Source organism: Oncorhynchus keta, chromosome 1 (genome assembly GCF_023373465.1).
Source record: "Oncorhynchus keta strain PuntledgeMale-10-30-2019 chromosome 1, Oket_V2, whole genome shotgun sequence".
Taxonomy (NCBI): domain Eukaryota; kingdom Metazoa; phylum Chordata; class Actinopteri; order Salmoniformes; family Salmonidae; genus Oncorhynchus; species Oncorhynchus keta.
In genome coordinates this window covers 51,724,400-51,860,072 of record NC_068421.1, presented here as the reverse complement: position 1 = coordinate 51,860,072, position 135,673 = coordinate 51,724,400, and the positions used below count along the sequence as shown (strand labels likewise).

General features: G+C 43.6%; 2 protein-coding genes across 6 annotated transcripts; one reads left to right on the top strand and one right to left on the bottom strand.

Moving 5' to 3' along the window:
- Nucleotides 1-28,298: 28,298 nt before the first annotated feature.
- Nucleotides 28,299-87,913, top strand: slc44a5b (solute carrier family 44 member 5b). Of its 4 annotated transcripts, none has more exons than XM_035775586.2 (23): nt 28,299-28,473; nt 58,315-58,363; nt 65,646-65,719; nt 68,456-68,540; nt 69,340-69,424; nt 69,549-69,677; nt 73,540-73,600; nt 73,797-73,920; nt 74,559-74,591; nt 76,646-76,729; nt 76,839-76,951; nt 77,248-77,385; nt 77,716-77,815; nt 78,007-78,099; nt 78,390-78,477; nt 78,792-79,054; nt 80,946-81,040; nt 81,137-81,240; nt 81,383-81,456; nt 81,564-81,634; nt 81,827-81,915; nt 82,007-82,091; nt 84,568-87,913. In XM_035775586.2, the coding sequence occupies exons 1-23, from the start codon at nt 28,437-28,439 to the stop codon at nt 84,690-84,692; spliced, it is 2,199 nt and encodes a 732-aa protein (XP_035631479.1). In that variant the 5' UTR covers nt 28,299-28,436; the 3' UTR covers nt 84,693-87,913. The 4 variants fall into 4 exon arrangements, with proteins under 4 accessions (XP_035631479.1, XP_052383215.1, XP_052383219.1 ...); XM_052527255.1 differs by lacking the exon at nt 74,559-74,591 and adding an exon at nt 74,178-74,222; XM_052527259.1 differs by lacking the exons at nt 74,559-74,591; nt 84,568-87,913 and adding exons at nt 74,178-74,222; nt 82,658-84,196.
- Nucleotides 87,914-87,957: 44 nt separating this feature from the next.
- LOC118387325 (LIM/homeobox protein Lhx8) lies at nt 87,958-103,147 on the bottom strand. 2 transcript variants are annotated; one of them, XM_035775558.2, is made up of 8 exons: nt 102,939-103,147; nt 101,661-101,807; nt 101,339-101,460; nt 100,694-100,914; nt 99,994-100,097; nt 99,621-99,716; nt 89,353-89,542; nt 87,958-88,646 (listed from the first exon to the last, which is right to left on the bottom strand). In XM_035775558.2, exons 1-8 carry the CDS (start codon nt 103,011-103,013, stop codon nt 88,567-88,569), a joined length of 1,035 nt encoding a protein of 344 aa, XP_035631451.1. In that variant the 5' UTR covers nt 103,014-103,147; the 3' UTR covers nt 87,958-88,566. The 2 variants fall into 2 exon arrangements, with proteins under 2 accessions (XP_035631451.1, XP_035631458.1); XM_035775565.2 differs by lacking the exon at nt 102,939-103,147 and adding an exon at nt 102,157-102,331.
- Between the last annotated feature and the right edge of the window lie 32,526 nt (nt 103,148-135,673).

Genomic DNA, 135,673 nt, shown 5'->3' with positions numbered 1-135,673 from the left:
GTGCAAGGCAGCCCTAACCAACATCTCCAATCTCGTCTCATTGATTGGACTCCAGGTTAGCTGACTCCTGACTCCAATTAGCTTTTGGAGAAGTCATTAGTCTCAGGTTCACATACTTTTTCCAACCTACACTGGGAATGTTTAAATTATGTATTCAATATAGGCAAGAAAAATTCAATAATTTGTGTGTTATTAGTTTAAACACACTGCGTTTGCCCATTGTTGTGATTTAGATGAAGATCAGATTAAATTTGATGACCAATTTATGCAGAAATCCAGGTAATTCAAAGGGCTCACATCCTTTTTCTTGCCACTGTATGGCCAATATACCATGGCTATGGGCTGTGTCCAGGTACTCCACGTTGCGTCGTGCTTAAGAACAGCCCTTAGCCGTGGTATATTGGCCATATACCATACCTCCTCGGGCATTATTGCTTAATTATACCGCAGGTATACAGTGCATTCAGAAAGTATTCAGACCCATGAACCTTTTCCACATTTTGTTACGTTACAGCCTTATTCTAAAATTGATTAAATACACATTTCTCCTCATCAATCTACACACGGTACCCCATAATGACAAAGCGAAAAACAGGTTTTATATTGTTTTGCTAATTTATTTACACAAGTATTCAGACCCTTTGCATTGAAGGTCCCCAAGGACACAGTGGCCTCCATCATTCTTAAAAGAAGAAGTTTGGAACCACTAAGACTCTTTCTGGAGCTGGCCGCCTGGCCAAACTGAGCAATTTGGGGAGAAGGGCCAAGAACCCGATGGCCACTTTGACAGAGCTCCAGTGTTCCTCTGTGGAAATGGGAGAAACTTCCTGAAGGACAACCATCTATGCAGCACTCCACCAATCAGGCCTTTATGGTAGAGTGGCCAGATGGTTGCCACTCCTCAGTAAAAGGCACATGACAGCCCACTTGCAGTTTGCTAAAAGGCACCTCTGATGAAAACAAGATTGAACTCTTTGGCCTGAATGCCAAGCGTCACGTCTGGAGGAATCCTGGCACCATCCCTACGGTGAAGCATGGTGGTGGCGGTATCATGCTGTAGGGATGTTTTTCAGCTGCAGGGACTGGGAGACCAGTCAGGATCGAGGGAAAGATGAACGGAGCAAAGTACAGAGAGCTTGTTGATGAAAACCTGAAAATTTCCCCTTCCAACAGGACAACGACCCTAAGTACACAGCCAAGACAACGCAGGAGTGGCTTCGGGGCAATTCTCTAAATGTCCTTGAGTGTCCCAGCCAGAGTTCGGACTTGAACCCGATCGAACATCTCTGGAGAGACCTGAAAGTAGCAGAGCTTGAGAGAATCTGCAGAGAAGATTGGGAGAAACTCCCAAATACAGGTGTGCCAAGCTTAAAGTGTCATACCCAAGAAGACTCGAGGCTGTAATCGCTGCCAAAGCTGTTTCCACAAAGTATAGAGTAAAGGGTCTGAATACTTATGTAAATGTGATTTAAAAAATATATTATTATAATAATAATAATAATTGGTTACAAATCAAATCAAATAAAATGTATTTATATAGCCCTTCTTACATCAGCTGATATCTCAAAGTGCTAGAGAGGAACCAGGCTATGAGGGGCGGCCAGTCCTCTTCTGGCTGTGCCAGGCGGAGATTATAACAGAACATGGCCAAGATGTTCAAATGTTCATAAATGACCAGCATGGTCAAATAATAATAATCACAGTAGTTGTCGAGGGTGCAACAGGTCAGCACCTCAGGAGTAAAAGTCAGTTGGCTTTTCATAGCCGATCATTCAGAGTATCTCTACCGCTCCTGCTGTCTCTAGAGAGTTGAAAACAGCAGGTCTGGGACAGGCAGCACATCCGGTGAACAGGTCAGGGTTCCACAGCCGCAGGCAGAAGAGTTGAAACTGGAGCAGCAGCACGGCCAGGTGGACTGGGGACAGCAAGGAGTCATCAGGCCAGGTAGTTCTGAAGCATGGTCCTAGAGCTTAGGAAAGAAAGAGAGAAATATATAATTAGAGAGAGCATACTTAAATTCACACAGGACACCGGATAAGACAGGAGAAATACTCCAGATATAACAGACTGACCCTAGACCCCTGACACATAAACTACTGCAGCATAAATGCTGGCGGCTGAGACAGGGGGTCAGGAGACACTGTGGCCCCATCCGATGATGGGGCCACAGGGCCAAACAGGCAGGATATAACCTCACCCACTTTGCCAAAGCACAGCCCCCACACCACTAGAGGGATATCTTCCACCACCAACTTACCATCCTGAGACAAGGCCGAGTATAGCCCACAAGGATCTCCGCCACGGCACAACCCAAGGAGGGGCGCCAACCCAGATAGGAAGACCACGTCAGTGACTCAACCCACTCAAGTGACACACCCCTCCTAGGGACGGCATGGAAGAGCACCAGTAAGCCAGTGACTCAGCCCCTGTGATAGGTTTAGAGGCAGAGAATCCCAGTGGAGAGAGGGGAACCAGCCAGGCAGAAACAGCAAGGGTGGTTCGTTGCTTCAGTGCCTTTCCGTTTACCTTCACACTCCTGGGCCAGACTACACTCAATCATAGGACCTACTGAAGAGATGAGTCTTCTGTAAAGACTTAAAGGTAGAGACCGAGTCTGCGTCTCTCACATAGGTAGGCAGACCATTCCATAAAAATGGAGTCCTATAGGAGAAAGCCCTGCCTCCAGCTGTTTGCTTAGAAATTCTAGGGACAATTAGGAGGCCTGCATCTTGTGACCATAGCGTACGTGTAGGTATGTACAGCAGGACCAAATCGTAAAGATAGGTAGGAGCAAGCCCATGTAATGCTTTGTAGGTTAGCAGTAAAACCTTGAAATCAGCCCTTGCCTTAATAACAGGAAGCCAGTGAAGGGAGGCTATAGCACTGGAGTAATACATTTACATTTACATTTAAGTCATTTAGCAGACGCTCTTATCCAGAGCGACTTACAAATTGGTGCAAACACCTATGACAACCAGTGGAACAGCCACTTGCATCTAAATCTTGTTGGGGGAGAAGGGGGGTGAGAAGGATTACTTACCCTTACTTACCCTATCCTAGGTATTCCTTGAAGAGGTGGGGTTTCAGGTGTCTCCGGAAGGTGGTGATTGACTCCGCTGTCCTGGCGTCGTGAGGGAGTTTGTTCCACCATTGGGGGCCAGAGCAGCGAACAGTTTTGACTGGGCTGAGCGGGAACTGTACTTCCTCAGTGGTAGGGAGGCGAGCAGGCCAGAGGTGGATGAACGCAGTGCCCTTGTTTGGGTGTAGGGCCTGATCAGGGCCTGGAGGTACTGAGGTGCCGTTCCCCTCACAGCTCCGTAGGCGAGCACCATGGTCTTGTAGCGGATGCGAGCTTCAACTGGAAGCCAGTGGAGAGAGCGGAGGAGCGGGGTGACGTGAGAGAACTTGGGAAGGTTGAACACCAGACGGGCTGCGGCGTTCTGGATGAGTTGTAGGGGTTTAATGGCACAGGCAGGGAGCCCAGCCAACAGCGAGTTGCAGTAGTCAAGACGGGAGATGACAAGTGCCTGGATTAGGACCTGCGCCGCTTCCTGTGTGAGGCAGGGTCGTACTCTGCGGATGTTGTAGAGCATGAACCTACAGGAACGGGACACCGCCTTGATGTTAGTTGAGAACGTCAGGGTGTTGTCCAGGATCACGCCAAGGTTCTTGGCGCTCTGGGAGGAGGACACAATGGAGTTGTCAACCGTGATGGCGAGATCATGGAACGGGCAGTCCTTCCCCGGGAGGAAGAGGAGCTCCGTCTTGCTGAGGTTCAGCTTGAGGTGGTGATCCGTCATCCACACTGATATGTCTGCCAGACATGCAGAGATGCGATTCGCCACCTGGTCATCAGAAGGGGGAAAGGAGAAGATTAATTGTGTGTCGTCTGCATAGCAATGATAGGAGAGACCATGTGAGGTTATGACAGAGCCAAGTGACTTGGTGTATAGCGAGAATAAGAGAGGGCCTAGAACAGAGCCCTGGGGGACACCAGTGGTGAGAGCGCGTGGTGAGGAGACAGATTCTCGCCACGCCACCTGGTAGGAGCGACCTGTCAGGTAGGACGCAATCCAAGCGTGGGCCGCGCCGGAGATGCCCAACTCGGAGAGGGTGGAGAGGAGGATCTGATGGTTCACAGTATCGAAGGCAGCCGATAGGTCTAGAAGGATGAGAGCAGAGGAGAGAGAGTTAGCTTTAGCAGTGCGGAGCGCCTCCGTGATACAGAGAAGAGCAGTCTCAGTTGAATGACTAGTCTTGAAACCTGACTGATTTGGATCGAGAAGGTCATTCTGAGAGAGATAGCGGTAGAGCTGGCCAAGGACGGCACGCTCAAGAGTTTTGGAGAGAAAAGAGAGAAGGGATACTGGTCTGTAGTTGTTGACATCGGAGGGATCGAGTGTAGGTTTTTTCAGAAGGGGTGCAACTCTCGCTCTCTTGAAGACGGGAGGGACGTAGCCAGCGGTCAGGGATGAGTTGATGAGCGAGGTGAGGTAAGGGAGAAGGTCTCCGGAAATGGTCTGGAGAAGAGAGGAGGGGATAGGGTCAAGCGGGCAGGTTGTTGGGCGGCCGGCCGTCACAAGACGCGAGATTTCATCTGGAGAGAGAGGGGAGAAAGAGGTCAGAGCATAGGGTAGGGCAGTGTGAGCAGAACCAGCGGTGTCGTTTGACTTAGCAAACGAGGATCGGATGTCATCGACCTTCTTTTCAAAATGGTTGACGAAGTCATCTGCAGAGAGGGAGGGGGGAGGATTCAGGAGGGAGGAGAAGGTGGCAAAGAGCTTCCTAGGGTTAGAGGCAGATGCTTGGAATTTAGAATGGTAGAAAGTGGCTTTAGCAGCAGAGACAGAGGAGGAAAATGTAGAGAGGAGGGAGTGAAAGGATGCCAGGTCCGCAGGGGAGGCGAGTTTTCCTCCATTTCCGCTCGGCTGCCCGGAGCCCTGTTCTGTGAGCTCGCAATGAGTTGTCAAGCCAAGGAGCGGGAGGGGAGGACCGAGCCGGCCTGGAGGATAGGGGACATAGAGAGTCAAAGGATGCAGTAAGGGAGGAGAGGAGGGTTGAGGAGGCAGAATCAGGAGATAGGTTGGAGAAAGTTTGAGCAGAGGGAAGAGATGATAGGATGGAAGAGGAGAGAGTAGCGGGGAGAGAGAGCGAAGGTTGGGACGGCGCGATACCATCCGAGTAGGGGCAGTGTGGGAAGTGTTGGATGAGAGCGAGAGGGAAAAGGATACAAGGTAGTGGTCGGAGACTTGGAGGGGAGTTGCAATGAGGTTAGTGGAAGAACAGCATCTAGTAAAGATGAGGTCAAGCGTATTGCCTGCCTTGTGAGTAGGGGGAAGGTGAGAGGGTGAGGTCAAAAGAGGAGAGGAGTGGAAAGAAGGAGGCAGAGAGGAATGAGTCAGAGGTAGACGTGGGGAGGTTAAAGTCGCCCAGAACTGTGAGAGGTGAGCCGTCCTCAGGAAAGGAGCTTATCAAGGCATCAAGCTCATTGATGAACTCTCCGAGGAACCTGGAGGGCGATAAATGATAAGGATGTTAAGCTTGAAAGGGCTGGTAACTGTGACAGCATGGAATTCAAAGGAGGCAATAGACAGATGGGTAAGGGGAGAAAGAGAGAAAGACCACTTGGGAGAGATGAGGATCCCGGTGCCACCACCCCGCTGACCAGAAGCTCTCGGGGTGTGCGAGAACACGTGGGCGGACGAGGAGAGAGCAGTAGGAGTAGCAGTGTTATCTGTGGTGATCCATGTTTCCGTCAGTGCCAAGAAGTCAAGGGACTGGAGGGAGGCATAGGCTGAGATGAACTCTGCCTTGTTGGCCGCAGATCGGCAGTTCCAGAGGCTACCGGAGACCTGGAACTCCACGTGGGTCGTACGCGCTGGGACCACCAGATTAGGGTGGTCGCGGCCACGCGGTGTGGAGCGTTTGTATGGTCTGTGCAGAGAGGAGAGAACAGGGATAGACAGACACATAGTTGACAGGCTACAGAAAAGGCTACGCTAATGCAAGGAAATTGGAATGACAAGTGGACTACACGTCTCGAATGTTCAGAAAGTTAAGCTTACGTAGCAAGAATCTTATTGACTAAAATGATTAAAATGATACAGTACTGCTAAAGTAGGCTAGCTGGCAGTAGCTGCGTTGTTGGCACTACACTAATCAAGTCGTTCCGTTGAGTGTAATAATTTCTACAGTGCTGCTATTCGGGGGCTAGCTGGTTAGCTAGCAGTGTTGTTAACGTTACGTTGAGTTAAAAGAACGACAATAGCTGGCTAGCTAACCTAGGAAATCGGTCTAGACTACACAATTATCTTTGAAACAAAGACGGCTATGTAGCTAGCTATGTAGCTAGCTACGATCAAACAAATCAAACCGTTGTACTGTAATGAAATGAAAATGTGATACTCCTGACCGGTGATTGAATTCGAATCAGTAAACGTGTGGTGACGTTGGCTAGCTGTTAGCTGTTAGCTGTTGGCTAGCTAGCAGAGTCTCCTACGTTAAGGACGACAAATAGCTGGCTAGCGAACCTCAGTGAATTAAGATAATCACTCCAAGGCTACACACACTAAACTACACAATTATCTTGGAAACAAAGACAGCTATGTAGCTAGCTAACACTGAACTAATCAAGTCGTACAGTTGAGTGAATAGCACTACAGTGATGCTAATCTGTGTGCGTTAGCTAGCGTTGCTAGCTCCTGGGCGAATAGCAGTGAAGGCTACGTTAGGGCGACGAAATACGAAATACGATAATTATGCAATTATCTCTGATACAAGGACGGCTATGTAGCTAGCTAAGAAGAATTGCTAAGATTATGTAGCTAGCTAACAGTAAACTAATCAAGTCGTACAGTTGAGTGAATAGCACTACAGTGATGCTAGTCTGTGTGCGTTAGCTAGCGTTGCTAGCTCCTGGGCGAATAGCAGTAAGGCTACGTTAGGGCGACGAAATACGATAATTATGCAATTATCTCTGATACAAGGACGGCTAAGTAGCTAGCTAAGAAGAATTGCTAAGATTAGACAAATCAACCTTTGATAACATGATAACATGTTTGGTTCTAGTCAGGATTCTAGTTACAAAGTTCTGCATGTGTTTCACATCGAAACACAGGGAATAGTATTTTTTGTAATTTGCTATAGGCTGTTTTCAAGGACATGTAAATGTGGCTCATTTGGCCAATATCCCTAGTTTATTGATGGAACTGGCTGCGCCAAGCAAATAGATGTCCGGTAAATTCAAATCTTCCCAGTCACGTTGTCCCGCGGCAAATTTTCCTGTTGGAAACCCAGAAATGTGCATATTGTTTTTATGCAGGTTTGAATTTCTGCATTGAAAATCTGTCGCCAATTGGATGGAAACCTACAGACACCCTAAAGACTCTGGAAAGTGCGCTAGTCCACTGTCCCTTTGATTATGTCTGCACATCATGGTTCAGAAGCAGCCCCAAACGTCTAAAGAATAAGCTACAGACTGGGGTTGAATATTTTCCATGTGTTTTACAAATGTTCCATCCTGAGAATAACCCAGCTTTGATTGGCCTGAAGATTCATGTCTGATGCTAGCCTGTTGCGGTAGCATACATGAAATACATTTTATGAACCCTACATTACATACCTTTTCTGAGCCTTACATTAAAGACATTTTATGACCACAAGCCCGAAAAGGCCCAAAAAACAAGTTGACCCCCGAAAGCCAGATGGAGATGTATAAATTAGACGTGCTTTCAGTCCTTATACTACTGTAGCATATGCCCCAGCAAATGTAGGGACCACAATGGAAATAAGTCCGACTTTATTGCGTAATCCCGGTCACTTTAAACATGTTTTTAATTTTAGGAAATCAACAATACAATCAATCAACCCAAATTGTGCAGAGGCAATTAGATGAATGGAAAGACACATCTGTTAGAAAACACCCAAAAAAGTTTAATGCCATTCACATAGTCTATTTATTATGGTGTTGAAAATTCAAACCATGTCGGTATGTTTTGTTTATTGGTTGTGTGGTACATTGGCACAGAAACCTGTTGGTGGACAATTCTTAGCATATATTTTATGTAATTATTAATATAGCATCAAAATGTTGAAAATCTAATTTCCCCCTTGTCTGCAACTGGCTCTGATCATGAAGTAATGAAGCAGGCAGGGAGAGTGAGCTCCTGTGTGGTAGTCGACGAACCCTGAGCCTTCTGACCAGTAGCCCTGTGTGGCATCGACTGTGCAACAAAAGCAAAGTAGATATCCATGTTTAAAAACACAGGGTTGCTACAGTTATTGTTACTTGTGGTCATAAAACATTATTTTGAGTTAATTCTATGAGGGGGGTGTTCAATTTATTTAAAATATTTTTTAGGATGGATAGGGGGTGCATTTTTTTATGACACCTTGAGTTGGACCAGCATTGTTTACATAGCAGGAGGCAAACTGTCTGCCTAGGGAGACTAACTAACAACAGGTGTTTCACAGGGCAGTTTCAAAATATGCAGTAGAACCAAGGCCGATGAGTTTGTTATTGAAGTGAAAGACCATGCTTGGATGGATTCCCTCGCTATTCCCTCGTTTCCCACAAGCAGTATATGTGTTTAATTAGATAGCTCCCTGAGGTATTATGCATCTCAGAAATGAGCTTAAGGGGGACCGCAGTGACATAAAGGAAGCAAATGCTGTCTGTGGAACAACATTTTTAAAATTTTATTAAATAGGCTGTATTTTACAGTGAAATGGCAGATGGCCGGCTCGCCCAAGCACAATGCAGAAGGGGAATAAGCAGCTCTGCCCCCATCTGTTTGATATTCCACACACTTTTTTGTCCAGCTGTGTGAATTGTCATCTATGTGATAGTGATTATGGGCAATCCCATTTTGGTTTTGTATATTAGATGTACTTACTGGATAACTTTCAGACAAACCTATTTATTGTGAATTGTATATGCTATCATCTTGTATTCGATAGGAATACATATTGGTGAGCAAATAAGCATAGGAGGTAGTGTAAGGATAGATAGCCACACAAACTAAAAGGAGCTATACGGCAGGCAGTGCAGTGGACATTACACAATCTGCAACAGATAATAGCAGGTCAGAGGTGGACAAAGCTGCTGAATGTTAATGTATTCTGGACAGATGCTGGGTGGGAGCTTTGACTCTGCGGTCCCCAGGGGGGGTGTCTAAGAGCAGTCTCTGAGTACATGACTCAGACGGTTCCAACTGCCAAGAGACTCTGCATATCAACAGCTTCCAGTGAATGGATATCTGGCAGAACATAATACTACCGAAGTTGATTGTTCAGTTCTCTAATGTCCAGTTGTACACCACACAGGCCCTATATTTCAAGCCGCAGAGTCACTTCGTCTTTGAAGAAATTGTCGGTGTACCAGTGCAATACCCATCATACCAATTATGGATGCAATTTCCTCTTTCAGATAGACCTAATCTTTTACAGCATAATACTCTCAGGTTTGTTTTGTTATTGGGAACATTTTCCTTTGTTTTGTTTGTTTTCGAGAGCAATAGCAGAGAGAACTCTATTGAATCACTTCCCATTTCACTTCATGGGTTTCAATTATAGGGAGTCACTGGGGTCGATTGCAACTGCAGTTCCTTATTATCCACTGAGTTGAAACAGAGATAGTCTAGATAAGCATTACTCTGCCCTGTCCGCTCTGATTATGAACTCACTTCAGCTCAAAAATTGCAAATGGAAAATTGCATTGGGTTAAATGACCCATTGTGTCTGCAAATTGTACAGCAACAGCAAGTAATCCGTTTGAAACAAAATGGGAACATTACAGATGATGTCATTATCAAGCTGCTGGAAAGCCATTTCCAATGGCTGTAGATCAGACGGTGTGACAGGCAGCTTTTGGCTACTCTGGGACATTTATTTTTTATTTTTTAATCAGGCTGTTTAATATGCCTAATGCAACTTTAATGTCTGTGCAAATGATTACATGTTATAGCAAAACACAACTAATGAGGGGGGTAAATCCTTATCACTCATGATCCAGAGGTCAAATTGGACTTGCTTCTGATGTTAGAATGAACATGGATGAATATTAAACATGCTTCAGGCTATGTGTATGATATATTATGTGCTATATTATACATGCGTGATTCATTTATGACATTATTAATACAGACATGCAAGGAATAACATTGGGAAGCTTATGTGAATGCATATGTTAGAGACATTTTGTATGTGAAAGAAAATGTATTGAAGATATGTTGGAGCCTGCTAGATAGACTGCGAGTTAAGATACAGTTTTCAATCTTGCTTTAAATTATTTTAACTTTCTTTAAACTGTTTAATTTCATCCTTTTTATCGTGATAATTTTTGTACCTGTTACCAATATCAACTGGAACCTGTCTATGCATACTGGAAACCATTATTTATTTTACTACTCATCAACAAGGGACTGTGTGACAAACCTGGGCATAATTTTTACAAGAATGATTCGCGAGGATTGCAATGAACGAGTGAAGACTGAAGCCTCATTCAAATTACGCACAAACACTGCATTACGTTGCGCCTAATGTCATGCATTTCGATGGGGACATCCACAACGGATTGGAAATGCAACGCCCCCCTTTCGGTTGAAGGCACGCCGCAAACTTTTACATTTTTCAAACTGTGCGTTGTCTTCAGTCCAGCCAGAGTCCGTCGAAGAATAGGAAGTTACCAAACCACAAAAGAAAACGAAAATATGGGTTTTCGGTGATGGTTTTATGGGATAACTAACAACTTGTAAACAATTACCCAGTCACCTTATTTAAGAACCCGGAAACAAAACAATGTCTGAACGTTCTGTTTTGTGGAGGGCTTCCGTTGTGGCGTTTTTGCCGTTTGCGAACGTTAGCTAGTTAGCTCAAAATTTCGTGGGATCATCATAATAAGGAGTTTCGCATTTGCTCCATGTGTTTTCGAAGGTTCCATATCAATTTGGGAGGGGATGTTGTTCAAAGTTCTGTGCAACTTCCTTGGCCATCTACACCAAAAAAATAAAATAGAGTTTTTGACCTAATTGTCAGATAACAGCTAACCATACATTATTGAAATTATAACTATCAAACCTGCATTACAAAGACCACACAGCTGGAAGGTGTCCTGCTGCATGGTGGGAGTTATTTCCCCTCCTTTACACTCTATGTCCACCCAGTCGTATTTTTCATGGCAGGATCTTATCATTTTGAAGTATTCTCTTTTTTATGTAAACATAATGGAATTCTGATTAGTTATATGCAAATGAATACACAAGCCAAATGTGTATGCTGTTTTCCTTATTACTATAATCTGTCCAGTAGGGTCAACCAAAAACACTTGGCCTGATGGTTCATGCAGATACTGGGGAAGCAATATAGAAATGTATTGATCCCTTAAGTGATTTTACTATTAAATGACCCATATCACAACCCTCATACCTCTTCACAAAAATGTACCTAAATCAATTTTGGAAAAAGGATTTTACTCACAAAAGACGTAGGAATTTATTTTCCCAGTTAGAGATAGTAGGCCATGCATCAAATAACTATTTTCATCAGGAAAACGAACCCTCGAATGCACTATTGCATTTGTAAGTTGTCTGCAGGTGGCTTGTTGTGAATGCACTCAAATATCAAGTTACAGTGCCTTTCGAAAGTATTCGGCCCCCTTGAACATTGCGACCCTTTGCCACATTTTAGGCTTCAAACATAAAAATATAAAACTGTATTTTTTTGTGAAGAATCAACAACAAGTGGGACACAATCATGAAGTGGAACGACATTTATTGGATATTTCAAACTTTTTTAACAAATCAAAAACTGAAAAATTGGGCGTGCAAAATTATTCAGCCCCCTTAAGTTAATACTTTGTAGCGCCACCTTTTGCTGCGATTACAGCTGTAAGTCGCTTGGGGTATGTCTCTATCAGTTTTGCACATCGAGAGACTGACATTTTTCCCATTCCTCCTTGCAAAACAGCTTGAGCCCAGTGAGGTTGGATGGAGAGCATTTGTGAACAGCAGTTTTTAGTTCTTTCCACAGATTCTCGATTGGATTCAGGTCTGGACTTTGACTTGGCCATTCTAACACCTGGATATGTTTATTTTTGAACCATTCCATTGTAGATTTTGCTTTATGTTTTGGATCATTGTCTTGTTGGAAGACAAATCTCCGTCCCAGTCTCAGGTCTTTTGCAGACTCCATCAGGTTTTCTTCCAGAATGGTCCTGTATATGGCTCCATCCATCTTCCCATCAATTTTAACCATCTTCCCTGTCCCTGCTGAAGAAAAGCAGGCCCAAACCATGATGCTGCCACCACCATGTTTGACAGTGGGGATGGTGTGTTCAGGGTGATGGGCTGTGTTGCTTTTACGCCAAACATAACGTTTTGCATTGTTGCCAAAAAGTTCAATTTTGGTTTCATCTGACCAGAGCACCTTCTTCCACATGTTTGGTGTGTCTACCAGGTGGCTCGTGGCAAACTTTAAACGCCACTTTTTATGGATATTTTTAAGAAATGCCTTTCTTCTTGCCACTCTTCCATAAAGGCCAGATTTGTGCAATATACAACGGATTGTTGTCCTATGGACAGAGTCTCCCACCTCAGCTGTAGATCTCTGCAGTTCATCCAGAGTGATCATGGGCCTCTTGGCTGCATCTCTGATCAGTCTTCTCCTTGTATGAGCTGAAAGTTTAGAGGGACGGCCAGGTCTTGGTAGATTTGCAGTGGTCTGATACTCCTTCCATTTCAATATTATCGCTTGCACAGTGCTCCTTGGGATGTTTAAAGCTTGGGACCTCTTGTTGTATCCAAATCCGGCTTTAAACTTCTTCACAACAGTATCTCGGACCTGCCTGGTGTGTTCCTTGTTCTTCATGATGCTCTCTGCGCTTTTAACGGACCTCTGAGACTATCACAGTGCATGTGCATTTATATGGAGACTTGATTACACACAGGTGGATTGTATTTATCATCATTAGTTATTTAGGTCAACATTGGATCATTCAGAGATCCTCACTGAACTTCTGGAGAGAGTTTGCTGCACTGAAAGTAAAGGGGCTGAATAATTTTGCACGCCCAATTTTTCAGTTTTTGATTTGTTAAAAACGTTTGAAATATCCAATAAATGTCGTTCCACTTCATGATTGTGTCCCACTTGTTGTTGATTCTTCACAAAAATACAGTTTTATATCTTTATGTTTGAAGCCTGAAATGTGGCAAAAGGTCGCAAAGTTCAAGGGGGCCGAATACTTTCGCAAGGCACTGTATATGATACAGTCTTATACTCGGCTAGCCCTTCCCCAGATTTTGTGTTAAATGCTCTACAACAAAGCGTTATTAGTGTCCAACTAGCTTTCTCTGCCCATAACCTTGTTCTTAACACCTCCAAAACAAAGGTCATGTGGTTTGGTAAGAAGAATGCCCCTCTCCCCACCGGTGTGATTACTACCTCTGAGGGTTTAGAGCTTGTCACCTTATACAAGTACTTGGGAGGATGGCTAGATTGTACACTGTCCTTCTCTCAGCAAATATCAAAGCTGCAGGCTAAGGTTAAATCTAGACTTGGTTTCTTCTATCGTAATTGCTCCCATTTCACCTCAGCTGACATAATAACCCTGATTCAGATGACCATCCTGGCCATGCTAGACTACAGAGACATAATTTATAGATCAGCAGGTTTTTTTAACCTTTATTTAACTTGGCAAGTCAGTTTAGAACAAATTCTTATTTACAATGACAGCCTAGGAACAGTGGGTTAACGACCTTGTTCAGGGGCAGAATGACATATGTTAACCTTGTCAGATTTGCCACCAATGCTCCTTATAGGACACATCACTGCACTCTATACTACTCCGTAAACTAGTTAACTCTGTATACCCGTCGCAAGACCCACTGGTTGATGCTTATTTATAAAACCCTCTTAGGACTCACATCCCCCTATCTGAGATATCTACTGCAGCCCTCATCCTCCACATACAACACCCGTTCTACCAGTCACATTCTGCTAAAGGTCCCCAAAGCACACACATTCCTGGGTCGCTCCTCTTTTCAGTTTTCTGCACCTAGCGACTGGAACGAGCTGCAAAAAAACACTCAAACTGGGCCGTTTTATCTCGATCTCTTCATTCAAAGACTCAATAATGGACACTCTCCCTGACAGTTGTGGCTGCTTCGCTTGATGTATTGTTGTCTCAAACTTCTTGCCCTTTTGTACTGTTGTCTGTGTCCAATAATGTTTGTACCATGTTTTGTGCTGCTACCATGTTGTGCTGCTGCCATGTTATGTTGCTACCATGTTGTTGTCATGTTGTGTTGCTACCATGCTGTGTTTTCATGTGTTGCTGCCATGCCGTGTTGTTGTCTTCAGTCTCTCTTTATGGAGTGTTGTGGTGTCTCTTGCTGTGATGTGTGTTTTGACCTATTTTTATTAACGTTTTTATTTATAACCCCAGCCCCGTCCCTGCAGGAGGCCTTTTACATTTTAGTAGGTCGTCATTGTAACTATGAATTTGTTCTTGCCTAGTTAAATAAAGGTTACATTTTTTTTAAGGAGACCGTGTAAACTAGTCAGCTGTGTACACCATGTAAACTAGTGTCCTGTACTGTAATTTACAATTCTAACAGTAGTATTTTGTTGAAGGTGCCGAATGCTGTGTATGGAGGATTGATAGGGGTGTCCTGTACAGATTAGCAATGCCAGTGGAATGCCAGTGGATTTTAGTTCCAAAAAGGTTGAGTGAGATCCGTTTCAAAGGTCACAAACCAAGTGACGAGTTCTCTGACAGCACCCCAGCCACTTCTCCATCTCTACCTCCAACTCCTGCATACCACTCCCACAACACACTTTACAATAGTTTGGACGTGGCCAAAATTCCAGTGGGGAGCCTTCTGCACAAGTGCATCAAAGCTAAACCAAACAGTCATCAGGTTCCAGCAGCAGCCACACAGCTACAGCAAGCCTCATGGTGAACACGGCATCAACATGCAGTGTCAGAAATGCTCTCATTTTATGACGTTTATGTTAAGCCGGAGGAGTGTAAATGTGCCAGCTTGGAGGAGGTCACTAAAGCACAGATTGCCTCCCATGCGTGGTATGGCTGTGCGCAAACTTCAGATCACTGCTAGCTCAGCAAAGAAGGTCCCTGTGCTCACCTCAACAAATCCCGGCAACTTTGTGCGGGAGCATCTCTTCCCCAGGTTCCATGGCAACTCTGCAACCACATATGGCAAGGAGAACGAGCAGGTGGATGGAGAGCTGTGATTTTAGTCTGGAGAGTAGAGGCACAGTAGTGTGTCAAGGAGCCATGGCTTTCTGCAAGCCCAGATGGAGTGTTAGAACTTTCAAGAACTATTAAAAATCAAATGTCCTGTTCTGAGTAAGAAGTGTGAGTCTCTGACTGAACTGTTCTCTGGCAAACTCACCGATGTGAAGCTGGTGGATGGGGTTCCTCAGCGGCAACCTAATGGAGCCCGTGGGTACTACATGCAGGTGCAAATGGGCATGTTCTGCACAGGACTGGAGAGATGCAAACTGCTTGCCTGGGCTCCATCTGAGCAGATTGTTATTGATGTGCCTTTTGATGTGAAGTTCTGTGCTGATGTTATCTCTGAATTGTATTTCACACATATACTGCCAAGGACAGTAGATGAGTTCCTGTCAGGCAGAATAACTCTGTGCCTCAAAATATGTTAATCTATGTGGTATCTAGATACCTAATACTTCTGTGTTTTTAAATAGTTCATATATGTTGTGCCTTGTAAAGCTCTCTGTCAGCTCTAACTTATTATCTAAGCATAACTCTTGATTGGTGTTTTTTTTTAGTCTTGCACAGTTCTCTTCATATGCTTATTTACCTGATTATATTTGCATAATTCTTGATGTTTTTTTATATCTTGCCTTGTACAGCTCTCTTCATTCATGTTTATCTAACTCCTTATGATGTATTAATATTTGTATTGTACCTTGTGTAGCTCTTTTTCATATTAAGGCACTTCATGAACTTATCTAAGCATACCATAATTCATCTTGCACCTGGCAAATTGTGGTGTTAATAAAAACACTGTGAAATTAAACTTTCTTGACATTTTCTTTGATACTTAACCTTTTGAAATGAAGGACGAGGAGGCATGTCTAAAGGTTTCAAATGGTGTTTTCAGTTTGATTCTGGGTTTGGTTTTCAAGGGCACCAATGAAGAAAACGGTGTCTCCCCTGTTCCCTGAAAGCAGTTGTCTTCACTGTTGGTCTGTTAGAGACATCTTTGTTGTTGAAGAAAATGTATTTGAAATAGATTGAAGAAGGCATTATAACAGCACCTATCGGATGCCTGTAAGGATCAGGAACAGGCAAAGTTACAGTACATTTCTAATGTAGGAACATCAAAATGATTCACATTAAATAGGAATCTATATGTACACACAGGGTCTCATGTGGATGAAATTATAGTGTATATAGAGTTACATTTCATATGAACATTCTCACTGCTCACTCAGCATCCTCATGGATGATCTCACCATGACCTTGTCCATTTTGTGCGTCAGGTTGATGGGAAAAGTCTGGGAGAAGATTTTGAACACCTTGAATCGTCCGATAACTCTCTCAACATGTATACATACATTAGCTATCCTTGTCGTGCTTGTGACATCCTCGTCGGACAGCTGCTCTCCTTTCCTGAGTGAATGCTGGTATGGCAAGGTTTACCTTCCTCTCATACAGTAGATCTCGGATGGTGAAGCCACTGTCTGCCATAACTTCATCGCCAGGCCTAAGGTATTCCAGGAAGCCAGAGTTTTGGGTGATGAATTTGTCACTGCATCTGCCTCCACATGTAGCAATGGCAACCAAATACTGTAGAGCATTGCTGGAATAATAGTGGCTGAATGACTCCCCTCTGGAATGGAGATTGTGTGCTTTCTGATGAGTGGTTTCAGAGCAGTCAATGATGCAAGTGGTGTTGGGGAACATCTCTTTAAAGCACTGAGGCATTGTGTTCTGGATCGTCTCTCTCGGCAGCCATGGAATGTAGTTCCTCATGTGCTCCGCCATTGTGTCAATCCAGTAGGAAAGCATTCTGCTCAATACTCCCTGGGACACAGCAAAGCCTTCAGCAAGATCACCCTGGAGTAGATTCAGATTCATCGAGGTTATCAGTGTTTGATCAGTGATATGCATTTTGAAGTTAGCCGTGTCGAATTGCTGCAGAAACGCTACATGGTCAAAGAAAACACTATGAGGAAGGCCAGTATACAACTCTGAGCTAGTATCATTCTTCAGGATGGTGTGGGTCAAATGGCTCTGCACCACCACATTGGGTTTGTTTGTTGACTGGTTCTCTTGACACGTAGCTGTGATCAGTCAGTGCTGGAACCTCCCATTGAGTATCAGCATCTTTATGCTGCGGTGGCATTGGCACACAGATCAGACTCTGCATCACCACAGTTGTCTTCATCTGTCAAACAAACATAAGAGAGACCACAAGTTTAACACAATAAAATACACAGACAGCCTACTGGTCATGGTTAGGTAAAGAAAAAAGTAAATAGTTGAACGTTTAATAATTTAGCTAGTGAGACATGTCACGAGCATGGCCAGTGGCATGCCAGCAATGATGGGGATACTCATGGCATGGGGGTGACATTGTCAGACAGAAGTTGTATGATAGCTAACAATGTAGAGACTAATTAGCTGGGCTAGTTAGCAAACAAAACTGTATCAGATGGGCTGTCCTCAAGCTAGCCAGCTAAGTGAGTAAGCTAGGCAACAGTTAGCTAGGTACAGTGTGTTAGGACTTAGTAGTGGCTACCAACTTGTAACATAATTAGCTAAGCTAGCTAACTTCTGCCCGATTCAGGACAACCATCTGTGATGAAAGCTAGCGAGTAGGAGCTAGCTAACAGCTACCTATATTTGTTGATGTCCTGATGAGATGTCACCTTCTGGTCTGTACTGGTCATAGCCCAGCCACTTCTCAGGGAAAGGATGCTCTTCAGTCGGCCTCTTGTCCACAAAGTGATAGGAACACACATAGGGTCGGTTTGGTGGTGTCTGTTTTAATACATACAATGGTGAGGTGTGTTATTGGTCAACCATGGCTTGCCACTGCTGTGAAACGATAGTGTAAAGCAATGAATTTGAAGATCATCTGCACTGTATGTTTGTTAGCTAGCTAGCCAGACAGTTTTAGAGGAATGATTCCATACATTTTTCTAAATAATGGCCAATGTGCCAACATTGGGGGGTAGAGAGAGGAAAAAAGTGAGAAAGATAGGATGAAATTGAGAGTGGGAGAGAGAGGTGGGAAGAGAGTGGAAGACTGACAGAGAGAGAGATAGAGAGAGAGAAACAGAGAGAGAAAGATAGCAGTGCAAATGTACTGAGACTTGAGTATTTCAACAACTCTTCCCTTCCAACTTGTTAGGCAATCATATGTACCTACGTGGGGAGGATGGCCAGCCACACAGGAGGATGATTTTTACTAAGGAGGAGAAAGAGGCCGTGCTGACCGAGATGCGTGCTGGGCATTTCGGAGTGAAGCGCATGATTGCCAAAGTCAACCAAAGTCTGACAGGGAATTGCCAAGGAGTGGGACAGCTGGGAAAGTGAAATAACCTTTTGGTTATCAATCACATTCTATTATATCTGAAAATATTATGACTTCAATGAATGTCACATCAATGTTTCAATTTGTCACTTTTTGCTTAAAAGGTCAGCACCCTGTCTAGCCTGCCAGAATTTTGAGAGGGCGAAGACTGTGGCGCCGGAGTTGAAGCCCATCAAAGTTGTTTGCACGATGGCACATGATCGGTAAGTGTCCCTGTGGTCAAAAAAATATTTGACCACAGCAGAGTTGAATATTATAGAATGTGTGTGTATGTGTGTCAGTATCCTTACAAATATGAAAATATGCATACTGTATGACACAGATACGGGTAAGAATAAAGTAATCTCTCTAACACTCTAAATGTTAGGGGTGGACCTCATCTGACCCTTCACTAAATCCAGGAATGGCAACAGCTGGTGTCTGACGGCGACCCATCACTTTACCAAGTGGATGGAGGCAACACCCATTAAGGTCAGTAAAGGAAGAGTACGTGCTTAACTCTAAATTCCCTTCTATAACCCATAAAAAAAGGGTGCTTTGAACCAAAAATAAGTTTTCGTTTTGTTTGATACCCATCAAGGACAAGAGTGGCGAGGCCACCTCCAAGGCCATGATGGACTTCTTCAACACCAACGGTTCTCCTGAGGTCATGTTGAGTGACCGAGGTCATGAACATTGGAACAAGGTGTTATAGGTTATATTCTGTCACCAATGGTTTGTTTTATTTATTTTTTACAATTTGTTTTTGTTTTCCCATGGTACATAATCAGACATATTTCAATATTTTACATTGTCAATAGGTGTCGCTTTCCTAACCCCTCCTCCAGGTTTGGTGATGGACCAACCAGACTCTCAAGACTACCATGGACAAGTCCGTTGATTGGTACCAGGAAGGGTGGGAGAACAACCTGAAGGTAATTCTCTTTGCACACAACACAAAATGTCCTGAAGCTAGTTTTAGTTTCCCTAACACTGATATTTTTGACTTTGTCTTCCTAAAGTTACCTCGGTTGAAGTCAACAATCTTCCCCAGTTGGAGCAGTTGGACGGTCGATCACTGAAAGCACTGACGCCCTCCACTTCAAGGAAGCCCAATAGAAAAAGTGTGTTAAGCTTCGGTTGACATTTGAGAAAGCAAGAAATGGTAGTTCTGCTGAGCTTGTAAAAATGTACCTCTTCAATTTATCTCTCCAAATGACTTTAGGACAGACTGTCCGAGCCCCCCAGGAGGTATCCCACCCACCAGTGAGTTTGGATCAGTCTGATTCTCTGTGCTCTGAGTCGGAGGGGGACCAGCTTGAGGTAGGCTATACCTTCCAAAAGTGTTGAAAAGTACATATCTCCCGTTTATAACACTGCACTAATCCATCAGATTTTCTCTTAGTAAAGTGTCATCTGTGTTTGCTTGTTTACGTCTCTGTCTCCTCCCCTGTTCCCTTTATCTCTGCTCCTGTTCTCCAGGACCTAGGGGTTCTGCCCAACACCCAGACGTGGATCCACCTGATGTCCTCCATTACCAACCACCCTGCAACTTTTCATTACATCATCTACAGCTACTGTTATTGTCATGTTGTCATTATCTGCTAAGAAGGTTTTCTTGCTCCATCATACTGGGCTCATAATGTGTGAGATACACAGATGAATTAAAAACACTAGCACTGCAAACACTCAGAACAAAGAGAGCAGCAGTGCCTGGACTTTGCAGTCTCCCTCTTCACGTCCCCCTTCCGAGACTGGCTGCCTGTTGAAAACAAGTGACAGGCAGAACCTTCCACCCACACAGTAACCACCTCCTCCATATTCCACACACCAGAATTCAGTATTTCAGACTTTGATTGTGTACAACAAAAAAATCTGTGAAAATAAATTAATTACATAACTGTACCAAAAAATAGTTTATGTATTAAATCTTAAATATTGGCAGGTTGGTTTTCACTGCTGTTCCACATGATTCATTATTGTATCATAGGACCTACAATATATACATATATATTCAACCACAAGAGGGTGCTAATGAGCTATGCGAGATAGGGGGAAAAATTCATAATAGAGGCCTGCTGAAATGATATTATTTCAGTGTAGATAAGGGAATGGGAGGTTAAAATAAAAACATGGCAGACAAACAAGCCAGTGTAACTTTTACAGATGCACAACTGAGTGCATCCTGTCATCACCGCCTGGTACTGCAACTGCACCGCCCGCAACCGCAAGGCTCTCCAGAGGGTGGTGCGGTCTGCCAAACGCATTACCGGGGGCAAACTACCCACCCTCCAGGACACCTGGAGCACTCGATGTCACAGGAAGGCCAAAAAGATCAACCGGCCACTGCCTGTTCAATCATCCAGAAGGCGAGGTACAGGTGCATCAAAGCTGGGACTGAGAGACTGAAAAACAGCTTCTATCTCAAGGCCACCAGACTTCTAAACAGCCATCACTAACTTAGAGAGGCTGCTGCCTACATAGAGACTCATATCACTGGTCACTTTAATAAATGGATCACTTTAAACAATGGCACTTTCATAATGTTAACATATCTTACATTACTCATCTCATATGTCTATACTGTACCTTATACGGCAGGTAGCCTAGTGGTTAGAGCGTTGGACTAGTAACTTAAATGTTTGCAAGATCAAATCCCTGAGCTGACAAGGTAAAAATCTGTCAATCTGCCCCTGAACAAGGCAGTTCAGGGGCAGGCTGTCATTGAATATAAGAATTTGTTCTTAACTGACTTGCCTAGTTAAATAAATGCCATCTATTGCACCTTGCCTATGTCGATTGGCCATTGCTTATTTATATGTACATATTGTTATTCCATCCCTTTAGATTTGAGTGTTTGTTGGGGAATTGTTAGATATTACTGGACTGCCGGAACTAGAAGCACAAGCATTTTGCTACACTCACATTAACATCTGCTAACCATGTGTATGGGACAAATAACATTTGATTTAATTTGATGCAGAAGCTCAGTAGAAAAACTCCCTAGAAAGGGAGGAACCTAGAAATAAACCTAGAGAGGAACCAGGCTCTGAGGGGGGACCAGTCCTCTTCTGGCTGTGCTGGTTGGAGATTATAACGGTACATGGCCAAGATGGTGAGATAGCCGCAGGCAGAACAGTTGAAATTGGAGCAGAAGCATGACCAGGTGGACTGGGAACAGAAAAGAGTCATCAGGCCAGGTAGTCTTGAGGCATGGTCCTAGGGCTCAGGTCCTCCGGGAGGGGATGGAGAGGACAAACCTGTTTCCGGTCTAACCAGTCTTCTCTTTCAGCCCAAAGGACACATTCATACCCGTTACATGAAGACCATCACATAAATACACAAAGAAAGGGGACACCTAGTCAGCTGCACAACTGAATGCATTCAACCCAACCCCTCTGAATCAGAGAAGTGTAGGGGGTTTCCTTAATCAACATCATTGGCACCCAGGGAGCAGTTGTTTGGGTTAACTGCATTGCTCAAGAACAGAACAGCAGATTTTTCCACCTTGCCGGCTCAGGATTCAAACCAGTGATTTGTGGAGTGGTTGAAAAACTAGTTTTAATGACTCCAACCTAAGTGTATGTAAACTTCCGACTTCAACTGTATATATAATTGAGTCAAAGCCACATACAAACATTGTATTTTTGTGGCTTTCTTGAGTAAGGCAGCTCCAAAATGCAGGTGTTTCAGCCTAGCTCAGTGCTTTTTGTGGTGGTGGGGCAAGCCAGCAGAAAATACGGAGTGTTGCGCCGTGATTGGCTCAGTGTTCTGTCACTCATGGGGACACTACGTCACCACCAAGTCTAAGGGGAGAGCTAGAAAATTCTAGCCCTTTGGGTGCTGTCCTAGAGTTACATCCAAGAATGTTCAAGGTCATTGGCCACAGGTAAAATTATGTCAAATCACATATGTACAGTAGCTTTGATTGGACTGATCATGTCAACATCATACTTTCAAAACTCTTAGCTAGTAGTCATCTTGAATCAAGTCTTCAATCTACTGGCAAATCCTTTTTAATCCTTCTCATATGAAGAGAAAAAATTAAGAGAAATTATAGATAAAATGCATCGGTGCTCATTGGCCGTTGGACATAAATATTACACAACAAGTTGGGAATCTCAAATTCAACAATGAGTGGTTTGGAAGGAAACAGTGACAGTGGCTAACGTTAACTGCAGGCATTGCAAAGCAATCACTAGCCTGCTATTCAGTGGAGTGTATCAGGAATCGAGATAAGACCCAGATGCAGACACATCAAATTGACAATGGTTTAATATTCCAACAGAGGCAGGCGATAGACAGGTCAAGGCAGGCATGGATCACCAAACCAGAGGTGGGGCAAAGGTACAGGTCGGCAGGCAGGGTCAGGGGCAGGCAGAGTGGTCAGGCAGGCGGGCTCAGAGTCAGGACAGCCAAGGGTCAAAAACCAGGAGGGCGAGAAAAAGAGACTGGGAAAAGCAGGAGCTGAGAACAAAAACGCTGGTTGACTTGACAAACAAGACGAACTGGCAACGGATTAACAGAGAACACAGGTATAAATACACAGGGGATAATGGGGAAGTTGGGTGACACCTGGAGGGGGGTGGAAACAATCACAACGACAGGTTATGACAGAGTGGCTGTGTGGTCACAAATCTGGGAATAAGGGGCTCTTTTCCAAGTTTAAAATTATAAACATTCAACATTGGCCATGCTGGCAATGAAGCGTGATTTGTGTCACAAAACAACTGTTAACTCGGATCTGCGAAAACTTGACTTCAATGAGTTCAAGACAACAGGGAAGTACTGTATGTTTTGAATGGTGATCCAACTCAGAATTGTAACTCCAGCTTCTTTCTAGAGCTATGACTTGAAGATCAATGACGTCATTGTGACGGAGATGCTGAGAGTCGAGAAGGAGGTGAAACATTAAATAAAACAACAAACGAGACAACATAACAGTAGCTTAATATATAATATATACTTAATATATACCAACGACCTTCCCTATGCCTTGGTTGAAACTCAAGCTACTATATTTGCAGATTATACTACAATATATGCAGCAAGACAATCGGTTCAACGGGTAAAGCAAGCTTTACAAGGAGATTTGGAGAATATTAGGAAATGGGTTTGCCAAAACAAACTTGCTTTAAACACCAAGAAAACCAGTTTTTGTTGGTCTGTTCAACTAGGAAAAGGCCAAAACAGCATGGGATACAATTAAGTATGGGAGGAGTATAAATTGAAGAAGTGGCAGAAACCAAATTACTGGGAGTGCAGCTAGACAACTGCTTATCATGGCCGTCTCAAATGACTAATCTATGTAAAATAAATATTAAATCAGCATGCATAATCAGAAGAATAGCTAAATATTTACCAAGACAAATTATTCAGCAGATAACACAAGCATTAATTGAGAGTCAGGTGAACTACTGTTCTGTGGTCTGGGGAAATGCATCATCAAGTGAAGTTAGGAGGCTGCAGAATGCACAGAATAAAGCAGCAAGGATTGTTTTAAGGTGGAGATATGGTTCTTCTGTTGCAGTCATGGGTTGTTTTAAGGTGGAGATATGGTTCTTCTGTTGCAGTCATGCACAGTGTTCTTGGTTGGTCCTCAATTGACAAGATAATTGAAAAAAACATGCTTATTTTTATAATATACATCATTTAACATGGCCAAGTTCTATTCACAATGGTATTCAGTTGGTAAGAGACAGACATTCCGTAAATACTAGGAATAGATTGTCCACCATCTATGCATTATCCAGACAGAAAATAGAAATAGGCAAAATAACATTTAGATTTAGAGCAATAAAGAAATGGAATAAATTAACTGAGCAAACTAGAAACCTTTCAGTATATTAATTTAAACAATATTTTAAAACAATTTAAATATAGTATATAGAAATTTTGTGGGACTATAGTAGATGAAGAATCAATATTTTTTAGATAGAGTATTTATTGGGTCATTATGCTAGTATATCATGTATGTTTGTAATAGTGTGTTATATGTGAAAGTGGGTTTGTATTATAACTTGTATTTTAATGTTAAGGACTCTTGGAAGATTAGTCCAAATGGGGACTAAAAGAGATCCTAATAAAATAAAATAAAATCACGCTTGGAAAAGAGACCCTTAAAACCAGACTTGGAACACACACCCTCTCAACCCGAATAGCAGGAAGGGGAAGGGAAAAAGTGATTGCTTTGCAAGGCATGCAGTTAGCCACTGGTTGGCCCTCCACCACAGAAAGCACTGAGCTTGGTTGAAACACCTGCATTTTGGAGCTGCATTACTTAAGAAAGCAAAAAGAGACTGTTTTGATGTTTTATTTTTTACATTGTTTGCAAACTGATATGTGACATAGTAATGCCAAAATCACAGCAAAACAGGCATCAACAAATATATATATATATATATATATATATATATATACATATACATATATATATATATACATATACATATACATATACATATATATATATATATACAGTACCAGTCAAAAGTTTGGACACACCTACTCATTCAAGGGTTTTTCATTATTTTTTAAATAATTTTCTACTTTGTTGAAATAACACATACGGAATCATGTAGTAACCAAAAAAGTGTTAAACAAATCAAAATATATTTGAGATTCTTCAAAGTAGCCACCCTTTGCCTTGATGACAGCTTTGCACACTCTTGGCATTCTCTCAACAAGATTCTTGAGGTAGTCACCTGGAATGCATTTCAATTAACAGGTGTACCTTGTTAAAAGTTAATTTGTGGAAATTATTTCCTTCTTAATGCATTTGAGCCAATCAGTTGTGACAAGGTAGGGATGGGTATACAGAAGACAACCCTATTTAGTAAAAGACCAAGTCCATATTATGGCAAGAACAGCTCAAATAAGCAAAGAGAAACGACAATCCATCACTGCTTTAAGACATCAAGGTCAGTCAATCCGGAACATTTTTCAGAACTTTGAACGTTTCTTAAAGTGCAATCGCAGAAACCATCAAGCGCTAGGATGAAACTGGCTCTCATGAGGACCACCACAGGAAAGGAAGACCCAGACTTACCTGTTAGTTGAAATGCATTCCAGGTGACTACCTCATGAAGCTGGTTGAGAGAATGCCAAGAGTGTGCAAAGCTGTAATCAAGGCAAAGGGTGGCTACTTTGAAGAATCTAAAATGTAAAATATATTTAGATTTGTTTATGTCACGCCCTGACCTTAGAGATCCTTTTTTGTCTCTATTTTTGGTTTGGTCAGGGCGTGAGTTGGGGTGGGCATTCTATGTTTTCTATTTCTGTGTGTTTGGCCGGGTGTGGTTCTCAATCAGAGGCAGCTGTCTATCGTTGTCTCTGATTGAGAACCATACTTAGGTAGCCTTTTCCCACCTGTGTTTTGTGGGTAGTTGTTTTCTGTTTTTGTGTCCGTACCAGACAGAACTGTTTCGGCTTCGGTCGTTCTCTTTGTTATTTCAGTGTTCAGTTCAAATAAATGTATGAACACGTACCACGCTGCACCTTGGTCCTCTCCTTCCAACAGCCGTTACAGTTTAACACTTTTTTGGTTACTACATGATTCAATATGTGTTATTTCATGGTTTTGATGTCTTCACTATTATTCTACAATGTAGAAAATAGTTCAAATGAACAAAACCCTTGAATGAGTAGTTGTGAACAAACATTTGACTGGTACTGTGTATACATATACATTTTTTTTTTACTGAACAGGTGTTGCTCAAAACGCATGCCCTGAATGACGAGTCACCACTGACAATACCAGAGATATATTTTTCGGAGGGAATTGAATATCTTCAACTGCATTGAATGGACTAATCAGGATGTAGATGAAAGTTACTTCAAAGCAGACAAAAACAACTCCTCATTTCAGTGCAGCAAATCAGTAAATCACCATATAATCTGCCTGGGGGAAATCAATCTCTTTTTATTGATTGCTTTTCTGAAACTTTAGTACTTTAAATGGGTTTCATCGACGGCAGCATTAGAGAAAGACAGAAGCAGTCTTTGGTCAAGGTATAACAGCAATCCATGCTTTGGTTTTGTTTCCATGGCACATTTTAGCATTTGTGGCACAAATCCCATTAAAGTTATCGTACCGAAATTACCATTTTTCGCTAATATCCAAATCATTCGAAAGTGTCTAAAATTGATTGTGAAGCTCAACAAAGTCACTTATACATGATTTGAACATGATGCGCTTCAATGGGATTTGTTAGCACGTGGGAACGTTGCCAGGGAAACTAAACCAAAACATTAATTACTATCATACCTTGTCCATAGACTGCTTACAGGGTAAGAAAAACTTTGTATTTTTTTAAATTTTTTAAATATTTTTGTAATTTGTATGAACCATCCCTTTAAAACATATTCCCTTATTTAAACACAGGGCATGGCTTGTAAAATAATGATAAAGAAGTTGTATTTCATGTTAAAGTACATAAAACATAAATATTCAGTACAAATAGGCAGATATGCACATTACATCCTGCCAGTACCAAACCTACAGTATGTTTATGGCTTTTTCTACTCTCTGCTGCCACCTCCTGGCCATGCTCATCTACTGTAGTGTGTGTGTGTGTGTGTGTGTGTGCGCGCGTGTGTGTGTGTGCGTGCGTGCGTGTGTGCGTGTGTGTGTGTGTGAGAGAGACGTTCCCAAAGAATTTGAGCAATGGTAAGACTCCCTCGATAATTAACTTGTCGTACTGAGATGGACACTCTCAGCTCAACACCACTTTTCTCCACTGGATGTCACATGCTTAAAGGAGCTCTATGTGAGGACTATCTCAAACCACTCTTAACTGGTTAGGGGTACAGACTTTGTGTCATGCATGACTAGTCATGTTAATTGGATACTTTTGCTTGAGCTTAACACTTATAGCCATTGCTTTGCCTTGACCCTAACATGACATTTCTCCCAAATCCTGGCAGGCAGAGATGGGATCTGTGCTGCCACAAGAAGCCCTGCAGAGGACAGTGATTCTCCACAAAGGGTCCATGTCAAAGTCAAGGGACGCTGCACAGTAAAATAGTGAACGTTGTCTGAGAGAAAGCTCTAAGTACAGGCCGCAGAATTAGGTTATATGCTATCAAACCAATTCTTACTGTTGGTGGATATTAGCAATATAGCCAACTGGATATAGACCAACTATATCAGTCAACCTATAGCTATCAAAGAAATTATCATTTTTAAAGTGTTCTCGTATCACTCACTCAAAAAAAAGAAGCCAACTGACATTTACTCCTGAGGTGCTGTTTGTTGCACCCTCTACAACCACTGTCATTATTATTATTTGGCCCTGCTGGTCATCTATGAACATTTGAACATCTTGGCCATGTTCTGTTATAATCTCCGCCCAGCACAGCCAGAAGAGGACTGGCCACCCCTCATAGCCTGGTTCCTCTCTAGGTTCCGGCCTGTCTATGGAGTTTTTCCTAGCCACCGTGCTTCTACACCTGCATTGCTTGCTGTTTGGGGTGTACAGCACCTTGTGACATCAGCTGATGTAAGAAAGGGCTTTATAAATCAATCTGATTGATACATTGCTTTCCAATTTTACTAATACATTCACAATATAGATTATGGTGACAGTGTCAAGTGTGAATCAGGGCTATATCGAGATTCATGTATAACATTTTTATTTGCCATCAGCGTGCCTACCTTGGTGCCAGTCTCTGTATGCGTCTCCTTTAAGAGTGTTTTATCACACGGTTGATGACGCTCTCTCGTGCTGTAAACACGGCTCGCTCAGCTGCGTGGCGGAGACAGCTCATACCAAGGGCCCGAGGTAGGCTACTGTATTTACGTAGACTGGGCTATTAAAACGCTGTTCACCTCCTCATATGATATCTGCAGAATCTCCTGTCTGAGGTGCAATGGCTAGGAAGACTGACATTCCTCCTTCATACTATGGTGAGTCGCCACGTTCGTCTTTGTTTAACGTCGGTAACCGTTCTTTCTACAAGACATGACAAAGGATAGCCTACAACAGTATGCTTACTTTTGTTATTGGGTCGCTTCTGGCGCTAGCTCTGATTTCCAAAATCTAACATTGTAGCAAGATACAATACAATATTATGCAAATGTAACGCTCATATAAAGCGATACTTTGTTACAAAACTGGATGCCGAATTAACCATGCGTGTTGGCTACCAAAATAACAATGTTTTAATTTCGAAAGTAGGCCTACTGGATATAATAATGCCATGATATTGTTTAATTCACTCCAGTCATGAAATGTAACACAAGTGAAACTTTCTATTATAGTTTGGCTATGGAGCTCTGCTTTTGTTGATCACAGAATACACAGTGCACCCTCTTGGGGATTAACACTTGGCGTGCAGTGTACACAAACACATTGGTACAAAGGTTACTGTTACAGTTTTAAACGCATACTCTGGTTAAATTCAACAATTATTATTAAACGTTTCCATTTTCCTGTTCAACCATTGACAATAGATGACTTAAATGTATTGTTTTGATTAAGAAAACAAGTGAATTGCATCTGAAAGCCAAGATAAACAACAATGCTCATAAACAATGTCCATTGTTATTTGGCAAATAGGCAAGCAATGTAAAGAGAATATTTGTTTCCCTTTGTTCCTAAGTGACAGTTTTCTGAATGGTTGGCATATGGATATTCAATCTCTGGGCAAATTTACTGTCCATTAGCTGGTCCTCTTTGTTAGGTTGTTTATGAAAATGATATAATCCTGGACTTGTGCCAGATGCCATAGAAGCCACATAACTACAGTATTTCAAGTGTGAAATGACAGCTTTTATGAGCAATAATATGGTAATAACACAGTTTACCCCAGATTATTAGACAAAGGAGCACTGATACAGTATTGCAGGCAGAGCTATGTAAGCTCTAGCTATTGCTTATGTAATTACAGAGTAATAGTCAATACACTGAAGGCTATTTTTCTCATGTCTGTTGTTATTACAGAAAGTACATGTCACAACGTCTTATAAGTAGTGATTTTACAGTCATGATTATAGGATGGCTTGACCCTCATTATAATCAATCATTACTGTGCATGATCAATCATTATAATTGGGTCATCCTTATAATAGCTGAATGAGTCACAAAACCAGTGTGTGAGCCAGCCCAGTCCAAGCAGCTTATCTGAACACATACAGTATCTTATCCACAATGTAGTCTTTGAGACAACAGGGAAAGGTAGGCTACACTTCCCTAGTATTTATTTGGACAGTGAAGCAAATTTTTTTTTTATTTGGCTCTTATACTCCAGCATTTTGGATTTGAGATCAAATGTTTTCATGCATAGCTATCTGTTTTACCATTTTGAAATGAATGCACTTCATGTACTCTACATGACCAAAAGTATGTGGCCACCTGCTCGTCAAAAATCTCATTCCAAAATCATGGGCATTAATATGGAATTGGTCCCTCCTTTGCTGCTATAACAGACTCCACTCTTATGGGCTTTCAAATAGATGTTGGAACATTTTTGCAGGGATATGCTTCCATTCAGCCACAAGAGCATTTGTGAGGTCGGGCACTGATGTTGGGCGATTAGGCCTGGCTCACAGTCGGTGTCCTAATTCATCCCAGAAGTGTTTGATGAGGTTGAGATCAAGGCTCTGTGCAAGCCAGTCATGTTCTTCTACACCGATCTCGACTAACCATTTCTGTATGGACCTCGCTTTGTGCACGGGGGCATTGACATGCTGAAACAGGAAAGGGCCTTCCCCAAACTGTTGCCACCGGTACCCTCTGTATATAGCCTCGCTATTGTTATTTTACTGCTGGCCTTTAATTATTTGTTACTTTTATTTCTTATTCTTATTTTTTTAATAAGTGTTTTAAACTGCATTGTTGTTAGGGCTTGTATAAGTAAGCATTTCACCTGTTGTATTTGGCGCATGTGACAAATAAAATTTGATTTGAAGTTGGAAGCACAGAATTGTTTAGAATGTCATTGTATGCTGTAGCATTAAGATTGCCCTTCACTGGAACTAAGGGGCCTAGCCCGAACCATGAAAAACATCCCCAGACCATTATTCCTCCCCCACCAAACATTACAGTTAGCACTATGCATTCGTGCAGGTACATTTACATTTAAGTCATTTAGCAGACGCTCTTATCCAGAGCGACTTACAAATTGGTGCATTCACCTTATGACATCCAGTGGAACAGCCACTTTACAATAGTGCATCTAAATCTTTTAGGGGGGGTGAGAAGGATTACTTATCCTATCCTAGGTATTCCTTAAAGAGGTGGGGTTTCAGGTAGCGTTCTCCTGGCATCCGCCAAACCCAGGTTCATACGTCGGACTGCCAGATGGTGAAGCTTGATTCATTACTCCAGAGAACGCATTTCCACTGCTTCAGAGTCCAATGGCCGTGAGCTTTACACAACTCCAGTCGACGCTTGGCATTGCGCATGGTGACCTTAGGCTTGTGTGCGGCTGCTCGGCCATGGAGACCCATTTCATCACGCTCCAGAAGAACAGTTCTTGTGCTGACGTTGCTTTCAGAGGCAGTTTGGAAATTGGTAGTGAGTGTTGGAACCGAGGACAGATGGAGGTTACGTACTGTGAGATTGCATGGCCTACCACTTCACGGCTGAGCTGTTGTTGCTCCTAGACGTTTCCACTTCACAAAAACAGCACTTTCAGTTGACCAGGGCAGCTCTAGCAGGGCAGAGATTTTATGAACTTGTTGGAAAGGGGCATCCTATGATGGTGCCATGTTGAAAGTCACTGAGCTCTTCAGTAAGGCCATTCTACTGTCAATGTTTGTCTATGGACGTTGCATGGCTGTGTGCTCAATTTTTGTAAATAACAGCTGGTGCACGATATCTAAGGAAGTCTTGAGGTTTTGCTCACCTGAGGTAAAGTATCTCATGATAAGTTGTAGACGACACTATCTACCTAGAGTGTTTTCATCTGTATTTTTCGTAGCTGTTTACATACTACCACAGACTGATGCTGGCACTAAGACCGCACTGAATGAGCAGTATTCCGCCATAAGCAAACAAGAAAACGCTCACCCAGAGGCGGCGCTCCTAGTAGTCGGGGATGCAGGGAAACTTAAATCAGTTTTACCAAATTTCTATCAGCATGTTAAATGTGCAACCAGAGGGGGAAAAAAACTCTGGGTCACCTTGACTCCACACACAGAGACGCATACAAAGCTCTCCCTCGCCCTCCATTTGGCAAATCTGACCGTAATTCTATCCTCCTGATTCCTGCTTCCAAGCAAAAATTAAAGCAGGAAGCACCAGTGACTCGATCAATAAAAAAGTGATCAGATGAAGCAGACGCTAATCTACAGGACTGTTTTGCTAGCACAGACTGGAATATGTTCCGGGATGTTCCAGTCATTGGCTTCATCAATAAGTGCATCGATGACGTAGTCCCCACAGTGACCAAAAGTACATACCCCAACCGGAAGCCATGGATTACAGGCAACATCTGCACTGACCTAAAGGCTAGACCTGCTGCTTTCAAGGAGTGGGACTCTAACCCGGAAGCTTATAAGAAATCCCGCTATGCCCTCTGACGGACCATCAAACAGACAAAGCGTCAATACAGGACTAAGATCGAATCGTACTACAGCGACTCTGATGCTCATCAGATGTGGCAGAGCTTGCAAACCATTACAGACTACAAAGGGAAGCACAGCCGAGAGCTGCATGAGAGGACCAGCTGTTCCGGAAGACTTTGTGATCACGCTCTATGCAGCCGATGTGAGTAAGACTTTTAAACAGATCAACATTCACAAGGCCGCAGGGCCAGACGGATTACCAGGACGTGTACTGCGAGCATGCGCTGACCAACTGGCAAGGTTGAGAGCTTCAAGTTCCTTGGTGTCTACATCACCAACAAACTATCATGGTCCAAGCACACCAATAACGTCGTGAAGAGGGCACAACAAAACCTATTCCCCCCCTCAGGAGACTGAAAAGTTTTGGCATGGGTCCTCAGATCCTCAAAAGGTTCTACAGCTGCACAATCGAGAGCATTCTGGCTGGTTGCTTCACTGCCTGGTATGGCAACTGCTCGGCCTCTGACAGCAAGGCACAACAGAGGGTAGTACGTACGGGGCCAAGCTTCCTGCCATCCAGGACATACCATGCAGTATCAGAGGAAGGCCCTAAAAATTGTCAATGACTCCAGCCACCATAGTCATAGACTGTTCTCTCTGCTACCGCACGGAAAGTGCTACCGGAGTGCCAGTTCTAGGTCGAAGAGGGTTCTAAATAGCTTCTACCCCCACGCCATAAGACTCCTGAACATCTAATCAAATGGCCACCCCAGACTATTTGCATTGCCCCCCCCTTTACACAGCTGCTACTCTGTTGTTATCTATGCATCGTCACTTTAGTTAATAACTCTACCTACATGTACATTACATGTACATTACCTCAACTAACCGGTGCTCCCGCACATTGACTCCCCCTTATATATTGTCTCACTATTGTAATTTTACTGCTGCTCTTTAATTACTTGTTACTTTTATTTCTTATTCACATTTTTTTACATTTTTAAAATATTTTTTAACTGCATTGTTGATTAGGGGCTCGTAAGTAAGCATGTGACTAATACAATTTGATTTGATTGAGTGTTTGTTGCAGCTCATTCCAGTCGCTCGCGACCCAGGGATGTGGCGGTGTGTCCAAACTTTTCACTGATACTGCACATATTCTATTCTTATTAACAATAGAAGTGACTCCAATATGTCACAATATCTTATTTACCAGTAATTTCTATTGGGCACAACAGCATTTGAAACACAACCAAAACAACTGCAAATGCATCCAATGAGTTTATAGAGTCACAAGCTTGATGTAGTCATTGTATGCTGTGAGTATGGACCCAAATACTAAACCTTTGACTAAATTGAAAACACTAAGTGAATGTGTGTATATACAGTGGCAAGAAAAAGTATGTGAACTCATTGGAAATACCTGGATTTCTGGATAAATTGGTCATAAAAGGTAATCTGATCTTAATCTAATTCACAACAAAAGACAAACATAGTCTGTAGACATTCACAGTGCAGGGTGGGAAAAGTATGTGAACCCTTGGATTTAGTAACTGGTTGACCCTGCTTTGGCCACTCCAGGAGGCATATTTTCTTTTGTTGAAGCGTATTTTCTTCTGTTGATTTTACTTCTGTGTTTTGGGTCGTTGTCCTGTTGCATCATCCAACTTCTGTTAAGCTTCAATTGGCGGACAGATAGCCTCCTGCAAAATATCTTGATAAACCTGAATATATTTCTGTGTCGATGATAGCAAGCTGTCCAGGCCCTGAGGCAGCAAAGCATCAGCAAACCATGATGCTCCCTCCACCAGACTTTACAGTTGAGATGAGGTTTTGATGTTGGTGTGCTGTGCCTTTTTTTCTCCACACATATTGTTGTGTGTTCCTTCCAAACAACTAAACTGTAGTTTCATCTGTCCACAGAACATTTTGCTAGTAGTGCTGTGGAACATCCAGGTGCACTTTAGCAAACTTCAGACGTGCAGCAATTTTTTTTTTTTGACAGCAGTGGCTTCTTCTTGTTTAGTGTTTTACTTATTGTAAACTCGTCAACAGAGATGTTAGCCTGTTCCAGAGATTTCTGTTAGTCTTTAGCTGACACTCTAGGATTCTTCTTAACCTCATTGAGCATTCTGCGCTGTGCTCTTGGAGTCATCTTTGGAAGACCGCCACTCCTAGGGCGAGTAGCAACAGTTCTGAACTTTCTCCATTTATAGACAATTTGTTTTACTGTGGACTGATGGATATCAAGGCTTTTAGAGATACTTTTGCAACCCTTTCCAGCTTTATGCAAGTCAACTATTCTTAATCTTAGGTCTTCTGAGATCTCTTTTGTTCGAGGCATGGTTCACACCAGGCAATGCATCTTGTGAATAGCAAACTAAAATTTTGTGAGTGTTTTTTTTATAGGGCGAGGCAGCTCTAACCAACATCTCCAATCTCGTCTCATTGATTGGACTCCAGGTTAGCTGACTCCTGACTCCAATGAGCTTTTGGAGAAGTCATTAGCCTAAGGGGTTCGCATACTTTTTCCAACCTACACTGTGAATGTTTAAAATATGTACCCAGTATAGACAAGAAAAATACAATAATTTGTGTGTTATTAGTTTAAGCACCCTATTTTGTCTGTTGTTGTGAATTAGATGAAGATCAGATCAAATTTGATGACCAATTTATGCAGAAATCCAGGTAATTCCAAAGGGTTCGGATACTCTTTCTTGCCACTCTATAGTGTATCTAGTCCCCCCATTTGAATGTGTCATATTGTGTATTCAATTGAATCAAAATTTAGTATTTGGGCCCATATTCATAACATGCAATGACTACAACAAGCTTGTGACTCTATAAACATGATGGATGCATTTGCAGTTGTTTTGGTTGTGTTTCGGGATTATGTTGTGCCCAATTGAAATTAATGGTAAGTAATGTATTGTGTCATATTGGCGCCACTCTTTTATTGTTAATTAGAATATAATATGTTTCTGAACTCTTCTACATTAAAGGGATACTTCGGGATTATGAAAATGAAGCCCTTTATCTACTTACCCAGGATCAGATGAACTTGTGGATACCATTTTTATCTCTCTGTGCAGTTTGAAGGAAATTGCTAACTAACTTTAGCACAATGACTGGAAGTCTATGGTAAAAGCTAGCAGGCTAGTTTTACCATAGACTTTGTCATTGCGCTAACGCTAGTATGCCGTGGCTCGCCAAACTACCTCTAACGTGATTTATACTGGACGCAGGAACATTAACAATGTTATCCACCAATTCATCTGACTCTGGTGCAGTAGACAAAGGGCTTCATTGCCAAAAACCTGAAGTATCCCTTTAATGTGGATGCTACCATCATTACAGATAATCATGAATGGAGAATAATGATGAGTGAGAAAGTTATAGATGCAGAAAGGTCATGCCCCATAACATTCTAACCTATCACCATTACCACCAACTGGAGAGCTTAGGATTGTCTTGGTTGTATGATATTTATGCATCTGCTACTTTCTTACTCATCATTAGTCACGATTCTTTCAGGATTGTCCTTAATCATGGCAGCATCCACGTTAATGTAGAAGTGTTCAGAAACATATTCTTATTTACAATAAAAGTGACTCCAAAATGACACACAATACATTATTTGCCATTCATTTCTATTGGGCATAGCATCATCCGAAGCACAACCAAAGCAAACTGCAAATCCATCCAACAAGTTGGTCGAGTCACAAGCTTGATGTCGTCATTGCGTGCTAGGAATACGGGACCAAATACTAGACGTTTGACTAAGTGCAATACACGATAAGTGAATTTGTCCAAATACTACAAATGGAAGGACTAGATACTTAAAGTGCTTTCATTTCTAAATGGTGTAAAAAAAGATACTGTATGTATGAAAATATCCTCAAATAAAAGGTGACATTATGTACTGTTCTAAATAAATATGTAGGGTTGAGTGTATATAGTAAAACTAATTGTCATTGTTAGTGAGTGTCATGGTCCGTATATTCAGTATGACTTCATGGGAAAGTTGCAGTGTCTGTCATCTCTCTCCACACTAACCCCGTGTGTCACTCGGTTCCCATGACTCCAGGCCCCTGCCAATCATGTTTCTAGCATGTCAGCTGGAGTTTGACCTCTTACCCCAAACTCAGGATTCAGCCCACACTTTAACGGGATAGTTCGGGATTTTGGCAATGAAGCCCTTTATCTGCTTCCTCGGAGTCAGATGAATTTATGGTACCATTTTTATGTCTCTGCGCCCACTGCTAACTAGTGTCAGCGCTATCTTAACGCAAAGACTGGATGTCGTCGGGAAAAGCTAGCATGTCTTTGCGCTAAGCTAGTTAACGAAGTCTCGCAAAACTACCTCCAAATTCCTTCATACTGGACGCAGAAACATAAAAATGGTACCACATGTTCATCTGACTCTGGGGAAGTAGATAAAGGGCTTCACACAAAATCCTGAACTATCCCTTTAACACTGTGATGAAGCAGAGCTAGAGAGAAAGCTTTACTGCAACATTCTGAACATAAAGTTTCAACATTTGATTGTATGCTTATGGTGTAAACTACCGGATCACTCCAATGCAACACGTTGCTGTAATTATCTAAAGTATGGGAATAAACTCCTCCATCTGAGAAGGGAATTGAGGCTCTGCGTCTTTAAATGCAACCTGGGCAGTTGGAGACTTAGTCAGTGGCGCATGGAATGGAGTTGTGCTGACTCCCCATGTTTAGGTCAGCTGATCTGTCCAAATGGCCTCTCTCTGGTGCTGTTGCTCAGTCAGCCAGCCGGTCCAAATGGTCTTTCACAGGCAGAGAGGGATACTAGGGGTAAAAAGTCTATCGTTCTCCCCAACCTGCCTTTAGCAAAATGGAAATGGATGAGATGGTCACACACACACACACACACACACACTAGGCAAGCAAGCAACAATACACATAGATTTGATACACACTTACAGACATGCTCAGTTTGTGCACACTCTATCACACACCAACTTTCACACTTCCAGTGCTTTTTCACAGACAATCAAAAAACCGCTATTAAGTGACAATTTAGATAGAGTAGCGTTCACCGTCAAAAAATGATGAGCTGGGCACCTTCATAATTAACACATTTCTCGCATGATCAGCTTGCCTGAGTGTGGCATTTTTACACCCATGATTGGCTTTTAAGTGCCTCGGCTCTCTGCTACCACTCACTCAATATGAAGACTGATGGTATCACAGTGTGGTACTCCTACACACCTTCGTTTACTCTGTATGATGCTCGTACTCATTATTTTGAACGAGGTTATGTTCTTCTCCTGTGAAATGCCTCAGCACTTTCCTCAGACTATTACAGTGGAGCCTATCACGGTTGCCTGAAGTTTCGGAGATAATGACAGACTTGAGTCAGTTAAAAACTTCCACAAGCACACATTGTATCAAGTCAGGCGAACATGAACTGCCTTTTCTTGACCCTGCGCAAATTGAACAGAGTTGGCTCTAAATGGACAACTATGTCTCTTTGTTTCAGGCAACGCTATGCACACAGGCGTTGCTTCAATATCCAATTTGCAGCATGGATACAGTCCCTCTCTGTGTTGGACTGCTGGGCTAACTTACCACGACAGTGATTTATGAAGCACAACCCAAAGACCGAGTGAATGAGACGGCTGCAATCACAGCATGCAAACAGCTTCGGGCCTTTGTTTGAGTCTGTGATACTGTGAGGTCGGGGATCATGGTGACGGTGGTGGAGCATATACACGGTGTCGAATGATTCAGGTCCAACAACCGATTCCACACACAGCTGGATCATTATCCTGAGATGAAAGTCATCGATTGCTGCTCCTGTGCTATTTATTCTGTATGTGGGGCTGCAGAGGTGAGGGCCTTTATGTAAAACACTTCAGGGATATGCTATTATACTGGGTTCTCAGCCAACTCCACACTGATGTGAATTAGAAAAAGACTTAGAAATAGTGGGAGGAGAGCGAGAAAGGAAAAAGCGCTAGAGGCATAGGCTTTTGAGAATCCCTTAGCCTGAGGATAAGCACCAAGAGGTTCTAAATGAACATTAACCACATTAAGAGGCTGGCCCTCCCTCAAGGCCCCAAGATCAATTCTTACTGTCACTTAATCAATTACGTTAACTAAGTGATTGTTTTGGGTACTGGCTGTAACGCCACATGCAACTTTAGTCAAATTGGCAACAGACTGATATTAGAGAGTTGTTGTGCACGTCATTGAAGTGTCACATTTGATTAGATGGTCAGGAGTCTTATGGCTTGGGGGGTAGAAGATGTTTAGTTGCCTCTTGGACCTAGACTTGGCGCTCTGGTACTGCTGGCCATGTGTTTTGCTGTGAATTGTTAGATACCACTGCACTGTCGGCTAGCCCCCCCCCCCTCCCATCACACCCTGCTACATCAAACAAGTAGCCAAGGTCACAGTCCCCCAAACACACTGCCTGCTTGCCTCTCTTTCTCTCTACTCTGGCTCTGTCTGCTGCAGGCTAGCTGTCAGAGGCTGACACTAAAATGCTAACCCTAACCCCCTGGGGGAGTCCACCCTGTGCCCTGCTGCCTCTCTCCCCCCTACAGAGTGGATGTCAGTGCGGTGTCTTACGGTTTTGGAACAGGGGGCTGTTTAAATATTGCTCCTATGTTGAAGTCCACTCCAGATATGCCAGCCACAGTGCATCTGTGGTTCTGGTGGCTCAGTTGGTTGGAGCATGGTGGTTGTTAAGCCAGAGTTGTGGATTTGATTCCTGCATAGGCAGAGGATCTATTGGGGGTAATTGAGTTAAGCTGAGTGAGGACTCAGGAGTCTGTGATATAAGTGCAGACATTTGGGAGTTCTAGTTTGTTAAAGGAGAGGATAGACTTTTCCAGGTGTATGTGACATTAGTGAGAGCGAGAGGGAACAGTGCTGAGAGAGAGAGAGAGAGAGAGAGTGGTTGTGTATGCATGTCCTAATAAACTAAAATATAATACAGCCCTCTAGAGTGTTTAGACCGCTTTGATTTCTTCTGTGATGGATTCCAAATCCTTTATTTAGGTTGGGCCATAGCAGGGAGAGTGGGTAGTGTGATCAGCATGCTGCACCCAATGTGAGGCTCAGCACGGTTTTATGTTAAGGCAGTTCTCAGTGTGTGTGTGTGTGTGTGTGTGTGTGTGTGTGTGTGTGTGTGTGTGTGTGTGTGTGTGTGTGTGTGTGTGTGTGTGTGTGTGTGTGTGTGTGTGTGCACATGCTCGCACATTCAGTGGGGTTTACTAATATCTAATATACTAATAACACTTTGAAGCCGAAGGTCTGCCCTGAAGATCCGCTCTCTTGACCCTTGGTGTCCCAAGCTTGTGATAAGTTGGGTTTGGTGGAGGGTTATGACAGCACACAGACGGACTGGGTCGATACAGTATACAGGCCAGAGAGAAGATGAGCCTCAAAGAACTGCTACGGTTTTCAAATCAAATCAAGTGGAATTGTATTTGTCACGTGCACCGAATACAACTGGTGTAGACCTTACCGTGAAATGCTTACTGACACGCCCTTAACCAACAATGCAGTTTTAAGGAAAATAAGACTTAAGAAAATATTTACTAAATAACCTAAAGTTTAAAAAAGGAACACAATAATGAGGCTATATATATATACAGGGTGTACCGGTATTGTAATATGTACATGTAGGTAGGGGTAAAGTGACTATGCATAGATAATAAACCGTGAGTAGCAGCAGCGTAAAAAAAAGGGGTGGTGGGGGTCAATGCAAATAGTCCGGATAGACATTTGATTAGCTGTTCACCCATCTTATGGCTTGAGGGAAGAAGCTGTTGAGGGGCCTTTTGGGCCTAGACTTGATGCTCCGGTACCGTTTTCTGTGCGGTAGCAGAGAGGCTGGATTCTTTGGCAATTTTTTGGGGTCTTCCTCTGACACTGCCTGGTATAGAGGTCCTAGATGGCAGGAAACCTGGCCCTGGTGACGTAATGGGCCGTACGCACTACCCTCTGTAGCGCTTTGCAGGATAGAATTATGGTAAAGGCAACGGAGAGCTTTGTACACGTCTCTGTGTGTGGAGTAAAGGTGGTCTAGAGGTTGTTATTTTTCAGCAATCTACACACAATACCCCATAATGACTTAAGAGAAAACAGGTTTTTAGAATTTTTTTTAAATGTATTAAAAATAAAAACAGAAATACCTTATTTACATAAGTATTCAGTCTCTTTGCTATGAGACTTGAAATTGAGCTCGGGTGCATCCTGTTAACCTTGATTGTCCTTGAGATGTTTCTACAACTTGATTGGAGTCCACCTGTGGTAAATTCAATTGATTGGACATGATTTGGAAAAGCACACACCTGTCTTTATAAGGTTCCACAGTTGACGGTGCTTGTCAGAGTAAAAAACAAGGTGACCAAGAATCCGATGGTCACTTTGACAGAGGTCTAGAGTTCTTCTGTGGATATGGGAGACCCTTCCAGAAGGACAACCATCTCTGCAGCACTCCACCAATCAATCCATCAATCAAATGTATTTATAAAGCCCTTCTAACGTCAACTGATGTCACAAAGTTCTTTACAGAAACGCAGCCTAAAACCCCAAACAGCAAGCAATGCAGATGTAGAAGCACGTTGGCTAGGAAACACTCTTCCTAGAAAGGCCAGAACCTAGGAAGAAACCTAGAGAGGAACCAGGCTATGAGGGGTGGCTAGTCCTCTTCTGGCTGTGCCGGGTGGAGATTATAACAGAACATGGCCAAGATGTTCAAATGTTCATAAATGACCAGCAGGGTCAAATAATAATAATCACAGTGTTTGTCTAGGGTGCAACAGGTCAGCACCTCAGGAGTAATTGTCAGTTGGCTTGTCATAGCCGATCATTCAGAGTATCTCTACCGCTCCTGCTGTCTCTAGAGAGTTGAAAACAGCATGTCTGGGACAGGTAGCACGTCCGGTGAACAGGTCAGGGTTCCATAGACGCAGGCAGAACAGTTGAAACTGGAGCAGCAGCACAACCAGGTGGACTGGGGACAGCAAGGAGTCATCAGGCCAGGTAGTCCTGAGGCATGGTCCTAGGGCTCAGGTCCTCCGAGAGAGAGCGTTAGAGAGAGCATACTTAAATTCACACAGGACACCGGATAAGACAGGATAAATAGTCCAGATATAACAGACTGATCCTAGCCACCCGACAAATAAACTACTGCAGCATGAATACTGGAGGCTGAGACAGGAGGGGTCAGGAGACACTGTGGCCCCGTCCAACGATACCCCAGGACAGGGCCAAACAGGCAGGATATAACCCCACCCACTTTGCCAAAGCACAGCCCCCACACCACTAGAGGGATATCTTCAACCATCAACTTACCATCCTGAGACAAGGCAGAGTATAGCCCACAAAGATCTCCCCCACGGCACAACCCAAGAGGGGGCGCTAACCCGGACAGGAAGATCACATCAGTGACTCAACCCACTCAAGTGACACACCCCTCCTAGGGACGGCATGGAAGAGCACCAGTAAGACAGTGACTCAGCCCCTGTAACAGGGTTTGAGGCAGAGAATCCCAGAGGGGAACCGGAGAGAGGGGAACCGGAGAGAGGGGAACCGGCCAGGCAGAGACAGCAAGGGTGGTTCGTTGCTTCAGTGCCTTTCCGTTCACCTTCACACTCCTGGGCCAGACTACACTCAATCATAGGACTTCAATAAAAGAAAGACTTAAAGGTTGAGACAGAGTCTGCGTCTCTCACATGGGTAGGAAGACCATTCCATAAAAATGGAGCTCTATAGGAGAAATCCCTGCCTCCAGCTGTATGCTTAGAAATTCTAGGGACAGTAAGGAGGCCTGCGTCTTTTGACCGTAGCGTACGTGTAGGTATGTACCGCAGGACCAAATCGGAAAGATTAGGCCTTTATGTTAGGCCTTCATGGTAGAGTGGCCGGGCGGAAGCCACTCCTCAGTAAAAGGCTCATGACAGCACGCTTGGAGTTTGCCAAAATTCACTTAAATTCATCAGACCATGAGAAACAAGATGATCTGGTCTGATGAAACCAAGATTGAACTGGAGGAAACAACTGGAAACATGTCACCATCCCTACGGTGATGCATGGTAGGGGCAGCATCATGCTGTGGGGATGTTTTTCAGTGGCAGGGACTGGGAGACTAGTAAAAAATCAAATCAAATGTAATTTGTCACATACACATGGTTAGCAGATGTTAATGCGAGTGTAGCGAAATGCTTGTGCTTCTAGTTCCGACAATGCAGTAATAACCAACAAGTAATCTAACTAACAATTCCAAAACTACTGTCTTATACACAGTGTAAGGGGATAAAGAATATGTACATAAAGATATATGAATGAGTGATGAAACAGAGCAGCATAGGCAAGATACAGTAGATGGTATCGAGTACAGTATATACATATGAGATGAGTATGTAAACAAAGTGGCATAGTTAAAGTGGCTAGTGATACATTTATTACATAAGGATGCAGCCAAATTTCTTCAGCCTCCTGAGGCCTCAGTGTTGAGGATCAGCGCGGTGGAGATGTTGTTGCCAACCCTCACCACCTGGGGGCGGCCCGTCAGGAAGTCCAGTACCCAGTTGCACAGGGCGGGGTCGAGACCCAGGGTCTCGAGCTTGATGACGAGCTTGGAGGGTACTATGGTGTTGAATGCCGAGCTGTAGTCGATGAACAGCATTCTCACATAGGTATTCCTCTTGTCCAGATGGGTTAGGGCAGTGTGCAGTGTGGTTGAGATTGCATCGTCTGTGGACCTATTTGGGCGGTAAGCAAATTGGAGTGGGTCTAGTGTGTCAGGTAGGGTGGAGGTGATATGGTCCTTGACTAGTCTCTCAAAGCACTTCATGATGACGGAAGTGAGTGCTACGGGGTGGTAGTCGTTTAGCTCAGTTACCTTAGCTTTCTTGGGAACAGGAACAATGGTGGCCCTCTTGAAGCATGTGGAAACAGCAGACTGGTATAGGGATTGATTGAATATGTTCGTAAACACACCGGTCAGCTGGTCTGCGCATGCTCTGAGGGCACGGCTGGGGATGCCGTCTGGGCCTGCAGCCTTGCAAGGGTTAACACGTTTAAATGTTTTACTCACCTCGGCTGCAGTGAAGGAGAGTCCGCATGTTTTCGTTGCAGGCCGTGTCAGTGGCACTGTATTGTCCAAAAAAGCGGGCAAAAAAGTTATTTAGTCTGCCTGGGAGCAAGACATCCTGGTCCGTGACTGGGCTGGTTTTCTTCTTGTAGTCCGTGATTGACTGTAGACCCTGCCACATACCTCTTGTGTCTGAGCCGTTGAATTGAAATTCTACTTTGTCTCTATAATGACGCTTAGCTTGTTTGATAGCCTTGCGGAGGGAATAGCTGCACTGTTTGTATTCGGTCATGTTACCAGTCACCTTGCCCTGATTAAAAGCAGTGTTTCGTGCTTTCAGTTTCACGCGAATGCTGCCATCAATCCACGGTTTCTGGTTAGGGAATGTTTTAATCGTTGCTATGGGAATGACATCTTCAATGCACGTTCTAATGAACTCGCACACCGAATCAGCGTATTCGTCAATGTTGTTATCTGACGCAATACGAAACATATCCCAGTCCACGTGATGGAAGCAGTCTTGGAGTGTGGAGTCAGCTTGGTCGGACCAGCGTTGGACAGACCTCAGCGTGGGAGCTTCTTGTTTTAGTTTCTGTCTGTAGGCAGGGATCAACAAAATGGAGTCGTGGTCAGCTTTTCCGAAAGGAGGGCGGGGCAGGGCCTTATATGCGTCGCGGAAGTTAGAGTAACAATGATCCAAGGTTTTTCCACCCCTGGTTACGCAATCGATATGCTGATAAAATTTAGGGAGCCTTGTTTTCAGATTAGCCTTGTTAAATAAAGAGTCAAATAAAGTTTGTTCAGAGCCATCGATGTGTCTGCTTGGGGGGGAATATATACGGCTGTGATTATAATCGAAGAGAATTCTCTTGGTAGATAATGCGGTCGACATTTGATTGTGAGGAATTCTGAATCAGGTGAACAGAAGGATTTCAGTTCCTGTATGTTTCTTTCATCACACCATGTCTCGTTAGCCATAAGGCATACGCCCCCGCCCCTCTTCTTACCAGAAAGATGTTTGTTTCTGTCGGCGCGATGCGTGGAGAAATCCGCTGGCTGCACCGCCTCCGATAGCGTTTCTCCAGTGAGCCATGTTTCCGTGAAGCAAAGAATGTTACAGTCTCTGATGTTCCTCTGGAATGCTACCCTTGCTCGGATTTCATCAACCTTGTTGTCAAGAGACTGGACTTTGGCGAGAAGAATGCTAGGGAGTGGTGCACGATGTGCCCGTCTCCGGAGTCTGACCAGAAGACCGCCTCGTTTCCCTCTTTTACGGAGTCGTTTTTTTGGGTCGCCGCATGGGATCCATTCCGTTGTCCTGGTTGAAAGGCAGAACACAGGATCCGCGTCGTGAAAATCATATTCTTGGTCGTACTGATGGTGAGTTTACGCTGATCTTATATTCAGTAGTTCTTCTCGACTGTATGTAATGAAACCTAAGATGACCTGGGGTACTAATGTAAGAAATAACACGTAAAAAAACAAAAAACTGCATAGTTTCCTAGGAACGCGATGCGAGGCGGCCATCTCTGTCGGCACCGGAAGTACGGATCGAGGCATAGATGAATGGAGCAAAGTGAAGAGAGATCCTTGATGAAAACCTGCTCCAGAGCACTGAGAACCTCAGACTGGGGTGAAATTTCCCCTTCCAACAGGACAACGATCCTAAGCGCACAACCAAGACAACAAGGCAGGAGTGGCTTCGGGACAAGTCTCTGAATGTCCTTGAGTGGCCCAGCCAGAGCCCGGACTTGAACCCGATTTCTGGAGACCTGACAGAGCTTGAGACGATCTGCAGAGAAGAATGGGAGAAACCGTAAAAGACTCAATGCTGTAATTGCTGCCAAAGGTGCTTCAACAAAGTACTGAGTAATGGGTCTGAATACTTATTTAAAAGTGATATTTCAAATGTCTAAAACCTGTTTTCGCTTTGTCAATATGTAGCATTGTGTGTAGATTGATGAATAAATAAAAAAATCTAATTTAGAATAAGGCTGAAACGTCCAGACGCCTATGGATCTGCTGAGGGCTTTGCCTCATCAAATATGAATGAAAAGAGAAGTTCTCTCAAACCTGCATGTAACACTTCAGGTGTCGTAGGTGTGTGGAGTCAAACGCAGGAGACAGTGAGTGCAAAGCTGTGCGTCTTTAATAGCGCCAACGCATCCCAGGGTGCTCACAATAGTAACGGCCCCAAACACAGGGAAATGAGAATGTACAACAGAAAACGTAACGACCAGGCACTAACACGTACTTCTAACAACAGAGCCGAAGGTTACACTGCAATAATCCCGCACAACAACCAGGCGGGCCGGCTGCCTAATAAAGACAAACTAATTAGCTGATTCAATCATGAACAGGTGCTACCACTAAACATACAAGGAGGGGGAGGAAAAACAATCAGTGGCAGCTAATAGGCCGGTGACGACGACCGCCGAGCGCCAACCGCCCGGGAAGGGGAAACACCCTCGGTCGGACTCGTGACAGTACCCCCCTCCTGACGCGCGGCTCCCGCAGCGCGCGACACCGGCCTCGAGGTCGCCCGGAGGACGAGGTGCAGGGCGATCCGGATGGAGGCGATGGAAATCCCTCAACATGGATGGATCCAAGATGTCCCTCACCGGTACCCAGCACCTCTCCTCCGGACCGTACCCTCCCAGTCCACGAGGTACTGCAGGCCCCTCACCCGGCGTCTTGAGTCCAGAATGGCCCGGATCGTGTACGCCGGGGTCCCCTCGATGTCCAGAGGGGGGAGGGACCTCCGGTACCTCACTGTCCTGCAGGGGACCAGCTACCACCGGCCTGAGGAGAGACACATGAAACGAGGGGTTAATTCGATAATAGGAAGGGAGTTGTAATCGATAACACACCTCGTTTATTCTCCTCAGGACTTTAAAGGGCCCTACACACTGCGGACCCAGCTTCCGGCAGGGCAAGCGGAGAGGTAGGTTTCGGGTCGAGAGCCAGACCCTGTCCCCCGGTACAAACACGGGGCCTCACTGCGGTGGCGGTCAGCACTCCTCTTCTGCCGTCCACTCGCTTGTCGTAGAGACTCCTGGACGGCCCTCCAGGTCTCCTTGGAGCGCTGTACCCATTCCTCCACCGCAGGAGCCTCGGTCTGGCTCGGATGCCATGGTGCCAGGACCGGCTGGTATCCCAACACACACTGAAAAGGGGACACGTTAGTAGAGGAGTGGCGTAGTGAGTTCTGAGCCATTTCAGCCCAGGGAATGTATCGTGCCCACTCCCCTGGCCGATCCTGGCAATACGACCGCAGAAACCTACCCACCTCCTGGTTCAATCTCTCCACCTGCCCATTACTCTCGGGTGATAACCGGAGGTCAGGCTGACAGAGACCCCCAAACGTTCCATGAACGCTCTCCATACCCGAGACGTGAATTGGGGGCCCCGATCAGAAACGATGTCCTCCGGCACCCCGTAGTGCCGAAAGACATGGGTAAATAATGCCTCCGCAGTCTGCAGGGCTGTAGGGATACCGGGCAACGGGAGGAGACGGCAGGACTTAGAAAACCGATCCACAATCACTAGAACCGCGGTGTTCCCCTGAGACGGCGGAAGATCGGTCAGGAAATCTATGGACAGATGTGACCATGGCCGCTGTGGAACGGGGAGGGGTTGTAGCTTCCCTCTAGGAAGGTGCCTAGGAGCCTTACTCTGAGCGCACACTGAGCAAGAGGAGACATAACCCTTAACGTCCTTAACCAACGTAGGCCACCAATACCTCCCCTGAAGGCTCCCCACTGTCCTCGTCACCCCAGGGTGACCCGAGGAGGGTAGGACGTGAGCCCACCGAATCAGCTTGTCCCGAACATCAAGCGGCACGTACCTTCGCCCCGCTGGACACTGAGGAGGCGCGGGTTCAGCCCGTAACGCCCGCTCGATGTCCGAGTCCACCTCCCATACCACTGGGGCTACCAGCTTAGAGGCGGGAAGGATGGGAGTAGGTTCGGTGGACCCATCCTCGGTGTCGTAAAGGCGGGACAGTGCGTCAGCCCTCACGTTCTGGGAGCCCGGTCTATAAGACAAAGTAAACCGGAACCGGGTGAAGAACATGGCCCACCTTGCCTGACGTGGGTTAAGTCTCCTTGCAGCCCGAATATACTCCAGATTCTGGTGGTCGGTCCAGATGAGAAAAGGGTGCTTAGCCCCCTCAAGCCAGTGTCTCCACACCTTCAGAGCTCTAACCACCGCTAGCAACTCCCGGTCCCCCACATCATAGTTACGCTCCGCTGGGCTGAGCTTCCTTGAGAAGAAAGCGCAGGGGCGGAGTTTTGGTGGCGTACCCGAGCGCTGTGATAGCACGGCACCCACCCCAGCCTCGGACGCGTCCACCTCCACTATGAATGCTAGAGAGGGATCCGGATGCGCCAACACGGGCGCCTCAGTGAACAGCGCCTTCAACTTGTTGAATGCCCTGTCCGCCTGTGCTGACCACTGCAATCGCACCGGGCCCCCCCCCAGCAGTGAGGTAATGGGAGCCGCTATCTGGCCAAAACCCCGGATAAACCTCCGGTAGTAGTTGGCAAAACCCAAAACCGCTGCACCTCCTTTACCGTGGTTGGAGTCGGCCAATTACGCACGGCCCTAATGCGTTCACCCTCCATCACCACCCCGAGGTGGAAATGCGATATCCCAGAAAAGAGACGGCTCGTTTAGAGAACACGCATTTCTCAGCCTTGACGTATAGGTCATGCTCCAGCAGTCTTCCAAGCACTTTGCGCACCAGAGACACATGCGCGGTGTGAGTGGCCGAGTAGATCAGAATGTCATCGATATAAACAACCACCCCTGACCGCACAGGTCCCTGAGAATCTCGTCTACAAAGGATTGAAAACGGCTGGAGCATTCTTTAACCCATACGGCATGACGAGGTACTCATAGTGGCCGGATGTAGTACTAAATGCGGTTTTCCACTCGTCTCCCTTCCGAATACGCACCAGACTATACGCGCTCCTGAGATCCAGTTTTGTGAAGAACTGCGCTCCGTGGAACGATTCCACCGCCGTAGCGATGAGAGGTAGAGGGTAACTATACCCCACTGTGATGGCGTTTAGACCTCTATAATCGATACACGGACGCAAACCTCCCTCCTTTTTCCTCACAAAAAAGAAACTCGAGGAGACGGGTGAAATGGAGGGCCGAATGTACCCCTGTCCCAGCGACTCCGTGACATATGTCTCCATTGCCAACGTCTCCTCCTGGGACAGCGGGTACACATGACTCTTGGGAAGCGCAGCGTCTACCTGGAGATCTATCGTACAATCCCTTCCCGGTCGATAAGGTGGTAATTTAGTCGCTTTCACTTTACTGAAAGCGATTGCCAAATCGGCATACTCGGGGAATGCACACCGTGGCACCCTGGTCTGGACTCTCCACCGACGTGGCACCGATGGAAACTCCCAAACACCTTCCAGAACACTCCTCTGACCACCCCTGGAGAACCCCTTGTCTCCACGAAATTTTAGGATTGTGCCGGGCCAGCCAGGAGTCCCCAGCACCACTGGAAACGCAGGCGAATCAATAATAAAAAAACTGATACGCTCCCTATGACTCCCCTGCGTCACCATGTCCAGTGGGACCGTGGTCTCCCGACCATCCCTGACCCTAATGGCCGGCTATCTAGGGAGTGCACGGGGAAAGGAGAATCTATCGGCACCAGCGGAACCCTTAACTTAAGGGCGAGTCCGCGATCCATAAAGTTCCCAGCTGCGCCTGAATCGACTAGCGCCCTATGCTGGGAAGAGGGAAAAAGTGAAGGAAAGAGATTAAGACAAACATATGGCCAACAAGGGATTCTGGGTGAGTCTGATGCTGACTCACCTGGGGTGACCGAGAAGCGTTCCGCCTGCCATCTCTACTCCCAGACGGACCCCCAGCACCGATCAGACGTGTGTCCTCTCCGACCACAGTTGGTGCAGGGAAGGCCTCCTCCTCCGGTACCCTCGGCGCAGCCCCTCCCAACTCCATCGGAATGGGAGCGGAGGGACTGGGTGGTGGAACGCACAGGACCCTCTCTGAACGCCCGCGGGCAGCCAGCAGATTGTCCAGTCGAATGGACATGTCAATCAGCTGATCCAGTGACAGAGTGGTGTCCCGACATGCTAACTCCCGGCGGACGTCCTCTCGGAGACCACACCTGTAGTGGTCCATAAGGGCCCTGTCGTTCCACCCAGATCCGGCTGCCAAGGTCCGGAACTCCAGCGCGTAATCCTGGGCGCTCCTCCTCTCCTGCCTGAGATGGAAAAGTCGTTCTCCCACCGCTCGGCCGTCTATAGGGTGATCAAATACGGCACGGAAGCGGCAGGAAAACTCTGGGTAGTGCTCCCGCGCTGAGTCTGGGCCATTCCAGACTGCGTTCGCCCACTCCAGAGCACGACCCGTGAGGCAGGAGATGAGGACACTCACCCTCTCCGCTCCTGAGGGAGTGGGTCTAACGGTGGCCAGGTATAGCTCCAGCTGAAGCAGAAACCCCTGGCAACCCGCCGCCGCTCCATCATAAGCCCTCGGTAGCGTCAGACGAAGGGTGCTGGAGTCGAGTGATGGGGAGTCCGGAGTCGGGGGTGCCGAAGGTGGAGAGAGGAGACCACTCCTCTCCCATCGGTCCATTCTCTCCATCACTTGATCCATCGCGGATCCGATCCGATGGAGAATGGTGGTGTGGTGGAGAACCCGTTCCTCCATCGATGGGAGAGGGTTGGCTGCTGCTCCTGCTGACTCCATTCGATTTTATCGGGTGCGGGATTCTGTAACACTTCAGGTGTCGTAGGTGTGTGGAGTCAAACGCAGGAGACAGTGAGTGCAAAGCTGTGCGTCTTTAATAGCGCCAACGCATCCCAGGGTGCTCACAATAGTAACGGCCCCAAACACAGGGAAATGAGAATGTACAACAGAAAACGTAACGACCAGGCACTAACACGTACTTCTAACAACAGAGCCGAAGGTTACACTGCAATAATCCCGCACAACAACCAGGCGGGCCGGCTGCCTAATAAAGACAAACTAATTAGCTGATTCAATCATGAACAGGTGCTACCACTAAACATACAAGGAGGGGGAGGAAAAACAATCAGTGGCAGCTAATAGGCCGGTGACGACGACCGCCGAGCGCCAACCGCCCGGGAAGGGGAAACACCCTCGGTCGGACTCGTGACACTGCATGCTGTGCTTGCTTTGCTAAGCTGTTGATATTTGCAATGCGGAACGTTGAAGATTTTTTTTCCTGCATGAAACCATGCTGAAAAAAGGGTGAAAGGGGGTTGAGAAACACCCGACCCTCAAAGATGAGAAACACCCGGCATTCTGCAGCCAGCCACTCTGTCTAATTATGTTCATGAATGGGCAGAATGGAAAAGGCCAACTGAAAGGCGTCTCAGCTCCAACCCAGGCGCTGCACCTGCAGTGGTGGAGCCGTTTGCCTGGCCACCCTATGAAAGAAGCCTGTGTTACATAGTGGAACATGAGGACACTGGTGCCTGTGTCCGCCTGTGTTGTTGTGTCTGTGTACTGGATGTGTTTATGGGGAAAGGCTGAGAAAGTCGGAGGAGGAGGAGGAGGAGGAGGAGGGGAGAGAGATGGGAGCAGGGGGAAACAGTGCCATACTGTACTTGGGTTGACATTGACAACAGTGTATATGAGGACAACCAAAAATACAAAAGCCCAATATATATCTCCATAAAGAGGCATTTAATCAAGGAATATACTGCTGTTTTTGTGGCCTTAACTCATCCCTGAATAATGATTTTATAACAGACACAAATACAGTCAGTCTGGCATCCCTTTCTAGCCTTTTTACAAAGCCTCTTCAGCCCTATCACAGCCCTCTACCAAGGACATCCAGTCCGACCAAGGATAATGACACAATTCAGTTCAGTAAAAGGTCACATTTACAGTGATTTGAAAAGATCTTTGCCTAGTAGTTTTTTCTCTCTCCCAGTAATAAGATACATTTTAGTTTCTGCTATATCTACGTTGCTCTCACATGGAACTAGACCAAGAACTGACTGAATTAATTGTTATATTATCCAGTATCAGACAGACTATTTGCCTGGTGAATCAGTTTGGGCACGAACTGTCTCCATAACTCCATAAGTCTACACTATTGCAACCAGCCCCATCAGGAGGGCTCCAGTAGAGGGACAACAGCATTATGTTCTCTTCCACCAAAAAACTTGAAATACAACATGATGAAAAACACCCTCAAATGATTTTCCCTGAAGCGCTGAGCTTTATCACTCCACGCCGGGCTGTTACATTTGGAAAGGTTCCAGCACAGGCATTTTGAAGTTGCTTCCCACCACTCAGCTTACTTTAGCACTGTTTGGAATCAGCCTGACTGAAACGAAGACTGTCTAGTTGAGGCTCTCCTATAATACTCACCGGACAATTATTTTTTTTAGGTACTCCACCCCGTTTAGGAAAATGGCTGTGGCTTGTTATATAAAGCAGGCAGACTGGCATCGAGGCATTCTGTGACTGTTCGATGGAATGTTCAAATGGGCAAAACAAGTGACCTAAGCAACTTTGAGTGTGGTATGATCGTCGAATCCAGTATCTCAGAACCGGCCGCCCTCCTGGGCTTTTCACGCACGACAATGTCTAGGGTTTTCTGAGAATGGTGCGATTAACAAAAAACATCCAGTTTAGCGGCAGTCCTGTGGGCGAAAAACAGCTCGTTGATGTCAGTGGTTGAAGGAAAATCGCAAGAATCGTGCAAGCTAACAGGCAGGACACAAACAGACAAATAATGGCACAGTACAACAGTCGTGTGCAGAAATGCCTCTCGGAATGCACAACTTGTCAATCCTTGTCACAGATGGGCTATTGCAACTGACGACCACATTGGGTTCCATTCAAATCAGCTAACAACATCAAGAAGCGGCTCCAGTGGGCACGCGATCACCAACACTGAACAATTGAGGAGTGTGAAAACATTGCCTGGAACATGACAGCGAGTGGCCTGCGCAGACCCCAGACCTCAACCCAATAGAATATCTTTGGGATGAGATGGAACGGGCTGTTTGCAGCATGAATGTACCGCCGTCCAATCTGCAGCAACTTGCATGATGCCATCGCGTCAGCATGGACCAACATCCCTGTGGAATGTCTCCAACACCTTGTAGAGTGTCCTGTAGAATTCAGGCTGTTTTGTAGGCAAGGGGGGGTCTGACCCGGTACTAGATGGGTGTACCTAATAAACTGTCCGGTGAGTGTATATCTTCAAGGGCATCCATTGATTAACCACTGAATGTGGAATTTGAGAGGAGTGACACAACTTTGTTAAACCATCAAGCTGTTATGTCATGGTCAATGATGGCAAGTCAATGCTGTGATTGACCCATAATCTTTAGCTTTGGCAGACAGAGGATGCAAATGGGATTGGAGTACAATGATTTGTGATATGTAATTCCATACCCAGTCTGCTCTCAATGCCCCAGAGAGTAGCTATAATGACCAGTTCATTTGCATTGGATGATGAAATCTCCATTGCATGATGAAATTATCCTACAACAATTGCTAACATTAGACATGAGAGATTTGCTGAGCCTTGTTATTTGCTTGGACAAATAATTGCCACTAGCCTCTGTCTAGACTACGGCATCTGGCTTCGCAAGACTAACCCCTCACTGCAGCACACATCACACATACTTGCAAACTGTACATTGCATTTGTTTATACATATTACTAACATCCTCATTCCTTATTTAAACACTGTAAACACAAACCAACTGCAGACACATACTACCGACATATAACTACAGACTAGAGGTCGACCGATTAATCGGAATGGCCGATCAATTCGGGCCAATTTCAAGTTTTCATAACAATCGGAAATCTGTATTTTTGAGCAGTATGATCTTCAGGGCTGCACAGGAATTCTCCATTAACTTCAGCCTTTGGAAACAAAATGGGACAGACACATTTGAAGACGTTTCTTGAAGTAATTAGTTAGAAACATGACAGTCAAAGCTTAGAAAATCATGCAGTTATAAGTGCTGGGGAATCAAATTTGAAATAAGTATATGTTACTTGACTGTTTATTGAACAACTTATAGAACACCTTATAAAAGTTCAATATTTACCTTCAAAAATGATGCTGCTATCTTTAGGACATCAGGCACCATCAGTTTGCACCCTCGATGTTGCTGTGCACGGGTTCAACAGAGCCAACACAATGATGTTATCTAACTGCCACAATATGCCTCGCAGGCATTTTCCACATTTTGTTGACTATAGCCCTTCGTTCATCCTGACCCCAGCAACACATCACACATCCACTACTCTCTTTGCACTGGCCAAGTCTAAGTACAGTCATCAACCAAGGCCAAGTATACTGGTGGTTCAGTGTTACTGGTGAATTTCGGGCCCGCCGGTAATGTATAATGGGTCTATAGTCAGTTTTGTGAACCAGAGTAAAGCTCAGAGGCCTTCTGAGAGGAGGAAACGCCAGGATACTGTGGTGAGTACACTAATAAAGCCAAGTGTTGAGGATTCACCGGTTGTGCCCAATAAGCAAATCCTAGTTTAGTGTGTTTGTACTGATGAGAATCTAGGGAATTTCAGCCACTCATGTTGTTGATTAATGTTGTAAGAGTGCTCTGGAAACTTGCATTTAGGTCTGTGAGTATATGCACCCAATAGTATGGTATAGACATTGATCGCCAAGCTGGTGACCGCTTTTTACACCCTAACAAGAGGCTGATGCCCACGGCCCCCATTGGTTCCCCAGTAGAACACACTGGCGGGCCTCTGCATGGACTTACTGAGTGTTCATCACTGAGATAGAGACAGAGCGATATCTCAGGCTCTCCCAAGACAATTTCCTCCTTCCCCTTGCTGTTGCGCAATCTGTCCTCTTGCCGTTGGCTTCCCTTCATCTCTGTATGAATTCCCATCCTCAATCCTCCCCTTGATACCGACCCGTCTGTTTTCACCACGATGGCTGACAAAGACCAGGGAGCACTCAGTCGCTTGAAATATTCACACACCATAGCAATATCTATGAAAAAATGTTTTCTGTCTATTTGCATTCTGCCTGGTTGCTTGAGTTCCGGTCCAACAGACAGCCAGCTCACAACCCCCGGCAGCTGGAGCTCTAATTAGCTCTGATATGAGTTAATGTGATGCAACCTGCCAGCCACCGGTTTGTAAGAACATCCACCGGGATATAAAAACAACTTAAGGCAACTAATGATGCATCACAGAAAGGTAGCAAGTTTCTATTAGTATCATACGCCTTGCGGAAGTGCTGACACAGATCCAACCAATCTCCTACTGCACAGGACCCAATTTCAATATCTACTCTGAAGCCATATACTGTAGGAATTGTCAATGGCGAATCTGTTTGGCCAATAGTCATTGCCAGTTACTTGAGCTGGCTGTGAAAGTTCTGTTGGAAGCGTCTATAGCAGGGGATTTCAAACTTTTCTTGCCCAGGGACCCCCCCCACACAGGCAAACTGGCAACCCAGGGACCCCCATCATGTTATCAACAACAAAAAAGTAATGTCTTGTCGTGAATGTTAATGGCAAATAAGTAATCAACATTTCAAGTTGATAGATTTGGTAGACAGTGTCATTATTTTGACCTCCCCACAGTTCATTGGAAGAGGAACTGGAAACTAACATCTAAGTCTATTAGCTGGAAAGGTATCTTTGCGGTGTAGAGAAAATGTTGCTGTTGTAAATTCTAAACAGTTTGGCATGGAGCTGAGAGACAATTTTGCAGTTTTAAAGCTAATTTCCTGCAAGTCTATGCATTTTGCCATGGCTAATGCTATGTTTCTCCGCTTTTGATTCTCCCCGAGTGTCTATCTTTTATTTGATTGTAAAAGCCTTGTCCTTATTGTCAGTTAGAAGTGACTCAAATCATATAAAAATAAATCATATTCAATTCAAAACCGTTCTCTTTCTTGAAGTCTGAACAGCCAAAAAGCACATGGAATCTGATATTTTAAGCCAAATTTTAAAATCACCTTCATGGGTTATTTGAAGTCAGATACAAATCTGATTCTTGGCCAATTGGATATATTTGCCCCTCAAGTGGTTTTTAGATTGTTATTTGGCATATCTTGTTGCTTGCTAGCTACTCTGTTGACAGTTTGACAAGGACATGTGGTAGCTTACTAGCTTGTTAATTGTCCACAAACAAATAGGGAATGTGCTAGAAAGCGAAGCAGCTACCTAGCTAGCTAGTTGACTGCTTTGGCTAGCCAAAAAGGACTTGTTTTGTATGTCAGATCATTATCACACTACGATTTTGAACATTCAAAGCAACTGGGAAATGTCCATGGCAGGCATTGTTGTCACCTTAGCTTGCTACATAACTTCTGAGTGACAGGAAGCACGAGCACCACCATAAGTTAGCCTACACCACTGTGCACGGACCCATCGTTACCATGTCAACTAGCGTAGCCATGTCAGCAAAGGACTTTTGTCAGAACACACACATATGATTTGGTCACTTGTAAGAAAACGGATTTGAAAAGGAAAACTGATTTGAGCGTTAATAAGGCCTACAGTATGAACGAGGCTTTACTTTTCAAAGATAGTAATGTTAACTTGACACTGAAACAGATTTTCCATTCTTTAAAATTAACACTTAGACGGCCTGCCTAAGAATTTTCTATACAAAAAAAACCCCGTTGCTCCAATGACTGTAATTTCCTGGATGCAGAGACATAAAAAAAGGTATCCGCGAAGGTATTCTGTTGCAGCTAGTGATGGTCATAAAATAATAATGTTCCACACAAAAAATCCCCCAAAATCCCCCCCTCCCAAATAAAATCATGGGCCCCCTGCAGTACCTCGTCCGCGGATCCCAGTTTGAAAACCCCAGGTCTATACCTGGTGCAGGTGTCCTGGGTCCCATTCCAACATCTTGCACTGATGTAATGCCAATTTTTTTTTGTTGCTGCTTTTGCCTGAGGAAATAGATGTTGTTGCTGTCATGACCTTCACGTCTTAGAACATTGCAAGCTAAAGCATACTGCCATAGTACAGTAAATGGCATTTCACTGCATCATTGATGTCTCATATCTTTATAGCATCAATTTGCATCCGTGTCTCAATCATATCGATGTAGTTTGCCAATTAAAATAAGTAAATGTGCTGTATAAGGCGGTAACACACTGGCCTGGTCCCAGATCTGTTTGGGCTGTTTTGCAAACTCCTGTGGTCATTGTCATGCAAAACATGACCAGGCTATTAACACACATCAACTACGACTGCACCTGGTCCTGTGTCTACGTGTCCTTGGCTGAGAGATGCAGATTTATCCAAGAAAATCTCCAAGGTCCCCATCTTTTTATTTAAAATCAAAACACAACAGCAGTACAGAACAATAGACTCCATACTCAGTGGTTTGGATTATAGTGTTTCTGTCGCAAGGGTTATGAGTTCAATTCCCTTGGATCTGATACATTCTGTACATCGCTTCGGATAAAAGCATCTGCTAAATAACTAATGACTCTTCCGAATGTTATGCTAATTAACTAATGACTCTTCCGAATGTCATCCCTGAATATCCTAACAGTGCCGCTCAGAGAATGTCTTCAACCAGAAAAGATGTTCATCACAGCCATGGGATTGATCATCGACATAAGAGCGATTCCATGCGTCTTTTTCACTCTCCGTCTCAGCCAATGACATCCAGTGATTAATGAGTGCTCAGTTAGGAGGCCCAGTGCATAGTACAGTATCCATGGTGCTGGGTTCTGCCAAGTGAGCTGTATCTCTCAGAGCAGAAGCAGGTCTTCAGAGACAGGCAGATGGGAGATAAGCCCACTCACGCTGCTCTGAGAAATTACACTCTGTGTGATGATGAATGTGCTCACAGGAACTGTTCATACTGCAACTCCATGGGGGCACTAGCAAACCATATGCATTATGCATACACACACGTGTGGGCATACACGTCGACACACACAAGTATACAGGCAACAGGCACACACGTGCGCATGCACACACACACACACACACACATAACCAGATTTTTAGGAGGGCCACGTATGGTGGTGTATAGTGGGTTTAAAGTGGGACTGATAACATTTACAGGGTCAAGTGGAGATTCCTGTGCAGTGACACAGATATGCCTTCTGTGCTTCTGTGCAGTTAAATTAGATGATTTATATACCCCCAAAGGCTCTGTGTGAAACACAGTACTTTCTGTTATCTGTAGAAGTGGTTCCCAAACTGTGGGGTGGGACTCAGTCCGGCTTTCAACTTACTCTTGAAAGTTGTAATAGTAGAATGCACAAGGTGCAATTTTGAAATTGGGTAATGCATCATCAGTTTTCCTCTTGTCATTGCATACCTTAGAGAGCTATTTATAACTTGTCAGAAATGTCCAGAACCACTAGCCTATGTCAGCTAATGTTTTTTAAGTCCATAGATTTTGTTGTAATCTTTGAGTCACTCAAATATCACATGAATACACATACGACATGGCAAAATTTATAGAATTACAAGACAATTAGCTTTAAAACTGCAAAATGCTCTGTTCACCCGATGACAAAATGTGTAGGATTGCAGGAAATAAGCCTTCCACCAACAAGAGGCTTGTGTACAGAGTATGAGACAGAAATAGACGTGGGATGTTCCCCAGTGCTGAATTTGGGAACCCCTGATCTATAGTAGCTTGGCATCATGTTAGCACCTCAGTACAGCTACAGAGGCTGTGTCCCAAATGGCACCTATGGGTCCTGGTAAAAAGTGGTGCACTATATAGGGAATAAGGTGCCATTTTGGACACAGACACAGAAAGGACTTGTGAACTGAGATAGTTAGTGCCCTCCCAGGCAGTTGCATGTTATGTTTATTGCAGGACAGGACCAGACACAATGTTATGACTAATGGTACATGTGCTGTTGTTTTACTCTCTCATTGATCGCCATGAGCATTCCTGTCAGTAATGCCATGTGCAGTTATCGTATGTTTCTCGAGGACAGTTTCTGCTCTATAGTCTAAGTCTACATGCAATAACTTATCATTTGCTCTCTTACATGATGTCACTTGTCTGGTTATTGGAGATTTACTCTGGATGTTCCTGTTTCTAAGCCTTGTAAGTTCACCAAGGGCACAGTTGTTTTGCATGTTAGAGGCTAACCATGCAATGATCTGTTCCGCTTACAGGTGAGCCACGCAAGTTTGACCCGGGCTTCAGAGGACCTATCCATAACAGGTACTGTATCCTCTGGTCTCCTCCAACTTACCCTTGCACGAAGAAGCAATAGAAACATGTTCAGTAATGCGCTTGTAATTGACTCCACGGTGGACATTCAACAGCGTACTGATAGTTATTCCCCAAAGGTTTTTTTTTTTCTCTCTCTTTTTGATTTGCGCCAAAGATGGGCCTATCGTCTTCTTCTCAATCTGCCATAGAATTGAATTGTGCATTCTATCAAATCCACTACACATCTTAAATTATTATTCTTTTTTTCTTCTCCAAATAAAAATATCAAACTATTGTTTCATAAGCTCTTTTGCACGTCACTCTATGTGTTGTCGGATTGATAATTTGCCAGGCACTGTTAATGGAGAGGGAGGCTGAGTTCTGGCAGCTGTCTTCGCTACATCACACAGATCAATAGCTATTAGTCACACGATCGGCTGGCGTTAGCCCAATGACACACATTGTTAACCAGCCTGGGAGACCGGAGGAACACAAACTCGTATATCACAGGGAAGCAGCCAACATATACCATTCATGTATAACCTGGCTACGTCCTTTTTATTTGAATGCCTGGCTTTATCTAGTACATATACCAATGTCCTGTTGCTATGTCTTGTTTACATTTGTTTGGATTGCCATTGGCTCTCACTGGAGTCCGCCATCCCACAAGACAACATCGTAAACAAGATTTCTCAATGACCTATTTAGGATGCAGCTGTGTATGTCTTATAGCCTTTCAACTTCGTGGTTTTACTCTTTACACCACTAATTTCTGCCCTGAAGCGTTTCATTACTTCATACTGTAGAATAGACATATCCAGGACCAGCTTCATATACACTGCTGGGGAAAGCATGCCCCCCTCCCGAGACTTTATCTCACCCTCTCCAGTTCGTTTTACTCCTACAGATGTGGACTAAAGTGAAGACACTTTGATGTTTATCTGGCTTAGAGTTTTTTTTTAAATGAGAACTGAGAGGACTGACTCTCCTTCGGTTGTCTTTTTCTCTCAGAAGCTCACCGCCTAAATGAAGTCTGTATCTGTGGTTATTAAACAGTCCTCTAAAAGAGTAGAGAAAATGGAGATGCATTGTAGCTCTGAATAATTCCGGCTTCCATTATGCTGCGGTACGGGTGATATATCAATCAATAAAGTACATCTGAATAATGTATGAATTGAATGATGCCATTGATTAGGGCCGGCGCGATACCAGTATCGGGATTCCCATTAGTATCGTGGCAAGGAAACAAAATGTGAAGCAGATTTAAATTCTTTAGGAAAACAGCCCTAATATTGGAAACCAACATCATTATGTTGTCATCCAGAGTCACATTTGATTTCTTTTCCAAGCTACAGCACTCAATATTTTACATACAGAAGGTTTGCTTTGTTTTCATTTTTGCCTTGAAAAAAATATCCCGATATTGGTATCGTCCCGCCCTGAATAGTGGACTGCACAACTTTTAGTCAAGACAACTTTTAGTCAAGACACATACATGGACTGTAAAATTTGTCCTTGAGACTTCTGCAGGGAAGTTGCAAAACATTCAAAACCCCTGTGCCTTCCACTGCTATATCTATTGGCTCTCCAGACCTTGAGAAACTTCCCGGTGTGTTTCAACATGTGAGAATCCATTATCTCTACCCCTCTCTCCCAAACTCTCTCTCTGTTAATTCCCATTGTGTGGTGGAAACAGTCGGCCAATGGTGACACACCAGAATTGCAGCCACGCTATTCTGTGGCAGCGTCGAACCGGTCATCACCACCACAGCCATGGCACCAATGGCTCCTCCAGGTGGAGTCAGCTTTACGAATAGAACACTCTGTCACAGAGCTTCACATGTCACTGACAGGAATGCCAGCCGGTACCCACTGCCTCACAGCACTTAGAGTAGCAGCACACATACATACCCATCCAGCAGGGGAAAGGAAATGGTTCTTGCCGACAGATTTTGGTTCAGCTATGGAGATCTAAGACTTTTAGACTATGACTGGGATTTGGCATTGGACCACATTTGCAGTTGGGCTGCGTTTGCGTCACAGAGATGAGTGAAAGATACCTAGTTTTTTTTTGTTGTCTCGTTTACCAGCTCCCTTTCAGCGTTCACCTGACTCAAAGGTTGTTCTGTGTTAGCTCTGTAGTGCTAGCTTTGACTTTGCCTTAATAGGTCGTCTCTGTCTAATGTAGCCTATTTGAAATGATGAGCGCTTCTTTACAGTCCACTTTTCCTGTTTTTTTTTTTAAATGAAAATACTTTTCATTCAAGTCATACAGTTTGGTTTCAATACTTGAAAACCAGATGGGAGGTCCAGGTAGTCACAAAAATAGATGGGTGTTGGTTAAATTGTGATTTTAATGAATCAAACACATTTGGAGTGTCATTTTTTCCCCCCTGTGAGCGAGGAGCGGTTTTTCGCGGTGCAGTTGGAAAGGACTTGGCGCACCGGAAAGCACCACTCCATGAGCGATAAGAGGGATTTCTGACTGCTCAACTCCGCTCACATACTCTGCTGAGTACCACTCTTCATATTTTCAGTATGGTGATGGCTGCGTCATATTATGGGTATGCTTTTCATTCAGCGAGGACTAGGAAGTCTCTAGGCCCTGGGGGTTTGGGTAGAAGACAGTGGAGACTCACTTCACGGTGAAGAGGTGAAGAGGTGACAGAAGGTCTGCTTCAGGGTCCCACCCCCTGGATCTCATCGACTAATCACCCATGATTCTTAGCTGCCCTCTGGTCCGCTACCTGACTCAACTCCTAATGGACGCTGAGAAATTCAGTCCTCACCATGGCAACCTCGACAGCTCTTGTTCCTTGTCTTTTGAATGAAATGAAAAAGTAGTCCCTCGTCTGCCTCTTTTTAATACCGTGTTTAATATCAGAGCCGGCAGTGCCTTGGGCACACCGCAGGTCCACTTCACACTGTATCACACGGTCTCTACAGGAATGTTGTCGGTGTGAGGATGGAGACATTTTCTGCCTCGGCTCCCTTGGACTGGGTTTGTTTGTGAAATATGGCTTAGCCTTTGAAGTCTCAGTTCCATAGCCATCATGTTATAGACTTGTGTCATTCCTTGAGTCTATGCCATCAAATATGATTTACGGTCAGGATTTTTGTGGGTAATGGTCTTTGACAGGAGAATGCAGATCTGAACAGATGGTCCATGGGTCAGTTATTAGCTGGAGGGGATTTATGGGCAATGTAATTTGGAGAGATATCTCAAATTGGACATTCACAATTAAGTATCAGGTCTTAATGGGAAAATTGCAATCACTGATGGCCACTAGATTATCACCAGCTGATCTCTCGTTAAACCATCATTACGCTCTAAAATCACCCGCACAAGCTGATGTCAATTGCAACCATCATCCGTCACCGATTTACCACTCCGTAACGTGGATTTCTGAATTGGAAAGAAATGTGGTAGGGAGAGTAATTTCTTATTATTTAGAAATCGTTATCTTAACCAAAGAAACTGTTGCAAAGTGCTTTGTTTTATAATTACATTTTAATTGTCTTTCAATGTTGTTGCATTCCATATAAAAAAGTATGTGAATTGGCTATTTAGTGGATTCGGGCTATTTGAGCACACAGCCATGCAATCTTCACAGACAAACATTGGCAGTAGAATGGCCTCACTGAAGAGCTTAGTGACTTTCAACGTAGAAATGTCATAGGATGCCACCTTTCCAACAAGTCAGTTTATCAAATTTCTGCCCTGCTAGAGCTGTCCCGGTCAACTGTAAGTGCTGTTATTGTGAAGTGGAAACGCCTAGAATGTCAGGTATGAAGGTAAGACCCAGATGCAGACCACGTCGAATAAACAATAGTGTAATATTCCAACAGGGGTAGGCAATAGACAGGTCAAGGCAGACAGGGGTCAGTAAACCAGAGGTGGGGCAACGGTACCGGGCAGAAGGCAGGTTCTAGGTTAGGGCAAGGCAGAGGTTGGTAATCCAGAGGGGAGCAAAGGTACAGGTCAGTGGCAGGCTCTGGGTCAGGGCAAGGCAGAGGTTGGTAATCCAGAGGTTGAGCAAAGGTACAGGTCAGTGGCAGGCAGAGTGGTCAGGCAGGTGGGCTCGGAGTCAGGACAGGCAGGTGGGCAAGGGTCAAAACCAGGAGGGCGAGAATAGAGAGACTGGGAAAATCAGGAGCAGAGACACAAAACCCTGGTTAACTTGAACAAACAAGACAAACTGGAAACAGACAAACACAGGTATAAATACACAGGGGAAAATGGGGAAGATGAGCGACACCTGGCGGGGGGTGGAGACAATCACAAAGACAGGTGAAACAGATCAGGGTGTGACATAGGAGCAACAATGGCTCAGCCTCGAAATGATAGGCCACGCAAGCTCACAGAACGGGACCGCCAAGTGCTGAGGCGCATAAAAATTGTCTGTCATTTGCAACACTCACTACAGACTTCCAAACTGCCTCCTTGAGGCAACGTCAGCACAATAACTGCTCATTGGGAGCTTCATGAAATGGGTTTCCATGGCCGAGCAGCTGCACACAAGCCTAAGATCACCATGTGCAATGCCACAAGTCCTCAACTGGCAGCTTCATTAAATAGCACCCGCAAAACACCAGTCTCAGCAACTCTGAGATGCTGGCCTTCTAGGTAAAGTTGCAAAGAAAACGCCATATCTCAGACTGGCCAATAAAAATAAAATATGAAGATGTGCAAAATAACACAGACACTGGACAGAGGAACTCTGCCTAGAAGGCCAGCATCCTGGAGACACCTCTTCACTGTTGACATTGAGACTGGTGTTTTGCAGGTATTATTTAATGAAGCTGTCAGTAGAGGACTTGTGAGGCGTCTGTTTCTCAAACTAGACACTAATCTACTTGGCCTCTTGCTCAGTTTTGCACCGGGGCCTCCCGCTCCTCTTTCTATTCTGGTTAGAGCCAGTTTGCGCTGTTCTGTGAAGGGAATAGTATACAGCGTTGTACAAGATCTTCAGTTTCTTGGCAATTTATTTCATGGAATAGCCTTCATTTCTCAGAACAAGAATAGACTGGTGAGTTTCAGAAGAAAGTTATTTGTTTCTGGCCATTTTGACCCTGTCATCGAATCCACAAATGCTGATGCTCCAGATACTCAACTAGTCTAAAGAAGGCCAGTTTTATTGCTTCTTTAATCAGAACGACAGTTTTAAGCTGTTTTTTTATTATTTATTTGTACTTTTTAACAGTGCTAACATAATTGCAAAATGGTTTTCTAATGATCAATTAGCATTTTAAAATGATACACTTGGATTAGCTAACAACGTGCCATTGGAACACAGGCGTGATGGTTGCTGATAATGGGCCTCTGTACGCCTATGTAGATATTCCATAGAAAATCTGCCGTTTCCAGCTACAATAGTCATTTACATTATTAACAATGTCTGCACTGCATCTCTGATCAAGTTACTGTTATTTTAATGGACGGGGAAAAAAAAATATTTCAAAAACAAGGACATTTCTAAGTGACCCCAAACTTTTGAATGGATGTTTCAAGCAGAACACCATAGTCCCTGTGCCCAAGAAAGCGAAAGTGACCTACCTAAATGACTAGCACCCAGTAGAACTCACGTCAGTAGCCACAAAGTGCTTTGAAAGGCAGGTCATGACTAACATCAACACCATAACCCCAGAAACCCTAGACCCACTCCAATTCGCATACCGCCGCAACAGATCCACAGATGATGCAATCTCAATCGCACTCCACACACAGGAACACCTATGTGAAAATACTTTTAATTGACTAAAGCTCAGCTTTCAACACCATAGTGGTATATTTCACTGGTCATCCCCAAAGCCAACACTTCCTTTGGCCGACTTTCCTTCCAGTTCTCTGTTGCCAATGACTGGAACGAATTGCAAAAATCACTGAAGCTGGAGTCTTATATCTCCCTCTCTAACTTTAAGCATCAGCTGTCAGAGCTGACCTGTAGTATTTGGCGCATGTGACAAATACATTTGGATTTGATTTAAAGGAATTCAGCGTTAACCTGCATGTTAAGTTCTGACTGTTTGTTGCAATCAAGCCCATGTAATTCAGATGAGATTGGTAATAATAGGCCCATTTTAATTCAGCAGTGAGAAATGCATTTATTATAGGTACTGTGAAGAAATCTAAATCTTCACTAATGTTGAACTCAACAAGCCCCATTTTCACCAATACAACTCATTAGCATGGAATGCAAATGCAGTTGCAATTACCTACAGTATTTATGTAGGGCTATGATCATTCTGCTTAGTAGCAACAGCACTTGCAAAACAATCCTGGATAATTTGTGATGCAAAGATTGAACTGTGCAACTCCCTCAGTCTAAATCAGTTTAAGAGCCACCCTTGGTAACCTAAACGTTCTTGCATGTGTGTTTGTATGTGTATACAGCGTATTTGTTTCTGTGTATTTCTCTATCTAAGTAGTTTATCCTTTTTAATATCCATTGCAATGAAATTGATATTCTATGTGCATCTGTGGCCTGAGCTCCGCAGGACCATCTGCTATTTAATCACAAAAATGGTGTTCGGAGGCTCAAAAGCAATGTGCGTATGTACTGCTCGTGGAGTCTATGGTGGCACCACGCTGCATACAAAACAAGGACAAGCAGCTACCTCAAAGGAGCGCCACAGCAGACTTGCCTCTGGCCTCCACTCGACACTGGCTTTCTTCCTGGGGATGAAAGAGGAGTGTTTAAAGCACAAGGGTCTTACTTTCGGGTGTGTAGTTCCTTATTGTAGCCTTCACAGAGCATGCTCTGTATGATAAAGTTCAGACTTGGATTGTACTCGCTCTGAGGGGACACAACAGGGTGGAAGTTGGGGAGGGTTTTTGAGGCGGGGCAAGGCTGACAGCTTCTCAGGAGGTGAGAGAAGTGTGAGAGACGAGAGAGGACTTGGGGAGGGTTTTGTGGACAGGAGGAGAAACCCCAGCTGTGAGAGAGAGAGCCTCCCCTCTCTAAAGCAGAGATGTAACATACTATTGTGCAATCCAACCTTCAAAACCTCTGTTGGAGGGATCTCTGTGGAGAGCATAAACTCTAGGGGTTGGAGTGTGTCTCATTAGAAATTGGAGCTCGGAATGTTTTTCTCTGAGCCCTGTGTCTTGAGATGCCACCTGGTCTTGTCAGGTGGCAAATGCTGCACCCAGCTTAGGAGCTCAAGTACAAGCCCACTGTCATGGATGCCATGGCAAGGGCAGAGCCCTTGGTACTAGGCTCATCTAATTGACACTCTTTCTCTCTTAACTCACTCCTTCTGTCCCTCTCTTTCTCTGTCTTCTCTCCAGGGGTTGCACGGATGTGGTGTGCTGTGTCGTATTCGTCATCTTCATCCTCGGCTACATCGCTCTGGGCACAGTGGGTGAGTTGTCATGTTGCTGCTTATTTCATCAGACACGTTGGTTTCGTAACACCACAGCCCACCCTATGATGATGCTCCACGTTGTGCGAGTCGAAGTCCCATGTACATGTAGAGAGAGAGAGTGTGTGTGTGTGTGTGTGTGTTCATGAGTTTCTGCTTGTCTAGCTCTCATCTTGACAAAGTCTTTGGGTGGGAAAGGGAAATGCATTCGAGCTAAATGTGTCTTCTGCATTTAACCCAACCCATCTTCAGAGAGGTGCGTGGGGCTGCCTTGATCGATGTTCACGTCATCGGCGCCCAGGGAGCAGTTTCTTTCCACCTTACCGGCTCGGGGATTCGAACTGCGCTCCTCCGACTGCGTTGCCATTTAAATGCTAGATAACGTTTTGTATTGGATCCCGTTTTGCGTTGGGCAACAGAGCCTCTGGTGTTGTGAAGTGTGTGGGAGGTGGAAATATGAGTACTTGAATTTCCCCAGAGTCAGACCCATTCCTTAATGAGTGGGAGTCCGCAACATCAGAGTCTAATGATTTTTATGTGAGTCACTTTCTGTTTCTGAGGTTACTGTATGGCATCTCCCTAATCTGTGTGTCTAATCTCTTGATTGGGGGTTTTGACCATGTTCTCCAGGGTTATGGGTGACATCCTCTGGCCTCCATTCCTTTTAAGGGACTTAGAGAAGTTGTGCGTGACGACGTAAACGCAGCCTTACTGCAGTGTGTTCCTCTCAGTAGATTGGAATCAATCATGTGACTCTCCTTACACACACACACCTCAGTCTGTACAGACACAGACATGCATGCTTAAACAAACACACACGTGCCCACACACTAACACATTTGTTTTACTATTCTTGTGGGGACTAAACAATTGATTCCCATTCAAAACCGATCCCCTAAACCTTACCCATAACCATAATTCTAACCCTAACCTTAAAGCTAACCCCTAAGCCTAAAATATATTTTTTTCCTTGTGAGAACCAGAAGGATAGTAAAACCAAACACACACACACACACACACACACACCCCCCCCCCACACACACCCTAAATGAGTCAAATCAACTGTCTTTTCTCAAAGTGCAGTCCCTCTGACTCCCATGTGCAGTGGAGTCACGTCTCAGTCTGGGCAGAGGAAGGACTGTCTGTTGCCCAATTACTTTAAGAGAGCCAGAGCCATGAAAATAGAGGTGACTTCAAATAGACGCTGGCGTGTTTGCAATTACGTGAACAGCTTTTCATTCTTTCTCCTCGCCCGTGGTCTTCCTCATGCATCCGGACTATTGGGTGAGGCAGGTACAGTGTTGTTGGCTAGAAAGGGAATAGAATGCCTTGTCCTCTAACAGAAAATAATGACTTTAATGTCTGAAACAGGTTAGAAAAACAAATTTGCAGCTTGGAGTGAATTTCAGAGTAGTCTCAAAAGATACAGACTGGCCTTGGTTCTGTTGGTGGTGTCGTTCCATGAAAAGAGTGCATTTTGCATCACTTTGATATTTAAAATAGAAATTGTGCCCCAACATTGAATTGTAAAAGACTTTGAAGTGCTCTTTTTTAATATAGTGCCCTTTTTAATATAGTGCCCTTTTTAATATAGTGCCCTTTTTAATATAGTGCCCTTTTTAATATAGTGCCCTTTTTAATATAGTGCCCTTTTTAATAGAGACCACAAGGGAAATTCAACTAATCAGATTTTTTTATGTGAATAAAGACTTGCTAAAGTGCCACATTTCAGCATTTTTACATGTCCCTCAGGGGCCCCTTCTGTGACTTCCAGGGAGAATTTAACCCACTTAATCCCAAGATTTCAACAGGTTTTCACCATTTATTGTTATACCCTAGTTATTTTGTTGCCTTGACAGTCATTTATAAAATATAATTATTTATTTATTGTGACTCATTTACGTATGTCCCTCATTTTAAGTTCGACCCTGTTACATAAGCAGAACTCTCGATTTCATATGGGTAAACTATTCCTTTTTTAAGTATTATTTTCTAAAGAAACATTGAACATCTAATAGTCAAATCATAGTGTAAAAGCAGGTGAGCTGGTTTACCCTTTTTGGCCATTTTCGGGTGTTTTGTGATGGAAAACAGACCATAATATGTAAACCATGTAACCCATAGGCTGTTTACTCATTCAATTGTCTCTCCCTGTTGCACAAATCAAGCTTCCATTCCCCCTGTCACAAGGGGATGTTTGGCTGTTACTTTATATGGCACTTAACAGGCACTTACAGAAGTCATTATTTAAATGTAACCTCTTGAGATGTTTAACTTTTTTATGAAGTTAAACATGTGCTCTTTATGACAATGTTAAAAGTAGTTGAAATCAAAACGTTTTATACTAGGTTACACTTCTCAAAAGGTACCTAATTGGTGAAACAACCCAGTGGTTTTCACTCAAATGATCTCTCTGTATTCTGTAAGTGTAGTCTCATGGTTTTCAGGTTGTCCTGTAATTGCTGAACAGCCAGCCCTCAGCTTGACTCGCTAATCTTTTCATATCTGGCTTTTCTGATTGTGATTCATAATAGGAGTCTTACCTTTGATCCCGTTTGACCTGCTTCTTTAAATTCGGAGGTGATTATGTTAGTGTGCGTTAGAGGCGGGCAGAGTATTCCCATGCACACACAGCCAGGGAGGTCCTGTCACTGACTCGTAAATGCCCAGAGTGATTGACAGTTGAAGGGGCAGGGAATGGGGCTAATGATGCGGCCGTTTTTTGTCTGGTTGCAGCCTGGATCCATGGCGACCCAAGGAAGGTGGTCTACCCCACCGACAGCCACGGACAGTTCTGTGGACAGCAGGGGACCCCCAACGCGTGAGTATAAAGACAGATGCCAATCTTTTAGTGCACTTGGAAGAGATACCAAAGCCGCTTGGGAGGTGTGTCGGCTCGAACACTTTTGACACCCGCAATACGGCACAAATAATATGAGATAAATCATAATGCAGACAAACTGCTATTTCCTACGATTTAATACCTGGCCTCAGCATGTCAGTTGTATTAGTCTCAGTGAGTTGAGGACAGTGGTAGGTCGGCCCTCTAAATGGCAGGTAACCCAGTAAAGAAAACAAGTAGGTGGCCAGTATGATGCAGGATTTTTTATATTTTTTAACTATATGCAAGTTAGATTTATAACAATTACAAATAAGGAGCAACGTTGCCTGAAGAAGACTATAGTTGAAACACAGTTTCAGTTGTGCGTCCTGTTATGACAATCACAGGCTGATCTGCTCCTTACACCTATTCTTTGTCAATATAATCTGAGTATAGTTTTTCTATGGGTTTTCCTGCACCGCACTGGCTGCCTACTAGTTGTATTAGTCTGTAATAGTTTGTTTCATTGAGTGCTTTGCGCACCGTGTATGAAAAGCGCTTAATAAAGAAGCATTGACAACCGCCACGGACGTTCCTGCAACAACCGCCACGGACGTTCCTGCAACAACCGCCACGGACGTTCCTGCTCCCTGTGTTTTTACACACTGTTTGACAGACGGATCAATCTGCTGTTAGATTTTCCATACCACGTTTGTTCTCCGCGTTCTCTTCATAAAACTGTCATTGTCTTCGTGTTGGGAAACTAATGACTATTCTCTCCATTTCCCTGTGGTTACAGCAACAAAGCCATATTATTCTACTTCAACATATTGCAATGTGCCAATCCTGCCGTTCTCATTAACCTCCAGTGCCCTACAACCCAGGTGAGTGCTGCCTCTTAACGCTGCAGACATTATGCTATTATGTTCCCGCTCGTTTTTTCTCGCTTGTTCTCTGTCACTAAGCGTTGATTTGGTGTTTGGCTGTCCCTTTCTCGTCTCTTCCCAGCTCTGCGTCTCCAAGTGCCCAGACAGATTTGCCACATACCTCGACATGCAATACAACTACAGGTACAACAAGAGCTACTGGGAGTATTACAGGCAGTTCTGCAAGCCGGGCTTCGACAATCCAAGAAAGGTACCGAGACTGATGCCTCCAGTCACTTGTGGTCTCACTTTATCAAGTCGTTGAGTGTTCTATCTTCTGTAATGGTTATCGATCTATAAGTCGGTGGAGTACTCGCGTCCACTGCAGCCATTTTTCTTTCTCAATATTAAAATATTTTCTATGGAGCATTTAAGTACATGACCGTGATTTGTTTTAAATGAAAATGGTCAAAAAGAAACAAAAATAGCTTCCTAGCAAAGAGCAAGCAAGACTTTTGCTAGGACTGTCTGGGAGTGGTCTGAGTGGGGAGGGGAAAACTGATAACTAGCTGTTATTGGCAGAAAGGTTTGGAACTCTCTTTCGTATTGGTCTATTAACTAATTTACCGCCTAGTGATGTCACCAGACAGGGCAAAACTCCATCTCACCAAAATAGGCAGAAATTTCAGGCAGTCTTTTCAGAGAGCTCTTACACAATTCCATAGTATTATTCCGATTGGGGCTGACCCCATTTAGTCGACTGGTTGATTGTTTGGTCGATAGGCTGTTGGTCGACCAAGATTTTTTTTTTTTTGAGCAGTAGCAAATATATATATTTTTATGGCACACGAAAAAAACCTGTCTGATTCGCATCCATCTCAGTAAAGGAATCCATTGCGGAGGCCGTAGGGATGGCACAGCCCAAGAAGAAGGGGAGTGTGGCTAAAATGCACAATGCACATCTCTCTGCAGAATGCGCTCTCTCCCTACAATTTGTGCACATTTATTGTTTCTTTCGTCACTTCATTTTGTGAATTGTTTGTGTTGGATGGTTAGTGTATATCAATTCCCCATGACATATATCACCAGTAGTACATTTATCATGAATTCCTATCATTTCTAATCTACAATGTTACGGTCATTTCTGTTCATGCATTCAATATATTATTATTATTTACCTTTCTCATTGTCGGAGTGGACACGTTGTTTGAAGAACACACAACCTATGCTTGTGAGAAACAAGTTTTGGTTTGATTTCAATTCCATTTCCGAGTTTTGTAAATTTAGTCATTTTTTGTTTGGAGCCCTCATGTCAATGTTGAGTAAGGACGTGCACCTGATTACGCATAGAAGTAGGCTTATAAGGCTACAAATGTAGGCATGTAAATGTGCCCATTTGGGGATCTGATAGTATTTCTGATTGGCTTAACGCACCACCACTAATGAGTTGTGGAGCTTCTCAAAGTAATGTTTTTTTCACCTCAAACAGCAAGTAAACAAAGTATTTTTTTATTTTTTTTTACATCCGTTGAGAATGACAATAGTTCCTCAATGTATTAGAAACGTCTCTCCAGCTCTTCCTTTCAATAACCACTCAGCATGAAAGGGAAAAAAACATCATGCTGTGATCCAGTGGAAACATCATGAAACGGGTCTGCCTAATGACCTCTTATCCCTTGCGCAAAATAGCCTACAACTGTGTTTGTTCTGAGCTCACTGCTGCAGGAAACAATAAGCTCCCAGGATATTTTATACGATGTTTCAAGTTTGCTAGCACAAGCTTTGAGACTGACCCAAGTTGATACAATGCTTCAAGTTTGTTGCAGACAGGCCATGCATTGCCAATGTGATTTATATGATATTTATTTTTATCGGGATATTTTCTACCTGCAGGCTGCAATGTTTTTGTTTGTTGGCTTTATGTGGCCTTTAAAAAAAATTGTTTTTACATTGTTTGTAAAGAGGACACAGGGACTCAGGAAGCAAGTGCAGTTGGTAATGTTTACAAGGAACATGAAGATATACTAAACCAATACTGCCTGAAGACTGAGGCTAATGAGGGCTAAATAAAAGTGAAGTAATAAAAGTAATGATGATGTCCAGGTGTGCATAATGATGGGGAGCAGGTGTGTGTAATGATTGTTGCCAGGTGTGCATAATGTAGGTTGCAAGGACCGGTGGTTAGTAGTCTGGCGGCGTCAAGCACCAGAGCGGGAGTAGGCGTATCATCATTGGCAATGGCAACGAAGGTTATGTTTTAGGTTTGTGTCACTTTTTCATTTAGATTTGGATAGAATTTAGATGAACCACTTGACAAAGATTTTGAGATACGAAGACGTTATTATGAATGAAATGAAACAGTTCCACAAAAATGTGCATATGAAAATCATAACTGGAAGGCAGATGGGTAGAAATGGTAAGATAAATTGGCGTTCCTTATGAGGAAGGTTGTCAAATCCTCGTGTAGCCTATTACCAGCATCTTCAGGAGAGTAACGGCAGAATCTGCGAAAGCCAGCAGGAGGGAGAGGAGGATGATCGGGTCAGGTTAAGTTTTTTGTTTTTGTTTTCTGGTTATCTTGTTATTTGGCACTCTCTTGAGTAATTTGTGTCTTATTTCATCAAACCGTGTGCTGAAAGCATCAGATAAGCTCAATACATATAGTTGATTTCATTTAATCACACAGGGTGTGTCTATACATGGAAAATACACATATTTTGATATTTAGACCAATTTATTAGTCGAAAGAACAGGTGACTCTCGGTCGACCAAGATTTTATTTAGACGGGGACAGCCCTAGTGGAAATATATATACAACACAGGAGACTCATGATTTTGACGACACTGGGCCTTTAAACAAACTTTCTTTTGTTTTTGGAATTAAAATAAGATCAATAATAGTGTTCAATAGTAGCGACCGAGGCCCTTCCTCTTCAGGAATTCAAATGTTATTGGAGTCAGATTGAGTCATTTAGTTGTTGCATAGAATATATCGTTGTATAGAAATGATACAAAGTAATATCATTGGATGCGTTTTTCTGTAAGTACTGGGCCTAATGTACTATGTAAAGGAAACATGATGAATGTCATTTGAAAGTCCTGTGAGAGAAAAGCGTGAGGAAGGCGGCATCTGCTGATGTCACTCACAGCTCTGACGAGTTGGTTTGTGGGACACAGACTGTGATACTGGTCCGTGTTTGTCAGACATGCCGGCATGGCACCTCAGATGAGACTTAGAGAGACAGAAAGAGAGAGAGAAAGGGGGGAAGGGAGAGTGTGCGAGATGGTGTGTGGGAACTCATAATCACACAATCACACTGTTACTGCTGAATCGTTGGTTCTCCCACCCACACTGTGTCTACTCAGTCAGTACCCAGAGCAGAGTGCTAAACTGAGGAATAGAAGATAGAGCAGAAAGGGTTCCCTACCAGTCTGTTCTGTACTGTATGACAGACAGTCGTTGTAACGGCGTTCTTCGTTTGTCGAAAGAGAGTCGGACCGAAATCCAGCGTAGTGGTTACTCATGTCTTTAATGAACAAAGATCGTGATACATGAAATAACTTATACATATACAAAAACAACAAACGGAACGTGAAACCTATTACAGCCTATCTGGTGAAACTACACAGAGACAGGAACAATCACCCACGACATACAAAGCGAAACCAGGCTACCTAAATACGGTTCCCAATCAGAGACAACGAGAATCACCTGACTGATTGAGAACCGCCTCAGGCAGCCAAGCCTATACAACACCCCTAATCAGCCGCGATCCCAAATACTACAAACCCCAATACGAAAATACAATAACATAAACCCATGTCACACCCTGGCCTGACCAAATATATAACGAAAACACAAAATACAATGACCAAGGCGTGACAGTCGTCTGTTCCTAGTCAACTCAGCCACACGCCCACTCTCCTCATGGTCCTGTTGGATAATGGCAGTCATAGGATATGATGATAGGATGTCTTACCAGTCATCCTAACCTAAAATACACGTTTTAATATTCCGACCAATTTATTAGTCGAAAGAACAGACGACTTATTAAAAACTCAAGTCTGAGGCTTTGACGTCACACAGTGCGTATTGTTTGACTTCTTCTCCCTCTCGCCTTTTTTCTGTTTAGTCCGTTGCACAAGTCTTGAGAGATGAGGACTGCCCTTCCATGATAGTGCCAAGCAGACCTTGTAAGTGAATCCGAGTTCTGCACACAGTTCATCCACTATCCTTATTGTGACTTTCATACGGTCTATTAGATTCTGTGGGAGGGGAGGGTATGTGACTGGTTGGAAAAGGGATATATATATATAAAACCATAATATATATCACAGTGTATGAAATTGAAAATACCAAGTTGTCAAAATATTTGTTTGTGTGTTTCAGTCCTCCAGCGGTGCTTCCCAGACTTCATCACCAGGAATGGGACGCTAACTGTCGCCAACAAGACAGTCTTCAAAGACGGCTTAGGTAAAACAAGGAGCGTGATCGATCTCCGAGACGCTGCCAAGTAAGTCCTGCTCTCCCCAATGTCGCTCTGCAGAAGCCTTTGTTGTTGTCGAAATCTTGGAATTTCTGCCGAGAGAGAGACTATGGGATGAATTGTATAAGTGGGAGGCCTATTAGGGGTGGTGGATTCACATGGTTGAATATCTTTTGACCAGTAGACCTGAAAGATGAATTAACGCTGTACAAATCTGTTCACTGTGGCTTCATTGAGGCCATGTTTGGGAATTCAAATGCATTTAAACTATTATATTGTCATAGGGATTCTAACTTGGAACCCAGAGTCAACTGGACAGCTATTGCAGGGTAGGACAACTGGGCCATGATCCCTCATGCCCAGTAGGGTGTGGATCATTCATGCACATTGAAATCCGTCTATGCATGTTTGCATGGAAATGCAGCTCACGCTGTAGCTTCAGAGTAGTACAGTTAAGTGACTTTCCTCATGCTATGCATATACAGTCTATAAAACGATCAATAACGTATATGGATTAACTTGTGGGAGAGATAAGAGAACAGCAATTAAGACCGATGCAGGGTCTTGATCGTTTTGTGTTAACGAGCTGCCATCATTAGTACATCATGTTTTGCCTTTGAAAGAAGGATGTTATGACGAGTTGGAATGCTTCTTTTCTTTTTTAGCCGAGTTACCGCCATGCAGCAAGGAGTGGAAAGGTCTCAAACTAATTACAGTATTTTAACCTTGAACCGTAACCTTCTGTAGCCCCGAGCTCACTGTCTGCAAACTAACCTTCCCACCTGACTGTGCGTCATGGGTAATCTGCTGCTGTTCCTCTCCGGCTCGTGGCTGTGGAAAGGAAAGGGGACAGATTACCTTCAAATGTTGCCCTGATGTGGAGCTAACATCCATATTGAAGCCCTAGCAAAGACGAGTAACAACTTGGCTTACAGTTAATGTACTATATTGGTCTTTCAAAGTCACCCCCTAGCTTTCATCAACATCTTCCTTCAGTGATATTTTCTCATCATAATGTTTGCAAAGATTTCATTTCGTGAAACTGGATAAGAGCAGCCTCAGTATCAGATTAATGCAGTAAGTAGCGTTATTACCACAGTAATTACCACAAGTTATATATATATATATATATATATATAGGCCTACCTCTGACTTTCATAGACTATATTTGAACACAAATAGAGTTCCACAGGTGACTAGTCATCTAATGTCATCTGCATTGTTTTGACTGGTAATGTCATTGTTATGACAGGTGTAATGCCATCTTTCATCTCGCCCAAACTTTGAGCTGTGTATGTCCTCAGCACCTGTAGTTGATGACTGCGCCACCATTTCCTATTAGAAATTACATTACTTTTGTCAAAATAAAAATCTCTCCAGCTATTATTCTGTTATGCCTGATGGTGAACCCTCAGGCATGGCTAGGCTCATCTCACCATCACACGCATGATTTGTCAACAGCCCACCAGTGCCTTTCACATATTTCCCCCTGAATGGGCACTTCAAAGAGTTGTCCAAGGACAGAGCATTTCCTTCCAATTACACTGCCTCCAACCAAAACCTTTAACAAAGCATCAATTATTTTGATTTCGACAGGTTCGGCCAAACTCCATCTGTTATAGCCTGGTCTGTGGAGTGCGTTAGGCACAATAGCACAGCACTTTCGGTTTCATTGGTACATTGGTAGGGTTTCGTTGGTATTACTAGGGCTCATTTTTCATAACAACATTAATTACTTGAGTAGGTTGCATTATGTGCTATTATCGCTGCACGGTCATGGGCTTTTTAGAGAAATATGATGGTCCAGATGAAATGAATGCCTAGAGTGAGCTTTCCTCCTGACATGGGGTAGCTGTCCTCATAAAACAGACCGAGATTGGTGCTCCACTCACGAGACATTCTGCACAGCTCCAGGGGAAGGTTGGTTCTAGTCTCTCGCTACTGCTGTTCACCAGTCCCGTAGAGGCTGATAATATAGTGAGCAAAAGCACCAGGGAATACTTTGGGTCCGATGTCTACAATAACACTCTAGGGGGAAAAAAGGTTCCAAATGGGTTCTTTGGCTGTCCCCAAAGGATAACCCCTATTGGTTCCAGGTATAACCCTTTTGGGTTCCAGGTAGAACCCTCTGTAAAATGCTTCTACTTGCAACCAACAAGGATTCTTCAAGGGTTATCCTATGGGAACAGCCGAAGAACACTACGGTTCTAGATAGAGCTGTAGGTAGAGCTGTAGGTACAGTGGATATCTGGTGAAGTATTCCTGGTGATTTTTGCCATCAGCTCTTTGTCAAGCTTGTACTGTACATTGAACTGTTACCATTTTCTGCTTGTCCGTGTAGTTATGACAGAAAGAGATGCCTACAGGAATAGCTAAGCTTCAAGACTCATTTGTATGTATTTCTCCTGTTAATAATCCTCGTTCCTGAGGGTTCCTTTGCTACTGTGGTGGAGTAGTAACCTGCTGCTTCAGAGTCGTAGAGAGCATTGCTGCTTCCTAGCGCTTTGATAACACTAATATGTTGACGTGTGACACATTTATAAGGGACGCCTGCCTACAACCTGTGCCGTCTCCCAGGGCTGTACAGCCCCCTCATAAACTGCAGTGTGTCGTGACCCTGTGCTGTGTGTGCAAGTGAGAGGGATTGCAACACAACACAGGCCAATGTTCTCTCCGTAAATGAGCGCGTTCTTCATTCTTTATTTCTCCCTCAAATCTTTTGCTCTCGCTTCTCCTCTCCCTCCCCTCACAGTGGCATTACCAGTCTGCTCGACGCCAAGGAGGTTGGCATGAAGATCTTTGAGGACTATGCCAACTCCTGGTACTGGATCTTAATGTAAGACCGACACACGTGTGTCCTCATGCATTCATGCATGTATTTTTGTATGTGTATATGTTTTACTGTGGTCCTCACTCTTACACAACGGGTGTGTTTGTGTTTCTAGAGGTCTGGTGATAACCATGGTGGTCAGTCTGGCCTTTATCCTGCTGCTGCGGTTCACAGCCGGAGTGCTCCTGTGGCTCATCATCTTCGGAGTCATCGCTGTGGTGGGCTACGGTTAGTAATGCAGTACGCTCTCCGTCACTGACCCAAAAGCTACTATAGCCTCACTAAAAGAGCACAATGCCATCTTTAGCCTGAGTACATTATCCACACTTCACCAGCCCAAACTGTACTGAAGGTCAACATACCGCTACTGTATGTAGATTTGTGTGGGAGACCGTGTCCACATCTTCTCACTTCCAGCTGTCAGTCAACCCCTCTGTTGTCATGGCAAGCTAAATGTAGCAGATGTACAGGTGCAGTATCTCAACGTGTCACATCTCTTTCTCTCTCTCCTCTGTCTTTCTCAGGGATCTGGCACTGCTACTGGGAGTTCAGTACACTGAGAGGGAAGCCGCACGGGGATGGTGACGTCACCATCTCTGACATCGGCTTTCAGACGGACTTCCGAGTTTACCTGCAGCTCAGTCAGACCTGGCTCATCTTCAGTGCGTGGCCATCCACTTCTCCCATCTATTGGTTTAGCACGGGAACTACTAGCCTAGTACAAGGCTGTCAACTCAGTTTTACTGTGTTTATCACAAGGTGCAGAGTCTCTTGGACTTGCTGTGAAGCAGTTGGGTGCGAAGCATGTCTGCTGGTTTTTGCTTTTGCTTCTCAATCAGTAGATGAATTAGAGATGGGGAAACCATAGGATTTCCTGTTAACCGTATGCAACCTGATATTGCTTAAATGAATTGGGTAAACGCCAGGAGAGTCTCTGGTCTGAGGAATAGCACCTTTTTTCTTCTGCTTAATTGTTATAATTTGTATTGCAGTGATCTCCCTGTCGGTCATTGAGGCGGTCATCATAATAATCCTGATATTCCTGAGGAGGAGAGTACGCATCGCCATCGCTCTGCTGAAGGAGGGGAGCAGGTGAGTGGCAATCTTTTCTCAGGGGAGTGACCTCTGACCTTCTCTTGTTGTGTCACTTTGAATCGAACCCGTCGTCTGTGTGCTCGGTGTGGGAAAATTAACCTGACTTTTAACTACCCCCCCCTCCCCCACACACTTTCTCTCCATTCTCTTTCTCTCGCTCTCTCTCTCTCTCTCTCTCTCTTCTCCAGGGCCATTGGCTACATCATGTCCACTCTTTTCTACCCGATCATCACTTTTGTGCTGCTGGCCATCTGCATAGCGTACTGGGCGGTCACTGCTGTGTATCCTCTCTATACATTTACCAAGCCTCATCCTCACTGTGCTATGTGTACACTTTACACAGTTATCTTGACATGCAGCGTTACCTACAGGTGAAGCATTCTGAGCTATCACCCATGGAGTCATAGTGATTGGAATATACTTGAACTTGACTGGAATTGAATTGAACCTAATAAAACTGCTGAGCCCTTAGTGGAAATCCCAATATTGATGGCTCATAGGCAGGTACAAATTGCGATGCTTGTTTCTGCTTCCATTCCTCTGTGTTGCCCTTTACTGGTTTTGCCCTCAGCTTCTTGGCGTCTTCCGGCGACGCCGTCTACAAGGTCATGTCGACGCCGGACAAATGCGTGTATGCCAACCTCACCTGTGATCCAGAGGTTTGTTTTTCTCTCTACTCTCTTCCTCTTTATCACATTGGTGTTATAGCTGTATTGAAAACTACTGTATGCTATTGGCCTTGAAATCCTGAACAGGAGTACACATCATTCAGCTGTGAAATAGCTAGCCAGTGACAACACCTGTGAGCTCTGGCTACATTCGGTCTTTCATGAAATGGCACCCTAGTCCCTGTTGTAGGGAAATCGAGAATGGGAGACGGGTGCTGTTGTATGCTCTGATCAGAGGGGAGTGCTCAATATAGGGAATTGGGTGGCATTTCCTTCAAACCGAATAACTTCCCCTATCTCTCTAGACCTTCAGTCAGACCAACGTGACCAAGGTGTGCCCTGGCTCCCAGTGCACCTTTGCCTTCTACGGCGGCGAGAGCCTCTACCACCGCTACATATTTGTGCTGCAGCTGTGTAACCTGCTGGTGTTCCTGTGGCTGGTCAACTTCACCATCGCCCTGGGACAGTGCACCCTGGCCGGGGCCTTCGCCTCCTACTACTGGGCCCTGAGGAAGCCCCAGGACATACCATCCTGTCCACTGTTCTCCTCCTTCAGTAGGGCTGTAAGGTAGGCTTGCTCAAATAATTTCACTCGACAGAAAACCCCCACGTTCATTGAATGGGGCGGCAGGTAGCCTAGCGGTTAGAGCGTCGGGCCAGTAACCGAATGGTTGCTGGATCGAATCCTCCGAGCTGACGAGGTTATAAAAATCTGTCGTTCTGCCCCTGAGCAAGGCAGTTAACCCACTGTTCCCGCGCACGCCAAAGACGTGGGTGTCGATTAAGGCAGGCCCCCGCAACTCTCTGATTCAGAGGGGTTGGGTTAAATGCGGAAGGTCGTACAACTGACTCTCCCTTTCTCAGTTATATGGGATTAGCACATAAAGAGGAGGGGGTTGAGAAATCCTAGCCCTGCACTAAAAAGCTATATTAATGGAGAGTCTCTATTAAGCATGCCTTCTAGTCCAGGACTACTCTTAATCTGTGTCCAGGAAACTGGCCCTAAGTGCGTTTAGGTGTTTAAGCCTATGATTTGAAGGGGGAAGTGAGTGTGTGTATGGTGGATGTGTACAGTGCATTCGGAAAGTATTCAGACCCCTTGACTCTTTCCACATTTTGATACATTACAGCCTTATTCTAAAAAAAAGGATGAAATAAAAAAAAATGTCATCAGTCTAGACACAATATTCCATAATGACAAAGTGAAAACAGTTTATAGTTTAGAATTTTTTGAAATTTTTGGCAAATGTATAACAAATAAAAAAACATACCTTATTTACATAAGTATTCAGACCCTTTGCCTTATGACTAGAAATTGAGCTCAAGTGCATCCTGTTTCCATTGATCATCCTTGAGATGTTTCTACAACTTGATTGGAGTCCACCTGTGGTAAATTCAATTGATATAGACAGGCACACACTTGAGCAAAAACCAAGCCATGAGGTTTAACGAACTGTCCGTAGAGCTCCGAGGCAGGATTGTGTCGAGGCACAGATCTGGGGAAGGGTACCAAAACATTTCTGCAGCATTGAATGTCCCCAAGAACACATTGGCCTCCATCATTCTTCCAGAAGGACAACCATCTCTGCAGCACTCCACCAATCAGGCCTTTATGGTATAGTGGCCAGACGTAAGCCACTCCTCAGTAAAAGGCACATGACAGCCCGCTTGGAGTTTTCCAAAAGGCACCTAAAGGACAGACCATGAGAAACACAATTCTCTGGTCTGATGAAACCAAGATTGAAGGAGGAAACCTGGCACCATCTGGAGGACACCTTGCACCATCCCTACGGTGAAGCATGGTGGTGCAGCATCATGCTGTGGGGATGTTTTTCACCTGCAGGGACTGGGAGACTAGTCAGGATCAAGGGAAAGATGAATGAAGGAGGAGGGTGTTGGGAAGGTGCACATAGCCAAGGCAACACAGGAGTGGTTTCGGGACAAGTCTCTGAAGATCCTTGATTGGTCCAGCCAGAGCTCTGACTTGACCTCGATCTAACATCTCTGGAGAGACCTTAAAATAGCTGTGCAGCGGTGCTCCCCATCCTGACAGAGCTTGAGAGGATCTCAAGAATGGGAGAAACTCCCCAAACACAGGTATGCCAAGCTTGTAGCCTCATACCCAAGAAGGTTCTAGGATGTAATCGCTGCCAAAGGTGCTTCAACAAAGTACTCAATAAAGGGTGTGAATACTTAGGTAAATGTGATATTTCAGTTTTTTTATTTGTAATATATTTGCAAACATTTCTAAAAAAAACTGTTTTTGCTTTGTCATTATGGGGTATTGTGTATAAATTGATAAGGAGGGAAAAAAACAATTTAATCAATTTCAGAAATAGGCTGTAATAAAATGTGGAAAAAGTCAAGGGTCTGAATACTTTCCGAATGTACTGTAAGCAAAATGTTTTCAACACACACACGAGCAGTTTGGTAGTTAGAGTGTATGGTGTCTCTTCCAGGTACCACACAGGCTCTCTGGCGTTTGGCTCTCTGATTCTGGCTGTAGTGCAGATGTTCCGCATTGTTCTGGAGTATCTGGATCACAAACTCAAAGGTAGGTTTTGTGCTCATACTAAACCCACTGCCTTTTGTATATGTTTATATACAGTGGTGTACATTTTATTTGATCATGGTCGTCATGTCTTTTCAGGTGCGCACAATGCTTTTGCCCGCTTCCTGATTTGCTGTCTCAAATGCTGCTTCTGGTGCCTGGAGCATTTCATCAAGTTCATGAACAGGAACGCCTACATCATGGTGAGTTTGGGACGGTGCGGAGTTAAATCTCTTGTTTTCAGACATTTGCTTTCGATACCATTCCTTCAAGAACAGCAGATCAGGCAGTTCTGATAACCATCTTACGCAAACTGTTGGAATCATGAATACTTTCTCGCACCAGATCGCGATATATGGGAAGAACTTCTGCACCTCGGCTAAGGATGCTTTCTTCCTCCTGATGAGGAACGTAGTGAGGTAAGGCACTGTAAAGCTTGCTTTACATTAGAATAGAGTGAGTCGGTCTATCATGGGGGTGACTGTCTGTCTCTGGGCTTCTCCAATGAGTTTCCTCTCCTCTGTAGGGTGGCAGTGCTGGACAAGGTGACAGACTTTCTGCTCTTCTTGGGAAAAGTGCTTATTTCAGGGAGTGTTGGTGAGTTCCCTGTCTTTCCCAAACACTGGTGTACTGACTATGTCTAACCACTGTATGAGTCACGATACACAAAGGGAAGGAGTACTTTGAAACAGTGACACTGTGCATGCTGGAGTTCAGGCGTCTCTTTGAAAGGCACTATTTGTATTTGCGTTTTTAGTCGTTCATTTTTCTTTTGTTATTCCCCCCCAGGTGTTCTAGCGTTCTTCTTCTTCACCCGTAAGATACCAGTTATTCAAGAAGAAGTACCATCACTAAATTACTACTGGGTCCCCCTGCTGGTAAGAAATATCATTACATCAAATGTAGTTTGGGTTAGCATTGCTTGTTGCTAAGTGTGTTCACGGACTTTGACTCTTCTCTCATTGACAGACGGTGATATTTGGATCCTACCTGATTGCCCATGGCTTCTTCAATGTCTATGCTATGTGTGTAGACACCTTATTCCTTTGTTTCTGTAAGTACACCATTCACCTCTTTAAATACAGCCCAGCCTGGGGGTGCAAAGGGCCATTTATATGATACAAAGACACAGGGGTCTGTGTTGGTGAATTGAAAGGTTGTCCATGTCATATGAGCCTATTAGAACGTTAGTGGTGGACCGTTTTCTTAAATAAGTCAGGTGAAAGGTTATTCTTGCGGGGTTTCTTTTACACGGTAATTATTGTTTTACCAATTAAATTGTTTCTATCACGTGTTCTTACAGTGAAGAACTAGTGAAGACTATTAAATGATTTGAATTGTATGGAGACTGTGTTATTTGCATGTCCTCTGTCAAACCTTGCCTTGGCTGCACTCTAATCACTGAACGAGATGGTTATAATTCACTGGCCATTTTGGCTGACTTGAACCATCCTAAACTTTTCTCCTAATTAATTTTGCTGCTTGACTTTCTAAATCGTTTGGCTCTGCTAACTCCTTTCTCTCGTATTCTCTCTTTCTGCCTTCCTACCTACATGTTGTCTGCTCCTCTCCTCCTTCTCCTCTGTGGCAATGCTTCCTATCCCGTGGGGCCCGGTTAAGGTGAAGACCTGGAGAGGAACGACGGCTCGCCCCTCAAGCCATTTTACATGTCCCCTCAATTGCACCGAATCCTCCGCAGAGAGCAGGGCTCCAAACTCTATGCTGCCTCCTGATAGGCCACCACGCTGAACATCTGCCTAGTGACAGGCCAGAACACTGACTCGCTGAAGGACTGGCCCATTCACCGTCTGTGTGGGAGTGTTTGTGGTCTGGAGCATACTAGAGCAGAGCCTAATGGTTGGGCTGGACTCCAGACTGGCCAGGACTGACCAGAGAGGCCTTGGCAGGACATGGCAGAGCCCAAGAGGGTGGTGTATGTGGGTGGGGGTTATGTCTATTCAACTTCCTCCCTCTCGCCGCCACCGCCGTTGATACTTCTGATACTTGCCTTTTTTCCTCTGTCGTGCTTCTGACCCTTTCTTTCTCTGCCGTGCCGACACTGCTGATCTCTGCCTTACTTGGAGAGCGCTGCAGCAGCACAGTGGACGTGTGTGTGTGTGTGTGTGTGTGTGTGTGTGTGTGTGTGTGTGTGTGTGTGTGTGTGTGTGTGTGTGTGTGTGTGTGTGTGTGTGTGTGTGTGTGTGTGTGTGTGTGTGTGTGTGTGTGTGTGTGTGTGTGTGTGTGAGACAAGGGTGAAATGGCCATTAGCCCAACACATAGCAAGAGGCACACATACTGCAAAAGGAGATCTCTGTATTTCGGATGCAATTGGTGTACTTTTTCAGATGGTCAAGACATTATGGCGTTGTGGGGTGGCACAGTACGAGGGCACCCCCTTCTGAAACTACTGTGTTTGTGCAACGGTTATATGTACTGTCATGTTTAAGGTGAAGTTGCCCTTAGACGCTGATCTTGGGTTGGTCTGTTTAGGATTGGGGGAGGTTTTACCCAACCTCAGAGCTGTTTTAGGACCTCGTGTGTGGAAAATAACTTCGAGGTGGCTTTTCTGTCAAGCATGATTGTTGTTTTGGCTGTTTATGCTTAACATTAGGTGAAGAGGCACTTTTGGTCCACCATATTTATTGACACTGTTACAGATACTTCTACAGAGTCCTGGGCGCAAGAACACTGCTCCAAACTTAACGTGTAACGCTTCATAGATGAACGCACCCACGAGTCTACAGAGTCACAGACACTTGTAGGACGGTTTGGTTTAACAATCCTTGATATGCTGTAAGTGACAGATATAATGTTGACCAGCGAAGGTTCAAGAATTCTTGTACACACGGATGCTGATGCTAAAAGAATGAGATTTGAATAGACCCTGACACGTTTCAGGAATTCCCGAATGCAGTTGCTAGTAAAAACGTGCCTAATTCTACATGGGAGAAATGTTCCTCTTTGTTGGTCGTGTGGTTTTACATTCTAACGCCGAGAACCGTTTCTAAAAGAAATACCGTTTCTACAAGGATGTTAAAGCCATTTTTACTCCTTTTATATGGAATAGTAGTGCTGTTTTTAATACTAGGTACTGTAACTCGCGTCTGTTTTGGAGGGTTTTTAATGTTTTTGTACAGCGGCACTCTTTTGTATCGATGACTCCATTTTTTTTTTTTTTTTTTGGGGGTTGTTTTTGTGAAAGGTTCAATTATAGCACAACTCTTGGGTAATTGATATCTTAATTTGTATTAAACAGAGGGTTTATTAAATATTTACATTGACACTGGGTTTGTGGTATTGCACAGGATTTGGGGAAGACCTGTTGTCAAACAATGGTAATAAAAGATGGTTTGGTTGGGATCAAGTGGATTTTATGAAACCGTGCTTTGAGAGTAAGTATGAAAAATGAGTTTGGCATTTCAAATAGATTTGTAGGAATATGACTGTGTTAGAGAATGCTTAATGGTAGGTTAAGGGGTATGTAACATAGTGTCTGTGGTATGTGACTGGCTGTGTGTTCCTGTCCTTAGTGGTGGATCTGGAGGTGAACAGCGGCTCTGCTGCCAGACCCTTCTACATGAGCAGCACCCTGAGACAAATTCTCGACAAGAAGAACAGCAAGAGGAGGAAAGACAAGCGAGAGCGGGGAAGATGAGAAGAGAGGAACGGATACAGGGTGACTGGAGGAGACCGAGGCAGGAGAGGTGATGGAGATTAGGGGGAAGGCACCGGTGCATGATGTAGAGATGGAAGACAAGACTATTCTAATCCTGGTCCATATTGTACCTGATACCATTATTATTATGCTCTGTGGACATAATATGTGAATTGTCTTATCTTGCCTTACAGTACTTGGATGTACTAACAAACTTATCACCATGAATGCACAATGACAACAGTGCAGTTAGCTTAACTCTGGCCAAATCGTGCATTTAAAGGCAACTGCAAGTTCTTGGTTTTACCAATGTACTGTGAAGCACTTACTTGAGGGAACAGCGAAGTGTACATTTGTATAATAATATTTTGCACCACATGCTACCTGTCAGCAGGCCCGTGTCACTCTGTATGCAGGAACTCAAACCAGCCACAAGATGGCACTGTTTAAGGTGATCATCTTAAAGGTCCAGTACAGCGGTTTTTAATCGCAATATCAAATCATGTCTGGGTAACAATTTAGGTACGTTACTGTGGTTTCAATTAAAGTGGTCAAAGAGACACAAAAGTAGCTTCTTAGCGAAAGAGCAACTTCTCAAGCAAGAATTATGCTGGGACTGGTCTGAGTTGGGAGGGGGAAACCAGCTTTTATTGGCAGAGAGGTTAGGAACTCTCGTTCTTATTGGTCTATTAGCTCATTTGTCACCTGGTGGTGTCACCAGGCAGGCCAAAACTCCATCCCACCAAAACAGGAAATATAAATGTTGATTGCACTGGGCCTTTTAAGAAACCTCCCAAGAGGTTACACCAAGACAGCTGAGTGAAGGGCTGCTTGGGTGAATACTGTACATGAAATGTCCGTAGTTACCATGTATAATTATGCTCTTCAAGCTCCTTGGAGCACTAACTTTTATTTTCTCCTATTGAGAAAGCTATTTGCCATACATTGTCCATTGTGCTAATGTCTCGTTGTAGCAACCTTCTAACTTGTCCAATTGTAAGAATGTAATAAGCCCTACAATTAGGTGCTTCAGTAAGTGCCAAAGAGCAACGGAAATCAGCAGGAATGCAGCGTCGAGGACCCTTACCTGTATGTATTGGATTCTAGCCACCGTTGACCATAAATCACAGTGTTACAAATGATGTTTCCCTCTTGTATGCCATTCAAAGTTTTTGGTCCCATTCCTTCTTTGTGCAGCAGCACTGTGGGGACAGATCATGTGCCATTACTACGTCTGTCCCATAGTGGCATCACTGCCAGTATCAGAGATGGAGCATTCTTTCCTACTGGTATACAGTACAGTAGCACATGCCCATACATGCACACGCCAATACCATTTTTGTTATTGAAATTCGACCTGTGTAAGGGCACAACAACTGTATGATCGTGTAAATATGGAAGTAATGCACATCCGAGAATAATTTGAATGGATTACTACAGGCGCCTGTGTTTTCTTCTCTCCCTGTTATTGCCATGAAAGAACAGTCCCGCTTTAATGCAACGATGCCAATAAACTATCTATGCCTATGCTATAGTATGTACAGTGCCTTCAGACAATATTCACACCCCTTGACTTCTTCCACATTTTGTTGTGTTACAAAGTGGGATTCAAATGGATTTAATTGTCATTTTTGTCAACGATCTACACTAAATAATCAGTAAGTGAAGGAACATTTTGAGAGAATGCCAAGAATGTGCAAAGTTGTCAAAGGCAACAGGTGGCTACTTTGATATAAAATATATCTTGTTTTGTTTAACACTTTTTTTTGTGTGGTTACTACATGATTCCATATGTGTTATTTCATAGTTTTGACATCTTCACTATTATTCTACAATGTAGAAAATAGTCAAATAAAAGAAACTCTTGCATGAGTAGGTGTGTCCAAACTTTTGACTGGTACTGTAAGTGAATTATTGCAGACAGGATGCATATTTTTTTATTCTGTACACACTTCCTTCTTTTCACTCATTTAGGTTAGTATTGTGGAGTAACTACGATTTTCTCCTATCACAGCCATTAAACTCTGTAACTGTTTTAAAGTCACCATTGGCCTCATGGTGAAATTCCTAACGGTTTCCTTCCTCTCCGGCCACTGAGTTTGGAAGGACGCCTGTATCTTTGTAGTGACTGGGTTTATTGATACACCACCCAAAGTGTAATGATTAATTGCACCATGCTAAAAGAGATATTCAATGTCTGTTTTTTGTTTTTTTGTTTGTTTTTACATATCTACCAATAGGTGCCCTTCTATGCCTGGCATTGGAAAACCTCCCTGGTCTTTGTGATTGAATCTGTGTTTTGAAATTCACTGCTCGACTGAGGGATCTTCAAGATAATTGAACTTTGGGGTACAGAGATGAGGTAGTCATTAAAGTATATTTTTACTCCTGAACTTTTTAGTTTTGCCATAAGGGGTTGAGTACTTATTGACTCAAGACATTTCAGCTTTTCATTTTTTATGAATTTGTAAACATTTGTAAAAACACAAGTCCACTTTGACATTATGGGGTATTGTGTGTAAGCCAGTCAATTTGACATTCCGGCTGTAACGCAACAAAATGTGGAAAAGGCAAGGGGTGTGAATACGCTCTGAAGGCACTGTACAAATGAATACACCGTCTGTAGAGTCGTATCTTTTTACTCGCCCGTTCATTTCCATCGCCGTGTGGAAGAACACTACCTTTTGACAAATCGGACAAGGAGGTCAATAAGAGGAATCCCTCCCTCTTTGGGTGAATTCTGTGAATTCGTTTTGGTTTACCACCGTCAACGAGTAGACGCACGTAAAAGCTCACGGTTAGTGTGTGCCTACATTCCCCTCTACCTCTCAAGGACGTTGCGTGGACGGATCACAAATAGCACGGCGACAAGGCTCCAAAAGACTCGGAGAGCGTGCCGGACATGTCTGTGACTGATGCATACACTATGCCTACTGTATCTTCTCTCCAATGGTAGATTCCTAACTTTGTTCAGTGATGTTTTTTTTATGTAAAGAATTTTGCATATCTATGCTTTATTTTAAACAACAGTGAGTATGTATGAATGTTTGGACTGTATATAAGAATATTATATAACAAGAATATTTGTTTGGGGTTTGCTTTTTTTTTTTAAACTTATAAATTGATGCTAATCAACCATTGGTGCCTTATTGAGTATATGGAGGGGCCTTCCATGCCATGTATCGATCTCAAAATATGTCCATTACATTTATGACTGAGTCCATTTTCACCGTTTAGCTCGGCTTCATTGTGGTTGTTGTTGTGAGTCGAAACTGGTCACTATTCTATAAAGTAATTTTGTCAATAGACATTTATTTTCTTAATCACATACAATAAATACATGAAACAACAATAATTTAAAATACTGATGTACAAATAATTAATCGTTTAAGATAAACTTCACAATGGTTTGTCAATGGCAGTCTAGTCGTCCCCCCTTAGATAAAAGCTTGGCATCATACTGTGGCACTTTGCAATAAATACACAAAGCTCTGTACACACTACAGTTATCCAACTGATGTATAAAGTATGACACAATGGTTGTGATGCAACTCATATTTGTATTGTACAAAAAATAGTTTGTATGCACAAACGTGTTTACTCAACCATTGTACTTGTGTGTATATTTTTGGAAGTAAAAAAAAAACTGCTGTATCAACCGTTGTGACAAATGCATTGAACATCAATTGTACAACTTAAGTGTGTGTATGGGGCCCCTTTCAGACAGGTAAGGCTTCTAACATGACCCTTACTGACAAGTCACATGAAATGTTACACTTAATTAATTTGTTAAGAAGAAACCTACTAGGCTGAAGATCCCTGGTGGTGTGTGAGGCTCTGGCAAATTGTGTGTGCGTGTGTGTGTGTGTCTTGCTCAGGCGTGGGTCACAGGAAGGGAGGTCATGGCGTGGGGGGGCAGCAGGGGATGGAACAGCATAGACTGAGGGGAGTGCACTGTGGAGATAGAGGACAAGCATGAGACACTAATAATACATCCATCACTACTTTATAGTGCACTACTCTGGTCTTATAGGGCACATAGAGCTCTGGTCAAAAGTAGGGGCACTATATAGGGAATATGGTGCCATTAGGGACATATCCCATGTTGAAAAAAATATTTTGTCAAAGCCCTAATATCTCTTCTATTAAATCTGTTTCTATAATAAATAAAAAAACAGAACTAAAATCTTGAGTAATTGGGTCAGATACTCGACCCATTCCGAAACGTTAAGCTTGAAATCATTGCTAGAAATACCCACTCCCACTTGAAGCACCACCATCACCCAATCCTGATACGTCCAAATAACCAGTGGCAGAAAACCAGAGCACCGGGGATACTGTCTCTTTTTAAGTCATCGCAACCCACAGTCTCTTGACAGACAACTTTAAATGATACCATTTATGTTCCAGTCTGTCCAGAAGAGATTACTGCTCCTATAACTCTATTTGACTGCTAAACACACTGCAGCCCAGAGATATACTCATATGTCTTTATATATGGCTCTGGTGCAGCCTATTGTATATCCCAAATGGCGCCCTATTCACTTTATAGTGCACTACATTTGACCGGGGCTGATAGGGCCAAAAAAGTAGTGCATTATAAAGGGACTAGGGTGCCATTTGGGGTGCAAGCTATCTCGCGGGCTATCTCTCAGCTTACCATCGATGTAGGAGTGCAGCGCGGTGAGCATGGAGCCCTCTGTGGTGCCGTAGGCTGTGTACTGCAGCTCTTCTGGGGCCGGGGTGGGCTGGGAGTGGCGACCGGGCTGCAGGGAGGACAGGGGGGTGGCTGAGGAGTGGTTGGGGCTTACATGCTTCTTATGGCGCGCTCTGCAGTTCTGGAACCAAACCTGGATTGGATATAAGATGTGTCATGTTTTAGTACTGGCATTCAATAGTGACACACTTAGTTAACCCTCATATACTTACTACCTACCGACTGGGGGTCATTTTAGGGTGGTTTGTTTAATTACTCAAATTTTTCATGACTGTGTCAATCAACTTGTTCTTAATAAATCCATATAATTGTTTAGCGTTTCTGTATCAATATGGACTTTTGGGGTAATTTTGACCCCAGCCAAAAGGACCAAATTCTGCCTTACACTCTTAGGGAAAAAAGTAGAACCATACAGGGTTCTTCGGTTTGTCTCCATAGGGGAACACTTTTTGGTGCTGGGTAGAATACTTTGCAGAGGGTTCTAAAACCCTATATGTAGGGTTCTTCAAATAACCCCTTTATATGGTTCTACCTAGAACACTCTAAGAAGGGTTCTAACAAGAACCAATTTATCTTTGGAGTTCTTCCTAGAACCCTCTATAAACGGTTCCACCAGCCTTATTAGCCTTTAAAATTGTATTGTACTGTATTGTACTGTATGTCATAAGGCCTTTCTTTGAGGGCCTAGTTATACCCTAACACAGAGGTGTTAGGAATCCCCTGGTTGACAGGCCACATCGGGCCTGCAAGTCACATTGTGCTGGCTTTCAAAGTGATGTGTAATTCCTATTGGAATCCAGCCAGAGTTAGGGTATCCAACAAGTGGATTTGTTAATCACCCACAACCTGCAGTCAGAATGACTGCCAAGGTAGGGAAGATTAGATAATTGAGGTAGTCTCAGTATTCAAACTGTAACAACAAACTCAGTAACTGGTGCAATAAATCCAATTACTGACAGATTGGATTAGTTTAGAAAACGGTATGTTATTGATCTTTGTGTAGCATTAAATTAATCAGCCAATCAATGTGCATGGAAAAACACAGCTATTACTTAAGCAATAAGGCTAAGGGCTGTTCTTATGTACGACGCAACACGGAGTGCTAGGACACAGCACTTAGCCGTGGTATATTGGCCATATATCACAAACCCATGACGTGCCTTATTGCTATTATAAACTGGTTACCAATATAATTAGAGCAGTAAAAATAAAACTGTTGTCATACCGATGTTATACGATCTGATAAACCCCAGCTTTCAGCCAATCAGCATGCAGGGCTTGAACCACCCAGTTTACAAAGTAAAAGAAAATCTCCCTGCAATAGAGCATGGTGGGAAATATAATTCATGGTTCTATGTGAAACCCTTCTTCCCTTTCAAACCTACCCTAACCACCGCGTTTAACCATGGGAAAGAGGTCTGGGAATATGGATGAATATAAAAAGTGTAGTTATTCCCTCCGGAAGGCAATCAAACAAGAGAAAAGCCGGTATAGGGACAAAATGAAGTTGCAATTCAACGGCTTAGACACGAGACGTATGTGGCAGTGTCTGTCTACAGGAAATCACAGACTACAAAAATAAAACCAGCCACGTCACAGACACCGACGTCACGCTTCCAGACAAAATCAACACCTTCTTTGCCCACTTTGAGGACAATACAGTGCCACCGTCGCGGCCTGCTAACAAGAACTGTGCCTCCCCCCTCACTCCGTGGCCAACGTGAGTAAAACATTTAAATGTGTTAACCCTCGCAGGGCTGCTGGCCCAGACGGCCTCCCTAGCCGCGTCCACAGAACATGCACAGACCAGCTGGCTGGTGTGTTTACTGACATATTCAATCGCTCCCTATCCCAGTCTGCTGTCCCCACATGCTTCAAGATGGCAACCATTGTTCCTGTACCCAAGAAGGCAAAGATAACTGAATTAAATGACTACTGCCCCCGTAGCACTCACTTCTGTCATCATGAAGTGCTTTGAAAGACTAGTCAAGGATCATATCACCTCCACCTCACCGGCCACCCTAGACCCACTTCAGTTTGCATACCGCCCAACTGGTCCACAGACGATGCAATCGCCATCACACTGCACACTGCCCTATCCCATCTGGACAAATGGAATACCTATGTAAGAATGCTGTTCATTGACTACAGCTCAGCATTCAACACCATAGTACCCTCTAAGCTCATTATCAAGCTGGAGGCCCTGGGCCTCAACCCCGCCCTGTGCAATTGGGTCCTGGACTTTGATGGGCCGCCCCCAGGAGGTGAAAGTAGGAAACAACATCTCCACCTCGCTGACCCTCAACACCGAGGCCTCACGAGGGTGTGTGCTCAGCCCCCTCCTGGACTCCCTGTTCACCCACGACTGCGTGACCACGCACGTCTCCAACTCAATCATCAAGTTTGCAGACGACACAACAGTAGTGGTGGACGTGATTACCAACAATGACGAGACAGCCTACAGGGAGGAGGAGAGGGCACTCGGAGTGTGGTGTCAGGAAAACAACCTCTCACTCAACGTCAACAAAACAAAGGAGATTATTGTGGACTTCAGGAACAGTAGAGGGAGCACCCCCCTATCCACATCGAAGGGACTGCAGTGGATAAAGTGGGAAGTTTTAGGTTCCTCTGTGTACACATCAACGACAAACTGAAATGGTCCACCCACACAGACAGTGTGGTGAAGAAGGCACAACAGCACCTCTTCAATCTCAGGAGGCTGAAGAAATTTGGCTTATCACCCAAAACCCTGACTAACTTATACAGATCCACAATCGAGAGCATTCTGCCGGGCTGTATCACAGCCTGGTACGGCAACTGCACTGCCCTCAACCGCAAGGCTCTCCAGAGGGTGGTGTGGTCTGCAAAACGCATCAACGGGGGCAAACTACCTGCCCTCCATGACACCTACAGCACCCAATGTCACAGGAAGGACAAAAATATCATCAAAGACAACAACCACCCGAACCGCTGGCTGTTCACCCCGCTACCATCATGAAGGCGAGGTCAGTACAGGTGCATCAAAGCTGGGACCAAGAGACTGAAAAACTGCTTCTATCTCAAGGCCATCAGACTGCTAAACAGTAATCACTAACTCAGAGAGGCTGCTGCCTACATGGAGACCCTGGTCACTTTAACAAATTGATCACTAGTCACTTCAAACAATGCAACTGATTAATAATGTTTACATATCTTACACTACTCATATAATATGTATACACAGTGGGGCAAAAAAGTATTTAGTCAGCCACCAATTGTGCAAGTTCTCCCACTTAAAAAGATGAGAGAGGCCTGTAATTTTCATCATAGGTACACTTCAACTATGACAGACAAAATTAGAAAAAAAATCCAGAAAATCACATTGTAGGATTTTTAATGAATTTATTTGCAAATTATGGTGGAAAACAAGTATTTGGTCACCTACAAACAAGCAAGATTTCTGGCTCTCAAAGACCTGTAACTTCTTCTTTAAGAGGCTCCTCTGTCCTCCACTCGTTACCTGTATTAATAGCACCTGTTGGAACTTGTTATCAGTATAAAAGACACCTGTCCACAACCTCAAACAGTCACACTCCAAACTCCACTATGGCCAAGACCAAAGAGCTGTTAAAGGATACCAGAAACAAAATTGTAGACCTGCACCAGGCTGGGAAGACTGAATCTGCAATAGGTCAGCAGCTTGGTTTGAAGAAATCAACTGTGGGAGCAATTATTAGCAAACTAAAGACATACAAGACCACTGATAATCTCCTTCGATCTGGGGCTCCACGCAAGATCTCACCCCGTGGGGTCAAAATGATCACAAGAACGGTGAGCAAAAATCCCAGAACCACACGGGGGGACCTAATGAATGACCTGCAGAGAGGACCAAAGTAACAAAGCCTACCATCAGTAACACACTACGCCGCCAGGGACTCAAATCCTGCAGTGCCAGACCTGTACCCTGCTTAAGCCAGTACATGTCCAGGCCCGTCTGAAGTTTGCTAGAGAGCATTTGGATGATCCAGAAGAAGATTGGGAGAATGTCATATGGTCAGATGAAACCAAAATATAACTTTTTGGTAAAAACTCAACTCGTCGTGTTTGTAGGACAAAGAATGCTGAGTTGCATCCGAAGAACACCATACCTACTGTGAAGCATGGGGGTGAAACATCATGCTTTGGGGCTGTTTGTCTGCCAAGGGACCAGGACGACTGATCCGTGTAAAGGAAAGAATGAATGGGGCCATGTATCGTGAGATTTTGAGTTAAAACCTCCTTCCATCAGCAAGGGCATTGAAGATGAAACGTGGCTGGGTCTTTCAGCATGACAATGATCCCAAACACACCGCCCGGGCAACAAGGAGTGGCTTCGTAAGAAGCATTTCAAGATCCTGGAGTGGCCTAGCCTGTCTCCAGATCTCAACCCCATAGAAAATCTTTGGAGGGAGTTGAAAGTCTGTGTTGCCCAGCAACAGCCCCAAAACATTACTGCTCTAGAGGAGATCTGCATGGAGGAATGGGCCAAAATACCAGCAACAGTTTGTGAAAACCTTGTGAAGACTTACAGAAAACGTCTGACCTCTGTCATTACCAACAAAGGGTATATAACAAAGTATTGAGATAAACTTTTGTTATTGACCAAATACTTATTTTCCACCATAATTTGCAAATAAATTCATAAAAAAAATCCTACAATGTGATTTTCTGGATTTTCTTTCTCATTTTGTCTGTCATAGTTGAAGTGTACCTATCATGAAAATTACAGGCCTCTCTCGTATTTTTAAGTGGGAGAACTTGCACAATTGGTGGCTGACTAAATACTTTTTTGCCCCACTGTATTGTATTTTATACCATCTATTGCACCTTGCCTATGCCGCTCAGTCATCGCTCATCCATATATTTTTTTGTACATATTCTCATTCACAGGTAGTTGTTGGGGAATTGTTAGATAACTTGTTAGATATTACTGCACTGTCGGATCCAGAAGCATAAGCATTTCGCCACACTCGCATTATCATCTGCTAACCATCTGTATGTGACCAATAACATTTGATTTGATTTGAAATACTCCTCCTTGCCTTCCAAAGAATCATCAAATACCCTTTTTTTCTTCTTCCAAAAACAGTTCTTAATATTTTAAAGGTTCCTGGTAGAACCTTGTGCCTTACAAAGAACCCTTGACTTCCAAAAAGGGTTCTTCTGATCAAAAATGTTATTGGTAGAAACCTATCCCTCCACAAAGAACCCTTATGGGAACTATTTTTTCGAAGAGTGTAGTCATTTGATAAATAGGACCTTTATGTGAATCTAGGTTACTCTGGAGACTTAAATATCAAGTTATCCATACCACCAGAGAGTGGAGGGGGGACCTGCATCAGTGAATTTGACCAGATAGACCGATCATCTGCCGAGATATAGCACACCATGTACTCTTGTCTGACATTGTACTTTTCTATACCACGTTTCGTACGACTGTGTACAAAAGAAAAAGTTACTTTTTTTTTGCAATAAAAATCTGCCAACGGTATTCAACATCTGTCAATGGTATAAATATTTGATAGAACTGCACTACAGAGCTCAGAAGCACTCTGAATCTACAGAGAGCTGTATTGGTGTGTTTTCTCTGAAAAGTAGTTATTCTAGGCCAAATTTTTTAAAGTATTTTTAAGAAATCCAGGTTTCTTTGGAGACATAACATTCAGTTATACATGCGGTATCATCAGTGGGTGGAGGGGGCCCTGTATCAGTGATTTTGTCCAGATAGACAGATCATCTGCAGATATGGAGCACCTTATGTACTTTCCTATAGTTATACCAAGTTAGAACTATGCGTGACACTGTACAAAATCACCTTACATATATGCTTAGTTGCAGTCAAAACAGCTCATAAAAGTATTTCAGTGGTATGAATAATTGGTAGAACTGTAACACAGAAACCAGCAACCCTCTAAATGTATACAGTGCATTCGGAAAGTATTCAGACCCCTTGACTTTTTCCACATTTTGTTACGTTACGGTCTTATTCTAAAATGTGTTAAATACAAATTAAAATCCTCAATCTACACATAATACCCCATAATGACAAAGAAAAAACTGTTTTTTTTAGAAATGTTAGAAAATGTATTACAATTAAAAAACAGAAATACCTTGTTTACATAAGTTTTCAGACCCTTTGCTATGAGACTCGAAATTAAGCTCAGGTGCATCCTGTTTCCATTGATCATCCTTGAGATGTTTCTACAACTTGATTGGAGTCCACCTGTGGTAAATTCAATTGATTGGACATGATTTGAAAAAGCACACGCCTGTTCATATAAGGTCCTGCAGTTGACAGCGCACGTCAGCGCAGAAACCAAGCCGTGAGGTCGAAGGAATTGTCCATAGACCTCAGAGACAGGATAGTGTCAAGGAACAGATCTGGGGAAGGGTACGAAAACGTTTCTGCAGCATTGAAGGTCCCCAAGAACACAAGAAGTTGAAGGTCCCCAAGAAGTTTGGAACCACCAAGACTCTTCCTACAGCTGGCCAACCAGCCAAACTGAGCAATTGAGGGAGAAGGGCCTTGGTCAGTCGAGGTGACCAATAACCCAATGGTCATTCTGACAGAGCTCCAGAGTTCCTCTGTGGAGATGGGAGAACCGTCAAGAAGGACAACCATCTCTGCAGCACTCCACCAATCAGACCTTTATGGTAGAGTCGCAAATGCATGCCACTCCTCAGTAAAGGCACATGACAGCCCGCTTGGAGTTTGCCAAAAGGCACCTAAAGGACTCTCAGACCATGAGGAACCAGATTCTCTGGTCTGATAAATACAGGATTGAACTCTTTGGCCTGAATGCCAAGCGTCACGTCTGGAGGAAACCCGGCACCATCCCTACGGTGAAGCATGGAGGTGGCAGCATCATGCTGCGGAGATGTTTTTCAGAGGTAGGGACTGGGACACCAGTTGTGATTGAGGGAAAGATAAACGGAGCAAAGTACAGAGAGATTATTGATGAAAACCTTCTCCGGAGCGCTCAGGACCTCAGACTGGGTCGAAGGTTCACCTTTCAACAGGACAACGACCCTAAGCACACAGCCAGGATAACGCAAGAGTGGCTTTGTGACAAGTCTCTGAATGTCATTGAGTGGCCCAGCCAGAGCCCAAAATTGAACCCGATCGAACATCTATGGAGAGACCTGAAAATAGCTGTGCAGCGACACTCCACATCCAACCTGACAGAGCTTGAGAGGATCTGCAGAGAAAAATGTGAGAAACTACCCAAATACAGGTGTGCCAAGCTTGTAGCGTCATCTCCAAGAAGACTCGAGGCTGTAATCGCTGTCAAAGGTTCTTCAACAAAGTACTGAGTCAAGGGTCTGAATACTGAATACTCGTAAATGTGTTATTTCAGTTTTTGAAATTTTTAATACATTTGCAAACATTTCTAAACCTGATTTTGCTTTCTCATTATGGGGAATTGTGTATAGATTGATGAGGGGGAAAATTATTTAATCAATTTTAGAATAAGGCTAAAATGTAACAAAATGTGGGAAAAGTCAAGGGGTCTGAATACTTTCCGAATGCACTGTACATAGTGCTGTATTGGTGTTTACTCTCTGGAAAAAAAGTTATCATTTGGGAAATGTTATATAAATACCAGACTTCCTATAATATTGTCCAATATTCTATATGTACAACTTGTTATGGTATTTGGGTTGCTGTAACATTTGGTTTGAAGTGACTTGGGCATGATTTTTTGAAGCATCCTGCCATAGGTACTATGCCATAGGTTTTACTGCTGGCTGTGGGGTAAGTACTTAAAGAAAACTATGCCATATTCATGGTCATTGTCTCTCAGGATCAATGTATGAATAAATGTTTGTCAATAAAATGAAGTTTATTTCGAATTTTGGGGTTGTTTTTACCACATAAATATGATGTAATTAGTATTTACTTAAAAATTCTAAAAACGAAATGATACTACAATGAACTAATGCTAAATCTGATTTTTTTTGTACTGACAGTGCCTTCGGGAAGTATTCACACCCCTTGACTTTTTCCACATTTTGTTGTGTTACAGCCTGAATTTAACATGGATCAAATTGAGATGTGTTGTTACTGGCCTACACAGAATACCCCATAGTGTCGAAGTCGAATTATGTTTTTCAAAATTTGTACAAATTACAAAAACATTAAAAGCTAAAAAGTCAATAAGTATTCAAACCCTTTGTCATGGCAAGCCTAATATGTTCAGGAGTAAAGATTTGCTACATAATAAGTTGGACTCACTCTGTATGCAAGAATAGTGTTTAACATACTTTTTTTTAATGACTACCTCATCTCTTTACCCCACACATACGATTATCTTTAAGGTCCATCAGTCGAGCAGTGAATTTCAAACACAGATTCAATCACATAGACCAGGGAGGTTTTCCAATGCATCGCAGAAGGGAACCTATTGGTAGATATATAAACATTTTAAAAAGCAGACACTGAATATCCCTTTGAGCATGGTAAAGTTATTCATTACACTTTGGATGGTGTATCAATATACCCAGTCACTACAAAGATACAGGTATCCTTCCTAACTCAGTTGTCAGAGAGGAAGGAAACCACTCAGGGATTTCACCATGAGGCCAATGGTGACTTTAAGACAGTTACAGAGTCTTTCAGGATAAAAAAGAAATGGAATGGAGCTAAGGACAGGCAAAATCCTAGAGGAAAACCTGGTTCAGTCTGCTTTCCATCAGACACCTTTCAGCAGGACAATAACCTAAAAAAACAGGCCAAATCTACACTGGAGTTAGTTACCAAAATGACAGTGAATGTTCCTAAGTGGCCGAGTTACAGTTTTGAGTTACAGTTTTGACTTAAATCGTCTTGAAAATATATGTCAAGATCTGAAAATCGTTATCTAGCAAGGATCAACAACCAATTTGACAGAGCTTGAAGAATTTTGAACAGAATAAAGGGCAAATGTTCCAGAATTCAGGTGTGGAAAGCTCTTAGAAAGCTCTTACCCAGAAAGACTCACAGCTCTAATCGCTGCCAAAGGTGATTCTAACATGTATTGACTCAGGGGGTTGAATACTTATCTAATCAATATATATTAGTGTTTTATGTTTCATGAATTGTTTAGATGTTAGAATTTTTCGTCCACTTTGACATTAGAGAGTAGGCACTGTATGTGGATTGTATATATGACATTAGAGAGTATTTTGTGTAAGTTCAGTATTTTGTGTAAGTATATATATATAATATTTCCAAAGTACAATCCACATACAGTGCATTCAGAAAGTATTCACACCCCTTTACTTTTTCAACATTTTGTAGTGTTACAAAGTGGGATTACTTATTTAATTGTCATTTTTTGTCAAAGATCTACACAAAATACTCTCTAATGTCGAAGTGGTAGAATATATATATAATATATATATATTTCCAAAGTACAATCCACATACAGTGCCTTCAGCAAGTATTCACACCCCTTTACTTTTTCAACATTGTGTTGTGTGGGATTAAAATTGATTTAATTGTAATGTTTTGCCTTTTAAAATTATAAACTTGGATTAGCTAACACAACGCGCCATTGGAACACAGGATTGATGGTTGCTGGTAATGGGTCTCTGTACGCCTATGTAGATATTCCATTAAAAATCAGCTGTTTCCAGCTACAATAGTCATTTACAACATGAACAATGTCTACACTGTATTTCTGATGAATTTGATGTTATTTTAATTGACAAAATATTAGCTTTTCTTTTTAAAAACACAAGGACATTTCTAAGTGACCCCAAACTTTTGAACTGTAGTGTATATATTATACATTATTTTTTTGTTTTAACAAAATATGCTAATTAACTGTACTTTTACGAAACATTCTGTTTTCATGATTTTTTTTTATTGCTGATTTTTACATGTCTAATGGTGTTTCTTATTGGGTCAAAATGACCCCAGTTGGTAATCCATTTATGTCAAATATGTTGGTAGTATGAGGATTAAAGGGGAAATCTGAAATTCAAACAACAACAAAGCTGTCACCCCACCACTTGTTTTGGTAAACAGATGTACCAATCCCAGAATGCTGTTTTTGAGGAAATTTCGGGAAACCCAGAAGGGTGTTTTTCGTAGGTTGTTTTTCAACGTAACAAATCCTCAAAAATATTACGAATGAACTGCAGAAATTCAGTCATATCCTATTCTGATTAAGGCATGCGTTGATTAGAACTGTGTATGAATATCTAACCTGTATGACTCTCCTACTCAGGCCTGTCTGCTCTGCCAGCTTCTGCAGGGTCTGGGCATCTGGGTTGTTGTCCTGGGCAAACTGGGCCTGCATCACCTGGAGGGGTCATAAGGTCTAAAGAGGTCAATCACATGTGGTCATCCATTGTTCCTCACTTAGCCTGAACCCATTGACTGGGAACAGTCAGACACTATTGACAATTAATGCTTGCCAAGCAGAATTTATGCTCCCATTAAGATTTGAAATCTCAATAGAACAAACCTGTGGCATTAATCCATATTGAACCAAAATTCAATATCCAGCTATCTCACAATGCTATGTAATATATATTGTGGCTATGTTTCGGAGAGATTGACAGTACGGTGATACTCACCTGTAATTGGTCAGCGGTGAAGCTGGTGCGCGCTCTTTTCGACGGCTTGGGCTGATTCACTTCCTGTTCTGTTGGCATCGCCCCCTCTAGGTTCACACCACTTCCTGATTAGAGATGATGGATCTTCTTAATTAATGAGCTCATAATCATAATACTCGACATGGCAAGCATAAAACAATAATATTAAAGCTTATCTTGTTTATTGACATCTATACACCAAATGGCTTCTTATCTGAGAAATGGGAAGTTACTTTTGTTCCCTATCAGAGACAATAGGCAGTTTTTATTTTATTTTAAATCAATTGACAAACTAATTTAGGCTGTTTTATTATAAATGTCAAGGGGCTTTATCTTTTGGTTGATGTATTTTACAGTATAGTAAAGGTATACATATATATGATCAATTTGACCAGAAATTATGAATCAAAGACAATGCATTAATCGTATTATTATTTCCTCAGTGGTTTCCAGAAAGTAAGAAAGTAAGAAACACTTTGAACATCATCTATTTTGTTAGTACTACTTATTTAGTTAGACTCCACCTGACCTATGTTGATAATAAACAAACATTAGTACATGTTTGAATTGACAAAGATTGCTGCTTTTCATAATGGTTATTCGATTTAATTTCCATCATAATTCAGGTCGCTATACCCGCATAAGTTCTAATATTTGTATTACTCTGCTGCAGAATGCTCACCTTTCTCCACGGCGCGTTTCAGGTTGTCCAGCATACAGTCGTAGTGGACACGACACAGCACTTTCTCCTCCACCAGGGCAAACTCTTCCCCCGTGGACAGCTGCCTCTTACAGGAGAAACAGGCGAAACACGCCAGGTGGTACACGTTTCCCTTCGCCCGGCGGACCCAGTCTGTAGAGTGGATATTTCGACCGCAGCACGCGCACCATGTTCCATATCTTCTGTAATAAATAGTCTACAGGTTTTAATAGTCAGGCAAATACTCGCCATTGCGGTTAGATTGTGGTTTAGTCGTGGAATTAAATGCTAAATCAAATAAAAGGACATCATAAATAGCATATTGACTTATTGACCCCCCTCCGCTGTAACTATTCCCAAGGTCGTTGCTGTAAATGAGAATGTGTTCTCAGTCAATTTACATGGAAAATTAAGGGTAAAATATATATTTTTTAAATGTAGCCGCAACATGCTATCCAATCTTGTAAATAATATGCTACAAATAAATTATGATATGTTTATTTATTGATGTATTATTTATGCCAAATACGATGATGTGAACACGCATAGAAATGCCTTACATTAAAACAAATAAATAATAAATAACTTGATTGTATCGTTTATGTATTCTAGAACAATTTCAAATACCTAAAGTAGTCCAATTTGCAAAAGACCTCTTTTTCTTTGATGTAACAACTTGTATGACTGCCAAGCGATGTTTGGCACACGCTACAGGAGAGACAACGCACATGCCAGCACAAGTCGTTAACCTATGAAAAAAAACATACAGTAATGAAATAACAAGAATATTCTTACGTTATTTAGTAGTAGGCTAATGCTAATAGAAAACGTGACTATTGTTGTACAGTAAGTCGACTAAAATCAATACAAAAAGGTACAAGCTATGCACGAAAATGACCACCCCAAGAAAATATGAAACGTTGCAACAAGATGCAATCACAAATGTTACCTTCAGCAAGTATTTATCCAAAATGTCCTCACTGCAACTTGCACAAACAGTTCTACCCAACAGAGGTGCAGACACCATCGCCTGGAGCGACGGGGAGGATGAGCCGAGGGAGCAGGAATCGTCACCCAAAACTTCCACCGGTGTGCCCTGAATAGAACAACATACCGCGGTTAAGACGCAGGTTCTGCGGAATATTACTTTATACACCTGCTAACAAAATCGTTGGCGCAAATTACGCATTAGTGCCAGTTACTAATGCGGGAATTAGACGTCTCAGGTTATCCGGTTCATTCCAATTATTCTTATTATTTGCTAAATGACTTTTTTAAAACATTATTTTGACAGGCTCATGCGATTGAAACAAAACAAACAAACATCTCTACCTTTATAATTTAAAAATAATCGCATGTGAGTAGCCTAGTGCATGGCGAATTTGTAAGCAAAACATATGTTTTAGTTAGCAAATTATTCATCAGATCAAATTAGGAAATTTTACCATTCGAATTTCTCTCCTGCCCTCTCTCCACCTACTGATAACCTCTACGTCGCCTTTGCAATCTTCACACATGACTACAAGCTATAGGAACAGGGGATTTTGGTCTGTCACACTCAGCGACTTTAAAAAAAAAACCTCCCCAAACTACATCCCATAACTATCATCCTCTTCACCTTTTAACATGACAACCCCAGCGATTATCAAAATTACATTTAAAAAGGGAAGGATAGCCATTACTTTAGAAAAAAAAAACAGGCGACACTTGAGGTAATAGTTATCAAATGTGCATTATGCTCTTGAGATTTGCATTTGGGGATTTTGAACAGCTTAGCACATCGCTTGACTCCCCAACGTATCAATTTCGCATGTCAATCAAAACCAGCGCGAGGTAGACAGGGAAAGGGAATTGATTTATTTAATAACACCAATTAATTTTGACACAAACGTTTGCCTGGGACAACCTAAAGGTGAAGAGGTCTCATTAACTACTTGAGTTTTCTTAATTGCTGAATATTTAGGAAGTGAAAACACTGAACCTGCCGCTATATAAGACGGACAATATAATGTTGACAGGTATAATTGCCAAAGTAATTTCAAGCAATTCTATTTCAACCCCTTTTGTTATCATTTTGCGCACTTTTTTTTACAATACACCTATAGCTATATCTTTGCAGGCTGCGGTAAAAGGATGGCCCAATTCTTGTTCCGATGAAAGCAGAATCTGTGACGCATCCTTTTCTTTTTTAAGTAGGTTAGTCCTAGGCTAGAAAAACAGAACTTACCCCATCGTTGGAAACGTTTTCATTCTCGTCAACAACATTGCAACATTCTAATTTCTGTTCACTTTTCCAGTGCATTTAAAATGTAATTATCGGTAGTGCGCTAAACAACCCAACAGCAACTTCCTGACAGTTTCAAATGTCAATATCCCTTTCAAGAGTTGTTACATTTGTGGTAAGATTATTCCTTTTGTCTCCTTCGACTCCGCGAATAGCCTACTTATAGATTTAGCCTATACCAACCCAGGAGGTTTTGTTTTCTTGAGGGAGGGACATAATTCATATTTCCGTCTGCTTTGGCCGCGCCTACTGTCAAATATTCACTATCGTTTAAAAAAAAAAAATAGGCCTACTGTATAAGCCTAGGAGGAGGAAAATGCCATTCAATGGCATATAATTAACCCAAAAGGACTATTCTAATTGGTGCCATTGTTTTTGAGTATTTGATAGCCTATGTAAAGGCATGTAAGTGTATGCCCAAGTGGTTATTTCAAATTAAATCACTTTCGATTCAAATTCGTTTTTATGAAACAGCACATAACATTTTGAGCACAAACAATGAAACGACAGGCTAGGCAGTGTGCGTATTTATAGCATGGGCATTTGACAATACAACATTTATTTAAATTGATTGGTAATGAAAGGCTGGTTGTATAGTATCTGAATATGATCATTAGACTACCTCATTTATTTGAATAAAAAGATAGAACAAAATGTCACTTAGTTCCAGCCTGTATCTCGTGTTTCATAACAAATGCTTTATGACAACATCTCACAAGATATTGAAATATTAATTCTACACGAAGCTTGCTAGAGTGTTGAGTGATGTTTCATAGTCAATGCTCGTTTTACTATCAAATTCAACATATACCATCAGATTGTGAAGAATTGTCATCTCAATTTGCCCTCAAGTTCTTTTCAGCTCAACCTTTCTCAACCTCTATATTTTTATTTGTCGTGATGAAGGAGAGTTATAGCCTGTCTGTTGTGCCATCATGCCACTCCTTGCCATTCCAGGACAAGGAGTTGACAGGATAGCACATGTCCGGTACTAGGAAGTTTTACCTAATTGTGATATACTGTATTACCTTCAGTGAAATGCATTTGTCCTCTTATGTCGCTTTTATGGAACACCCAAGGCTGGAAACATGCTGAAATCGGTTAGAATGTCATGTTTTTTTTTTCAGGGTGTTATTTTCCATTCCTTTTATTGATCGTAGGTATTTATTTTCATCGTAAAACGATTATTCATTCATTGATTAAATTAACGATTAGGCGGTTCACTTTATTGTTTTTTTTGTCGGTGAGTCCCTTAGGTTTTGATAATAAACCACATGCAAAATAAAAATCTCCATTGCATTTGAATTGAATTGACTGTCTCCATAGTCCATTGAGCCAGCTCACATGCTCTCAAAATGCAAACTCCTTCAGATGAGGACAGTGTTTCTGCATGACTGAGAGGTGGCTATTGGAAAACATGTTTTATGACTATTTACCATCCTTCTTAAATCAGCATGCAAATCATCAACATATCCACCTCAACTCATCTTATGATATGGGGCTATTCATTAAATTTTACTATCATACAAGACTCACTACCAATTTTTCTTTCCCTCAAATTGACCGGATTGAGCATTTGTCAGTGATGATGATAACAATACATGTGAGATGGGGGGAAGGGGGGAATTCTGTAAATATCTGCCTTGCAAGCAGATACACACATGCAGCGTTTTCCATTCTCTCACACACACACACACACACACACACACACACACACACACACACACACACACACACACACACACACACACACACACACACACACACACACACACACACACACACACACACACACGAAAAAAAAAACATGCACGCACACACATGCACCTACGCGCGCATTCGCTCTCCCACAAGGAGAAAGGAGACCTGCAGTGGTATGAGCAATGTGCCTTATCATTCCATCTAAGTTCCGCTGCAGTGGTGGATAAAAGGGCCTAGCGTGCTTCCATCGAGATGCGTCCTGTTTCGCCTTCTGGAGATGAATACTCTCCTATCAGAAGATTCATCTCAAGCATGGCGCATTGTAGCAGACAAACACTTTTGGGGGTGGCATGAAAATAGCGGCCTGGGGCAAATGCAATATGTGTCCTGCACCCCTGGACATGCACCACCAAAATGCCCATGGCTAAGAGTGCCTAATAGAATCCTCTCAGATATCTAAACACAGAACCAAACCAATAACATTGACTTCTTTACCTGCGTCACATTACAAAATCAATATCAATAGGATATTTAACTGATTTCAAGTGTTGCATGTGTAAGGTTTGTACCCCGAACTAAAAGTTCTAGGCATTTGCATGGCTGAGTGAATCCCCAAATGTATCGCATGATGCGGACCAGACAAAACATGAGAGATAAGAGATAAGGTAGAAGAAGTGCCTCCTCTATCAACGTGCCAATGTTTTGGGGGGCGTTTCCAGCTTTTGTCTTGCCATCACTGCCTTACTGTCGTGGGTGAGCTCTGGCGAGGTCTGGGACCGGTTTCCAGATAGCGATGGAACTTAGTCCTACGAGTATCTTAACGATGCATCTTTCCTACAACGGCCGAAGATGTATCACGCTTTTCCCAAAACGCCACGCAGAGGTAACAGTCGCTGAGTCAGTCGTTGGAGCATGTGTCGATGGTGATGGGACGGAGAGAAAGAGAGCGCTGCTCTTGAAGCGACTTATTCTAATGCTTAGCCAATATAAATTCACAAAATCACCAATTTGACAAATCATTGCACACATCTTAGGCTACACATCATGAAATATTTTGAGACAAATTACAAACAGCCTACAAGTACCAAAATTAGAACCCAATTGATTGAACATGAAATGTATTTCAATACGATTGAAATAGGCTCACTGGAGACCCGTCATTCAGGGCAGGAGGAGCTCTTTTGAGCCCCTCATTTTCAACCCCCCCCCCCCCAAAAAAAAAAAATATATATATATATTTAATATAAATATATGTTTTGGGGGTGGGGGGCTTGCCAGTTTTGCATGTTATTTTGGCATTAATACGTGTCACATATACATTTGCAAACAATTAAAAATTATATATATCATTGAGTTAATAAAGCCGCATACAAGCGTGGTCTCTTTTTTATTTTCTTGAGTGAGGCAGCTCCAGAATGCAGGTGTTTCAGCCTAGCTCAGTGCTTTCTGTGGTGGTGGTGTGAGCCAGCAGAAAATAAGAGCATTGCTCTGTGATTGGCTCAGTGTTCTGACACTCATGGGGACAGAACGTCATCGCCAAATTTAAGTCCTTAGTAAGTGTAGACATCCAACATTTCAGCCCTTTGGGTCCTGCCATAGAGTTATATTACAAGTTCCCTTCCAAGAAGGCTCAAGGTCATTGGCCACAGATAAAATGACGTCAAATCACGTTATATGTACAGTAGCTTTAATTGGACTGATCATGTAAACATCTTACTTTCAGTCTTAGCTAGCAGTCATCATCATCAATGAAGTTGACAATCTACTGGCAAATCACTTTCAATCCTTGTCATATGAAGATTTTAAAAATGAAGAGAAATTATAGAAAGGTATCGATGCTCATCGGCCATTGGACATAAAGATTACACAACAAGTTGGAAATAAATTCAACAATGAGGACTCAGTGGCTAACTGTAAGCATTGCATAGCAACCACTAGCCTGCTATTTAATAGAGTGGCTGTGTGTTTTAAATCCAGGGAATACCAGACTTTGATGACAAAATTTGCCCACAAAGGACCGCTGCGCCACCTTCACAAGGGGAGTCCAAAAATATCTTGTATGCCGCTGCATAAATTATGTCATATGCAAGGGAGATGTGTATACTGCAGCTAAGAAAGTAATACTACGTTTATGTTGTGTAGTAAGCTGTTAGCAGCCCATGTGCCTGGTCTATTTGGATCTATTTTCACCAGCGCGGTATTGTAAACACATCTTTCGTGGCCGGTGTGTGTTTGATTGCAAACTTATTTTTGTTCAGCTTTGAAAGTGCTACTGATAGTAGTGGTGACGCTTCACTTGCACATGCACATTCAGCATACACAACATTCTATTTTAGAATTGTGTTATTTGACGTGTCAAATTAAAATATTATTTTAATGTGTTAAATAGTGGTATATAACGTGTATCTTTTTTGACACGCAAAGACCCAAACGGTGCTCAATGTGCCTCACCCTAATAATTTGGTTTATTTTCACCTATTACGTTCGCCTACTGTTCTAACTTGGTGGGGAACATGTAGCCTATAACCTGTTTTAGAGAGATGTAATCATTGAATATTGTAAGAGCTTTCATTGTCTCTTTTTATATGCCCCCTTTATTTATCCTACGGTTCTGACTTGTTGTACAGGGAGTAAACTGTAAGAACGGCCCATGTTCTAAATTCTGTCACTGTACATTACAAAGTGCTGAACAATTAGTTATATTAACTACTTCTGCTCGCTCATTAATGTCTTAATCGAAATTAAGGATTTCCTCTTATCTACTGGTCGTCCCCATATGCCATAGTTTGTACATCTCAATTGTCAGCACCAACCACATTTGTTTAAGCAAGTCAGCCATATCAGCTATGTTTTTTTAAGGCATTAAATGAGGCTGAATGAACAGTTTCGCTGCCAGACAAGGCTCCGCTGAAAGCCAGGGGTAGCAGTGGTAAGGTTTTGGGACTGCTGTTGGAACTCTGCTGTTGTGACAGCTTTATGTCGGACCTAACAGTTTGTGAGCACTTTTTGTCACCGCTTTAGTGCAATTAATGTATTGTTTAGTGTTGTGTTGTGTAGTGGCTTTGCTGGCATGCAACCCACATGCAACCCACCAAGATTTACATGCTAAAAATCACCACTGAATGCTTGTAGCTTAGGCCTACTGCGTTCTGAGCCCTCTCCTGTACTCCCTGTTCACCCACGACTGCGTGGCCACGCACGCCTCCAACTCAATCATCAAGTTTGCGGACGACACAACAGTGGTAGGCTTGATTACCAACAATGACGAGACGGCCTACAGGGAGGAGGTGAGGGCCCTCGGAGTGTGGCGTCAGGAAAATAACCTCACACTCAACGTCAACAAAACTAAGGAGATGATTGTGGACTTCAGGAAACAGCAGAGGGAACACCCCCCTATCCACATCGATGGAACAGTAGTGGAGAGGGTAGTAAGTTAAGTTCCTCGGCATACACATCACAGACAAACTGAATTGGTCCACTCACACAGACAGCATCGTGAAGAAGGCGCAGCAGTGCCTCTTCAACCTCAGGAGGCTGAAGAAATTTGGCTTGTCACCAAAAGCACTCACAAACTTCTACAGATGCACAATCGAGAGCATCCTGGCGGGCTGTATCACCGCCTGGTACAGCAACTGCTCCGCCCACAACCGTGAGGCTCTCCAGAGGGTAGTGAGGTCTGCACAACGCATCACCGGGGGCAAACTACCTGCCCTCCAGGACACCTACACCACCCGATGTTACAGGAAGGCCATAAAGATCATCAAGGACAACAACCACCCGAGCCACTGCCTGTTCACCCCGCTATCATCCAGAAGGCGAGGTCAGTACAGGTGCATCAAAGCTGGGACCGAGAGACTGAAAAACAGCTTCTATCTCAAGGCCATCAGACTGTTAAACAGCCACCACTAACATTGAGTGGCTGCTGCCAACACACTGACTCAACTCCAGCCACTTTAATAATGGGAATTGATGGGAAATTATGTAAAATATATCACTAGCCACTTTAAACAATGCTACCTAATATAATGTTTACATACCCTACATTATTCATCTCATATGTATACGTATATACTGTACTCTATATCATCTACTGCATGCATCCTTATGTAATACAAGCCACTTTACCGATGCCACTATGTTTACATACTCATCTCATATGTATATACTGTACTCGATACCATCTACTGTATCTTGCCTATGCTGCTCTGTACCATCACTCATTCATATATCTTTATGTACATGTTCTTTATCCCCTTACACTGTGTATAAGACAGTAGTTTTGGAATTGTTAGTTAGATTACTTGTTGGTTATTACTGCATTGTCGGAACTAGAAGCACAAGCATTTCGCTACACTCGCATTAACATCTGCTAACCATGTGTATGTGACAAATAAAATTGCATTTGATTTTATTTGATTTTATTATATTTGAATGCAATCCTCTCGATTTTCATTTTAAGCTTTTTTTTTTATATGCCACTTGTTTGTATCAATTTCAAAGACATTGGCAACTGTGTATTTGTATATGTTGCTTGTTTGAATCAATTGCAAAGACACTGGCAACTTATTTGTTGTCAACTTTGTTCCGTAGTTATCGTGGTCACAGAGAGATGGATAGGCTAAACCACGGGTAGGCAACCCAGGTCTTGGAGTGCCTGCGGCACTTCATGTTTTTGGTTGAACTGAACTGGAAGACCAGGTGTGTTGAATTTAGGCAATCACTGAACTGATCAATTTTACTAAGTTGGTCAGTTTAGGTACCTAGCTGGAACAAAATCCTCACTCCAGGGCTGCAGTCCAAACTTAAAGTAGACAGCCCTAAACCCTCAGCCCTTGAATGACGTTTTACATTGTTACATTCGAGTGTACCTTAAAATGTCCCTTTCCCAAGCGAGGGAGAGTGATGAACAGAGAGGCAAGTCCTTTGTGGAAATCTTGAAGTTGAGCTTAATAGCAACCCACCTAAATCTATTAATGCACCGAGCAAGCTAACATAGCTAGCTAGCACTCCTGTCAGGTAGCTAGCTACCCATAGCTGGCAAGCTAGTTTAATAGTTTAATATGTTTATGAATCTAGCTACGTTTTAGGCCCTTCACTACAAGACTAAGCCAATTTACTCAAGATAAAATCAATGGTATCTACAGTATATATATTTTTTAGCCACCTAGAATCATAATTTTGTCAGACATGCTGAAAATGCAGCAGTGTTGGTTAAATTTTACACTTCATGGTCACCGGAGTTTGACATGTGACTACAGTTTGCATTGAATTGTGGATCATATCAACCCCTCAATTGATCAAAGTTCTTCACTAGCTTCCTAGCACTAAATCGAGGGCCAAGGGGACAACATTTATGAATTGGACTTTGACTGGGATTCCAGAGGGAAAGTAACTAGTGCAAGGGCTGGGGGGATAAAACGAATGTGTTTGGACTGCAGCTAATGAACAGGGTTGACTACCCCTGAGCTAAACCATGTGATTCTATGTTTAGCAGAGATCTTCTGTGTATAAAGTGACTCGGGAGGGCATTTAGCTGTTCTACGGCTGTGTCTACACTTGACACTTACATGGGACATTGACCTGATATCATAATACGAAGAAAGCATAAAAACTACAGGTCTAGACAAACAAAAGTTGCATTGTGGTTGGATTGGGTTCAGATCTCGCTGACCACTTCAGGTGATCAGGGACACATTATGTGCAGATTTCTCTTTAGTCTGGATCAGTGGAGATTTTAGCTTGTAAATCTTGGTGGGGCAAAAATATCACAAAAAAATCACTATAACACTAAACAATACATTAATTACACTATAACTGTGACAAATCGTGCCCACAGACTTTTAGGGCTTACATAAAGCTGTCCCAACAGCAGTCCCAAAACCTTACACCTGGCTATCAGTGAAGCCTTGTCGGCAGTGAAACGGTTCATTCATCCTCATTTAATGCCTTTAAAAAAACAGCTGATATGGCTGACTTTCTTAAACAAATGTGGTGTCTAATGGCAATTGAAACTATGGGTTAAGGGGACGACGAGCGGATAAGAGACAATCCGCAATGTCGATTAAGGCATTAATGAGCGAGCTTGGATGGACGTAGTCAATATATCTATTTGTTCAGCACTTTTGAGATGAACAGCGACAGAATTCTAAAGATGGGCCGTTTTTACAATATTCTCCCTGTACACCAAGTCAGAACCGTAGGATAAATAAAGAGAGAATATGACCAGACAATGGAAGCTCTTAAAATATTCGATGATTACATTTCTCTAAAATAGGCTATAAGCTACATGTGCACCATCAAGTCAGAACAGTAGGTGAAATTAAGAGGGGAAAAGGGACCAAATTATTAGGGTGAGGCACATGGGCTACAAACAGCTTACTACACAACATACAATAAATATGACTTTGTTAGCTACAGTGTACATATTTCCCTGGCATATTACATCATTTATGCAGCAGCATACAAGACATAATTGGACTCACCTTGTTGTGCTGTTCTCACTTGAACAGGAAGGTGGGGTGGCGATCCTTCATGGGCAAACTTTGTCATCAAACATCAGTCTGGCATTCTCTAGATTGATGGTGCTTTCAAGACAACTGGGGGAAAAACATGGTCGAATCATGATGATGTCAGTGATCTCCAGGTCGGAGCTCTAGAAAGAGGCCTGATTTCCCGGCTTACAATTTCAATATGTATTTTCCCAGTCAGAGGTTGTTTTTTCCAGATTTCCCAGTTTTGAGTTTCCAGTTATTTTGAGCGTGGCAGAAGTCATGCTGGACAGACAGCATGGTCAATGTTGAATGTTTATCCTTTTAAGCTTGGAAAAGAGACCTTTAAACTCATACCTGGGACCACACACTCAATCCACTGAATTGCAGGCTAGTGATTGCTTTGCAATGCTTTCAGTGATTCCTTCCAAACCACTGATCGCGATTTCCAACTTGTTATGTAATGTTTATGTACCTATAATTTCTCTTCCTTCTTTTTCTTCAGATGACAATGATTAAAAAGGATTGTCTGTTAGATTGTCGACTTGATTCATGATGATGACTGCTGCTAAGATTTTGAAAGTATGATGGTGTCATGTTCAGTCCAATCAAAGCTGCTGTAGATATAACGGGATTTGACATAATTTTATCTGTGGCCAATGACCTTGAGCCTCCTTGGATTGGCACTTCTAATGTAACTCTATGGCAGCACCCAAGAGGCGCACATTTTCGAGCTCTACCCTTAGATTTGGCGGTGATGTAGTGTCCCCATGAGTGACAGAACACTGAGCCAATCCCGGTTCAACTAGAGAGCATTACCAACCCTAACGCTCCATATTTTCCGCTGGCTGCCCCACCACCACAGAAAGTACTGAGCTAGGCTGAAACGCCTGCATGTTTGTATGCGGCTTTATTAACTCAATGATTTTTTTAAATATTTTTTTTCATGGTTTGCTAACTGATATGGGACACATTAATGCAAAAATAACATGCAAACATTTTTGTAGGCTAAAAAGGAGCGTCTCAAAACAGGTGAACCATGAATGATGGGTCGCCTTTGGTCTGGATGCAATCAGGCTACCAAAAGTGCCTACAGTGTGCGATGTCAGCAGCACTCCGCCCACAAGTCTCCAGAAAATGTGTGTTTTGGGAGCAAGAGGTAATTTTTTTTCATTAAATGTTGGAGGAGATACGTTCCTAGCGTGTGAGGAACGTGTTTTCTGGTTTCATAAATGCTAGCCAGCTAGCTTATTTTGAAAATGTTATTGTTGTTGTTGTTTGGCTAGGTTTATGTTAACCTGTTTGCAATCCCTTTAGCTTTGCTAGCTAGCTTACTGGCTAGTTAGCTACAGTAGTTGTCTACTGCCATCAAGTTGTTGTTGTGTTATCATATTTAGCCTGTTCCACCGTTAGCAGAATAGGGTGCGTTTCCATTTAACTATCTTGTGTCGATAAAAACAGCTGGACGTAATGACGTCACACCTATATAAAAATAAAATCCCGCTAAAACCAAGTGTGTAATAAAAATGTAGTGGTTGTAGTGTTTCCATTACCCTTGGAAACACTTCAACCGGTGATTTAGTGCATTGGATGCGAATTAGAGTAAGCTGCCTCAATATTTGCAGACTAGGTGGTAATAGCCTATCTCTCTAAGAGCTGATCCGCAGTCAGTATTGTGAAATAATTGTAATGTTAAAGTAAGATTTGAATTGAGAAATATTATCTGAGAGCAGCACTGCCTTTCTTTCTCAATTCAGCTCCTAGAGAGATACTGTATTACCACCAGTGGTGTAAAGAACTTTAAGTAAAACATACTCTAAAGTACAACTTAAGTATTTTTTTGTACTTTACTGTACTTCACTATTTATTTATTTAACTTTTACTTCACTACATTCCTAAAGACAATAATGTACTTTTTACTCCATACATTTTCCCTGACACCCAAAAGTACTTGTTACATTTTGAATGCTTACTGTAGCAGGACAGGAAAATGGTCAAATCCCTGGTCATCCCTACTGCCTCTGATTTGACAGACTCATTATACACAAACACCTTGTTTGTAAATTATGTGTGTGCCTCTTAGCTATCAGTTAATTTTGAAAAAATTGTGCTGTCTGGTTTGCTTAATATAAGGAATTTGAAATTATTTATACCATAACATTTGATACTTAAGTCTATTTTAGCAATTACATTTCCTTTTGATACTTAAGTATATTTAAAACCAAATACCTTGTGACTTTTTAGCAGCATTTTACTAGATGACTTTCAATTTTACTTGAGTCATTTTTTATTAAGGTATCTTTACTTTTACTCAAGTATGACATTTGGGTACTTTTTTCCACCACTGGCTGCAAACAGTGAGGCGGCTTATTCTAATGGGTACTCAATAAAAATTCCCAAAATTACAGATTTGGCACATCATTGCCCACATGTGAGGCTACAAATCATGACATGTATTCAGACAAATTACAGACAGTAGCCCAAGTAGAAAAATAGAACACAATTAATTGAACATGAAATGTATTTCAATATGATTGAAATAGAACTATAGCCTACTGTATCTATATTTCAATGCAGTCATCTCAGTTTTCATTTGAAGCATATTTGTATACATTTCTTGTTTGTATCAATTGCAAAGACATTGGCAACTTTGTACTTGTAGTCAACTTTGATCTGAAGTGATGGCGGTGACAGAGAGATGGATAAACCATGTGATTCTAGGTTTAGCGGAGATATTCCATATGTAAGAGTAACAACACACTTAGCTTTCTCTATAGGCGGTCTGAGGCAGGCGTTGGAATAAGATAGTGTTCAAGAGCAACGTTAATAGCTGTGGTTTTGGTAAACATCTTGGAGATTTAACGATGCTCTAGGTTCTAAAGATGAATTTAGCCCTAAGATGTGTTATGTCTCTGACTATGATTAAATGAGACGACAGGCTATTTTATCAAATCGATTACCTAACGTTTAATTGATTACGTGATTTTTAAATTGTTATTATTATTATTTTTCACTTTTATTTAACCAGGTAGGCCAGTTGAGAACAAGTTCTCATTTACAACTGCGACCTGGCCAAGATTTACATTTACATTTAAGTCATTTAGCAGACGCATAAGAGCGACTTACAAATTGGTGCATTCACCTTATGACATCCAGTGGAACAGCCACTTTACAATAGTGCATCTAAATCTTTTAAGGGGGGGGGGGGGGGGTGAGAAGGATTACTTTATCCTATCCTAGGTATTCCTTAAAGAGGTGGGGTTTCAGGTGTCTCCGGAAGGTGGTGATTGACTCCGCTGTCCTGGCGTCGTGAGGGAGTGTGTTCCACCATTGGGGAGCCAGAGCAGCGAACAGTTTTGACTGGGCTGAGAGGGAACTGTACTTCCTCAGTGGTAGGGAGGCGAGCAGGCCAGAGGTGGATGAACGCAGTGCCCTTGTTTGGGTGTAAGGCCTGATCAGAGCCTGGAGGTACTGAGGTGCCGTTCCCCTCACAGCTCCGTAGGCAAGCACCATGGTCTTGTAGCGGATGCGAGCTTCAACTGGAAGCCAGTGGAGAGAGCGGAGGAGCGGGGTGACGTGAGAGAACTTGAACACCAGACGGGCTGCGGCGTTCTGGATGAGTTGTAGGGGTTTAATGGCACAGGCAGGGAGCCCAGCCAACAGCGAGTTGCAGTAATCCAGACGGGAGATGACAAGTGCCTGGATTAGGACCTGAGCCGCTTCCTGTGTGAGGCAGGGTCGTACTCTGCGGATGTTGTAGAGCATGAACCTACAGGAACGGGCCACCGCCTTGATGTTAGTTGAGAACGACAGGGTGTTGTCCAGGATCACGCCAAGGTTCTTAGCGCTCTGGGAGGAGGACACAATGGAGTTGTCAACCGTGATGGCGAGATCATGGAACGGGCAGTCCTTCCCCGGGAGGAAGAGCAGCTCCGTCTTGCCGAGGTTCAGCTTGAGGTGGTGATCCGTCATCCACACTGATATGTCTGCCAGACATGCAGAGATGAGATTCGCCACCTGGTCATCAGAAGGGGGAAAGGAGAAGATTAATTGTGTGTCGTCTGCATAGCAATGATAGGAGAGACCATGTGAGGTTATGACAGAGCCAAGTGACTTGGTGTATAGCGAGAATAGGAGAGGGCCTAGAACAGAGCCCTGGGGGACACCAGTGGTGAGAGCGCGTGGTGAGGAGACAGATTCTCGCCACGCCACCTGGTAGGAGCGACCTGTCAGGTAGGACGCAATCCAAGCGTGGGCCGCGCCGGAGATGCCCAACTCGGAGAGGGTGGAGAGGAGGATCTGATGGTTCACAGTATCGAAGGCAGCCGATAGGTCTAGAAGGATGAGAGCAGAGGAGAGAGAGTTAGCTTTAGCAGTGCGGAGCGCCTCCGTGATACAGAGAAGAGCAGTCTCAGTTGAATGACTAGTCTTGAAACCTGACTGATTTGGATCAAGAAGGTCATTCTGAGAGAGATAGCGGGAGAGCTGGCCAAGGACGGCACGTTCAAGAGTTTTGGAGAGAAAAGAAAGAAGGGATACTGGTCTGTAGTTGTTGACATCGGAGGGATCGAGTGTAGGTTTTTTCAGAAGGGGTGCAACTCTCGCTCTCTTGAAGACGGAAGGGACGTAGCCAGCGGTCAGGGATGAGTTGATGAGCGAGGTGAGGTAAGGGAGAAGGTCTCCGGAAATGGTCTGGAGAAGAGAGGAGGGGATAGGGTCGAGCGGGCAGGTTGTTGGGCGGCCGGCCGTCACAAGACACGAGATTTCATCTGGAGAGAGAGGGGAGAAAGAGGTCAGAGCACAGGGTAGGACAGTGTGAGCAGAACCAGCGGTGTCGTTTGACTTAGCAAACGAGGATCGGATGTCGTCGACCTTCTTTTCAAAATGGTTGACGAAGTCATCTGCAGAGAGGGAGGAGGGGGGAGGATTCAGGAGGGAGGAGAAGGTGGCAAAGAGTTTCCTAGGGTTAGAGGCAGATGCTTGGAATTTAGAGTGGTAGAAAGTGGCTTTAGCAGCAGAGACAGAGGAGGAAAATGTAGAGAGGAGGGAGCGAAAGGATGCCAGGTCCGCAGGGAGGCGAGTTTTCCTCCATTTCCGCTCGGCTGCCCGGAGCCCTGTTCTGTGAGCTCGCAATGAGTCGTCGAGCCACGGAGCGGGAGGGGAGGACCGAGCCGGCCTGGAAGATAGGGGACATAGAGAGTCAAAGGATGCAGAAAGGGAGGAGAGGAGGGTTGAGGAGGCAGAATCAGGAGATAGGTTGGAGAAGGTTTGAGCAGAGGGAAGAGATGATAGGATGGAAGAGGAGAGAGTAGCGGGGGAGAGAGAGCGAAGGTTGGGACGGCGCGATACCATCCGAGTAGGGGCAGTGTGGGAAGTGTTGGATGAGAGCGAGAGGGAAAAGGATACAAGGTAGTGGTCGGAGACTTGGAGGGGAGTTGCAATGAGGTTAGTGGAAGAACAGCATCTAGTAAAGATGAGGTCGAGCGTATTGCCTGCCTTGTGAGTAGGGGGGAAGGTGAGAGGGTGAGGTCAAAAGAGGAAAGGAGTGGAAAGAAGGAGGCAGAGAGGAATGAGTCAAAGGTAGACGTGGGGAGGTTAAAGTCGCCCAGAACTGTGAGAGGTGAGCCGTCCTCAGGAAAGGAGCTTATCAAGACATCAAGCTCATTGATGAACTCTCCGAGGGGACCTGGAGGGCGATAAATGATAAGGATGTTAAGCTTGAAAGGGCTGGTAACTGTGACAGCATGAAATTCAAAGGAGGCGATAGACAGATGGGTAAGGGGAGAAAGAGAGAATGACCACTTGGGAGAGATGAGGATCCCGGTGCCACCACCCCGCTGACCAGAAGCTCTCGGGGTGTGCGAGAACACGTGGGACGGACGAAGAGAGAGCAGTAGGAGTAGCAGTGTTATCTGTGGTGATCCATGTTTCCGTCAGTGCCAAGAAGTCGAGGGATTGGAGGGAGGCATAGGCTGAGATGAACTCTGCCTTGTTGGCCGCAGATCGGCAGTTCCAGAGGCTACCGGAGACCTGGAACTCCACGTGGGTCGTGCGCGCTGGGACCACCAGATTAGGGTGGCCGCGGCCACGCGGTGTGGAGCGTTTGTATGGTCTGTGCAGAGAGGAGATAACAGGGATAGACAGACACATAGTTGACAGGCTACAGAAGAGGCTATGCTAATGCAAGGAGATTGAATGACAAGTGGACTACACGTCTCGAATGTTCAGAAAGTTAAGCTTACGTAGCAAGAATCTTATTGACTAAAATGATTAAAATGATACAGTACTGCTGAAGTAGGCTAGCTGGCAGTGGCTGCGTTGTTGACTTTGTAGGCTAGCTGGCAGTGGCTGCGTTGTTGACACTACACTAATCAAGTCGTTCCGTTGAGTGTAATAGTTTCTACAGTGCTGCTATTCGGGGCTAGCTGGCTAGCTAGCAGTGTTGATTACGTTACGTTGCGTTAAAAGAACGACAGTAGCTGGCTATCTAACCTAGAAAATCGCTCTAGACTACACAATTATCTTTGATACACAGACGGCTATGTAGCTAGCTATGTAGCTAGCTACGATCAAACAAATCAAACCGTTGTGCTGTAATGAAATGAAATGAAAATGTGATACTACCTGTGGAGCGAAGCGGAATGCGACCGGGTTGTTGAGTGCGGAAGTTCTATTCAGTAGACGTTGGCTAGCTGTTGGCTAGCTAGCAGTGTCTCCTACGTTAAGGACGACAAATAGCTGGCTAGCTAACCTCGATAAATTAAGATAATCACTCTAAGACTACACGCTCTAAACTACACAATTATCTTGGATACGAAGACAGCAAAGACAACTATGTAGCTAGCTAACACTACACTAATCAAGTCGTTCAGTTGAGTGTAATAGTTTCTACAGTGCTGCTATTCGGTAGACGGTGGACGTTTGCTAGCTGGCTAGCTGCTGGGCAGATAGCAGTGTAGACTACGTCAGGACGACGAAATACGAAGTTGCAATAGAAGTGCTGACTGTTTCACTTTGTTGTCCTCTTTCTTTTCCTTTTTCTTCTGTCCTTTTGTCCTTATTTTGTCTTTCTTTCTTCTGTTAACTAGATATTTTTTGTTGTTATTCTTTGTAAGCTAGCTAGCTTCTTCCAGGAGAGTCCCTAGCAACTGCTTAGCAACAAGTAAACAATTCTGCTAGCAATTCAGCTAGCTAAGATAACTGTACAATTTTATGAAAAATAGTTAATTTTTCAAAAGCCTGTCTTTTTTGGTTTGTTCCTTGTTTTCTTTTCTATTGAGTCTTGCAGTTCTCTTGATTTTTTCGATGTACTTCACTCTAAAAAAACATTTAAATCTCAATATATACAGGAGCTCATTGTTCAGCAGCTGCTCAATTTAGAACAAGATAAAGCAAAGCAGTGTGACAAAAACAACAACACAGAGTTACACATGGGATAAACAAACATTCAGTCAATAACACAATAGAAAAGCTGTATTGAGTGTGTGCAAATGAAGTAAGGAGGTAAGGCAATAAATAGGCCATAGTGGTGAAGTAATTACAATTTAGTAATTAACAGTTGAGTGATAGATATGAGGATGTGCAAGTAGAAATACTGGTGTGCAAAAGAGCAGAAAAAAACTAAAAACAAATATGGGGATGAGGTAGGTAGTTGGTTGGATGGGCTATTTACAGATGGGCTGTAGCAATCTGTAAGCTGCTCTGACAGCCAATGCTTGAAGTTAGTGAGGCAGATATAAGTCTCCAACTTCAGTGATTTTAGTGGAAGGAAAGGCGGCCAAAGGCGGTGTTGGCTTTGGGGATAACCAGTGAAATATACCTGCTGGAGTGCGTGCTACGAGTGGGTGCTGCTATGGTGACCAGTGAGCTGAGATAAGGCGGAGTTTTACCTAGCAAAGACGTATAGATGACCTGGAGCCAGTGGGTTTGGCGATGAATATGTAACGAGGACCAGCCAACGAGAGCATACAGGTCGCAATGGTGGGTAGTATATGGGGCTTTGTTGACGAAACGGATGGCACTGTGATAGACTGCATCCAATTTGCTGAGTAGAGTGTAGGAGGCTTTTGTAAATTACATCGCCGAAGTCAAGGATCGGCAGGATAGTACATTTTACGAGGGTATGTTTGGCAGCATGAATGAAGGAGGCTTTGTTGCGAAATAGGACGCTGATTCTAGATTTAATTTTAGATAGAAGATGCTTGATATGAGTCTGGAAGGAGAGTTTACAGTCTAGCCAGACACCTAGGTATTTATAGTTGTCCAAATATTCTAAGTCAGAACCGTCCAGAGTAGTGATGCTAGGCGGGCGGGCGGTGTGGGCAGCGAATCGGTTGAAGAGCATGCATTTAGTTTTACTAGCATTTAAGTGCAGTTGGAGGCCACGGAAGGAGTGTTTTATGGCATTGAAGCTCGTTTGGAGGTTTGTTAACACAGTGTCCAAAGAAGGGCCAGATGTATACCGAATGGTGTCGTCTGCATAGATGTGGATCAAAGAATCACCCGCAGCAAGAGTGACATCATTGATATATACAGAGAAAAGAGTCGGCCCAAGAATTGAACCCTGTGGCACCCCCATAGAGACTGCCAAAGGTCCGAACAACAGGCCCTCTGATTTGACACACTGAACTCTATCTAAGAAGTAGTTAGTGATCCAGGCAAGCCAGTCATTAGAGAAACAAAGGTTGTTGAGTCTGCCGATAAGAATACGGTGACTGACAGAGTCGAAAGCCTTGGCCAGGTTGATGAAGACGGCTGCACAGAACTGTTTCTTAACGATTGTGGTTATGATATTGTTTAGGACCTTGAGCGTCTGATTGAATTAAACCTTGCAACTCATTAATAACCTTGGGCACCACGGAAGCATGTTTATAGAGCTGCTGTCTTCCGAATAACAACCTTGAGAAGCTATGCTACCATAAATACAGAATCTTATGCATTCTAATACCCGCCCATTCGGAAAAGGAAAAGATATATATTTACTCAGAGCTGCACTTTGATAGATGAAAGACCGGTTTGCCCAGCAGAGATCGCCATTGTCCTTTGAAGAATCTTTCTGGTCGTAGTGTTGTAGAGCGGATACATTGAAGTACCCCGTCGTTCTTAGGAGATTGCCTGTCCTTTCCTAGGCCACGTACGTTTACTGCTGCAGCTGATAATGCGACGTCTAGGATCTATCACTTCTTCTTTAGTGAATAATAGTTCAAAGCTCATACCAAGCTGCCATAACCAGCTTGTGCTGTATTCTGGTTGGTCTAGTCGAAATTCACCATTTTAGCGTGGTGATCGTCACCTCCACGTTGAAATTCGCCCTTCTAAACATTCGGACTGCAGTCCTCACATTTCTGGAACTAAATGTTAATGATCGTTACCGGGGCTTTTGTACTGGGGAGGAGAAGGGGCATGTTTCACCCTTCTAACCAACATCTGTGCTCCCGTGGGTGGGGTTACTGATTGAGCATAAGTTAACTTATGAAACAATTCTCTCATTTAGAAGCTAAAAATCACATTTTATCTTCTCACAAATAGTTTCATGTTTAATCACAAAATTTGCAACATTTTGATGTAAATCTGAGAACTAGAATGTGTAGACTTTTAAAGATACAATTATGTCGTCCTATCATCAGTAACAATCTACCAAAACAATGACAAGTACCAACGGACCCTTCCATTACAGAAATATTGTATCATTGTTCAACTTTCTGATGTTACCATCCTGTAGAGTCTTGCTCTGTGGTAACAAAGTGAATATGAACAAAACAGAATATGACAGATGCTTTTGAAAATCCGGTAGATGGAACTTCAAGCTAATTTATGCTTGATCCAAAAATGTGGTTGGACGCTCCATATGGAGGATGTGATGCAATCGTGGAGCTCTGGGGGCCTGCAGTGGCCAATTAGAGCTCCGTACCTCATCGCCGGGCACCTCCCAAATGCTATAACAACAATGGCACTGTGATAGACAATGTAACAATGTTATAACAATGAAGAGAGCTCCACATTGACATGACTGGTTGACGGTAGGTGAGGGCGGGAGGTCCTATATAAACAAACTCACTTCTTTACAAGAGCTCTGCTCAACAGCTCTGCACCGTTTTAATCTCCTGACATCTGCAGAGGCCATATCAATTTTTTTCTATTTTCAATTTAAGGGCTTTATTGGCATGGGAAACATATGCTAACATTGCCAAAGCAAGTGAAGTAGATAATAAACAAAAGTGAAATCAAAATTAAGAGTAGACATTACACTCACAGAAGATATTTCAAATGTCATATTATGTCGATATATAGTGTTGTAACGATGTGCAAATTGTTAAAGTACAAAAGGGAAAATAAATCAACATAAATATTGGTTGTATTTACAATGATGTTTGCTTCACTGGTTGCCCTTTTCTTGAAGCAACAGGTCACAAATCTTGCTGCTGTGATGGAACACTGTGGTATTTCACACAGTAGATATGGGAGTTTCTCAAAATTGGGTTTATTTTTCAAATTCTTTGTGGATCTGTGTAATCTGAGGGAATATGTGTCTCTAATATATATATATATATATATATATATATATATAAATATACATTTGCAGGAGGTTAGGAAGTGCAGCTCAGATTCCACCATATTTTGTGGGCAGTGTGCACATAGTCTGTCTTCTCTTGAGAGGCAGGTCTGCCTTCGGCAGCCTTTTTCAATAGCAAGGCTATGCTCGCTGAGTCTATACATAGTCAAAGCTTTCCTTAAGTTTGGGTCAGTCATAGTGGTCAGGTATTCTGCCACTGCGTACTCTCTGTTTAGGGCCACATAGCATTCTGGTTTGCCCAGTTTTTTTTGTTAATTATTTCCAATGTATTAATATTGTAATTCTCTTTTTGTTTTCTCATGATTTGGTTGGGTCTAATTGTGTTGTTGTCCTGGGGCTCTGTGGGGTTTGTTTGTGTTCGGGAATAGCGCCCCAGGACCAGCTTGCTTAGGGGACTCTTCTCCGGGTTCATTTCTCTGTAGGGGATGGCTTCGTTATGGACAGTTTGGGAATCGCTTCCTTTAAGATGCATGTAGAATTTTGATAATTAACGGTCGTCTGCCTAATTCAGCTCTGCATGCATTATTCGGTGTTTTATGTTATCCACAGAGGATATTTTAGCAAAATTCTGCATGCAGAGTCATTTAGTGAATTCTTGGTTGGTGATGTCTGATGTGATGTCTGATGTCATCTGATGTGCTACTAGAGGCCACACCTGACCTGTTGTTATCTGATCTGCTGCTAGAGGCCACACCTGACCTGTTGTTATCTGATCTGCTGCTAGAGGCCACACCTGACCTGTTGTTATCTGATCTGCTGCTAGAGGCCACACCTGACCTGTTGTTATCTGATCTGCTGCTAGAGGCCACACCTGACCTGTTGTTATCTGATCTGCTACTAGAGGCCACACCTGACCTGTTGTTATCTGATGTGCTGCTAGAGGCCACACCTGACCTGTTATCTGATCTGCTGCTAGAGGCCACACCTGACCTGTTATCTGATCTGCTGCTAGAGGCCACACCTGACCTGTTGTTATCTGATCTGCTACTAGAGGCCACACCTGACCTGTTGTTATCTGACCTGTTGTTATCTGCTGCTGCTAGAGGCCACACCTGACCTGTTGTTATAGCCTCTTCTGTAGCCTGTCAACTATGTGTCTGTCTATCCCTGTTATCTCCTCTCTGCACAGACCATACAAACGCTCCACACCGCGTGGCCGCGGCCACCCTAATCTGGTGGTCCCAGCGCGCACGACCCACGTGGAGTTCCAGGTCTCCGGTAGCCTCTGGAACTGCCGATCTGCTGCCAACAAGGCAGAGTTCATCTCAGCCTATGCCTCCCTCCAGTCCCTCGACTTCTTGGCACTGACGGAAACATGGATCACCACAGATAACACTGCTACTCCTACTGCTCTCTCTTCGTCCGCCCACGTGTTCTCGCACACCCCGAGAGCTTCTGGTCAGCGGGGTGGTGGCACCGGGATCCTCATCTCTCCCAAGTGGTCATTCTCTCTTTCTCCCCTTACCCATCTGTCTATCGCCTCCTTTGAATTTCATGCTGTCACAGTTACCAGCCCTTTCAAGCTTAACATCCTTATCATTTATCGCCCTCCAGGTCCCCTCGGAGAGTTCATCAATGAGCTTGATGTCTTGATAAGCTCCTTTCCTGAGGACGGCTCACCTCTCACAGTTCTGGGCGACTTTAACCTCCCCACGTCTACCTTTGACTCATTCCTCTCTGCCTCCTTCTTTCCACTCCTTTCCTCTTTTGACCTCACCCTCTCACCTTCCCCCTACTCACAAGGCAGGCAATACGCTCGACCTCATCTTTACTAGATGCTGTTCTTCCACTAACCTCATTGCAACTCCCCTCCAAGTCTCCGACCACTACCTTGTATCCTTTTCCCTTTCGCTCTCATCCAACACTTCCCACACTGCCCCTACTCGGATGGTATCGCGCCGTCCCAACCTTCGCTCTCTCTCCCCCGCTACTCTCTCCTCTTCCATCCTATCATCTCTTCCCTCTGCTCAAACCTTCTCCAACCTATCTCCTGATTCTGCCTCCTCAACCCTCCTCTCCTCCCTTTCTGCATCCTTTGACTCTCTATGTCCCCTATCTTCCAGGCCGGCTCGGTCCTCCCCTCCCGCTCCGTGGCTCGACGACTCATTGCGAGCTCACAGAACAGGGCTCCGGGCAGCCGAGCGGAAATGGAGGAAAACTCGCCTCCCTGCGGACCTGGCATCCTTTCGCTCCCTCCTCTCTACATTTTCCTCCTCTGTCTCTGCTGCTAAAGCCACTTTCTACCACTCTAAATTCCAAGCATCTGCCTCTAACCCTAGGAAGCTCTTTGCCACCTTCTCCTCCCTCCTGAATCCTCCTCCCCTCCCCCCTCCTCCCTCTCTGCAGATGACTTCGTCAACCATTTTGAAAAGAAGGTCGACGACATCCGATCCTCGTTTGCTAAGTCAAACGACACCGCTGGTTCTGCTCACACTGCCCTACCCTGTGCTCTGACCTCTTTCTCCCCTCTCTCTCCAGATGAAATCTCGCGTCTTGTGACGGCCGGCCGCCCAACAACCTGCCCGCTCGACCCTATCCCCTCCTCTCTTCTCCAGACCATTTCCGGAGACCTTCTCCCTTACCTCACCTCGCTCATCAACTCATCCCTGACCGCTGGCTACGTCCGTTCCGTCTTCAAGAGAGCGAGAGTTGCACCCTTCTGAAAAAACCTACACTCGATCCCTCCGATGTCAACAACTACAGACCAGTATCCCTTCTTTCTTTTCTCTCCAAAACTCTTGAACGTGCCGTCCTTGGCCAGCTCTCCCACTATCTCTCTCAGAATGACCTTCTTGATCCAAATCAGTCAGGTTTCAAGACTAGTCATTCAACTGAGACTGCTCTTCTCTGTATCACGGAGGCGCTCCGCACCGCTAAAGCTAACTCTCTCTCCTCTGCTCTCATCCTTCTAGACCTATCGGCTGCCTTCGATACTGTGAACCATCAGATCCTCCTCTCCACCCTCTCCGAGTTGGGCATCTCCGGCGCGGCCCACGCTTGGATTGCGTCCTACCTGACAGGTCGCTCCTACCAGGTGGCGTGGCGAGAATCTGTCTCCTCACCACGCGCTCTCACCACTGGTGTCCCCAGGGCTCTGTTCTAGGCCCTCTCCTATTCTCGCTATACACCAAGTCACTTGGCTCTGTCATAACCTCACATGGTCTCTCCTATCATTGCTATGCAGACGACACACAATTAATCTTCTCCTTTCCCCCTTCTGATGACCAGATGGCGAATCGCATCTCTGCATGTCTGGCAGACATATCAGTGTGGATGACGGATCACCACCTCAAGCTGAACCTCGGCAAGACGGAGCTGCTCTTCCTCCCGGGGAAGGACTGCCCATTCCATGATCTCGCCATCACGGTTGACAACTCCATTGTGTCCTCCTCCCAGAGCGCTAAGAACCTTGGCGTGATCCTGGACAACACCCTGTCGTTCTCAACTAACATCAAGGCGGTGGCCCGTTCCTGTAGGTTCATGCTCTACAACATCCGCAGAGTACGACCCTGCCTCACACAGGAAGCGGCGCAGGTCCTAATCCAGGCACTTGTCATCTCCCGTCTGGATTACTGCAACTCGCTGTTGGCTGGGCTCCCTGCCTGTGCCATTAAACCCCTACAACTCCTCCAGAACACCGCAGCCCGTCTGGTGTTCAACCTTCCCAAGTTCTCTCACGTCACCCCGCTCCTCCGCTCTCTCCACTGGCTTCCAGTTGAAGCTCGCATCCGCTACAAGACCATGGTGCTTGCCTACGGAGCTGTGAGGGGAACGGCACCTCAGTACCTCCAGGCTCTGATCAGGCCCTACACCCAAACAAGGGCACTGCGTTCATCCACCTCTGGCCTGCTCGCCTCCCTACCACTGAGGAAGTACAGTTCCCGCTCAGCCCAGTCAAAACTGTTCGCTGCTCTGGCTCCCCAATGGTGGAACACACTCCCTCACGACGCCAGGACAGCGGAGTCAATCACCACCTTCCGGAGACACCTGAAACCCCACCTCTTTAAGGAATACCTAGGATAGGATAAAGTAATCCTTCTCACCCCCTTAAAAGATTTAGATGCACTATTGTAAAGTGGCTGTTCCACTGGATGTCATAAGGTGAATGCACCAATTTGTAAGTCGCTCTGGATAAGAGCGTCTGCTAAATGACTTAAATGTAAATGTAAATGTAAATGAGTGGACCCCAGACCTCAACCATAAAGGGCAATTTGTTCTATAACTGATGCAAGTATTTTTTTTAGCAAGATCCGAATTGGTATGTCGAATTTTATGTTCTTTTTGATAGCACCCTTCTTGCCTTGTCTCTCAGCTCAATCACAGCTTTGTGGAAGTTACCTGTGACGCTGATGTTTAGGCCGAGGTATGTAATCATTTTTAGTGTGCTCTCGGGTGTCTACATGGAATTGTTTTTGTGGTCCTGGTAAGCGGACCTTTTTTGGAACACCATTATTTTTGTCTTACCGAGATTTACTGTCAGGGCCCAGGTCTGGCTGAATATGTGCAGAAGATCTAGGTGCTGCTGTAGGCCCTCCTTGGTTGGTGACGGAAGCACCAGATCGTCAGCAAACAGTAGACATTTGACTTCAGATGCTAGTGGTTGAGGCAGTGTGCTGCAGACTGTCCTAGTGCCCTCGCCAATTTGTTTATTTATATGTTGAAGAGCGTTGCATCCCTGTCTCACCCCACGGCCCTGTGGAAAGAAATGTGTGTTTTTTTTGTTGCCGATTTGAACCATTTTTAAATGTTGTTTGTGTACATGGATTTTATAATGTCATATGTTTTCCCCCCAACACCACTTTCCATCAATTTGTATAGCAGACCCTCATGCCAAATTGAGTCAGAAGCTTTTCTGAAATGAACAAAGCATGAGAAGACTTCACCTTTGTTTTGGTTTGATTGTTTGTAAATTAGGGTGTGCAGGGTGAATATGTGTTCTGTCGTATGGTAATTTGGTAAAAAGCCAATTTGACATTTGCTCAGTACATTGTTTTCACTGGGGAAATGAACTAGTCTGCTGTTAATGATAATGCAGAGGATTTTCCCAAGGTTTCTTTTGACACATATCCCACGGTAGTTGATAGTTAGTCTTCATCAAACCATTTGTCATTGTTGTTAATTTTCTTAGGTATTCTGTTTGACATTTTCAGATTTTTTTATTTAATTTAATCTTTATTTAACCAGGTAAGCTAGTTGAGAACAAGTTCTCATTTGCAACTGCGACCTGGCCAATATAAAGCATAGCGGTTTGACACATACAACAACACAGAGTTACACATGGAATGAACAAAACATACAGTCAATAATACAGTAGAAAAGAAAAGAAAGTCTATATACAGTGAGTGCAAATAAGGTCAAATACGGGAATTAAGGCAATAAATAGGTCATGGTGGTGAAGCAATTACAATATGGCAATTAAACACTGGAATGGTATATGTGCAAAAGGTAGGGAGGCTAAGGTCAAATATAGAGTTTAGGTTTTCTACTGCGAAGTTTACACCTTCACTATTATTACATTGGAACGTTTTGTCCAGGAAGTTGTCTAAGGGGATTGAATTTATTGTTGTCTAATTGTTTTTTGGTAGGTTTCCACACTACTTTCTACTTTCTTCAGTTCCTTTGGCTTTAATGCCTCATGATTGAGCATTGCTCTGTTCAAGTAGACTGTGATCTTGCTGTTTTCTGATAGGGGTGTCAGTGGGCTGACTGTGAACGCTCTGAGAGACTCTGGGTTGAGGTCAGGGGTAAAGTAGTCTTCAGTACTACTGCCAAAATATGAGCTATAGGTGTACCTATCATAGGAGTCCCCTCGAAGCCTAACTTTGACTATGTACATACCCAGCGTGCGACAGAATTGTGATCCGTTTTTGTTGGTTATGTTGTCGCAGTTGCGCCTAGAGGGGCATATGGGGGAGGGAATATTCTCACCTCCAGGTAGGTGTTCTGAGGGTGTCAGGTTCTTGTCCAGTTCCGGAATGCATGTCGCCACAGACTAGTACATGTCCATGGGCCTGGAAATGATTGATTTCCCCTCCAGGATGGAGAAGATGCGTTCATTAAAGTATGGGGATTCTAGTGGGGGGGGGATATACTGTCGGCAGCACACATCTCTGTTGAAATAATTTGCTTTTCAATTTCTAGCCAAATGTATAATGTTCCTGTTTTGATTCATTTAATATAGTGAGTTAGGTCTGCTCTATAACAAATTAGCATACCCCCTGAGTCCCTTCCCTGTTTCACACCTGGTAGTTTGGTGGGTGGGACTACCAGCTTTCTGTAACCTAGAGGGCAACCAGTGGGTCCCGCAGGTTTCGGAGAGTGTCTCGCTGGTTTACGGGGTGTCTATTGATCTGTTGCTCCTGTGTGACATGTTGGGACTGCGGTTAAGGGCGATGTCCTTTAGGGTCCGGACGAAGGTGGGCACTGCTGCCTTGTATAGGTGGACCAGGGTGGAGCCAGGTAAACATTCGGTTTCGAGGCACAGTCACGGGAAATACTTTCTCAAGAGAGAGATTATCCTGCTGAGCTATCTCTTTGATAATGTGAACGTCCAGCTGAAACCGTTTGGGGTTTCCCTGTACCTTTACTGTTCTAGATGTGTACACGTTCATATTTGCTGACTCATCGAGTCCTCGTTGTCTAGTATCCGGAGTTTCCACCCATCGGTAACACCTTCCCTCTCAACAGAGGGGTTGTGTGTTGATAACATTGTTTGTGGGGATGGTCTGTGTGGAAGATTAAGTTGCTTATGTTCCCATTTTTATAACAGTCAGCAAAAAGTGTCTCTTGATTTTCCATAAGGAGTTTCATTTTGTATTCTTTTTGTGACTTATTGTTTTTTTTTTACATAGAGGGTAGTGTATTTTAATTACCTCTGAACAGCAGGAGGGGGCTTCAAAGGCCTCTGCATTTGGTTGGGGCAGGCTCTCCTGCCATTGTTGGGCTCAAGGTCTTTGACACCTCTCACTTCCCACGACTGTGCTAAATGAAGTTGTATCTCTTTGTCCTACCAAGCTTGGTAGCCTTAATTTAGCATTCAGTTCTTATAAAGTAAAATATATCATTGTAATGTATTTTTCCTTCTAGGCTTTTGAAAATAAAAAATTACTTCAGACTCAACATTACTCACTCAGTTCCAGGTTGGATGGTGTTTTCAGGTTTCTGTTTGTTTGCCAGAGCATTTGCTGTATAGCTTGGGAATAATAATCACTGGTATTAGGAAGCCTTCCAGGTAATTCCGTCCAGTTTATTTCTTCAAACCAAGCTGCTTACCTATTGCAGATTCAGTCTTCCCAGCCTGGTGCAGGTCTACAATTTTGTTTCTGGTGTCATTTGACAGCTCTTTGGTCTTGGCCATAGTGGAGTTTGGAGTGTGACTGTTTGAGGTTGTGGACAGGTGTCTTTTATACTGATAACAAGTTCAAACAGGTGCCATTAATACAGGTAACGAGTGGAGGACAGAGGAGCCTCTTAAAGAAGAAGTTACATGTCTGTGAGAGCCAGAAATCTTGCTTGTTTGTAGGTGACCAAATACTTATTTTCCACCATAATTTGCAAATAAATTCATTTAAAAAATCCTACAATGTGATTTTCTGGATTTTCTTTCTCATTTTGTCTGTCATAGTTGAAGTGTACCTATGATGGAAATTACAGGCCTCTCTCATCTTTTTAAGTGGGAGAACTTTCACAATTGGTGGCTGACTAAATACTTTTTTGCCCCACTGTATGTCCCTTCCAACAAATCTAAGTTTATCTAACTCTGAATATATATTTTGGTAAAAACATGCTGAAAATGTTGGGACTTCATCTGCTCATCACCGTAAATGCAAAATGCTAATGCAGACGTCAGATTGACCCTGCAGCGCCTTTCAGGCTTAAAAGCGCTACATGGCCAATCCAACGTTTGCATCGTCCGTGCAGCATTCATGGTTATATGGCATCTGCAGACATTAGGTTATTCATACTTATTGTGCTTAGCTAAGCAGTGCGGAGCTGTTGGGAAGGGAGTGTCAAGGAAGTGAGTTTGTGTTTATACAGGACCTCCCCGCCCTCACCTACCATCAACCAATCACGTCAATGCGGAGCTATGCAGAACAAGTATACAGAGCAAGTGGGGCGGCAGGTAGCCTAGTGGTTAGTGTTGGCTAGAATCCCCGAGATGACAAGGTAAAAATATGTCGTTCTGCCCCTGAACAAGGCAGTTAACCCACTTTTCCCCAGTCGTCCGTCACTGTAAATAAGAATTAGTTCTTAACTGACTTTAAATAAAGGTTAAATAAAAAATAAAAGTATGCTGTGTCGATCTCGCAACCGAGCCTTCAAACCCAATGGCCTACTGATGATAGATCAGCTCCTAGAGCAGTGATATTCAAAGTTGTAAAAAAAAAATTTGGAACAAAAATTAAGAGTACAGATTATTCTATGGGACAATGTTATTGAGAAACATAATTTCAGGAAAAAAAATTATATTGAGTAAATGTATTTACTGGTTTCTTTGAGATGAAAATGCATTAGAATTTAATGATATTTGTTGATGTAAAAAATCAACAAATACCAAAAATTTGCCCATTTTTAGATTTGGGTTGGGGTGGGGAGAAATTCTTGTGGATATAATGAGGTCCCCGGAAATTCTGGCGCCAAAAAAAGAGGTCACTGCTGAAAATGTTTGAATACCACTGTTCTAGAGAAATATTATCACCTATGCTTACAAATATTGAGGCTTATTCTAATGCTTACCCTATAATAATGCACTAAATCAAGATTTGGCACATCATTGCGCACATGTTACACATCATGAAATATAATCAAGGCAAAAATTACAGTAATTTTAATACAGTAATCTCGGTTTTCATTTGAATCATCTATATATTTCACTAGATATGCAAAGAAATTGGTAACTTTGTATTATTATCAGTAGCAATGTTTCCATGAACTTGTCCAGTGATGTTTTTTTCGACATTTAAGTTCGGACAGAAAGTAGATGCGACAATTGCCTGCACGCTATGGTGTGTTTCCATTTAGCCCAACTTGTGTAGATAAATAACATGTCTTTTTTCCATTACCATTTTAGGCAAACAAATTTGTGATAGCCTGTATGCCCTCCCACCTATCTGTTTCATGTCTCAGGTAGGCCTAGCTCGTGAAAGCAAGCATGGCTAGAATGTAATGATTGACTAATATTTGCCATATTCTAATAATTATCATGTGCCAACTTGTCACCACGGTATGTGCCATGGTGAAACCTCCACACCTGTAGATCTGAAATAGTCGATGGTGAAACTTGCCAGCCAACCAGAATAGTAAGACAAACCAATTTAGGCATTCTTGAAAGTCAGGTCAATTCTTGTCCTGCAAAAAAACATTATTTCATAACCTAGTTGAAAAAAATAGATTTTGCAAGCAGTAGACATTTACGATAAAAGGTGTAGTGGAGCTACACTATATATATACAAAAGTATGTGGACACCCCTTCAAATTAGTGGATAAGGATATTCAAGCCACACCCTTCGCTGAGAGTTGTATAATATGGAGCACACAGCCATGCATCTCCATAGACAAATAATGGCAGTAGAATTACCTTACTGAAGAGCTCAGTGACTTTCAACGTTCCACTTTTCCAACAAGTCAGTTTGTCAAATTGCTGACCTTCGAGTTCTGCCCCGGTAAACTGTACAGTTGAAGTCGGAAGTTTACATACACCTTAGCCAATTACATTTAAACTCAGGTTTTCACTTTTCCTGACATTAAATCCTAGTAAACATTCCCTGTCTTAGGTCAGTTAGGATCACCACTTTATTTAAGAATGTGAAATGTCAGAATAATAGTAGAGAGAATTATTTATTTCAGCTTTTATTTATTTATTCACATTCCCAGTGGGTCAGAAGTTTACACACACACAATTAGTATTGAGTAGCATTGCCTTTAAATTGTTAACTTGGTTCAAACGCTTTGGGTAGCCTTCCACAAGCTTCCCACAATAAGTTGGGTCAATTTTGGCCCGTTCCTCCTGGTGTAACTGAGTCAGGTTTGTAGGCCTCCTTGCTCGCACACATATTTTCAGTTCTGCCCACACATTTTCTATAGGATTGAGGTCAGGGATTTGTGATGACCACTCCAATACCTTGACTTAAGCCATTTTGCCACAACTTTGGAAGTATGCTTGGGGTCATTGTCCATTTGGGAGACCCATTTGCGACCAACCTTTAACTTCCTGACTGATGTCTTGAGATGTTGCTTCAATAAATCCACATAATTCTCCTGCCTCATGATGCCATCTATTTTGTGAAGTGCACCAGTCCCTTCTGCAGCAAAGCACCCCCACAACATGATGCTTCCACCCCTGTGCTTCATGGTTGGGATGGTGTGTTTCAGCTTGCAAGCCTTCCCCTTTTTAACGATGGTCATTATGGCCACAGTTTTTGTTTCATCAGACCAGAGGACATTTCTCCAAAAAGTACGATCTTTGTCCCCATGTGCAGTTGCAAACCGTAGTCTGGCTTTTTATGGTGTGTTTGGAGCAGTGGCTTCTTCCTTGCTGAGCGGCCTTTCAGATTATTTCGATATAGGACTCCTTTTACTGAAGAAATGTATACTTTTGTACCTGTTTCCTCCAGCATCTTCACAAGTTCCTTTGCTGTTGTTCTGGGATTGACTTGCACTTTTCGCAACCAAGTACGTTAATCTCTAGAAGACAGAACGCATCCTACCTGAACGGTTTATACTTGGTTACTATTGTTTGTACAGATGAACGTGGTAACTTCAGGTGTTTGAAAATTGCTCTGCGGTCGAAGATAGGCCTTGAAATACATCCACAGGTACACCTCCAATTGACTCAAATGATGTAAATTAGCCTATCAGAAGCTTCTAAAGCCATGACATCATTTTCTGGAATTTCCCAAGCTGTTTAAAGGCACAGTCTTAGTGTATGTAAACTTCTGATCCACTGGAATTGTGATACAATTCATTATAAGTGAAATAATCGGTCTGTAAACAATTGTGTCATGCACAAAGTAGATGTCCTAACCGACTTGCCAAAACTATAGTTTGCTAATAAGAAATTTGTTGAGTGGTTGAAAAACGAGTGTTATGGTCTCTAACCTAAGTGTATGTAAACTTCAGACTTCAACTGTAAGTGCTGTTATTGTGAAGCAGAAACGTCTCGGAGCAACAATGACTCAGCCATGAAGTGGTAAGCCACACAAGCTCACAGAACAGGACCTCCAAGAGCTGAAGCGCACAGTGTGTAAAAATCATCTGTCCTCGTTTGCAACACTCACTACCAAGTACCAAACTGCCCCTGAAAGCAACGTCAGCACAATAACGGTTGGTCGGGAACTTCGTGAAATGGGTTTTTATGGCCGAGCAGCCGCACACAAGCCTAAGATCACCATGCACAATGCCAAGCGTCGGCTGGAGTGGTGTAAAGCTCACTTCCATTGGACTCTGGAGCGGTGGAAACGCATTCTCTGGAGTGATGAATCACACGTCACCATCTGGCAGTCTAACAAACTAATCTGGGATTGGTGGATGTCAGGAAGACCCTGCCAGTCCCAATGCATAGTGTCAACTCTAAAGTTTGGTGGAGGATGAATAATGGCGTGGGGCTGAAGGGATATCTTAACACGACAGAATACAATGCCATTCTAGACAATGCTGTGCTTCCAACTTTGTGGCAACAGTTTGGGGAAGGCCCTTTCCTGTTTCAGCATGAGAATGCCCTCCTGCACCAAGCGAGGTCCATACGGAAATGGTTTGTCGAGATGAAGAACTTGACTGACCTGAACAGAGCCCTGACCTCAACCCCATTGAACATCTTTGGGATGAATTGGAACTCTGACTGATAGCCAGGCCTAATTGCACAACATCAGTGCCCAACCTCACTAATGCTCTTGTGGCTGAATGGAAGCAAGTCTGCGCAGCCATGTTCCAACATGTAGTGAAAAGCCTTCCCAGAAGAGTGGAGGCTGTTATAGCAACAAAGGGGGGACCAACTCCGTATTAATGCCCATGATTATGGAATGAGATGTTCAACGAGCAACTCTCCACATACTTTTGGTCATGTAGTGTATATAGTTACACAGTGACATCACGTGCTCCGTGTAGGCCCACTTCCAAAATGAATCGCCAATCCTCATTTATATTTAAAAAAGCGCTTTCAAGAGCAACCTTAGTAACAATGGTTTTGGGAAACAGCTCAGAGATTTAACAATGCTCCTACAATGGTTCCAACGATGAACATAGCCTTAATGCTTTTGGGAAACCGTGCCCAGTCACACACACAACCAAATATAAGTGTAGTAGATTATTTGAAATTTCTCTAAGAATTTGATTGAAACAAAACATTGTCATTATGTCAATAGTTTTATTCAAGGGGTTTTGAACAGATAATAATTCAGCTTGATCAAATCAAGATTAAGGTGCAAGATTTGGGGCATTGTTGATAATAGATACTACAAGCATAGGCCAAGAAGGAGTCTTCTAAAATCCCATAATTTGCTACTTCCTTGCTTTCTTTCAAACTTTGGGGCTTCAACTACTTATTTGTTTCATTGAAATGAGGCCAAATTGTGGTGGTTTATAATTGAAACAATGACTTTGGCGTGACCTTTTCTCCTTGATGTGAATGGCTCCTCGTTGAGGCTCAAGGGGGCCTGGTGTTGACTGGGGGCCGATGAGGGATTCAGTAGAAATCACGGCGGTGAAAATGGCAGTGGCAAAAGGGCTCTGATTGCATCAGGACAGCATGCGAGGTGGTGCGACGTACTCGGGCCCAATCAGGGCGACGTGGGGGAAAAAGTGCCCTTATCAGCCAGTAATGGCCCACTTGACAATCACACAGGCACAAAACTGCTCTATTTAACGCTGATTGCAAAGACTGGTTGTCCCCCCCCCCTTCATCCCCAAACCGCATGACTCCTCTAGATCTCCCTGCCACCCCTCCACCCAGCTTAAAGCCAAGCCGCCCCTCCTGAAAGGAATTTATAATCACCCCACATCTATTTGCAGGCTAATTGTTATTTTAAGAATTATATTAGACGTTTATTTCCAGGGAAATGTCGGCCTTGATTACTATGTTTAATATGGGCATTGGAGGTATTCATACACACACACTGTACCTCTCGATTCCACCAACTTGACGAGAGGGGAATGTTAAATGCAAATCTGTCTGTCTTTCTGCCCGTCTGTCTGTATGTTTGCCTATATGTCCATGTCTGTCTATCTGTCTGTTTGTTTGTCTGTCTGTCAATCTGCCCATGTTTGTCTGTCTGTCTGGTTGTCTGCCCATCTGCCCATGTTTGTCTGTCTGTCTGGTTGTCTGCCCATCTGCCCATGTTTGTCTGCCCATCTGCCCATGTTTGTCTGCCCATCTGCCCATATTTGTCTGCCCGTCTGCCCGTCTGTCTGTCCGTCTGTCTGTCTGTCTGTCTGTCTGTCTGTCTGTCTGTCTGTCTGTCTGTCTGTCTGTCTGTCTGTCTGTCTGTCTGTCTGTCTGCCTGCCTGCCTGCCTGCCTGCCTGCCTGCCTGCTGTCTGTCTGTCTGTCTGTCTGTCTGTCTGTCTGTCTGTCTGTCTGTCTGCCTGCCTGCCTGCCTGCCTGCCTGCCTGCCTGCCTGCCTGCCTGCCTGCCTGCCTGCCTGCCTGTCTGTCTGTCTGTCTGTCTGTCTGTCTGTCTGTCTGTCTGTCTGTCTGTCTGTCTGTCTGTCTGTCTGTCTGTCTGTCCTGTCCTGTCCTGTCCTGTCCTGTCCTGTCCTGTCCTGTCCTGTCCTGTCCTGTCCTGTCCTGTCCTGTCCTGTCCTGTCCTGTCCTGTCCTGTCCTGTCCTGTCCTGTCTGTCTATGATTCCTGCTTCTACACTAGCCTCTAAGTTAGAGAAGCAGTCCAGTAACTGCAGGGTTGATGGTTTGAATCCCATGGTTAAA

Excerpts from the sequence above, each read along its gene's own strand:
- slc44a5b (XM_052527255.1), top strand. The coding sequence starts at position 28,437 with ATGGCTAGGAAGACTGACATTCCTCCTTCATACTATG. Across the intron at positions 58,364-65,645 it reads AGAGGACCTATCCATAACAG|GGGTTGCACGGATGTGGTGT; the intron begins GTACTGTATCCT and ends TCTTCTCTCCAG. Across the intron at positions 68,541-69,339 it reads CAGCAGGGGACCCCCAACGC|CAACAAAGCCATATTATTCT; the intron begins GTGAGTATAAAG and ends CTGTGGTTACAG.
- LOC118387325 (XM_035775558.2), bottom strand. The coding sequence starts at position 103,013 with ATGCACTGGAAAAGTGAACAGAAATTAGAATGTTGCAATGTTGTTGAC. Across the intron at positions 100,915-101,338 it reads TGCAAATTGGACTACTTTAG|AAGATATGGAACATGGTGCG; the intron begins GTATTTGAAATT and ends TATTTATTACAG. Across the intron at positions 89,543-99,620 it reads TGAGTAGGAGAGTCATACAG|GTTTGGTTCCAGAACTGCAG; the intron begins GTTAGATATTCA and ends TATCCAATCCAG.